A 134,755-nucleotide genomic window follows, 5' to 3' on the forward strand; every position below is an offset into this window, starting at 1 on the left:
AGGCAAAACACTCTCCGACATAAATCACAGCAGGATCCTCCATGACCCACCTCCCAGAATATTGGAAATAAAAGCAAAAATAAACAAATGGGACCTAATTAAAATCAAAAGCTTCTGCACAGCAAAGGAAACTCTAAGTAAGGTGAAAAGACAGGCTTCAGAATGGGAGAAAATAATAGCAAATGAAGCAACTGATAAAGGATTAATCTCCAAATTATACAAGCAGCTCCTGCAGCTCAATTCCATAAAAATAAATGACCCAATCAAAAAATGGGCCAAAGAACTAAACAGACATTTCTCCAAAGAAGACATACAGATGGCTAACAAACACATGAAAAAATGCTCAACATCCCTCATAATCAGTGAGATGCAAATCAAAACCACAATGAGATACCATTTCACACCAGTCAGAATGGCTGCTATCCAAAAGTCTACATGCAATAAATGCTGGAGAGGATGTGGAGAGAAAGGAACCCTCTTACACTGTTGGTGGGAATGCAAACTAGTACAGCCACTATGGAGAACAGTGTGGAGATTCCTCAAAAAATTGGAAATAGAACTTCCATATGATCCAGCAATCGCACTCCTGGGCATACACACCGAGGAAACCAGAATTGTAAGAGATACGTGTAGTCCAATGTTCGTTGCAGCACTGTTTATAATAGCCAGGACATGGAAGCAACCTAGATGTCCATCTGCAGACGAATGGATAAGAAAGCTTTGGTACATATACACAATGGAGTATTATTCAGCCATTAAAAAGAATACATTTGAATCAGTTCTAATGAGGTGGATGAAACTGGAGCCTATTATACAGAGTGAAGTAAGCCAGAAAGAAAAACACCAATACAGTATACTAACACATATATATGGAATTTAGAAAGATGCAAATGATAACCCTGTATACGAGACAGCAAAAGAGACACAGATGTATAGAACAGTCTTTGGGACTCTATGGGAGAGGGTGAGGGTGGGATGATTTGGGAGAATGGCATTGAAACACGTATGTTGTCATATGTGAAACGAATCACTAGTTCAGGGTCAATGCATGTTATAGGATGCTCGGGGCTGGCATGCGGGGATGACCCAGAGGGAGGATAAAGGGAGGAGGGAGGTGGGAGGGGGGTTCAGGAGGGGGAACTTATGTAAACCCGGGGCGAATTCATATCAATGTATGGCAAAACCAACCAATATAATATTGTAAAATAATTTGCCTCTAATAAAAAATAATTACCTTAAAAAAAAATAAAAAAAATAAAATAGTCATAAGGGTAGCTATGGTTCAGACATCCTGGGAAATAACTATTTCCCAGATATCCTGAAAAATGATATTATGGGTGTGATTTCAGATTAGACGCTGTGACCTAATGTAGAACTTAATGCTCCTGTAATGCATTTTTGCTTCTGTACTTTGCTTGCTGCTCGTAAAACCAAAGTTACTCCATTTTAAGATACGGTTGTTTTTAAGTAAAGATTCCTAAAATTGTTTTTGAAAAAATAAAAAATAAACAAATAAATAAATATTTCATTTGGCCTTAAAAAGAATAAATAAAATAGTCATAAGGAATCAATTCCTAGAGAAACATAATGTTGGGATGATTTCTCTAAGTGATATCACCAAAATTAACAGGGTTAATTCCAGAAGCAATACATGGAAACCACACACTTGACTCTGTTAAATAAACTCACATTTCTTTCTTTTTATAGAAAGTTCCAAATGTAGTTTAAATAGAAGTAGATCTTAGTATTATCTACTACTTCAGCATTTTTATAATTTAGATTGCCTCTCTATCCATGGAACAGTATGTTCTAAAATTCTAGAGTAATGCCACCTGAGAATCTGTGAAAAAAAGGTCTCAATCTGGGAAACAAATAGAAAAATAATTTACCAATACTTCCAGTTTTGTTTTTTTTAGATGTGTCCCAATTTCATCATTAAATTTGTCCTATGAATTCAAGAGTAGTGGGTCATCCTATCATTCTTTGCGTTTAATGGTTAAATGCTCTACACACCTCTTCTCTTGTAGAATTTTACTGTAAAAGACTCACAAACTTAAATGAAATCAGAGGTGCACTGCTTTTTGGGGAGGAGAAGGTGAAGCAATCGACCCAATTTAAGAAAACAAAATCCACATGCTGCTGAAAAGCAGTGTGGGTGTATAAAGACTCAGTGGTGACATCCTTCAGAAACCAGAATTACTGTCTGGAAATGGTCATACCTCCAAATCTGCCTGCTCACAGTCAAGGCTCACCTGCATATTACAGATTTCAGAGCTTCCCTGGAAGGGTGACACTAAATGACAAACACACCAATTCAAACCAACATGAACAATCAATCTCTCAGATTTGTCTAACAACAACAACAAAGATTTTTTAAAAATACACCACACTTCTCTGAAATGAAAAGATCAATCAAACATTTAGTAATTTATGTTGAGTGTTTTCCCTGTGTTTTCCTCTAAGAGTCTTATAGTATCTGGTCTTACATTTAGGTTTTCAACCCTCTTTGAGTTTATTTTTGTATATGGTATTAGGGAGTGGTATTTTACACACAGCTGTCCAGTTTTCCCACACCACTTACTGAAGAGACTGTCTTTTTTCCATTGTATATTCTCGCCCCCTTTTGCACAGATTAGGTGACCACCGTGTGTGAGTTCATCTCTGGGCTCTCTAGCCTGTTCCATAGATCTGTATTTCTATTTTTGTGCCAACACCATACCATCTTGATTACTCTAGCCCTATATTAAACTGGCCAAAAAGTTCATTTAAGTGTTTCCATAAAATCTTATGTAACAAACTTTTTGGCCAACTCAATAATATATTCTGAAGTCAGGGAACCTAATTTCTCCAGCTTCATTTTTCTTTCTTAAGACTGCTTTGGCTACTTGGGATCTTTTGTGTTTCCATTAAAACTGTAAAATTTTTGGCTCTAATTCTATGAAAAATGCTATTGGTAATTTGACAGGGATTGTATTGAATCTATAGATTCTTTGGGTAGTATAGTCATTTTCACAATATTGTTTCTTCCAATCCAAGAACATGGTATATCCCTCCATCATTTTTGTGTCATCTTTTGTCAGTATCTTGTAGTTTTATGAGTACAGGTCTTTTGTCTCCTTCAGTTCAGTTCAGTTCAGTCGCTCAGTCGTGTCCGACTCTCCGCGACCCCATGAATCACAGCAAGCCAGGCCTCCCTGTCCATCACCAACTCCCGGAGTTCACTCAAACTCATGTCCACAGAGTCGGTGATGCCATCCAGCCATCTCATTCTCCGTCATCCCCTTCTCCTCCCGCCCCCAACCTTTCCCAGCATCAGAGTCTTTTCCAGTGAGTCAACTCGTCGCATGAGGTGGCCAAAGTATTGCAGTTTCAGCTTTAGCATCCGTCCTTCCAATGAACACCCAGGATTGATCTCCTTTAGAATGGACTGGTTGGATCTCCTTGCAGTACAAGGGACTCTCAAGAGTCTTCTCCAGCACCACAGTTCAAAAGCATCAATGCTTTAGGGAGTGACAAATACGTGGCAGTTTCCTTCCTGCTACTTGTAGTTGATTACCAGACACTCTGGGTGGATCCAGATCCCAATAATAAGAAAGATGATGTAGGGTTTTTAAATCAGAGAGTGAGACTCTATAACCTGGTACTTGACTGCCATTTTTTTCCTCCATCATTTGCTTAAGGCACGTTAGAAGCAAAGTTTTCGGTATTGACATAGGGCTTCCATGGAAAGATCCTGTTGGTTTTTGCTTGTTATTTTATCACTTTGGAAATAAAGTCTTTATTAAGTCTACACTTAATAAAGTCTTTATTAAGTCTACACTTAATAAAGTCTAGAATTTGAGAATCATTTATTTCACATCTGAGTATGATTTCAATCATTTCATGTTATTTCATGGATGCTTACTAGAATTAATACTTAGACCTACAATGTAGTGTCACCTATAATCTGGCTTAAGTCTTGACTCTCATTCCTGTTTCTAAAATGTAGAACTTGTCAGTGGCTCCTGGTTGGCTATACAATGACTAAGGTAGAACAACTCTGATTCTTTTCTGTGTAGAAAAGAATCACACACCTAACACACACTGACTGAGGCCTCTTATGGAATCTAGTCTGGCCTTTTTGATAGCCTTGAGAACTTGTTTTTTTCCTAAAACAGCCTTCACATCTCCCCCATGGTCAGGTCACTTGCTGTTGTTTTCTTTGTTAAAAGTCAACGAGCCTTCCAGCTGCACTTATAAACATCCTGCTTGTGCACTGAGATCAATGCCTTATTGCACAAAACCCCTTAGTTTACAAGGAGGACGGTGAGCCAGGAGAGGGGAAGGACCCACAAAGGGCAGAATAAGGGAGACTAGGATGCCCAGCTCTCATTCCTGCTTCTGAGGAACGTGTTTCTACGTGGAGCTTGTTCAAACAGATGCCTGGGGGAAAGCTCAGCAGAGTCAGGGTTTAGAGTGTTTTGATACAGGATAGTGAGTGTTGAATGTAAAGTGGAAGTGTCAGTTGGAGGCTTTCACTGAAGTTGGAAAGCTCCCTGTGCCCAGGGCTGGGCGGGCAGTGCCCTGGGGGCCTGCAGGCTGGCCAGGTGTGTGGAGGCTGAGAAGAGGACCCAGTCTTCTGAAAGAAGAGGAGAAGCTCAGGTGTGGAGGGAGGAGGAAGCAGGGCTGTAAGGAGAACAACAGGCATGTCCTTGCCTGGAGGAGGCGGGGTGTGCAGCAGAGAGAAGTCATTTGGGAATTCTCTGTCATGTCCTGTGTTAGTTTCTAGGACTGTGTCTGTCCAGGCTGCTCTCACAGGACACCAGTGCTGGGTGGCTTAGAAATAACAGAAGTTTTTATCTCATGGTTTTGGCGGCTGGGAAAGTCCGAGTCAGGGTGCTGCAAGAGTCAGTCTGGTGAGGGTCCGATTCTTGCAACCTCATGTGGTGGCAGAGGTGAGGGGCATGTGGTCCCTTTTATAAGGACACTAATCACTTTCATGCAGGCTCCATCCTCATGACCTGGTCCCTCCCGATGGCCCCACCTCCTAATACCGACACAGTGGGGATTAGGTCTCAATGTATGACTTTTGAGGAGTAAAACATTCAGTCTATAACAAGTTGTCACAGATGGGGGTGATCAAAGAATAGAAATTAGGTTTCTCACAGTTCTTGAGGCTACAGGTTCAAGGTGTAGGTGACTTGGTTTCTCCTGAGACCTCTCTTCTTGTCTTCTGACCACATCCCCCTCACTGTGTCCTCACACGGTCAGGGTTTTCTTTAGTTGCAGTGAGCAGGGTCTACTCTCTAGTTGTGGTGTGTGGACTTCTCATGGCGGTGGCTTCTCTCATTGCAGAGCCCGGGCTCTGGGGTGCGTGGGCTTAGTAGTTGTGGTTACTGGGCTCCAGAGCACAGGCTCAGCAGTTGTGGTGCTTGGGCTGAGGTGCTTTGTGCATGTGGGATCTTCCTGGACCAGGGAGGGATTCCGTGTCTCCTGCACTGCCAGGTGGATTCTTAGCCACTGAGCCACCAGGGGAGCCCCCATTTGTATATTTTTACTTATATATCTATTGCCTTGGTGGAGAAGGCAATGGCAACCCACTCCAGTACTCTTGCCTGGAAAATCCCGTGGATGGAGGAGCCTGGTAGGCTGCAGTCCATGGGGTCGCTAAGATTTGGACACAACTGAGCGACTTCACTTTCACTTTTCACTTTCATGCATTGGAGAAGGAAACGGCAACCCAGGGGCGGGGGAGCCTGGTGGGCTGCAGTCTATGGGGTTGCACAGGGTCGGACACGACTGAAGCGACTTAGCAGCAGCAGCCTTAGGAGACTGACCTAAGAAAACATTGGTATAATTTATGTCACAGAATGTTTTGCCTATAATCTCTACTGGGAGTTTTCTGGTGTCACGTCTTATGATTAAGTATTTAAGCCATTTTGAGTTTATTCTTGGGCATGGTGAGGGCGTGTGTTCTGACTTCATTGATTCACATGCTTGTGTCTCTGTCCTTGTATCTTAGTCTCTTCATCTAAGCACAACAGTCAGATTAGATTAGATCCAGTATAATTAAGGGTAATGATTACCTCTTTAAAGTCCACGACACCAAATTCTAAGGTACTGATGACTCAGGTGACCACATGTGAATCTGAGGGAACATGATTGATTTACAGCAGGTCCAGAATAGCAAAGTTGAGACTTCAGCAGAGTCAACAAGTGTGAGAGGGAGGCCTGTGAGGAGCTCTGGGCTCTGGACACTAGGAGCTGGCTAGGAGCTAGGATTCCACGTCCACTAAGCAGGAATTGTTAGACTTTGGTGGAACCTGCCCAGGTATAAAACGTGCTTAGTGTTGGGGTGATAAAAGAGTTGTGGAGATGGATGGTGGTGATGGTCGCATATCAGTGTGAATGTACTTAATGCCACTGAGTTGTATGTTTAAAACGGCAGAAATGGTAAATTTCATGTTAGGTATATGGTAACACACATACAAACCTGAATAGTAGCACAGAATCCTTGAGAACAAGAGAGAACAGGGCAGATGACACGTGGCATGGTCTCCAGCTCTCCAATCTGACCCCCCTTTCCCAGCCTCTCCCATTCATGGTTTGATGAATTTTCCGTTAGAGAAGTGCCTGTGTCTTGTCAAGAATTCAGTGACAGGAGCTAGTGCTGTGACAGGGATTCCCCACCCCCACCCTCCTGGCATCATGAGTATCTCATCCTCCTTGTTCCCAGCGCCCCACCCTGAGCTCACAAATGTGTGTTACCACATCTTGTGTGCATATGCACAAGTTCTCCATCAAGGCAGGAACAGATTCTGCTGGTGATTGCATCCATGTCACAGGGAAGGGAGAGCAAGGCATTTTGGTGCCAAGTACAGTGTGCTGATAGAAGAAGTTCTCCTGAGTTCTTTTTCAAACACTGGAGATATTTATAAAATCCTCTCAAATATTTTGAGTATACTGCTTTGGATATATACTTGATAGAAGCAAGCTTAAGACTGTTGTTTGTAATCAGAACCACATTCTCTAGGGAAACTTAAAGCAGAGAGCATGAAAGCAATTTAGGAAACCAGTCAGCACCAACTGGAGAGTGTTCTCAAGTTAGAGAATTAGATGGAACAATATGCTGTGAACATAGTGGATTCTATCAGCTACAGAAGGTGAGGCTGACGTGAACTGACGCAGCCTCACCTGTGTCCAGCCACGGATCCCACCCTGGTTCAGCCCCACATCACTAGACCCCTGTCTCCTGTGTCATCAGGTCTTGGGGTCTGTCCTGATCAGACTCCCACGCTGCTGTCTACACAGCTCACCCACCTGCTCCAGCCCTTCACGGACACCTCCCCCCCCCTCCACCACATTCACAAAGCAGCTCCAGGTCCTCAAACAAACAGGCTTCCTTGCCATCTGCCCCCATCAGCCATTCCAGTTCGTCCCCACACCCACTCGGTATCCAGCTGTGCTGGCTCTGTGGGGATCCTTTCATCCCCCCTTCTGTCTGTACATATTGGTCCTTCTGTGTAGGGTCCCCTTGTTTCTCCCCCGGTGGCGCCGCGGGGGAGAGCAAGGCGTCGGCGAATCCTCCTAGGCCTCGGATGCGAGCCCGTTTTGCCTCCCCGCGCGGGAGCGGCGGGGAAGAAACCCCAGGGGAAAGGTGAGCTGGCCGCCCGCCCCGCAGCCCTCCTCCCCCCGAGGAGGACACTCAGATGCAGCGGGGGTTCTGTCAAGGCAGTTCCCCTTTATTGTTACAAGCTCTCCTATATAAAGGCAAGCGTGGGGGTTTTGCAACGGACTTCCTGCGGTGGCTCCAATCATATTAAAGGTCAGGTCGTCACGCGCTGACGTCACAATAGAGGTCTAGGGTGATCATGCGCTGTTCACGCAAGGGGAAGTGTTCAGGGGCCAATCACAATTTTTTGTGATTATCTGGGGCCGCGCCCTCCTGACATCTGTCCGGCGCCATCTTTATGGGTGCGCCTTTGCCATGTGTCCTTTTTCAGCCAGGCGCCCTATACTTCTGTCCCAGAGCCAGGGAGCAGTGTGCCAGGACACAGAAGGAAGGTGGAAGACGGGACCTGCCATTCCCACCTACTTCTCCAGGGGGTGCCCGTGCCCGCTGTCTTCCCCACAGCCATTTATGTGTTCCCCTGCCACCGGTTGTAGCTTAGTTGGGAAAGAATCTGTCTGCAGTGCAGGAGACCCAGGTTCGACTCCTGGGTCGGGAAGATCCCCTGGAGAAGGAAATGGCAACTCAATCCAGTGTTCTTGCCTGGAGAATCCCTGGGACGGGGGAGCCTGGTTGGCTGCTGTCTGTGGGTCGCACAGAATTGGACACAACTGAAGCGACTTAACAGCAGCAGCAGTAGGGGTATCTTGACTAAGAGAACTGGTGGATGCTCTGAGCCATTGGGTGATTTCCACTGTGATTTGGGCCATTTGGATTCTGTTCTTTTACTTTGATATTTGGAAGGTGTTCGCACCGAATGTAAGAAGACTTGCTTCCTGGATGGAACTGGGAATGTTGTAGTGACTGATAGAGGCCGTGCTGGCATTCATTAGAATCTATTAATTTTTTGTTGTGAATATTTGCATCATTAATTATAAATAATCACCTAGAAAGCTAAGAATTTTTAAATGAAATGGATCCCTCTACTCCCAATCCTGAGTAGCAATAAAATAGTGTTATAGTTTAGTCAAGTTTTGAAATCTCAGTATTAGTTGTTTTCCTTTATGAAACATGTAAATAATTATTAAACTGAGTTTTAGAGGAAAAAACTTAGCTGTTAGTGCCTCCTTCACTAGACTGGTTTTAAGAATTTTTTATAGCACTAGGTTCAAATTTGCTGCTGATAAATTTAAGAACCTAGTTGGATTAATTGATTTATGCTTATTCAATTTTTATTATTGATTTGGTATTTAAAGATCTTTGACTGCTGTGTGGTCTTTGTCTCACTGTTTTCAAAATATAAATTTTCAGTTTGAGGCATTCCATTAATGTGCTTTTGCATCTGTGCCTTTTACATTTGTAGGTGTATCTGTCAGGCCTTGAAGGAGAAGATCACAATCTTAGTCACTCATCAGTTGCAGTACCTAAAAGATGAAAGTCAGATTCTGATATTGAAAGATGTAAGTAATTTCTAGAAGTCCGTGGAATTGCAAGCACTCAGGTGTGTTGAAGGGCAGACCTCCCGCGGGTCACTCTCCTGGGTTCATGGTAAACGCCCTCTTCTCCCTCAGTTTTTTGCCCACTTCTTCTCAGAGCTGGTGTTCAAGCCTTGGAGGATGAACCTAAAGCCCTGTTGAAATGTCACTATTTCATTCTAAGCCACATAAACCCTAAAGTGTATAAAAGTGCAATATCGGGAACCAGCCTCGATATGGCCCAGGGTATCCTCGGGATGAACGGCGTCGGCGTCGGCGTCAGAGAGAGAGAGAGACAGGGGCTGATGATTCCTTGGTTTACGCTGGAAACCAATAAAACCCCAGCACGGGGTTTGCTCTGTTTACGTAGGCCGCAGGCGCCCTCTCGAATCACTGGAGGCACCCCACCAGGGCACCCCCTCGAGTGGGTCTTAGAAGCCCAGGCAGATAAGTAAACTCAGAGGGACCAGCGCTCCAAGGATCTCAACCAGAAAAAGGAGAATAGAGAAAAGGATGGAAAAAGAGAAAGAACGACATGGGGAGACCAAGCTTCAGTGAGCAAGGCCCGAAACTTTATTTTCCAGTGCTGCTTTTATACCCTAAGTTGTGTACATAAAAAATAGAGAAAGAGAGGTATAGAGTCACGCCAAAATCACGCCGGGTCAGCAGTCTTGACACCCTTATCAGGATCAGGGCTCATTTTTGTATGTCTCGTGATATACAAAAGTTTTGGGTGGTTTACATCATCTTCTGGCCAGGTGGCCTGCTAACAGTTTATGGCCCTCTCTCCTAACAAAGGTTAGTTAGCTAGAAAAAGTCTTATATTCTTTTAAGATGATTTTCCTAAAGTCAGGTGCTAGACACATGACAAAGTTACATTCCTATAAGGCACAGGTGTAGTGAGCTACAAGAAAGGAATTTATTAACTTAAGATCTGATGTGGTTAAATCAAAGGCTACTACTTATATTCTCTATATGTGATTAATATATTTCCAAGGATACAATAGATGAAACTTTGCAGCAAGCATTGATTCAACAATGAAATCTTTTTTAGTACTATTCTAATGATTTTAACTTCTTCAACAGATTCCTGTATTTTAGAATATTAGGCTTTCTGTCCTTGTATGGCTGGGAGGCTATAAACAGTCACACTCATAGTTGTAAGAGCCCGGACAAACTTGTCATGCAAGTTAGAAAGCTATCAGAGGGGCTTGGATTGGAACACTCCTATTAAGCCAAGGAGAACTTTTAAACTACAGCTCTGAATTAATGTTTTCAGAGAAAGGTGGTTGGGGGGAAGCCCCTGTAAGTATTAGAGGACTTGGTAAGAGGTGTAAGATAGTAAGGCAGTCAGACTCCGGTTTTCTTTGGGGTAGATGCTCAGGTAAATCCAGGGGGTTCCTCGAGTCCTGATTAGCCTTTGCCCATCAGGCCTCTTCCCCAATTGACCTTTGCCATGGGTAGGATTTCCCTCGCTGGCTCCCGGCAGTGCAACCACAGGGTTACTGAATAATCAATATTCTAATGAAATTTGTTAAGGGTAATGTTGCAGTTCTATTTAGAACTTTTTCTTCCATGACTTAAGTCAAAGTGTATCACTTAGAAATTAGAGATTCTAAGATCTGTTGGTATCCAGGTGATCATCATACATAGTTTGCCTGAAGAGCATCTTCCATTAACTCCAGAAGTGAGGCTGGGTAGCCGAGCACCCGGGGCAGAGACGCCTTCTCTGCTGGTGTCCCCAGTTGCTGGTCTCCCCGCCCAGGTCTCTATGTGCCTGATACGTGTGGGAGCCTGTGCAGCAGGACAAGGCCCTGCCCTCACGGGGCTCCTGTTCTTATGGGGAGGATGTGACAAAGAAGGTGACATCCTGGCCTCTCTGAGGAGCTGGTGCCTCACAGAGTCTGAGTGACATAAAGGTGGAGGCCACACAGTCACCTGGGGGAGGGGATCTGAGGCAGGGGGTCCTCAGGAAGGAGGACCCCCTAAGGAAGGAGGGACCTGGCAGGTTGGAGGAATGGCAGGAAGACCAGCGCGTCTGAGGAGAGTGATCAGGGGGATGTGGAGGGAGCTGGTCCCTGAGCACTGAGCAGTGGGATGGACCCAGAAGTGGGATGGAAGCCTTGGACGGTCCAGAGCAGAGGAGGGATGTGGTCTGATGTGGGAGTTAAGAGATTTCGCTGATGGTCACTGGAGGGGTGACAGCAGAAGCAGTTACAAGGCTTAGTAAAGCTGAGAAGACAGAAGTGTGGGCTCAGGCTAGAGATTCAGTTTCTAGAGCTGCCGTATCACAGTACCGCAAACTGGGTGACAGCAGGAGTTTATGGTCTCCCTGTTGTGGAGGCTACAAGTCCCAAATCCAGGTGCTGGCATGGCTGTGCTCTCCCTGAAGGCTCCAGGGGAGAATCCTTCCCTCCAGCCTCTGGTGTTCACCGGCCTTCCTTGGTGTTCCGTGGTCTCTGTTTCTGATGTCACGTGGCTGATGTCCCTGTGTCAGTCTGGATCTCTTCTCTTCTCATAATGACATCAGTCTTACTGACTTTAGGTCACCCTGCTCCAGTGTGACCTCATCTTAACTTGATTACATTTGCAAAGACCCTGTATCCATATAAGGTCACGTTCCCAGGTGTCATGTTTGACCTTATCTTTTTGAGGAGGGATCACCATCCAACCCACAACTCCTAGCATGGTTGCGGGTGGGGTGGAGAGTAATGAGAAGTGTTCAGACTTGGTGGTCGTTTGATGCTTCACTCCTTGGCTTGTTTACCTCTGGGTCTCAGCACCTTTGTTGTTAGCCTCTGACTGCTCCACAGGTCCTTGGTCAGATCCCCGACTTCTGAAATGAATCTCTGCTGTAAGAAAGATTATTAAGATACAGAACCCCTGCCTCTCTAGAAGCAGTTCCATGTGTCAGCCCTTCTCCACTCCTCCAGGAGTGGGGGGAGGCTAAGGTTTCTCAAGCTTGAGAGCAGTTGATTTCATGTGCAGAGAGGGCAATTCTAGTGTGTAAACCCCAATGTTGACAGTGTTATGAGCCAGGATCAGTGGGCAGGAGTGTAACCTATTTTGCCCATCTCTAGATGTTTTGGGTTCCCCTTATTGCTTCCTTTGACCCCCCAATTTTAGTACTAACAAATCAACTATTTATCCACTGGTGAGCACCCCTGGATGAGTTGGGGTCCATCCTTACTGTCAGGTCCCTCTCTTCACAGCAGATGGGGGATGGCTGTTCCTTCACTCCCCGGAATTGTCAGTGCTTGACTGACTGTTGAGTGAAATTGCTGTCTTTGTACTTCCAGTCATTTCATTGTGCATATTACAGATTTGAAGTGGTGAGTGGTGATTCCCTTAAAGAGGTGTGTGAATTTTGCCTCCCAAGTGGAACAAGACAACATATCCTGCGTGATTTTTTAGTTCTGCTGTATCAGACGGTACCCAAAGGCTTCCCTGCATTTTTCCCAGTGGACCCCCTCAGGGGAGAGGGTGAGAGAGGTCCCAGCAAGGGTCCTGGGCCAGCTTTCTCCACCTGAGCTGCCTTAACCAGAGCTGCTCTCAATTGATGTTTTATATCCTGAGATTTTTTTCCCCTAATGTTTTATTTGCTACTGAGGGAATCAGCTGAGTCTGGTTTCATGGGGTCAGAAAATAGTAAAACATCTGCAGACATTATTTTATATGAACTTGTAAGGGAGAGAAACTGTGCAAGGATATTTCACTTGTTCAAAGAAAATGATTTGATTGGCTATATTTTAAGCAGTTGCCTGGTTTGAGGAAGCCTAGTTGGCTGCTTGTGGTTGGTCGTTCCTAAGTTTTTTCTCGGATCTGAGTGCACTGATTTTGGCTTAGGCTTTGCTTTGTGGACACAGACTGCCAAGGCTTTAGAGCCACTCCAGCCCCATGGCTTCCTTGTTTAATTACTTTAAAAGGTGGAATATTGAATTTTCAGTTGAGAAGTTGCTGTGTGTGGGGACAGTTGTAGACCATGGAGATGCCTCTCATGGGTTTTCTGTCCGGGGCTGGTTCCTATTATCCCAGCCAGGCACATGATAGTATGACAGTGACAGTGGTAAGTGAAGATTTAATGAGTGACTCTTACCCATATGCAGATGTGCTGGCCCCCACCTCTGGGTTAAGTTTAAATTTCTTTCCTGGAATTGTCACACGAGGCTTCTCTGAATTCCCATGTTGTCTGAAAAGACTGGTGCTGATCTTCCCACCAACCCCTGTACTTCTTGCTTCCCTACGTGCCCAGGGTAGTCATGTCAATGGCCTCCATTTTTAACACATGAGCACACGTTTCTTTCACATCCCCCAGCACCTATTAGAGGGACAGGGTTTGGCAGATAATGCAATGCTCAGTTCTGTACTGAGTTGACTGAACTAGATTTCTCAACAAGAATTCTAGACCCAGGGATCTTTTTTTTTTTTCAAAAATCATAATTTAAGATCAGATAAATTTTCTTGATTAGTTATTTAGGTTGGTTTAATATTATAAAATATGAATTAATTTCTCTCAAATTTTTTATTTTAGGGGATAATGCTGGAAAGAGGAACTTACTCTGAGTTCCTGAAATCTGGGGTAGATATTTTTTCCCCTTTTGAGAAGGGGAATGAGCAGTCTGAGCCATCTCCAGTTCCAGGAACTCCCACTGTGATCTCTGAGTCTTTGGTTCAGTCTCTCCAATCTCCCAGACCCTCGTTGAAAGATGCGGCTCCAGAAGACCAAGATGTGAGTTTCTCATCCTGCAGTGTGCCCGGGTCTGTCTGCTCCTGGTGATCTCATGGACCTTCAGTCTGCTCTGCTCATGACATCTTCATTTGTCCCAAAGTAGACCCTAAGGTTCCCAAAGTCTTGTTCCATGGAATTGGTAGAGTTAGAAGAGCACGAGGGGAGCAAGCCTGCTTGGGGTTCCCCTTTGGTGTAGGATGGAGAATCTTATGGAGATCTCCATAAGTGGGTGCATGCTATGAATTTCTGAGTGAATGTGGCTCACACTGATTGAAGACAGTTTACCATATTTACATCCTACTCATGCTGGTGGCCCCCGGCTTCCCTTACGCATCCTGAGGCTTAATGTGAAGACCCCCTTAGACAGAGTCCTGCTGAGTCATGTTAAATCATCTACTTCTCCTCTATGTTGGAATGTTCTACCACTGCAGGTGACTGATGGTATTATCTTGCCTCAGTGTCAGATGGTTTGTGATAGGCCAGAGGTAACGTGTGCAAAGGACCGGACACATGGTAGACACTTCGGTGTTAGTTCCTGTCCTGCTTTCTTACCCTTCAAGATAGAAAACCACATCTTATCAACCTTGAATCCCATTGGCCAGGAAAGAGCCGAGGACACACTAGGCTTCTGTGACTCTATGATGCATTCTAAGTCCTCCAGACAGAAATGCTGAAATGCACTAGATCTCCCTTAAAAATATACACAGATATTCCTTGATATTCAAACCCAGGAGCCTGGAATGATTCTGATAAGTATTCAGATTGGCTGTTCACTTTCTAAACTCAGGAATCACTCTGAAATTTAGGAACCAAATAGATTCAGATCATATGCTTGCAACACGCTATCCAAACTCCTCTTTAACTCTCTCTGTGAACTCAGTTTACTGTATTTGGCTAGTGTTTTGAGGCCCAAGTATGTTTTATGCTTCTGTCATTGAATAACACAGTCATCTCGAGGGATACATTAGCTCCATATCATTTTGTGTGTTATTTTAGAGGAAGTTTCTGAATTTATACATTAATTGATTTGGTTGTGTGTGTGTTGAGAGTCATGTTCTATTTTAAGCAAAGCTCCCCACCAGTGAATAACCTCATGTGAATGACGTTTAATATTTCTCAGAAATTCCTACGAGTGGGATGGCTGGGTCCAGGGGTAAACACATATGTGGTTTGGCCAGATATTCCCACACCCTTCTCTGTAGGAGATGGACCATCCTGCACCCCTTCCAGTGTGAATGGAATGTGCAATGTGTCTGATTCCCACAGCTTTGCAGTGGAGGACATTGTTGAACTTTTGAAATTTGGGGTTCATTTAAAAAAAATTTCATCTCTCACTGCCATTTTTCCCTTCTAGACTGAGAATATACAGGTTACACTACCTCTGGAGGACCATTTGGAAGGAAAAGTTGGTTTTAAGATCTATAAGAATTACTTCACAGCTGGTGCTGACTGGCTTGTCATCATCTTCCTTATTCTAGTCAACGTCGCAGCTCAGGTACATAAGGGCGTTTGTTTTGGTTTGTGCACTTGGCTTGATATTTACATACTATTTATACTGTATTTTATAATTATTTTTAAGTATTTATATTAAGAGATTTATCTCAAAGACTTGGCTCATGCAGTTGTGGGCCTAGCTTGGTGAATGTGAAATCAGCAAGGCAGGCCTGCAGGCTGGAACCTCAGGCAGGAGCTGACCCTGCTGTCTTGAGACAGAATTTCTTCCTCCTCCAGGAAGCCTCAGGTTTTGCTCTTAGGGCCTTTGACTGACTGGATGAGGCAACCACAGTGTTGAGAGTGAACTCCTCTACTTAAGTTCTGATGATGGATGTGAGCCACATCCACAAAATACCTTCAGAGCAACATCTAGACAACTGTTTAGTTGAATCACTGGAGACTGGCCCAGCCAAGCTGACACCCAGAACTGACCATCACTGTACCTGTCAAGCTTTTTGCTTTGCAAAATCCCAGCATTTGTTCTGTTATTACTGCCTTTTGCAGTCCACTTGGATTTGTGTTGAAGTACATTATATTTGGGGAACAAAGTCTTCTAGGGAAAAGGGGATTTCTTTTAAAGATATTAACTTGTAAGATGCCCTCCCCTGACCTGTGGTCATCTGGGGTGTGGGGATTGGCACAGACCTGAGCCGGAAGGACCGTCTCCATGTTCTGGAGCCTTTCCACCCACCATCCTAGTGAGCGGGGTGTGAGGGCTCAGTAACATCAGTGTCTGAGTGACTGCTGTTTCCTGCTCCAGGTTGCCTACGTCCTGCAGGATTGGTGGCTTGCATTCTGGTGAGTGATTCCTGGTCTGACCCAAAATGCTGTGAAGGCTACATGAAGCCTCACTTTCCCACAGAGTCAGGGGGTAGATGGGCTAGTTCAGCCTCCTCTTCTGACCCTCACGTAGTTTCCCTGAAGAAAAATGAAAGTTCCTGTGGGTGGTGTGTGATCCCCTCGTGGTCTCTCCCATGTCCCTCCCTTTAGCAGCTTCTTCACAGACAATTTTTCTTTTCGTTTTTTGAACTTTTAATATTGTATTGGGATATGACCGATCAACAATGTTGTGATAGTTTCTTTTGAATAGCGAAGGGACGCAGCCATACATATACATGTATCCATTCTCCCCCAAAATTCCCTCCCATCCAGGCTGCCACATAACATTGGGCAGAGTTCCATGTGCAATACAGTAAGCCCTTGTTGGTTACCTGTTTTAAATATAGCAGTTTGTGCATAAACATCCAAACTCTCTAGCTATCCTTTTCCCTGGCAACCATAAGTTCATTTTCTAAGTCTGTCTTCACAGATTATTTTGAAAACTAAAAGTTGCGATTCAGATTTTTAAAAGGGAGATATACACAGGGGCTTTCAAGCTGGCAAACACTTTTCAGCATAATATACATTTCTTGAATTGAGGTAATTGTTTTGTGATATTGGTGTAAATTCTGTGTATATCTATAGTGTAATATTTTTTATTTCCTGTTCCATAGGGCAAATGTACAAAATGACCTGTATTTTGGGGGATATGTAAAAGAAGATGAAGATGTAGCATTCGTTCTGAACTGGTGCTTAGGAGTTTATTCAGGTGAAGTTGAGTCATCTACTCTATAATGCCAGAGTTTAAGGTGCCTACAAGGAGTCTGCGTGAGCAAGAGGGCTTCCAGAGTAATTCAGTAATGTCTTAATAGATTAATTATCTGAATCGCATTTATTCTGTGAATTAATTAGAATAATTATTTTAAAGATCTACTAGAAGAAAAATGGTTGAACGGAGACTCTTAACTTGTTCCATGCTGGATTTTGGTAGTTAAACCAGGATTGCATATTGAGAAAATCAGCCACTGGTAATATGTAGCTACTGTGCATTCTAATAGGTGTTTTAGCTAAATCTTATATCATTATATGGATGGGCAAGGGGAATAGAAATGAATCCCCACCCTGTGGTTCAGGTTGTTCCAATTCTGTCTGAATAAACCCTGGCTTTTACTGATCTTGGATGAAATCCTCTGACAGCATGGGCTGCAAATAAAAGCATTATTCCTTCCCAGGTATGCAAAGCTCCCCTTTCCACACTGGCCATCTCCTGGGCTTCACTAATAACTTGAGAAGCTAAGCAGGGGAAGTCCAGTGTCTGAAATTAGGATTCCTTCTCTTTCTTACCCTGAGTAAGGGTTACCTTACTCCCCAATTATGTGATTAATTCAAAATTTGCCTTGCCAGACTAATATTAACTATTAACATGACTCTGTCTATTCACAAGAGTATTTAGGATATATATATATATGTATATATATATATATACATATATATATATATATATGATAGCATTACATACTATTTAAAGGATGTCTTTAATAAAAATTTTAAATGCTTTCTTTATCCATTCATCTGTTGACATACATTTACATTGCTTCCATGTCCTAGCTTTTGTAAATAGTGTTGCTGTGAACACTGGGGTGCATGTGTCTTTGAATTATGGTTTTCTCAGCGTATATGCCCTGTAGTGGGATTGATGGGTCGTATGGTAGTTCTATTCTCAATTTTTTAAGGAACCTCCATACTGTTCTCCATAGTGACTGTAGCAGTTTACATTCCTACTAACAGTGCAATAAGGTTCCCTTTTTCCACACCTTCTCTAGCATTTATTGTTTGTATATTTTTTCATGATGGCCATTCTGACTGGTGTGAGGTAATACTTTATTATAGTTTTGATATGCATTTCTCAAATAACGATATTGAGCATCTTTTCATATGCCTTTTGACCATCTGTATGTCTTCTTTGGAGAAAGGTCTATATAGGTCTTCTACCCATTTTTTGATTGGGTTGTTTGGTTTTTTTGATATTATGCTGCATGAGCTGTTTGTATATTGTGGAGATTAATCCTTTGTCAGTTACTTATTTTGTAATTTCTTTCTCCCATTCTCAGGACTGTCTTTTCATCTCATTTGTGATATATATATATATATACACACACTGGATCGGGGGAGGGGGTCTCCCCGGGTAGCTCAAATGCTAAAGAATTTGCCTGCAATGCTGAAGACCTGAGTTTCATCCCTGGGTCAGGAAGAACCCCTGGATAAGGGAGTGGCAACCCACTCCAGTATTCATACTCAGAAAATTTTATGGACAGAGGAGCCTGGTGGGCTACAGTCCATGGGGTTGCAAAGAGTTGGACATGACTGAGGAACTAACACATATGTACACTGGTATATTACTTACCCAGAGAAAGGAATGAGTAAGGGTCATTTGTCGAGAGGTAGACGGACCTAGAGTCTGTCATACAAAGTAAAGTAAGTCAGAAAGAAAAAATGAGAACAAAATGTTTGTATTAATGCATATATATGGAATCTACCCTCTTCAGGGATCACTGCCTTATCATGGTGAAGGGGCTTGCATAACTCAGTGAAGCTATGAGCTATGCCATGTAGGGACACCTAAAACAGACGGGTCATAGTGGAGAGTTCTGACAAAATGTAATCCACTGGAGGAGAGAATGGCAAACCACTCCAGTGCACTAGCCATGAGAAACCCATGAACTGCATAAAAAGGCAAAAAGATTAGCCCCCCCAAGGTCAAAAGGTGTCCGATAAGCTCCTGGGGAAGAGCAGAAGACAACTACTAATAGCTGCAGACAGAATGAAGTGGCTGGGTCAAAGTGGAAACGACGCTCAGTTGTGGGTGTGTCTGTTGGGGAAAGTAAAATCTGATGCTGTAAAGAAGAGTATTGCATAGGAGCCTGGAATGTTAGGTCCATGAATCAAGGTAAATTGGATGTGGTCAAGCAGGAGATGGTAAGAGTAAACATAGACATCTTAGGAATCAGTGAGCTAAAATGGACGGGAACGGGTGAATTTAATTCAGATGACCGTTATATCTACTACTGTGGGAGAGAATTGCTTAGAAGAAATGGAATAGCCCTCATAATCAACAAGAGTCCAAAATGCAGTTCTTGGGTGCAACCTTAAAAATGACAGAATGATCTTGGTTCATTTCCAAGGCAAACCATTCAACATCTCAGTAATACAAGTCTATGCTCCAGCCACTGATGCTGAAGAAGCTGAAGTTGATCAGTTCTATGAAGATCTAGAAGACCTCCTGGAACTAAATGCAGAGTTCCAGAGAATAGCGAGGAGAGATTGGGAGCCCTTCTTCAATGGACTATACAAAGAAATAGAGGAAAAATAACAGAGAGGGTAAGGCTAGAGATCCCTTCAAGAAACTTGGAAATATCAAAGGAACATTTCATCCAAAGATGGGCACAATAAAGGACAGAAATGGTAAAGACCTAACTGAAGCAGAAGAGATCAACAAGAGATGGAAGAATACACAGAAGAACTATACGATAAAAATCTTAATGACCTGGATAACCACCATGATGTAGTCGCTCACTCAGAGCCAGACATTCTGGAGTGTGAAGTCAAGTGAGCCTTAGGAAGCATGGCTGCCTATAAAGCTACTAGAGGTGATGGAATTCCAGCAGAGCTATTTAAAATCCTAAAAGATTTAAATTGCTTCACTCAATATGTCCGCAAATTTGGAAAATCCAGCAGTGGCCACAGGACTGGAAAAAGTCATTCCTCATCCCAATTCCCAAGAAGGGCAGTACTAAAGAATGTTCAATCCATCAGACAATTGCACTCATCTCCCATGCTATCAACGTTATGCTCAAAATCCTTCAAGCTATGTTCAGCATTATGTGAACTGAGAACTTCCAGATGTTCAAGCTGCGTTTAGAAAAGTCAGAGGAACCAGAGGTCAAATTGCCAACATTGGCTGGATCATAGAGAAAGCAAGGGAATTCCAGAAAAGCATCTACCTCTGTTTCACTAACTAAGCTAAAGCCTTTCACTGTTTTTGTCATAACAAACTATGGAAGCTCTTAAAGAGGTGGGAATACCAGACCTTCTTACCTGTCTCCTGAGAAACCTGTATGCAAATCAAGAAGCAACAGTTAGAACCCTGTGTGGAACAACTGATTGGTTCAGGATTGAGAAAGGAGTGCAACAAGGCTGTTTATTGTCACCCTGTTTATTTAACGCATACAAAGAGCACATCATGTGAAATGCCAGGCTGGGTGGGTTACACTGGAATCAAGATTGCTGGGGAATATCAATCTCAGATATGTGGGTGATACCACTCTAATGGCAGAAACCACAAAGGAACTAAAGAGCTTCTAAAAATTAATATTAAAAAAAACTAAGATCATGGGATCCAGTCCCATCACTTCATGGCAAACAGAAGGGGAAAATTTGGGAGTAATGGCAGATTTCCTCTTCTTGGGCTCTAAAATCACTGCAGATGGTGACTGCAGCCATGAAATTAGAAGACAATTTCTTCTTGGTAGGAAAGTTATGACAAACCTAGACAGTGTGTTAAAAAGCAGTGACATCACTGCTGACAAAGGGCTGTATACTCAATATGTTCTTTCCAGTAGTCATGTACGGATGTGAGAGCTGGACAATAAAGAAGGCTGAGCACTGAAGAATTGAGGCTTTAGAACTGTGGTGCTGAGAAGATTAGAGATTGAGAGTCCCTTGGACAGAAGGGAGATCAAAACAGTCAGTCTTAGAGGAAATCAACCGTGAATACTCATTGGAAGTACTGATGCTGAAGCTGAAGCTCCAGTTCTTTGGCCTCCTGATGCAAGCAGCTGACTCACTGGAAAAGACCCTGATGCTGGGAAAGGTTGAAGGCAAAAGGACAAGAGAGTGACAGAGGATGAGCTGATTGGATGGCATCACCAATTCATGAACTTGGGTAAACTCCGGGAGATGGTGAGGGACAGGGAAGCCTGGCGTGCTGCAGTCAATGGGGTTGTGAAGTGTTGAACGTGACATGGTAACTGAACAACAACAACATGGAATCGAGAAAAATGGTGCAGATGAACCTATTTGCAGGGGACGAATAGAGTCGTAGAGAATAGATGTTTGGACACAGAGCAGGAGTGGGGAGGTGAGGGAGATGAACTGGGAGGTTAGGATTGACATATGTACACTACCATGTGTAAAACAGATAGCTAGTGGGAAGCTGCTGTATAGCACAGGGTGCTCAGCTCAGTGCTCTGTGATGACCTAGAGGGGAGGGATGGGGGAAGGGAGGTCCAAGAGGGGAGGGATATATGTGTATGTATAGCTGATTTACTTTGTTGAACAGCAGAAACCAACACAACATTGAAAAGCAACTATACTCCAATAAATTTTTTTTGAATAAGTAAAAATTTAAATATTCTCACAGGAAATGCTTGGAAAAACTTTCTGCAAAGAGTTCAGTTCAGTTCAGTCACTCAGTCATGTCCAGCTCTTTGTGACCCCATGAACCGCAGCACACCAGGGCTCCCTGTCCATCACCAACTCCCTGTCCATCACCAAGTCATGTCCATCGAGTCGGTGATGCCATCCAGCCATCTCATCCCCTGTTGTCCCCTTCTCCTCCTGCCCCCAATCCCTCCCAGCATCAGGGTCTTTTCCAATGAGTCAATTCTTCGCATGAGGTGGTCAAAGTATTGGAGCTTTAGCTTCAGCATCAGTCCTTCCAATGAACACCCAGGACTGATCTCCTTTAGGATGGACTGGTTGGATCTCCTTGCAGTCCAAGGGACTCTCAAGAGTCTTCTCCAGCACCACAGTTCAAAAGCATCCATTCTTCAGCGCTCAGCTTTCTTCACAGTCCAACTCTCATATCCATACATGACCACTGGTAAAACCATAGCCTTGATTATGTAAAAATCCACTCATTGAAATTTTGTATTTATTTTATTGATCACTTGATAAGAAACTTGAACCTACCAGCTGTTTACCTTCTGAATTGATGGACAATGAGGGTTTAAAGAAGAAGGAAGGGATTCTGTTACACATTCATATAGGATTTTGGGCTAAGGCAAATGCCTGTTGATGAAATTCAAGAACTTAACCAGCTTAAACTCCAATACTTTGGCCACCTCATGCTAAGAGTTGACTCATTGGAAAAGACTCTGATGCTGGGAGGGATTGGGGGCAGGAGGAGAAGGGGACGACAGAGAATGAAATGGCTGATGACATCACAACTCGATAGACGTGAGTTTGAGTGAACTCCAGGAGTTGGCGATGTTGTAAATAATGAGATTTGAAGTGTCGAGAAAGGAAGATCAGCTACTTGTAGAATTATCTTTCTTATAAGTTTTATTAGAACTTGTCATTGAATTAGGCAAGCCTAGAATGAAGCTGTAGTTTACACATGATTTTTTCCCCATGTTGTTTCTATTTAGTTGGAGGAAAACAGTGATTTTTATATTTTTCTTTATAAATGTATTTTTGAAAACATTAAACTCTTAGATAACCTACTATATATATATATATGTTTTTTATTCTGTATGTATGTAAATCGCTATACAAATTTTATTTATAGAATAAAATGCACAGTACCTTTTTAAACTGTCTGCCATTCTTTAGTATGGTTGAGAATAAGACAGAGATCTTGTGCTGAGTGATGCTTCTTTATTTCAGGGTTAACTGTGTCTACTGTCCTTTTTGGCATCACAAGGTCTCTGTTGATATTTTACGTCCTTGTTAATTCTTCACAAACTTTGCACAACAAAATGTTGGAGAGCATTTTAAGAGCTCCGGTATTGTTCTTCCATAGAAATCCAATAGGTAAGTCAGACACGAAATTTCTTAATGAATATGTCTTGTTAACACATTAAGTGCCTATTTACATTTTCATATTTGAAAGTGGAAGAGATGTTTGGAAGAAAATCACTGTGTATGTTTATTCAATTTCTATAAAAAGCTTCACTGGTAATTTTTCCTACCAGAGAAAATCTGAATATAGGAGCGTATAAGCTTTTATTACAATTTATGCATGTCTGTAAAAATACATGAATGTTTACTTTGCAGGATGATCTATGAGTCCATTTGTTATGTGGCATATGAAACATCCAACAGATGACGAAAATATGTTGAAACGTTTTTGACTAGTTGTTAAAATGTTGGCTATGTTACATGGTATTAAACTAACTAGGAAGGACCATCTTCCAGGAACATCTCTACAGAAAACAGGCTGTGTGTTTCTTTCTTTCTTTGTCCATCCATTTCTGGGACCACAGAGCTCTGGCACATGCTTATATTTTGAGTTTTACCTAAATGGTAATGTAAGACTAATTAAAATACAAGATCAGTGAAATGTAAACATCCTCTTCGATAAAATCAACTCTAGTTTTACAATGGACTTTTGGTTACATTAAAGATGTCTTGTGATACCTAGCAGGCGGATCTTCATTATTAAGTTAAGAGTGTCCCTGAAGGGTTCCAAGTGGTTGCTTCCTACACCCTGAGGCCTTCAACCTGTCTTGCTTCTGAAGGTAGCCTCCTGACCTGGGATCCTATGAAGAGCTAGTTCATCAGCACACATGCCCACTCTGTTCTGTTGGTTAGACTTGTGCTGAGGCCCAGGGCAGCTTTGTTTTTGCAGGTGATGATTGACAGGACCTGTTGAGGCAGGGATGTGACTGGAGGGAGGACAGCAGTAGCCTTGGCCTGGCCATCAACTAGCTGTGTGATCAAGGCCAAAGTAGGTAGATACTACTGGGCAGGCAAATCTCCAGGCAGGATGTTGTCATGGTTACAAGTATGAAGTCTGGAGCCACCTTTCTTGGTTCAGTCCTGGAGATAGTTACTAATAGCAATAGCCAGTTATAGTTATGTTAAAATTTACATGCAAGTTATTTAATTTCTCTGTGTCTCAATTTTCTTACCTATAAAATGAGGATACTGTTCACACACTTACTGATATCTTGATGTTGTGGGCATGAAGCAGGTTAATACATTCACAGCACTTAGCACAGGGTCAGTGCCTAATGAACCTCAGTGAGGATGTCGACATGGTGTCTGGGAACTTCTCTCCCATGAAATGGGATTAACCACTGCCCTTCCTGTTTCACAAGACTGTTGTGAGGATTAAATAAGACTGTTTAGGGCAGCATCTTGTACAGATTTATTCAACGCGTGTTCTTTAGTCCAGGCAATGTGAGGAGCACAGGTTGGTAAACTGCAGAGGCCCATACAGTCTCATTTTATTACGAGTGTAGTGAAGAAGTGATTGAGAGTCTTTGCTATTATGGCTGTGAAGTCTCTCTACTTTGCCTGTTAACGTGAAAACTACAGTTGTAAATTTGGGAGCATCAAGTGGGACTGAATTTCTGTTATCACAGCTTGTGACCACTGTTAACCAGACTCTTGATGACCTGTAGGCTTCTCCAGATGCTGATTTATTATTCAAGGATTTGGAACCAAGTTTAAACCTTTAAGGTCACTAATCCTAGAACAGCAGGCATACCAGTGTGTATCTTGTCTCCCCCTCCTGTGTCTATTATCAGAACTTCATCCCTTCAAGGAAATAGAAGCTTAAATAAGGAATGCAAAGATAGGCCCAAAGGTTTAGGGGCATCGGTTATTTACTCTTTTAGTGGTATATTAAACTGAACTCTTCCCTGTGTTTATTTTCAAAAGTAGAATTTATAATAGATTGTTTATAGTACCTTTGTTTCTGGAATGTGATTGTATGAAGAGAAAACCACACAGAGGGGTATTACTTGTTACCAAGTTCAAGCTCGCTCTGCTTGCCTCACAACGCCGATAAGTCTTACAGATGACGTGTTCAGGCAAAGAATAATGACTTTATTTGGAAACCTGGCAGATTGAGAAGATGGCAGACTGATGTCCCAAAATAGGCATCTTATTGGGATCTGGATGCCTGGTTCTTTTATAGAACAGAGAGGAGAGGAGGTGAGGAAATAAAGTCAAAAGGCCATTTATCTTGCAAAATATTTGTTCATTTTTTCTTTTCTGCACCCATTGACAGGTGGTAAGGGTCAGATTGTCTTCCCGTGAGCTGAGAAAAGCCACTTTAACATTCATGCAGAGGGGCAGGGTTCCCTGACCAAAGCGTCAAAATTGTCATGGTCAAAGAAACAGATCCAGCATCCAGTCAAAATTGGCTCCTCCCTGTTACAGTTCCTTTGGTGTGCACCTCCCCTGTCTGGGGCCAGTGTCCTGTTCTTTCTCATCCTGAGTCTCCTCAGGGTGCACCACCCTTGCAGGGGTGGCTTCAGAGTCCTGATGGCTGCAGCATCCTTTGTTTACTGATGTGACATTTTTAGTTTACACAAGATATTTACCAGAAATCCCCATATTCTGTCCTGCAGCCTTAAGAGTATACTATTATCATGGATTCTGAGACGGGAAATAAAATCAACGATAAGTGATTGTTAGTCATTTAGTAATATTTCTGTTTTCCTGCCTACACCCCTGTGGTCTTCTTAGATGCTTATTCGTAAGTCTGTGCTTGTCACACCTGGTACACCTCTGAAAATAGCAACTTATTATCGCAGTACTAAACTCAAAACTTGGAAATGGCCAGAATCCAAAATTTCCCAAAATGTGAGGTGCTGTGAGCCATCTGGAGGGAATAAAATTACAGAGAGGATATAATTATATTTATTATAGAAAGCATCACTTGCCAAAATTAATCTTGATAATTAAAGCAATATTGGTTTGACAATTAGGATTAACTTAGGTATTTTACAACTGTTTATTTACAGATTTAGCACTTGGAGTGAGCCTTAGATGGGATGGATCTAAAGGGAGGGAAATTCTCGAATCTACCAGCTCTTCCTGATACTGCAACAAGGTTCCCCCGTTCTTTTAAAAATCAGGGCTCAGTTTCAATTCCCCACCCACTGCCATTTGATGGTATTTTTGTTTCTCTTTAGGTGTCATCCTATTTTGTCTTTCTTTTTACCACTGACATTGGCTTATTTCATATGAGTTTGTAATATGTTAAATTTGTTATTGTTTTACCGCTAAGTCATGACCGACTCTTTTGTAGTCCCATAAACTGTAGCCTGCCGGGCTCCTCTGTCCATGGGATTTCCCAGGAAAGACTACTGGAGTAGGTTGCCATTTCCTCCTCCAGGGGATCTTCCTGACCCAGGGATTGGACCCCTGTCTCTTACATCTCCTGCTTTGGCAGATGGATTCATTAGCTCTGAGTCCCTGGGGAAGCCCAATATATTAAATATTTAATACACGTACTTGATTTTTTAAATATTTATTTATTTATTTTTAGTTGCATTAGGTCTTTGCTGCTGCATGTGGGCTTTCTCCATGAGGAGTAACAAGGGTCACTCCTCATTGCAGTGCCTGGGCTTCACATTGTGGTGGCTTTTTCTGTAGCAGAGCTCAGGCTCTGGGCACATGGGCTTCAGTAGTTGTGGTGCACAGGCTTAGTTGTTCTGCAGCATGTGGAATCTTCCCAGACCAGGGATTGAACACATGTCCCCTGCACTGGGGACACTGTACCACCAGGGAAGTCCCTAAATACAGTCTTCAAAAATATTGTTTTGATATGTTCATGAATTATTTCTCTTAAAGCTCCTGAGGGAATGAGTAATTTCTTGTATCCTGTTCTTGCAGGAAGAATTTTGAATTGTTTCTCCAAAGACATTGGACATATGGATGACTTGCTGCCCCTGATATTTCTTGATTTCATCCAGGTAATGTATCAGTACTGCCAGAGTTCTCACAGGGAAGAGCAGAGTGCCTGTTTCTCAAGGATTTTTCACAGGGGCTGAGTTTGGGCCTTTAAACCTGGCACTGTGTCCTGTTATCTTCAGTAAAGGCTGTGTTTGTGAGAGAAAGGTGCAGTTCTGATTGGGATCCTGAGTTAACATGAGTAACCCCTGGGGCAGGCGCGTCTACACGGTCATGTCAACATTGGTTTGAAGCAGCAACATGCTGGGCAAGTGGTTCTCCCTCTGCCTCCAAGGTGTCTGGTGTGGATTCCCTTTACTAAGAGCACATTTCATAATATAAAAATAATCACCTCTCATGGAAAGATAGCCTAGATTATCAAAATTATGCATTGTATTGGGCTTCCTAGGTGGCTCAGTTCAGTTCAGTCGCTCAGTCGTGTCTGGCTCTTTGCGACCCCGTGAACTGCAGCATGCCAGGCCTCCCTGTCCATCACCAACTCCCAGAGTTTACCCAAACTCATGTCCGTTGAGTCAGTGATGCCATCCAACCATCTCATCCTCTGTCATCCCCTTCTCCTCCTGCCCCTAATCCCTCCCAGCATCAGAGTCTTTTCCAATGATTCAGCTCTTCATGTGAGGTGGCCTAAGTATACGAGTTTCAGAATTAACATCAGTCCTTCCAATGAACACCCAGGATTGATCTCCTTTAGAATGGACTGGTTGGATCTCCTTGCAGTCCAAGGGACTCTCAAGAGTCTTCTCCAACACCACAGTTTAAAAGCATCAATTCTTCAGGACTCAGCTTTCTTCACAGTCCAACTCTCACATCCATACATGACCACTGGAAAAACCATAGCCTTGACTAGACAGACCTTTGTTGGCAAAGTAATGTCTTTGCTTTCTAATATGCTATCTAGGTTGGTCATAACTTTCCTTCCAAGGAGCAAGCATCTTTTAATTTCATGGCTGACACTGTTTCCACTGTTTACTGTCAGACACAGTAAAGTCTGACACTGTTTCCACTGTTTCCCCATCTATTTGCCATGAAGTGATGGGACCAGATGCCATGATCTTCGTTTTCTGAATGTTGAGCATTAAGCCAACTTTTTCCATTCCTCTCTTTCACTTTCATCAAGAGACTTTTTAGTTCCTCTTCACTTTCTGCCATAAGGGTAGTGTCATCTGCATATCTGAGGTTATTGATATTTCTCCTGGCAATCTTGATTCCAGCTTGTGCTTCTTCCAGCCCAGTGTTCCTCATGATGTACTCTGCATATAAGTTAAAGAAGCAGGGTGACAATATACAGCCTTGACATACTCCTTTTCCTATTTGGAACCAGTCTGTTGTTCCATGTTCAGTTCTAACTCTTGCTTCCTGATCTGCATATAGGTTTCTCAAGAGGCAGGTCAGGTGGTCTGGTATTTCCATCTCTTTCAGAATTTTCCACAGTTTATTGGGATCCACACAGTCAAAGGCTTTGGCATAGTCAATGAAACAGAAATAGATGTTTTTCTGGAACTCTCTTGCTTTTTCCATGATCCAGCAGATGTTGGCAATTTGATCTCTGGTTCCTCTGCCTTTTCTAAAACCTGCTTGAACATCTGAAAGTTAATGGTTCATGTATTGCTGAAGCCTGGCTTGGAGAATTTTGAGCATGACTTTATTAGTGTGTGAGATGAGTGCAATTGTGCGGTAGTTTGAGCATTCTTTGGCATTACCTTTCTTTGTTAAATTAGAAAATAAGTGGACTACAGACTTAAAGTTTGTAATAAGGTTGAACCTTGACAAAAGTGGAAAGGAAGCTATTGATCAATGAAATATACTAAACATGAAGGAAGAAATAAGCCATGTTTCCCTAAAGCTTCCTGTTGTGCTGGTTAATAAACTGTGAACCAAACCTCACCATTCACTCTTCAGTGGAGTTACCTGTGACTCTCAGTTGGGAGCAAATTGAAGTATACCCAGGTCCCAGAGCTGACGTGGTTGTGAAAATATCCAAGGCAGCCAAATTAGGGATGAAGAATGTGTTTAATGTATCCCAAACAAAGGGCACTTTTAGAAAGCTTAGTCTTAGGCTTGGCACCCCACTCCAGTACTCTTGCCTGGAATATCCCACGGATGGAGGAGCCTGGTAGGCTGCAGTCCATGGGGTTGCTAAGAGTCGGACAGGACTGAGCGACTTCACTTTCACTTTTCACTTTCGTGCATTGGAGAAGGAGATGGCAACCCACTCCAGTGTTCTTGCCTGGAGAATCCTAGGGATGGGGGAACCTTGTCAGCTGCCATCTATGGGGTCGCACAGAGTCGGACACAACTGAAGTGACTTAGCAGCAGCAGCAGTCTTAGGCTTTGTATGTGTGTGTGCACCTGTTAGTTGCTCAGTTGTATCCGATTCTTTGTAGTCTAATGGACTGTAGACTGCCAGCCTCCTCTGTCCATGGAATTCTCCAGGCAAGAATAATGGAATGGGGTGCCATTCTCTTTTCCAGGGGATCTTCCTGACCCCGGGATCGAACCTGGGTCTCCTGCATTGCAGATTCCTTAACATCTGAGTCACCAAGGAAATCCAGGGTTTGTAAAGATCTCATCGTATAGATAAGACTCACTAATGTTTTATAATGTTGTGATTTAAAAGAGTTAAATAAGTTGAATTCTTTACCAGCTGAGCCACAAGGGAAGTCCAGGCAAAAAGATAGGACACTGAAAGATGAACTCCCCAGGTCGGCAGATGCCCAATATGCTACTGGAGATCAGTGGAGAAATAACTCCAGAAAGAATGAAGAGACGGAGCCAAAGCAAAAACAACACACAGCTGTGGGTGTGACTGGTGATGGAAGTAAAGTCAGATTCTGTAAAGAGGAATGTTGCACAGGAACCTGGAATGTTAGGTCCATGAATCAAGCCAAATTGGAAGTGGTCAAATAGATGGCAAGAGTGAACATCAACATTTTAGGAATCAGCAAACTAAAAGGGACTGGAGTGGGTGAATTTAACTCAGATGACCATTATATCTACTACTGTGGGCAGGAATCCCTTAGAAGAAATGGAGTAGCCATATTGGTCAACAAAGAGTCCAAAATGCAGTAATTGGGTGCAATCTCAAAAATGACAGAATGATCTCTCTTCATTTCCAAGGCAAACCATTCAGTATCACGGTAATCCAAGTCTGTGCCCCAACCAGTAATGCTGAAGAAGCTGAAGTTGAACAGTCCTATGAAGACTTATAAGACCTTTTAGAACTAACACCCAAAAAAGATGTCCTTTTCATTATCGGGGACTGGAATGCAAAACTAGGAAGTCAAGAAACACCTGGAGTAACAGACAAATTTGTCCTTGGAGTACAGAATGAAGCAGGGCAAAAGCTAATAGGGTTTTGCCAAGAAAACGCACTGGTCATAGCAAACACCCACTTCTAACAACACAGAAGAATCTACACATGGACATCACCAGATGGCCAACACCGAAATCAGATTGATTATATTCTTTGCAGCCAAAGATGGAGAAGCTCTATACAGTCAACAAAAACAGGACCAGGAGCTGACTGTGGCTCAGATCATGAAGATTGCCAAATTCAGACTTAAATTGAAGAAAGTAGGGAAAACCCCAGACCATTCAGGTATGACCTAGATGAAATCCCTTACGATTATATAGTGGAAGTGAGAAATAGATTTAAGGGACTAGATCTGATAGACAGGGTGCCTGATGAACTATGGACAGAGGTTTTTGACATTGTACAGGAGACAGGGATCAAGACCATCCCCAAGAAAAAGAAATGTAAAAAAGCAAAATGGCTGTCTGAGGAGGCCTTACAAATAGTTGTGCAAGGAAGAGAAGAGAAAAGCAAATGAGAAAAGGAAAGATATATCCATTTGAATGCAGAGTTCCAAAGAATAGCAAGGATAAGAAAGCCTTCCTCAGCGATCAATGCAAAGAAGTAGAGGAAAACAATAGAATGAGAAAGACTAGAGATCTCTTCAAGAAAATTAGACATACCAAGGGAACATTTTATGCTCCCTTGGACAGAAATGGTATGGACATAACAGAAGCAGAAGATATTAAGAAGAGGTGGCAAGAATACACAAAAGAACTGTACAAAAAAGATCTACATGACCAAGATTATCATGATGGTGTGATCACTAACCTGGAGTCAGACATCCTGGAATGTGAAGTCGTGGGCCTTAGGAAGCATCACTATGAACAAAGCTAGTGGAGGTGATGGAATTCCAGTTGAGCTATTTCAAATCATAAAAGGTGATGCTGTGTAAGCGCTGCACTCAGTATGCCAGCAAATTTGGAAAACTCAGCAGTGGCCACAGGACTGGAAAATGTCAGTTTTCATTCTAGTCCCAAAGACAGGCAATGTCAAAGAATGCTCAAACTAATGCACAATTGCACTCATCTTACACGCTAGTAAAGTCATACTCAAAATTTTCCAAGCCAGGCTTTAGCAGTACCTGAACCGTGAACTTCCAGATGTTCAAGCTGGTTTTAGAAAAGGCAGAGGCACCAGAGGTCAAATTTCAACATCTGCTGGATCATCAAAAAAGCAAGAGAGTTCCAGAAAAACATCTATTTCTGCTTCATTGACTAGGCCAAAGCCTTTGACTGTGTGGATCCCAATAAACTGTGGAAAATTCTGAAAGAGATGGGAATACCAGACCACCTGACCTGCCTCTTGAGAAACCTATATGCAGGTCAGGAAGCAACAGTTAGAACTGAACATGGAAGAACATACTGGTTCCAAATAGGAAAAGGAGTATGTCAAGGCTGTATATTGTCACACCGCTTATTTAACTTACATACAGAGTACATCATGAGAAATGCTGGGATGGATAAAGCACAAGCTGGAATCAAGATTTTCGGGACATATATCAATAACCTCAGATATGCAGATGACACCACCCTTATGGCAGAAAGTGAAGAGGAACTAAAGAGCCTCTTGACGAAAGTGAAAGAGGAGAGTGAAAAAGTTGGCTTAAAGCTCACCATTTAGAAAACTTAGATCGTGGCATCCAGTTTCATCACTTCATGGCAAATAGATGGGGAAATAGTGGAAAGAGTGACTGACTTTATTTTTGGGGGCTCCAAAATCGCTGCAGATGGTGACTGCAGCCATGAAATTAAAAGACACTTGCTCCTTGGAAGAAAAGTTATGACCAATCTAGACAGCATATTGAAAAGCAGAGACATTACTTTGCCAACAAAGGTCCACCTTGTCAAGGCTATGGTTTTTCCAGTGGCCATGTATGGATGTGAGATTTGGAGTATAAAGAAAGATGAGTGCTGAAGAATTGATTTTTGAACTTTGTTGTTGGAGAAAACCCTTAGTGTCCCTTGGACTGCAAGGAGATCCAACCAGTCCACCCTAAAGGAGATCAGTCCTGAGTGTTTATTGGAAGGACAGATGCTGAAGCTGAAACTCCAATACTTTGGACACCTGTTACGAAAAACTGGCTAATTGGAAAAGACCCTGATACTGGGTATGATTGAAGGCAGGAGAAGGGGATGACAGAGGATGAGATGGCTGGATGGCATCACCGACTTCATGAACATGAAAGTGAAATTGCTCAGTCGTGTCCGACTCTTTGGAACCCTATGGACTGTAACCTCCTCCATCCATGGGATTTTCCAGGCAAGAATACTGGAGTGGGTTGCCATATCCTTTCCCAACTTCATGGACATGAGTTTGAGTAAACCCTGGGTTTGGTACTGGACAGGGAGGCCTGGCGTGCTGCAGTCCGTGGGGTCACGAAGAGTCTGATATGACTTAGCAACTGAACTGAAATGAGCTGCGTGATATCAAAGGAGAAACAAAGGTGATGAAGGAGGGATCTGAGAACCAGAGCTAATCCCTAAACTTCCTGAGACATGCGAGCTACTCCGTCTGCTTACGTGAAGACTTCGCTGCCCCTTGGTTTGTGTTAAGTTTGTGTGCCTGGTCACTAAGTCGTGTCTGGCTCTTTTAAACCTCATGAACTGTAGCCAGCCAGGCTCCTCTGTCCATGGGGATTCTCCAGGCAAGAATACTGGAGAGGGTTGCCATGCCCTTCTCCAGGGGATCTTCCCAACCCAGGGATTGCACCCAGGTCTCCTCTGTGGCACCACAATTTTGGGCTAATGGAATTTCTCCTCCAAATATAGACTGTCATTCTCTGCATACTAAAGAATTTTTCTGAATTGTGAAAAATCACCATTTTCTCTTTCTTAGATTTCATCTAAAAATTTTTTTATTTGTTCATGTGGATTCATAGACTTTGGGTAGAATTTCCCAAATGGTGCTCCAGATGGGAAATATATAAAAATAATGATTTTCCTTATTTGGGGGATATCAGGACTTGAGTCACTTGCTTCTGGGCCAGTATGCTTCTTTCTGTATAGCCATCACTGTCTCTGTTACCTAGTGGGACAGAAGGGCAGAAGCCCTGGCCATGGTGATATGGTCCATCAGATGGGTCTGGAATCCAACCAGATGAGGGGGGATGGTGTGTGTAGCTTGAATTGAGCTTTTTGGAATTCCTGGGAATGTAGGAGAAAGGAATGAAGGCTTCAAGGAAGGGATTTATTGTGTGTTTATTGTACACTAGGATCTTTTGTTTCCTTCTTCAGATGTTGAGTTTTTACTTAGATACTATTTTCATCTTCTACAAACTTCTGTAAAGGGTTTGAAATGGCTGACAATAAAAGATTCACAAATGTATATACATATGAAAGGAAAAGTGCTCAGTCATGTCCAACTCTTTGGGACCCCATGAACTGTAGCCTGCCAGGCTCTTCTGTCCATGGAATTTTCCAGGCAGGAATACTGGAGTGCATTGCCCGTCCCTTCTCAAGGGGATCTTACAAACCCAGGAATCAAACCTGGGTCTCCTGTATTATAGGCAGATTCTTTACCATCTGAATCACTAGGGAAACCAGTATGCTCTGTGTGTGTGTGTGTGTGTGTGTGTGTAATAAAACCTTTAGAGACATCCTCTTTGAATTGCTTTAGAATTTAGGGCCCTGAACCTAACTCCAGAGCTTCTGAGAGCATTAGTAATGGGTCTTCAGTGGGTACCTAAGGAAAAAGCGTTGGCACTGCTTCCATGGAACCCTTCATTTTGATCTTACCTCTGCTTTCCAGGTTACCTGCTGGGCTGGGTTAGTCATAAAAGGCCCTCACCTGGAGTGGTTTAGTCGCTCAGTCTTGTCTGATTCTTTTTGACCCCATGGACTCTAGCCTGCCAGGTTCCTCTGTCCATGGGATGTTCCAGGCAAGAATACTGGAGTGGGTTGCCATTTCCTTCTCCAGGGGAACTTCCTGACCCAGGGATCAAACCCGGATCTCCTGCATAGCAGTCAGATTCTTTAATGACTGATCCACCAGGGGCCACCTGGGGAGACCCAGATTATTGAAATGGGTGAATGTTGTCCATCAAATGATGCAAGTCTGGTAAAAACCAGTAATTTGGATTTTTTATAATTGACATTTTAGTTGTTTTTTTTTTGACAAACAACAATGGCAAGCCAAGTGACCTAAAGGCTAGACATAGAAGGAGCTGGAAGGACCCCTCCCCATGAACATGAAGTTTGTAGCGTCATAGAATGCACAGTCAAGCCAGTGACTGTAAGAAATTGTTTTATGTAGCGCTAATTGGAGAGAGGTCAGACAGCCATTTTTCTCCACTTATGATTAGAATTTATTCCTTCAGAATTCCATCCTCTTCACTCTGAGTTTTCTTTTGATACCACGGCAGAGGTGGGGAGAAACAGGAAAAGCACCGGGGTTTCCATCCAGATCATGCAGTTTGGTTCTCAAGGGCTCCTGGCCACAGAGTCACAGTTGTGGTTTGTTCCTCCTGCCTGCAGCTGTGGCTCTGGGATTCCCTGAGCACAAACTGCTCCTCTCGTTCTCCAGGATAAGCAATGCCTTCCTGGGAAACTTTAGGACAACCACTTGCCCTGCTAACCTCATATTTCTTATCTTAAACAACAGCCAGTGTTAACTCAGACAAGCATCTCTACCTTCTCATCCCAGCTCCCTTTTGGTCAAAATTTCCATCAAATGTGATTACTTCCTGCAAATCATTCATGCAATTCTTTCTATTTGTTAAACAAGCTTATAAAATCAGTCATGAGTCTTAGAATTGTCTAAAAACATTCAGGTATTCCTCCCTGTGTTTCCCTAGTATCCTATGCAGATCACCATGGATTTGTATCCATCTGAGATCATAAACTTCAGAGGCCTTGGCTCAGACTGGGTGAATCTGCAAGTCCTTAGCACCCCACCCAACTTTCATAGCAGGCAGACATTAAATGTTGATTTCATTCTTATTCCCTGATACTGTCTTCCAAGATGTCATACTTTTCCTGATAAAGACGGATGCTTAAATCAGCATCAACCAATGATTTCGTTTTCTGTTCTACCTGCTGTCTTTTTATTTATTTATTTTTTCCTGCTGTCTTTTTAGACCAAGATCATTTCCCAAAAGAAAATCATCTCAGGGGATAATGTGATGATTAAGAGAATGTTCATGGAACTCAGCACAGGGCCTTACACACAGTACACACATTGTAAATGGAATCTGGTGTTGTTATAATAGTTAACCTTTGGAATGGGCATTTTAAATACTTAGTATAATGATAGAAAGATGGCTGTAAGTGGGGGGCAAGCTTAAACATGTCATAATGGCTCATGACATGGGCTTCCCAGCTTCATGACTTAGGCTTTGCAGTGTCCATCAAGTTGCTTTTTCTCTCCCTGTGCCTCACTGCCTTCATTTGTAAAATTAGATAATACTGTTACTAGATATGTTACCCTGAATTTGTAATTAACCACTTCTTTGTCCCTACATGGATAGCTGAGACGTCTGGATTCCTCATCTGTGATACATGCTCACTCATCTCTTTAGTGACACCTGCTGACTCCTGAAAGTTTGAGATGAACCTCCTACTCTCTGAGCCTCAAATAGTCTCATCTGTTAAAAATAGTCGTGCCTGCCTCAAAGGGCTCCTGAGTGTGTCACAAGAGCTGATACCTAGAAAGTTCTTATCAGAGTGTTTGGTGCATGCAATAAACATCATGAGGACCACCTATAATTGTATTTCTTTGGAAGGGAAAGCATTCCCTGCTGTTTCAACAAATTTCAAGGAAAGGAGTTTATTCCTAACAAATCAATAAAGTTTATCTTTGAAAAGTATCCTTGACAGGAAGGCCTCTGGATTTTCGCTATTTCAGACATTTCTACTTGTGATTGGTCTGGTGGGTGTGATGGTGGCTGCGGTTCCTTGGACTGCTATTCCTGTGATTCCCCTTGGCATCATTTTCTTTTTTCTTCGGCGATATTTCTTAGAGACGTCACGAGATGTGAAACGCCTGGAATGTACAAGTGAGTACCAGGGCACTCAGGCTGGGATGGCAGTGCAGGCTGTTTTCCATTTATACTGCAATTAACCAGACCCCTGAAATTCTGTAGACTCTCTTGTGGAATTTCTCCCTGTTTAACATTAGGTGATTGAAAGTTATGGCCCCTGAGAGCAGGTTTGGCCCTTAAGGAAAATGGAGCTGGTGGTGGGTTAGCTGCCCTTTGCATTTTAGCCCAAGAAGGACGGATGTGAGCCCCGAGGACAGGGACCATTTCTGTCTTCTTCACAACATACTTCCCTACACAGAGTATCCACTCTATTAATACTGTTGTTAAAAATATCTCATCATGTTGAAACTAATGTAGAAGGAAAATAGAGAATTTTTCTCCTCCTAAGGTACCAGAAATGACAAGGAAAGGGAAAGAGACCTCAGGAAATATATGTCAGAAGTAATATATTTGAAAAATACATTCTTTCACATGTTCTTGTAAGTTGCAATTGTTAAATAAATTGAGATGATGTGTGTTAGTCACTCAGTCATGTCCTACTCTTTGCGACTACATGGACTGTAGCCCACCAGACTCTTCTGTCCATGGAGTTCCCCAGGGAAGAATACTGGAGTGGGTAGCCATTCCCTTCTCCAGAGGATCTTCCTGACCCAGGGATTGAACCCAAGTCTCCTGCATTGTTGGTGGATTCTTTAATGTCTAAGCCACCAGGGAAGCCCTATTGAAAAGATAAACCCTGTTATTTTCAGGTTTGCTCTTTGTCATTGCCAGGATTTGGGGTGACACCACAGTTTGTGTACCCCTCTCCCAAAGCTATTCATAGAAATGATGCTGAAAATAATTCCCTAGGAGGACACAGGAGGGGGATCTGTTCAGTATGCATTTAGTTGATTACTCCATTCAGCTTCCTAGTTTTAGAATAATGGGGAACAGGGACATCCCTGGTTGTCCTGTGGGTAAGACTCTGTGCTTCCACTGTGGGGGCCACCACTTCAGTCCCTGGTTGAGGAACTAGATCCTGCAAGGTGCAGCAAAAAAACAGAACAATGTGGAACACATTTTATGATTAATTAGTCTATTCTACAGGTAATCACAGATGATGAAATAATCAAATTTCTCTTATTAATATATGCATTTCATCAATATTAAAACAAAAATAAGAAAAATAGATTGTTATATATTTTTTAACATTTATAAAAACAATAGTCAAAAAGTAAGGAGAGAATATGTTGTATCAGAGACCTCAATCATGAATAATTATTGCAAATTAATACCAACTTAAATTTCTAGAAACCAAGCCAGGAACAGACGCATATTGAGTCTCATGCTTCTCTGTATCTACTAAGTGGGAAAAAAAAAAATCTCAGTTCATCCAGTCAAAGGAGTTTTTTATTGTGGTGTTTGTACGTTTTGTTTCTAATAATAAACACTTGAGGTACTTATCTTTATTTGCAAAAAGGATAGGGATCATCAGTTTCATAAAAGCTGTAGAAGACATTTTCACTCATCAAGAGAAGCAGCTAACCTCCTATAAGGTTGAGTTTGGCGAGGTGTTTGGATGGATGGGGGGCAATAGAGTCCAGGTGTGTGTGATGCTCTACCTGTATTACTCAGTAGGATGGTAGGACCTGGGGAGGCAGAAAAGAAAGTGATGAGCTCAATCGAGTCTTCAGTGTAGACAAGGCTTCAGACGTTTTATGGTTTGAGGCCACTCATGAAATGGAGTCATTCAGTAATCTTGTTGCAAAGCAGGTCTCTGGTACATTGATAACTGAATGACTATACTGTATACCTGAAACTGGCACACTGTTGTAAGTCAACTATGCTTCAATATGTTTATATAAATTGTGAACAATTTCCACCTGGTGAGATGCCTGAAGAATTTGGAGGGAGGCGTGTTTGAGAGGATCTTGATGAAAGAACAAGAATTTCTTTATATAAATCTAGCTGTGATTTGAATTTGATCAAAGATAGTTTCAAGGAGAATCTTTCATTCCCAGGTCATTAAAGTGAAGCATGGTGTGAGCAGGAGTTTAGGGTCACATGGAGGATTCCCTTTGGGCAGGACATGTGACCACAGAGCCCAGGAAGCAGTGGTTTCCCCGCCTCCAGCCTCCTTGACTTTCTTTGTCGTGTGTCTGTTTCTGCTCTCCCAGCTCGGAGCCCAGTGTTTTCTCACTTAGCATCTTCTCTCCGGGGACTCTGGACCATCCGGGCGTACAAAGCTGAACAGAAGTTTCAGAAACTGTTCGACTCACACCAGGACTTGCACTCAGGTCTGTATGTTTCCGGAGAGGATTTCTAAGGACGGGATGTGCTGCCTTCTGAGGCTGACTCCCTCTTGGGTGGTCTTGCTGGCCAGCATCTCTTTCTGTGTCACTCTTCCACCCCTCTGCACACCCGCCTTCCCCAGCCTTTCCTTCCAGCATCCCCTCAGTGCTCCCCTCTTCCAATCACCCCCTGCTTTTCTCCCCTGATTGGCTCACATTGCCCTTGCGTCACTGTGCCCTGTGGACTTCTGTCTCTTTAGGGCAAGAGTCAGCAAACTTTCTTTTCTGTGAAGATCCAGATAGAAAGTATTGCAGGCTCTGTGTGCTAAACTGTGTCTGTTGCAACTACTCACCTTCGCTGTTGTGCCACAAGGACGGGCAAAGATAATTCATCAGCGAATGGCGGTTTCTGTGTCCCAGTGAAACTTCATTTTCAGAACCAGGTGGTGGCTGTTCTAACCCTCCAGGCTGCAGTTTGCTGACTTGTTTCAGAGCGTGGAGGGTGGCAGATGTGATTGAGGAAATAATTTCCTGATTTGCCATCCACTTGATTATGTTTTTATCAGTGAAGATTTTTTCCCTAGGTAGAAAATTCAGAATTTCCTCTAAGTCTATAAAATCCAAGCCAAACTTTCCAATAATTGTTGTATTTTGAAGATAAAAATGGCATTTTGAAAGTCACATGCAGATCCTGTTAGCTGATGGTGATATAGACACTGTCTCCTAAGAATAAACACCGCGGGGCCCTGTAGTGAGGGCAGAAGGTGCTGGAAACAGTGTGAGCTGTGCTGTCTGCTGTCAGAGAGCTGGGAGCAGTCGGCCCTGTGAGAGGATGATCTTCACGCTGAGGCCCAACACTGCAGGAAATGCACCGATGAGGCGATTTTCCATCTTCCTTCTTGTGATCGTGTTTCTGTTGATAACCTGTGGGTTGACATTTTCAAAGCATGCTTCCAGGACTGCTTCCTGTGTGTCCCATACGTTGTCTTGTGTTTGAACCTAGTTTTCTGGAATCTTCAGGTTCCTTGGGTGTGTAACTTTGCTGTCCTACCCATATAAAATCTTCTGTAGCTCAACTGAGAAAATGCTCTCCCTCATGAGAAGCAGCTAACATGGTTTTTCTGTTTATGTATTGCACTTACTATGGTTCACAAATGCAGAGGCTTGGTTCCTGCTTTTGACGACATCCCGATGGCTCGCTGTGTGTCTGAATGTCACCTGTGCCATCTTTGTCACTGTTGTTGCCTTTGGGGCCCTGATCCTGGTAGAATGTAAGTACAGGTGTGGATATTTGTGCTTTGTTTACAGTTTATAGCTTTGTTTGTAGTTATTAAACTCTTGTCATCTTGTCTAATATATACACTCTTTGGTTCTAATGAATTGTATTAAAGTGTCTGCAGTATGTGACTCCGCAGTGTGGTCCATGTGAAGTCATTTGTGTCTTGATGAGAATTTTTATCTTTTTTTCCATTTGCTTATTTATTTACGGTAGGTCCTTGTTGAACCATTAAAAAAAATTGATTGGTGTGTGGTTGATTTACAATGTGTTAGCGTCAGGTGTATAGCCAAATGAATCTGTTGTACAGATATCCACTTTTTTAAAGATTCTTTTTGCATGCCCATGAACATTGGGGTGCGTGTATTTTTTTAATAATTACCATTTTGATTAATACTTCAAATGAAGTCTTTCAGAAAAGAATTTCTGTTTTTGACTTTTGGAATCCTCAGGAGCAAAGACCAGGTATGAGCATGCCTGTTCCAGCAGACCTGTGGTGCCTTGGGCCCCTGCTTTGGCTCGCTCAGGCCGTTCTTTCATTTTTATTTTAATTTTTATTGGAGTATAGTTCGTTTACACTGTTGTCATAGTTACCAATGTATCTCAGAGTCAATTTGCTGTACGTATACATATGTCCACTCTTTTTTAGGTTCTTTCCCATGTGGGTCATTACCGAGTTCTCTGTACAGTAGTTTCTTATTAGTTATCTATTTTAATATTTTTTATATAATAGTTTGTATGTATCAATCCCAGTCTTCCAATTCATTCCTCCCCTCCCTTATTCCCTGGTAACTGTGAGTTTATTTTCTACATCTGTTACTCTACATCTGTTTTGTAGATAAGTTCATCTGTAACCTTTTGTTATATTCCATATATAAGCAATATCATTCTGTTTTTCCCTGTCTGACTTACTTCACTCAGTATGAATATCTCTAGGTCCAGCCGTGTTACTGCAAATGGCACTATTTATTTTGCCCTTTGTTATGGCTGGGTAATATTCCATTGTATGTATGATAGCACATCTTCCTTATCCATTGCTCTGTTGATGGACATTTAGGTTGCTTGCATGTCCTGGCTATTGTGAATAGTGCTGCAGTGAACATAAGGGTAGATGTATCTTTTGGAGTTCTGGTTTTCTCTGCATATATGCCCAGGAGTGGGATTGCTGGGTCATATGGTAGCTCTATTTTTAGTGTTTAAAGGAACTTCCATATAGTTCTCTGAAGTGGCTCTACCAGTTTACATTCCCACCAACAGTTTATATTCCCTTTTCTCCACACCTCTCCAGTATTTATTGTTTGTAGATTTTTTGATGATGGTCATTCTGACTGGTGTGAGGTGAAACCTCACTGTAGTCTTTTGGTTTTGTTTTTTTGGTTTTTTTCATTTTTTTTTCACTGTAGATTTGATACACATTCTCTAATAATTAGAGATGTCGACCATCTTTTCATGTGCTTTTTGGCCATCTGTATGTCTTCTTTGGAGAATGTCTCTTAGTCTTCTGCCCATTTTTAAAATTTTGTTGTTTATTTATTGTTTGATATTGAAGTGCATGAACTGTTTGTATATTTTGGAGAGTAATACCTTGTAAGTCACTATGTTTGCAAATATTTCCCCCATTCTTCAAGTTGTCTTTGGTATTTTTTATGGTTTTCTTTGCTGTGCAAAATTTTTTTAGATTAATTGGGTCCCATTGGTTTATGTTTTATTTTATTTTCATTGCTCCTCCTAAGGTGGGTAAAAAAAAGCTTGCTGCAATTTATGTCAGAGAGAGTTCTCCCTATGTTTTCGTCTAAAAGTTTTGTAGTGTCTGGTCTTACATTTCTGTCTGTAACCCATTTTGAGTTTATTTTTGTGGATGGTGTTAGGGAAAGTTCTTTTCTTTTTTTTTCATTTTTTTTTTTTTTGAACAGAGGAAAATTTATGCGTCGAACCTGGACTGGTCACTTATGATAATATACATGCTACAGTTCCATTCTCCCCAATCATTCCACCTTCACCCTCTCCCACAGAGTCCCAAAGACTGTTCTAAATGCCTATGTCTCTTTTGCAGTCTCTTATACAGGGTTCAGGTTACCATTTTTCTAAATTCCATATATATGCGTTAATATACGGTATTGACGTTCTTCTTTCTGGCTTACTTCACTCTGTATAATTGGCTCCAATTTCATCCACCTCATTAAAACTGATTCAAATACATTCTTTTTGATGGCTGAGAAATAGTCCATTGTGTATATGTACCAAAGCTTTCTTATCCATTCATCTGCAGATGGACATCTAGGTTGCTTCCATGTCCTGGCTATTATAAACAGTGCTGCAATGAACATTGGAGTACATGTGTCTCTTTCAATTCTGGTTTCCTCGGTGTGTATGCCCAGGAGTGCGATCGCTGGATCATATGGCAGTTCTATTTCCAGTTTTCTGAGGAATCTCCACACTGTTCTCCATAGTGGCTGTACTAGTTTGCATTCCCACCAACAGTGTAAGAGGGTTCCCTTCTCTCCACACCCTCTCCAGCACTTATTGCATGTAGACTTTTGGATAGCAGCCATTCTGACTGGTGTGAAATGGTATCTCATTGTGGTTTTGATTTGCATTTCTCTGATGATGAGGGATGTTGAGCATTTTTTCATGTGTTTGTTAGCCATCTGTATGTCTTCTTTGGAGAAATGTCTGTTTAGTTCTTTGGCCCATTTTTTGATTGGGTCACTTAGTTTTCTGGAATTAAGCTGCAGGAGCTGCTTGTATAATTTGGAGATTAATCCTTTATCAGTTGCTTCATTTGCTATTATTTTCTCCCATTCTGAAGGCTGTCTTCTCACCTTGCTTAGAGTTTCCTTTGCTGTGCAGAAGCTTTTGATTTTAATTAGGTCCCATTTGTTTATTTTTGCTTTTATTTCCAATATTCTGGGAGGTGGGTCTTGGAGGATCCTGCTATGATTTACGTCGGAGAGTGTTTTGCCTACGTTCTCCTCTAGGAGTTTTATAGTTTCTGATCTTACATTTAGATCTTTAATCCATTTTGAGTTTATTTTGATGTATGGTGTTAGGAAGTATTCTAGTTTCATTCTTTTACAAGTGGCTGACCAGTTTTCCCAGCACCACTTGTTAAAGAGACTGTCTTTTCTCCATTTTATATTCTTGCCTCCTTTGTCGAAGATAAGGTGTCCATAAGAGCGTGGGTTTATCTCTGGGCTTTCTATTTTGTTCCATTGATCTATATTTCTGTCTTTATGCCAGTACCATACTGTCTTGATGACAGTGGCTTTGTAATAGAGCCTGAAGTCCGGCAGGTTAATTCCCCCAGTTCCATTCTTCTTCCTCAAGATTGGTTTGGCTATTAGAGGTTTTTTGTATTTCCATACAAATTGTGAGATTATTTGTTCTAGTTCTGTGAAAAATATCCTTGGTAGCTTGATAGGGATTGCATTGAATGTATAAATTACTTTGGGTAGTATACTCATTTTTACAATATTTATTCTTCCAATCCACGAACACGGTATATTTCTCCATCTATTCGTGTCCTCTTTGATTACTTTCACTAGTGTTTTATAGTTTTCTATGTACAAGTCTTTTGTTTCCTTAGGTAGATATATTCCTAAGTATTTAATTGTTTTCATTGCAACAGTGAATGGAATAGTTTCCTTAATTTCTCTTTCTATTTTCTCATTATTAGTGTATAGGAATGCAAGGGATTTCTGTGTGTTGATTTTATATCCTGCAACTTTGCTGTAATCATTGATTAGCTCTAGTAGTTTTCTGGTAGAGTCTTTAGGGTTTTCTGTGTAGAGGATCATGTCATCAGCGAACAGTGAAAGCTTTACTTCTTCTTTTCCAATTTGTATTCCTTTTATGTCTTTTTCTGCTCCGATTGCTGTGGCCAAAACTTCCAGAACTATGTTGAATAGTAGTGGTGAGAGTGGGCACCCTTGTCTTGTTCCTGACTTTAGGGGAAATGCTTTCAGTTTTTCACCATTGAGGATAATGTTTGCTGTGGGTTTGTCATATATAGCTTTTATTATGTTGAGGTATGTCCCTTCAATTCCCACTTTCTGGAGAGTTTTTATCAAAAATGGATGTTGAATTTTGTCGAAGGCTTTCTCTGCATCTATTGAGATAATCATATGATTTTTATTTTTCAGTTTGTTAATGTGGTGTATTACGTTGATTGATTTGTGTATATAGAAGAATCCTTGCATTCCTGGGATAAAGCCCACTTGGTCATGATGTATGATCTTCTTAATGTGTTGTTGGATTCTGATTGCTAGAATTTTGTTAAGGACTTTTGCATCTATGTTCATCAGTGATATTTGCCTATAGTTTTCTTTTTTTGTCTTTACCCCACAAAAAAAAGAAAACTATGGGAAAGTTCTAATTTTATTCTTTTACATGTAGCTGTCCAGTTCTCCCAGCACCACTTACTGAAGAGACTGTCGTTTCTCCATTGTGCACTCTTGCTTCCTTTGTCATAGGTGATCATAGGCACGTGGGTTTATCTGTGGGTTTTCTGTCCTGTTCTGTTGATCTGTATGTCTGATTTTGGTGCCAGTTTCCATTACTGTAGCTTTGTAGTATAGTCTGAAGACATAGAGCATGATTTCTCCTAGCTTCATTTTTCTTCTTTGTTTTTCTCAAGATTACATTGGCTATTCATGGTATTTTGTGTTTCCCTAAAAAATATAAACTTTTTTGTTCTAATTCTGTGAAAAATGCCATTGGTAATTTGATAGGGATTGCATTGAATCTATAGATTGCTTTAAATAGTTTGTTTACAGTAGGTCATAATGGAGATCTTTTCTTTCTTTATCTTTCTTTGAATGGTTTGAGATCTATATAACTGTAGCAAGATGACCTTCTGAACATCCCAGGTAGTGTCTTATAGTTGGATAGAGGGAACCAAGTTTACTATTAAGCTTTCTGTACAACTTAGGTTTTAGGTTTTAGCTTTAGGGCTACTTGGATCTCTTGGTTGTAGGGGTCTGGTGTACTGATGTGAGAAAGAGTCTCTGTAGCAAAAACAGTATCCTCACTGCTGTGTGGGTCCCAGATGAGCAGTTGTTGGAATGTGTGGCATGAATTCACCATCCCTTACTTTTCCATAGCAATAACCCTGAATCACAGTCTTTAATAATGCAAAAATGAGAGTAATATTTTAGATTTAAAAGCACTGCTTTGTTTTGTAAAACCCATTGCCTTGTTTTTGTGATTTCAACTGCAGCTACATTGGACATAGAAAGTGAAATTACATAATGATAATAGAAGCATATAGACAAAAATCTGAACAATGACATCTCACCTATATTACACTGTCAAGGGTGCCTCAATCCAGGTGGGATTAATATGATAAAGGACAAAAATGGAAAGGACCTAAGAGAAGTAGAAGGGATTAGGATGAGTTGGCAAGAATACACAGAAGAACTGTACACAAAAGATCTTAATGACCTGGATGGCCATGATGGTGTGGTCACTCACCTAAGCCAGACATCCTGGACTGTGAAGTCAAGTGGGCCTTAACTTCAAAGCATTATACGAACAAAGCTAGTGAAGGTAATGGAATTCCAGCTGAGCAATTTAAAAGCCTAAAAGATGATTCTGTTGAAGTGCTGCACTCAATATACCAGCAAATTTGGAAAACTCAACAGTGGCCACGGGATTGGAAAAGGCCAGTTTTCATTCTAGTCCCAAAGAAAGGCAATGCCAAAGAATGTTCAAACTATCATGCAACTGCATTCATTCTGCATGCTAGTAAATTTATACTTAAATCCCTTCAAACAAGATTTCAACAGTACATGAACCAGGAAATTCCAGCTGTACAAGCTGGGTTTACAACAGGCAGAGGAACCAGAGATCAAATTGCCAATATTCACTGGATCATAGAGAAAGCAAGGGAATTCCAGAAAAACATCTGCTTCATTGACTATGTGAAATACTTTGACTGTGTAGATCACAACAAACTGTGGAAAATTCTGAAAGAGAGGAATACCAGGCAATCTTACCTGTTTCCTGAGAACTTGTGTGCAGGTCAAGAAGAAACAGAACTGGATGTAGAACAATGGGCTGGTTCCAAATTGGAAAAGGAGAATGACAAGGATGTGCATTGTCACTCTGTTTATTTGACTTATATGCAGAATGCATCATGCAAAATGCTGGGCTAGATGAAGCTTAAGCTGGAATCAGGATTGCTGGGAGAAGTATCAATAACCTCAGATATGCAGATGATACCACTCTAATGACTAAAAGTGAAGAGCCTCTTGATGAAAGTGAAAGAGCAGAGTGAAAAAGCTGGCTTAAAACTCAGCATTCAGAAAACTAAGATCATGATATCTGGTCCCATCTGGGGAAAAATTGAAAGCAGTGACAGATTTAATTTTTGGGGGGTTCCAAAGATCACTTCAAACTGTGATTGCAGCCATGAATGAAAAGATGTTTGCTTCTTGGAAGGAAAGCTGTGACAAATCTGGACAAAATATTACAAAGCAGAGACGTCATTTTGCCAGCAAAGGTCCATATTGTGAAAGCTATATTTTTCCCAGTAGTCACGTAAGAGTTGTCAACAGATGTTAAGAGTTGGGCCATTGGAAAGGTTGAGGGCCGAAGAATTAGTACTTTCAAGGTGTCATGTTGGAGAAGACTCTCAAGAGTCCTTTGGGCTGTAAGGAGATCAAATCAGTCAATCTGAAAGGAAATCAGCCCTGAATATTCACTGGAAGGACTGATGCTGAAGCTAAAGCTCCAATACTTTGAGCACCTGATGTGAAGAGCTGACTCATTAGAGAAGACCCTGATGCTGGGAAATATTGAAGGCAGGAGGAGAAGGGGGTGGCAGAGGATGAGGTGGTTGGATGGCATCACTAACTCAATGGACATGAGTTTGAGCAAACTCCAGGAGATAACAAAGGACAGGGAAGCATGGTATGCTTCTGTCCATGGAGACACAGAGTCAGACATGACTTAGGGACTAAACAACTTTCTTCAATTTAGTTCAGTTCAGTCGCTCAGTCGTGTCTGACTCTTTGCGACCCCATCCATGAACCACAGCATGCCAGGCCTCCCTGTCCATCACCAACTCCTGGAGTTTACTCAAACTCATGTCCATTGAGTCGGTGATGCCATCCAGTCATCTCAGCCTCTGTCGTCTAACAACTTTGTTAGTTCTTTCTAAATTCATAATATTAAAAAAAAAATTTACTTATTTATTTGTCTGTACTGGGTCCTAGTTGGGGCATGCAGGATCTTCAGTCTTAGTTGAAACAGGCAGGACTTTAGTTGCAGCATAAGAACTCTTAGTCGTGGCATGTGGAGTCTAGTTCCCTGACCAGGGATTGAACCAGGGCTCCTGCATTGGGACCTCAAAGTCTTAGCTATTGGACCACCAGGGAAGTCCCTCATAGTGTTTTTTTTTTTTTTTTTACTTTATTATTGTCTGATACAACAGAAGTATTATGAGTAAAACTATCATTACATGCAAATGATTTAAATATTATAAAGGAGTATTCTCACACTATATATAAAATACATAACTAAAAAAGATCTCCTGTATAGCACAGGGAACTCTGTTTAATACTCTGTAATGACGTATGTGGGAAAGTAATTTTAAAAGAGCAGATTACTTATATGTCTGGCGAATTCACTTTACTGTACACCTGAAACTAACACAGTTTTGTAAATCAACTATACTGCAGTAAAAATCATAAAAATAGAGGAGTCTTCTTTGTAGAGTGACAGAAGCACCTGTGTGAGGGGTTGAGAAGTAGACTGACTTTATCCTTCCTCTTCCTCATTTAGCTTTGGACGCTGGGCGTGTTGGCCTGGTGCTGTCACTCACCATCACACTTACCAGGATGCTCCAGTGGTGCGTCAGGCAAAGTGCGGAAGTTGAGAACATGGTGATGTTTATCTTTCTGTTCTTAGTCTTTTCAGTCTCCTTGCTATTATTTGACACAAAAGCAATTCTTATGTAAAACATAAAGCTGTTATTTTTACATCATTTTACAAAGATTTTTTACATTCTCTTCCATCTTCTTAAGGGCTTCCCTGGTGGCTCAGATGCTAAAGAATCTGACTACAACACAGGAGCCACAAGAGATTCAGGCTCGATCCCTGGGTTGGGAAGATCCCCTGCAAAAGGGAATGGCTACTCCAGTATTCTTGCCTGGAGAATCCCCATGAGCAGAGGAGCCTGGCGGGCTACAGTCCATGGGGTTGCAAAGAGTCGGGCGTGACTGAGCAACTTTCACTTTCACTTTCCATGTGCTTAAAGTTAATGTAAAATACAATATATACATATTTTTCTCAGTCATGTGTATGCCATGTCAGAAGGTTTTGTATTCATCACAAACTGTCTTCAAATGCAATAAATGTCTCTGTAGGAGGGAGGTTGTGAAATTCTGGAGACAATATAAGCTAATTTCTTAGCAGCTTGTTTGTATTTGTTTCTTAATGGGTAATTCCTCATTTTTGGTAAAAGAAAATAATCCAGTATTTTGAGGTTTATTTAATTACTATATTCCTCCACCCATCCCCCATTTTATCATTTATTTTTGTGTGAGTTGAACACCGAATTTGCTGATGGCCCTTCTTCCTGGAAGATAGGCTCTCTCTCAGAACATGCTCTTTAAGGTGTGGAGTCATGTTGTTTAGAAGACCTTAATTGATGTGTATATTATACACTTTTGAATTTTTGTACCTTCTCCTAAAGGGAGAAAAGCAATAAAAATGAAGTTTTTCCATTTCTGTCTTCTAACAGAGTAGAAGTAGTGAAAATCTCTCAGTCATGTCTAGCTCTTTTCGACTCCATGGACTATACAGGCCAAAATACTGGAGTGGGTAGCCTTTCCCTTCTCCAGGGGATCTTCCCAACCCAGGGATCAAACCCAGGTCTCCCGCATTGCAGGAGGATTCTTTACCAGCTGAGCCACAAGGCAAACCCAAGAATATTGGAGAGGGTAGCCTATCCCTTCTTCAGGGGAATTTCCGGACCCAGGAATCGAACCAGGATGTTCTGCATTGCAGGTAGATTTTTACCAACTGAGCTATGAGGGAAGCACATAACAGAGTAGAAAATGATTAGTTATTAATGAGGTTTGATGACCGTCCAGTTCTGTTCATCTGTAGCATGTGGCCCTTCTGTAGCCACACATTACTCATTCGTGTCCATAAGTATTCTTTTCTCTGAAAAAAAATTTTTTTTACTCAGATGTGAAAGGAGGATCAATAAAATCTTATTATGCATTTCTTTAATTTTTTAACTTTAATATAAAATTGAAGGAAGCAGTCGTATGTAAAAGTGTTGAAGATAATGAACAAGTTTTCAAATCATCCAAGGCCTCATCAGACTCCTATGTCTGTCCTTTGTGGATGCTGAGACCTGGGATGTTCTGAACCATATAAAAGCAGAAGGTTTCATTTACAATCTCTGAACATCCATAAACAAGATACTCTGATACTAACTCATGAGATGTCATACGTGTTTCAGATGATTTCAGTAGAAAGGGGGATTGAATACACAGAACTTGTGAAAGAAGCATCCTGGGAACTTGAGTATCGTCCACCGCCATTCTGGCCCGACATGGGAGTGATTTCCTTTATCAATGTGAACTTCAGGCATAAGTCGGACGGGCCTCTGGTATTGAGCAATGTGTATGGAACCTTTTACCCAGGACGAAAGGTTAGTTTAAGCCACTTGCCTTTTTAAAATTCAGCTAAAGATTTAGCACCACATCTGCTTTTGGCTTCTTTGTCAGTGTGTCAGGGGGACTCTGTCCTAAAGGATGCAGATTAGATCAGTGACATTGTAGGTGAATCTTTCTTGGAAACTGATCATGGAATGGGGATCCCAGGAAATTTTTTCCCTGTATTGTGAGCTCCCTCATGGTGGTTGATGGGCCCTTGGACCCAGGGCTTCATCTGACTCAGGACACCATATGTGACACCTAATTATTCATACAAAGTCTGGGACGTCAGCCTTGTCTTCCTGCCCCTAGCTCTCCAATATTTCATTCCTTGCCATCTTTTCGTGTTTGTATTTATGAGATCTCCTCCTCCTTCCGTGGTGCCCTCTGGTTGCAGCCTCCTTCTCTGTCCCTTGGCCTTTCCTGTAGCCTTGTCCTTCACTCACCCACCCTGAGCTGCCAGCCCTCTGCCCTCCCCCCATAGACTGCTTCTTTCTTAGCCCAGATCTGATCCTTACTGGGCTGGGTGAGCTGCTGCTAGAACCGTAGCATAGCCTCAAGTCCACTCAAGCAGGGGCCGTGGGGTGAGCTTGTTTCCACTAGAGAAGAGCCTCAATAATGACCCAGTCAGGGGTGAGGAACCAGGGCCTCAGATGGAGGCAGGGTCTAGAGAGTGGCTCAAAGTCAAAAGCAAATTGATGGGAGCAGAGAAAGTCCATGTGGGAGATGGCAGAGAGGCTTGTGACCCGGACCTGCCAACATCCATGTCTGCTGGTGATGTTCCTTCCACACTCAGTTTGAGGCCGTCAGGTGGGATCAGGACAGAATCTTGAAGAAGAGACTGAACTGGAACAGACAAGGTGGTAGGAAGCTCTTCCCCACTTCCCTCTGCAGCCAGTATGTCTGAAACACACACACACACACACACACCCCTGCACTAGGATTGTGTGTAGGTTCTCTCGAAGCACCACGTCCTCCCTGTTCCCAGCACACATGCTGCTCCTCTACCTCAGAGACCCATGCCCTCTGTCATCTGGATGGGGAAAATCTCCTTATTTGCTGAGTCAACTCTAGTGCATCTTTGAGACCCTGAGTTCTTCCTTAGTGTCTTACATATTCTTTTAAGTTAGCGTTTATGGTACACCTAAAATGCAAAAGAGCGAAATGGCTGTCTGAGGAGGCCTTACAAATAGCTGTGAAAAGAAGAGAGGCGAAAAGCAAAGGAGAAAAGGAAAGATACAAGCATCTAAATGCAGAGTTCCAAAGAATAGCAAGGAGAGATAAGAAAGCCTTCCTCAGTGTTCAATGCAAAGAAATAGAGGAAAACAACAGAATAGGAAAACAAGAGAGCTCTTCAAGAAAATTAGAGATTCCAAGGGAACATTTCATGCAAAGATGGGCTCGATAAAGGACAGAAATGGTATGGACCTAACAGAAGCAGAAGATATTAAGAAGAGGTGGCAGGAATACACAGAAGAACTGTACAAAAAAGATCTTCACGACCAAGATAGTCACGATAACATGATCACTGACCTAGAGCCAGACATCTTGGAATGTGAAGTCAAGTGGGCCTTAGAAAGCATCACTACGAACAAAGCTAGTGGAGGTGATGGAATTCCAGTGGAGCTATTTCAAGTCTTGAAAGATGATGCTGTGAAAGTGTTGCACTCAATATGCCAGCAGATTTGGAAAACTCAGCAGTGGCCACAGGACTGGAAGAGGTCAGTCTTCATTCCAATCCCAAAGAAAGGCAATGCCAAAGAATGCTCAAACTACCGCACAGTTGCACTCATCTCACACGCTAGTAAAGTCATGCTCAAAATTCTCCAAGCCAGGCTTCAGCAGTATGTAAACCGTGAACTCCCAGATGTTCAAGCAGGTTTTAGAAAAGGCAGAGGCACCAGAGATCAAATTGCCAACATCCGCTGGATCATGGAGAAAGCAAGAGAGTTCCAGAAAAACATCTATTTCTGCTTTATTGACTATGCCAAAGCCTTTGACTGTGTCAATAACAATAAACTGTGGAACATTCTGAAAGAGATGGGAATACCAGACCACCTGACCTGCCTCTTGAGAAACCTGTATGCAGGTCAGGAAGCAACAGTTAGAACTGTACATGGAACAACAGACTGGTTCCAAATAGGAAAAGGTGTACGTCAAGGTTGTATATTGTCACCTTGCTTATTTAACTTATATGCAGAGTACATCATGAGGAACGCTGGGCTGGAAGAAGCACAAGCTGGAATCAAGATTGCCGGGAGAAATATCAATAACCTCAGATATGCAGATGACACTACCCTTATGGCAGAAAGTGAAGAGGAACTCAAAAGCCTCTTGATGAAAGTGAAAGAGGAGAGTGAAAAGGTTGGCTTGAAGCTCAACTTTCAGAAAACAAAGATCATGGCATCTGGTCCCATCACTTCATGGAAAATAGATGGAAAAACAGTGGAAACAGTGTCAGACTTCGTTTTTTTGGGCTCCAAAATCACTGCAGATGCTGATTGCAGCCATGAAATTAAAAGACGCTTGCTCCTTGGAAGGAAAGTTATGACCAACCTTGATAGTATATTAAAAAGCAGAGACATTACTTTGCCAACCAAGGTCCGTCTAGTCAAGGCAATGGTTTTTCCCGTGGTCATGTATGGATGTGAGAGTTGGACTGTGAAGAAGGCTGATCGCCGAAGAATCGATGCTTTTGAACTGTGGTGCTGGAGAAGACTCTTGAGAGTCCCTTATACTGCAAGGAGATCCAACCAGTCCATTCTAGAGGAGATCAATCCTGGATGTTCATTGGAGGGACTGATGCTGAAGCTGAAACTGCAATACTTTGGCCACCTCATGCGACGAGTTGACTCACTGGAAAAGACTCTGATGCTGGGAAAGGTTGGGGGCGGGAGGAGAAGGGGACGACGGAGAATGAGATGGCTGGATGGCATCACCGACTCTGTGGACATGAGTTTGAGTGAACTCCGGGAGTTGGTGATGGACAGGGAGGCCTGGCGTGCTGTGATTCATGGGGTCGCGGAGAGTCGGACACGACTGAGCGACTGAACTGAACTGAACTGATGTTTATAGCAGCCAAAAGTTGGAAGGAGCTAAATCTTTACAATGAAGTATTATTCGGCCTTAAAAAGGAAGAAAATTCTGACCTGTGGATAAACCTTGATGACATCTTGCTAAATGAAATAAGCCAGACACAAAAGGAATGAATACTCTGATTCTGTTTATGTGAGATTCCTAGAGTAGTCAAAGACAAGAAGTAAGATGGTGGTCTCTAGGAACTTGGGGAGGGTAAATGGGGAGTTGTTTGTTTAATGGGTAAGAATTTCAGTTTTACGAGGCAGAAAAAAAATTCTCACGCCTGGTTGAACGGCAATGTGAATGTACTGAACACCGAACTGTACACTTAAAAGTGGTTAAATAGTTCAATTTTATGGTATGTGAATTTTATCATAATGAAAATAAGAGATAGCACCTGTGGCATGCTTTGCAACTTGGGATCTGTATCTTATAGTAACTTGAGGCTTTTTAAAATCAGGGAGTATCTCATTTTCATATTTGTTCCCAGAAAGTAGCATTCTGCATGGCACAGAGAGGGTGCTGAGGGACTGCTGGTTGTGAGGGTGAGTGAGTTACACAGGTGTAAGCAAGCAGAAACCAACACACATACACACACAAACCCATGACAACTCTGTAAATAACTGAAAGAACTGCTCTTTAAAATTCTTACTACCCCACAGACCCATCTAGTGGACAATAGCTGTAATTTAATGAATGAAACCCTTGTAACATAAAAGAATATTCAACTTAATACCTGAATGTTACTCAGGGAGCAGCTTCAGTTAGTCACAGGGCAAAAGCTCCCTTCTATTTCCAGTTCCATTGTAGGTCAGGAAGGTGAACTGCTTTGTCAGAAAAACATTATCCACAGCTCTTGATACAATCTTGTCCCTCAGAGTGCTGTTCAGTTCAGTTCAGTTCAGTCGCTCAGTCGTGTCCGACTCTCCGCGACCCCATGAATCACAGCACGCCAGGCCTCCCTGTCCATCACCAACTCCTGGAGTTCACTCAAACTCATGTCCACAGAGTCGGTGATGCCATCCAGCCATCTCATTCTCTGTCGTCCCCTTCTCCTCCCGCCCCCAACCTTTCCCAGCATCAGTCTTTTCCAGTGAGTCAACTCGTCGCATGAGGTGGCCAAAGTATTCCAGTTTCAGCTTTAGCATCAGTCCTTCCAATGAACACTCAGGACTGATCTCCTTTAGAATGGAATGGTTGGATCTCCTTGCAGTACAAGTGACTCTCAAGAGTCTTCTCCAGCACCACAGTTCAAAAGCATCAACTCTTTGGCGATCAGCTTTCTTCACAGTCCAACTCTCACATCCATACATGACCACGGGAAAAACCATAGCCTTGACTAGATGGACCTTTGTGGACAAAGTAATGTCTCTGCTTTTTAATATACTATGAAGGTTGGTCATAACTTTCCTTCCAAGGAGTAAGCGTCTTTTAATTTCATGGCTGCAATCAGCATCTGTAGTGATTTTGGAGCCCCCAAAAATAAAGTCTGACACTGTTTCCACAGTTTTTCCATCTATTTTCCATGAAGTGATGGGACCAGATGCCATGATCTTTGTTTTCTGAATGTTGAGCTTCAAGCCAACCTTTTCACTCTCCTCTTTCACTTTCATCAAGAGGCTCTTTAGTTCCTCTTCACTTTCTGCCATAAGGGTGGTGTCATCTGCATATCTGAGGTTATTGAGATTTCTCCTGGCGATCTTGATTCCAGCTTGTGCTTCTTCCAGCCCAGCGTTCCTCATGATGTACTCTGCATATAAGTTAAATAAGCAGGGTGACAATATACAGCCTTGACGTACTCCTTTTCCTATTTGGAACCAGTCTGTTGTTCCATGCACAGCTCTGACTGTTGCTTCCTGACCTGCATACAGGTTTCTCAAGAGGCAGGTCAGGTGGTATGGTATTTCCATCTCTTTCAGAATTTTCCACAGTTTATTGGGATCCACACAGTCAAAGGCTTTGGCATAGTCAATGAAGCAGAAATAGATGGTTTTCTGGAACTCTCTTGCTTTCTCCATGATCCAGCGGGTGTTGGCAATTTGATCTCTGGTTCCTCAGCCTTTTCTGAAACCTGCTTGAATATCTGGGAGTTCACGGTTCACATATTGCTGAAGCCTGGCTTGGAGAATTTTGAGCATGACTTTACTAGTGTGTGAGATGAGTGCAATTGTGCGGTAGTTTGAGCATTCTTTGGCATTGCCTTTCTTTGGGATTGGAATGAAGACTGACCTTTTCCAGTCCTGTGGCCACTGCTGAGTTTTCCAAATTTGCTGGCATATTGAGTGCAGCACTTTCACAGCATCCAAGATTTGATATAGCTCAACTGGAATTCTATCACCTCCACTAGCTTTGTTCATAGGGATGCTTTCTTTTTTTTTTTTTTATTGAAACATTTTTATTTTTAAATTATTTTAGGTTTACAGAAAGGTTGAAAAAATTGCACAGAGAATTCCTGTATTTTTCTATGGCTTTCTAAGGCCCACTTGACTTCACATTCCAAGATGTCTGGCTCTAAGTCAGTGATCACGTTATCGTGACTATCTTGGTCGTGAAGATCTTTTTTGTACAGTTCTTCTGTGTATTCTTGCCACCTCTTCTTAATATCTTCTGCTTCTGTTAGGTCCATACCATTTCTGTCCTTTATTGAGCCGATGTTTGCATGAAATGTTCCCTTGGAATCTCTAATTTTCTTGAAGAGATCTCTTGTTTTTCCTATTCTGTTGTTTTCCTCTATTTCTTTGCATTGATCGCTGAGGAAGCCTTTCTTTTTTTTTTTAATTAATTTATTTTTTATTGGAGGCAAATTATTTTACAATATTATATTGGTTGGTTTTGCCATACATTGACATGAATTCGCCCCGGGTTTACATAAGTTCCCCCTCCTGAACCCCCCTCCCACCTCCCTCCTCCCTTTATCCTCCCTCTGGGTCATCCCTGCATGCCAGCCCCGAGTATCCTGTAACATGCATTGACCCTGAACTAGTGATTCATTTCACATATGACAACATACGTGTTTCAATGACATTCTCCCAAATCATCCCACCCTCACCCTCTCCCAGAGAGTCCCAAATACTGATCTATACATCTGTGTCTCTTTTGCTGTCTCGTATACAGGGTTATCATTTGCATCTTTCTAAATTCCATATATATGCGTTAGTATGCTGTTTGGTGTTTTTCTTTCTGGCTTACTTCACTCTGTATAATAGGCTCCATTTTCATCCACCTCATTAGAACTGATTCAAGTGTATTATTTTTAATGGCTGAATAATACTCCATTGTGTATATGTACCAAAACTTTCTTATCCATTCGTCTGCAGATGGACATCTAGGTTGCTTCCATGTCCTGGCTATTATAAACAGTGCTGCAATGAACATTGGAGTACATGTGTCTCTTTCAATTCTGGTTTCCTCGGTGTGTATGCCCAGGAGTGCGATTGCTGGATCATATGGCAGTTCTATTTCCAGTTTTTTGAGGAATCTCCACACTGTTCTCCATAGTGGCTGTACTAGTTTGCATTCCCACCAACAGTGTAAGAGGGTTCCTTTCTCTCCACATCCTCTCCAGCATATATTGCATGTAGACGTTTGGATAGCAGCCATTCTGACAGGTGTGAAATGGTATCTCATTGTGGTTTTGATTTGCATCTCTCTGATTATGAGGGATGTTGAGCATTTTTTCATGTGTTTGTTAGCCATCTTTATGTCTTCTTTGGAGAAATGTCTGTTTAGTTCTTTGGCCCATTTTTTGATTGGGTCATTTATTTTTCTGGAATTGAGCTGCAGGAGCTGCTTGTATATTTTGGAGATTAATCCTTTATCAATTGCTTCATTTGCTATTATTTTCTCCCATTCTGAAGGCTGTCTTTTCACCTTGCTTATAGTTTCCTTTGCTGTGCAGAAGCTTTTGATTTTAATTAGGTCCCATTTGTTTATTTTTGCTTTTATTTCCAATATTCTGGGAGGTGGGTCATGGAGGATCCTGCTGAGATTTATGTGGGAGAGTGTTTTGCCTACGTTCTCCTCTAGGAGTTTTATAGTTTCTGGTCTTACATTTAGCTCTCTAATCCATTTTGAGTTTATTTTTGTGTATGGTGTTAGGAAGTGTTCTAGTTTCATTCTTTTACAAGCGGCTGACCAATTTTCCCAGCACCACTTGTTAAAGAGACTGTCTTTTCTCCATTTTATATTCTTGCCTCCTTTGTCAAAGATGAGGTGTCCATAGGTGCGTGGATTTATCTCTGGGCTTTCTATTTTGTTCCATTGATCTATATTTCTGTCTTTATGCCAGTACCATACTGTCTTGATGACTGTGTCTTTGTAGTAGAGCCTGAAGTTTGACAGGTTGATTCCCCCAGTTCCATTCTTCTTTCTCAAGATTGCTTTGGCTATTCGAGGTTTTTTGTATTTCCATACAAATTGTGAGATTATTTGTTCTAGTTCTGTGAAAAATGTCATTGGTAGCTTGATAGGGATTGCATTGAATGTATAAATTACTTTGGGTAGTATACTCATTTTTACAATATTTATTTTTCCAATCCATGAGCATGGTATATTTCTCCATCTATTAGTGTCCTCTCTGATTGATTTCACTAGTGTTTTATAGTTTTCTATGTACAAGTCTTTTGTTTCCTTAGGTAGATATATTCCTAAGTATTTAATTCTTTTCGTTGCAACAGTGAATGGAATAGTTTCCTTAGTTTCTCTTTCTATTTTCTCATTATTAGTGTATAGGAATGCAAGGGATTTCTGTGTGTTGATTTTATATCCTGCAACGTTACTGTAATCATTGATTAGCTCTAGTAGTTTTCTGGTAGAGTCTCTAGGCTTTTCTGTGTAGAGGATCATGTCATCAGCGAACAGTGAAAGTTTTACTTCTTCTTTTCCAATTTGTATTCCTTTTATGTCTTTTTCTGCTCCGATTGCTGTGGCCAAAACTTCCAGAACTATGTTGAATAGTAGTGGTGAGAGTGGGCACCCTTGTCTTGTTCCTGACTTTAGGGGAAATGCTTTCAGTTTTTCACCATTGAGGATAATGTTTGCTGTGGGTTTGTCATATATAGCTTTTATTATGTTGAGGTATGTCCCTTCTATTCCCACTTTTCTGAAGGGTTTTTATCATAAATGGATGTTGAATTTTGTCGAAGGCTTTCTCTGCATCTATTGAGATAATCATATGATTTTTATTTTTCAGTTTGTTAATGTGGTGTATTACGTTGACTGATTTGCGGATATTGAAGAATCCTTGCATTCCTGGGATAAAGCCCACTTGGTCATGATGTATGATCTTCTTAATATGTTGTTGGATTCTGATTGCTAGAATTTTGTGAAGGATTTTTGCATCTATGTTCATCAGTGATATTGGCCTGTAGTTTTCTTTTTTTGTGGGGTCTTTACCAGGTTTTGGGATTAGGGTGATGGTGGCCTCATAGAATGAGTTTGGAAGTTTCCCTTCCTCAGCAATTTTCTGGAAGAGTTTGAGTAGAATAGGTGTTAGCTCCTCTCTAAATTTTTGGTAGAATTCAGCTGTGAAGCCGTCTGGACCTGGGCTTTTGTTTGTTGGAAGATTCCTGATTACAGCCTCTAGTTCCGTGCTTGTGATGGGTCTGTTCAGATTTTCTATTTCTTCCTGGTTCAGTTTTGGAAAGTTGTACTTTTCTAGGAATTTGTCCATTTCTTCCAGGTTATTCATTTTATTGCCATATAATTGCTGATAGTATTCTCTAATAATCCTTTGTATTTCTGTGTTTTCGGTTGTGATCTCTCTATTTTCATTTCTAATTTTATTGATTTGGTTCTTCTCCCTTTGTTTCTTGATAAATCTGGCTAGCGGTTTGTCAATTTTATTTACCTTCTCAAAGAACCAGCTTTTGGCTTTGTTGATTTTTGCTATAGTCTCTTTTGTTTCTTTTGCATTTATCTCTGCCCTAATTTTTACGATTTCTTTCCTTCTACTGACCCTGGGGTTCTTCATTTCTTCCTTTTCTAGTTGCTTTAGATGTAGAGTTAGGTTATTTAGTTGACTTTTTTCTTGTTTCTTGAGTTGTGCCTGTATTGCTATGAATTTCCCCCTTAGCACTGCTTTTACACTGTCCCAGAGGTTTTGGGTTGTTGTGTTTTCATTTTCATTCATTTCTATGCATATTTTGATTTCTCTTTTGATTTCTTCTATGATTTGTTCATTATTCAGCAGCGTGTTGTTCAGCCTCCATATGTTGGCATTTTTAATAGTTTTTCTCTTGTAATTGAGATCTAATCTTACTGCATTGTGGTCAGAAAAGATGCATGGAATGATTTCAACTTTTTTGAATTTACCAAGGCTAGATTTATGGCCCAGGATGTGATCTATCCTGGAAAAGGTTCTGTGTGCGCTTGAGCAAAAGGTGAAATTCATTGTTTTGGGGTGAAATGTCCTATAGATATCTATTAGGTCTAACTGGTCTATTGTATCATTTAGAGTTTGTGTTTCCTTGTTAATTTTCTGTTTAGTTGATCTATCCATAGATATAAGTGGGGTATTAAAGTCTCCCACTATTATTGTGTTATTGTTAATTTCCCCTTTCATACTTGTTAGTAATTGTCTTACATATTGCGGTGCGCCTATGTTGGGTGCATAAATATTTATAATTGTTATATCTTCATTTTGGATTGATCCTTTGATCATTATGTAGTTTCCTTCTTTGTCTCTTTTCACAGCCTTTGTTTTAAAGTCTATTTTATCTGATATGAGTATTGCCACTCCTGCTTTCTTTTGGTCTCTATTTGCGTGGAATATCTTTTTCCAGCCCTTCACTTTCAGCCTGTATGTGTCCCTCGTTTTGAGGTGGGTCTCTTGCAGACAACATATATAGGGGTCTTGTTTTTGTATCCATTCAGCCAGCCTTTGTCTTTTGGTTGGGGCATTCAACCCATTTACGTTTAAGGTAATTATTGATAAGTACGATCCCGTAGCCATTTTCTTTATTGCTTTGGGTTCGAGTTTATACACCCTTTCTGTGTTTCCTCTCTAGAAAAGATCCTTTAGCATTTGTTGGAGAGCTGGTTTGGTAATGCTGAATTCTCTCAGCTTTTGCTTGTCTGTAAAGCTTTTGATTTCTCCTTCATATTTGAATGAGATCCTTGCTGGGTACAGTAGTCTGGGCTGTAGGTTATTTTCTTTCATCACTTTAAGTGTGTCTTGCCATTCCCTCCTGGCCTGAAGAGTTTCTGTTGAAAGATCGGCTGTTATCCTTATGGGAATCCCCTTGTGTGTTATTTGCTGTTTTTCCCTTGCTGCTTTTAATATTTGTTCTTTGTGTTTGATCTTTGTTAATTTGATTAATATGTGTCTTGGAGTATTTCGCCTTGAGTTTATCCTGTTGGGGACTCTCTGGGTTTCTTGGACTTGGGTGATTATTTCTTTCCCTATTTTAGGGAAGTTTTCAACTATTATCTCCTCAAGTATTCTTTCATGGTCTTTCTTTTTGTCTTCTTCTTCTGGGATTCCTATGATTCGAATGTTGGAGCGTTTAACATTGTCCCAGAGGTCTCTAATATTGTCCTCATTTCTTTTAATTCGTTTTTCTTTTTTCCTCTCTGTTTCATTTATTTCTACAATTCTAACTCGCTTATCCTGTCTTCTGCCTCTGTTATTCTACTGTTTGTTCCTTCCAGAGTGTTTCTGATCTCATCTATTGCATTATTCATTGTATATTGACTCTTTTTTATTTCCTCTAAGTCCTTATTAAACCTTTCTTCCATCTTCTCAATCTTTTTCTCCAGGTTATTTATCTGTAACTCCATTTTGCTTTCAAGATTTTGAATCATTTTCACCATCAAAATTCGAAATTCTTTTTCATGTAGATTCCCTATATCTTCCTCTTTTGTTTGTGTTGATGGGCATTTATCTTGTTCCTTTACTCGCTGGGTATTTCTCTGCTTCTTCATCTTGCTTATAATGCTTTGCTTGGGGTGGCCTTTCCCTCTTCTGGCCGTTTGTGGAATTCTCTTTATTATGTAGTTTCCTCGTTGTGTGTGGGGTTGGACCGTTGACTTGTCAAGGTTCCCTGGTTACGGAAGCTTGTGTCGGTGTTCTGGTGGTGGAGCTGGATTTGTTCTCTCTGGAGTGCAATGAAGTGTCCAGTAATGAGTTATGAGATGTCAGTGTGTTTGGAGTGACTTTGGGCAGCCTGTATATTGAAGCTCAGGGCTAGTTTCCTGTGTTACTGGAGAATTTGCATGGTATGTCTTGCTCTGGAACTTGTTGACCCTTGGGTGGTGCTTGGTTTTAGTGTAGGTATGGAGACGTATGATGAGCTCCTATCAATTAATGTTCCCTGGAGTCAGGAGTTCTCTGGTGTTCTCAAGATTCGGGCTTAAGCCTCTTGCCTCTGGTTTTTGGTCTTATTCTTGGAGTAGCCTCTAGACGTCTCTATCTGTCGTTTCCAAGGTGGTTCCCTCTGTTTTAGCTTCTGTTTGCTGGTCTCTTCAGTGTCTAATTTCCGCCCTGATACTAGGGGGTGGGTGGACACTTTTTAATGCTCAGTTGTTCAGTCCTGTTCTGGGAAGGGAGGAACGCTGCAGACGAATATCTCTGGCATCTGTGGGGAGTGCTCGCAGCGTCTCGGCCACACTGGGTTTGCCCCTGCTCACAGCATGTATGCTGTCCCAGTCTACACTGCACAGGCTCTAGGTTGCTCTGCCAGGAACTGTCCGAGGCTGGCGCCGGGTTGTATGCACTTCCCAGGTCTGAGCAGCTCAAGTTCAGGTTCTCAGGTACTCCACAAAGGCGCAGACTTGGTTGGGCCTGCGTTTTGTGCCTTCCCTGGTCCGAGCAGTTCAGGGGACCAGGTGTTTGGCAGGCGCTGTCTCTGCGACTTATCGCCTCCCCAGTCCCTGCCACTCAGTTTTCTGGGTGTACAACCGGCACACCTTCTCAGGGGGATATCGACCGGCCCAAGCCCAAGAAGTCCTGTTTAGCAACAAGCCTGTCTGCAGTTTGTATCAGATGCCTTTCTGGGGCCGCGGTTGCCCGCTCCGGCTCTGGCTGCGCTCCCTGCCTGTCTCAGCGGGGGATGGGGGATGGGCCGACCGCAGCCGGCTTGCTCTGCTCAGTCCTTTATTCTGTGAGTGGGGCTGGCCGAGTCGTAGGTTAGAGCTTTCCGCCTTTTCGTGGGGAAGCTGTCCCACAGTCTGCTTTGCTCTCCCCAGTTCTCTCAAATTGTTCTCGCGGCATTCAAGCCCAGTCCTCTCTCTAAGCAGTTCAGCCGGCTCCTCCTTGCCCAGCCCCCGCTTGCTAATGGCGTATGCAGGCGTCTGCGCTGCTTCTCTGCTGCGAGTTACCGTTTGGCGGGTAGTCTGTGGGTTTTAAAAAAATCTTAAAAAAAAAAAGAGGTTTATGTGGCCCTCTGATCTTCCAAGGCTCGCCACAGTTTCGCCAGTGAGAGTGTTTCCTGGTGTTTGGAAACTTCTCTCTTTTTAAAGCCTCCCTTCCCGGGACGGAACTCCATCCTTACTTCTTTTGTCTCACTTTTTATCTTTTATGTTTTCTCCTACCTCCTTTCGAAGACAATGGGCTGCTTTTCTGGGTGCCTGACGTCCTCTGCCAGCATTCAGAAGTTGTTTTGTGGACTTTACTCCGCGTTCAAATGTTCTTTTGATGAATTTGTGGGGGAGAGAGTGGTCTCGCCGTCCTATTCCTCCGCCATCTTGTTCCTCCCCTCAGGAAGCCTTTCTTATCTCTCCTTACTATTCTTTGGAACTCTGCTTTCAGATGCTTATATCTTTCCTTTTCTCCTTTGCTTTTGGCTTCTCTTCTTTTCAGAGCTATTTGTAAGGCCTCCTCAGACAGCCATTTTTCTTTTTTGCATTTCTTTTCCATGGGGATGGTCTTGGTCCCTATCTCCTGTACAATGTCACAAACTTCTATCCAGAGTTACAGGCATTCTCTCTATCAGATCTAGTCCCTTAAATCTATTTCTTACTTCCACTGTATAATCATAAGGGATTTGATTTAGTTCATATCTGAATGGTCTAGTGGTTTTCCCTACTTTCTTCAATTTAAGTCTGAATTTGGCAATAAGGAGTTCATGATCTGAGCCACAGTCAGCTTCTGGTCTTGTTTTTGCTAACTGTATACAGCTTCTCCATCTTTGGCTGCAAAGAATATAATCAATCTGATTTCGGTGTTGACCATCTGGTGATGTCCATGTGTAGAGTCTTCTCTTGTGTTGTTGGAAGAGAGTGTTTGCTATGACCAGTGCATTCTCTTGACAAAACTCTATTAGCCTTTGCCCTGCTTCATTCCGTGCTCCAAGGCCAAATTTGCCTGTGACTCCAGGTGTTTCTTGACTTCCTACTTTTGCATTCCAGTCCCCTATAATGAAAAGGACATCTTTTGGGGTGTCAGTTCTAAAAGGTCTTGTAGGTCTTCATAGAACCGTTCAACTTTGGCTTCTTCAGCATTACTGGTTGGGGCATAGGCCTGGATTACTGTAATATTGAATGGTTTGCCTTGGCAACGAACAGAAATCATTCTGTCGTTTTTGAGATTGCATCCAAGTACTGCATTTCGGACTCTCTTGTTAACCATGATGGCTACTCCATTTCTTCTAAGGGATTCCTGCCCACAGTAGTAGATATAATGGTCATTTGAGTTAAATTCACCCATTCCAGTCCATTTTAATTCACTGATTCCTAGAATGTCTGTGTTCACTCTTGCCCTCTCCTGTTTGACCACTTCCAATTTGCCTTGATTCATGGACCTGACATTCCAGGTTCCTATGCAATATTGCTCTTTACAGCACTGGACCTTGCTTCTATCACCAGTCACATCCACAACTGGGTATTGGTTTTGCTTTTGCTCCATCTCTTCATTCCTTCTAGAGTTATTTCTCCACTGATCTCCAGTAGCATACTGGGCACCTACCGACCTGGGGAATTCCTCATTCAGTATCCTATCATTTTGCACTTTGGTACTGTTCATGGGGTTCTCAAGGCAAGTATACTGAAGTGGTTTGCCATTCCCTTCTTCAGTGGACCACATTCGGCTGTGGTCCATGTGATCAGATCGACTAGTTTCCTATGATTATGATTTCAGTGTGTCTGCCCTCTGATGCCCCCTCACAATACCTACCATCTGTAGGTGATGTTTACTCACTCTGACAGTGTGTCTGTCAGATTTTCCATTGTAAATGTAATTCTGTTAACCTGCTGCTAAGTCACTTCAGTCGTGTCTGACTCTGTGTGACCCCATAGATGGAAGCCCACCAGGCTCCCCCTTTCCTGGGATTCTCCAGGCAAGAACACTGGAGTGGGTTGCCATTTCCTTCTCCATGTTAACCTGCACTTGTGTTAAATTTTCCCCAAAGCCATAAGATATGAATTGTCTAGGAAACTCTGTAGTACAACTTATGAACATAACAGATTCTTATTCTTCCTTCTTAAAACCTGTAAATCATATGATCATTGAGATTCTAAAATGTTTGAGGGAAAAGTCAATTTGGAGACTGAATTAATAACTCCAGTAACTTGACTTTTGATCTGTGCCTTGGTCCATTCTCAGTATCACTGTTAGCTTCATTTCTGTGTTTGGAGATGATACTCGGGCAGTGTGTTCATGAATTGATTTTACTCCGCCTGTGTACATCCCAGGTTCCCTCTCCTGCTCACCTGTCCCAGCCTCTGTCACTCTAGGACACCCCTTTGGTGTTGGATTTGATTGAGAGAAGCTGTTGTCTGGGGCGGGGGGAGGGGAACTGGGACAGGGGACATGGGAGTGAGTCAGCTCAGCAGAAGAGGGGCTTTATTCTCTTTCCCTCATTTCCTCTTTCCTGATTCCTAGAAGTTAGAGTCAATAGGAGAGTATAGTAGGTACTATGCAGGATTTTAATTCACAGAAGAAATGGCAAGTGAAAATAAGGAACTGGAACTTTCCTGGTGGTGCAGTGGAGAAGAATTCACCTGCCAATGCAGGAGACACTGGTTCAATCCCTGGTCTGGGAAGATTCCACATGCTACAGAGTAACTAAACCCTGCACCACAGCTACTGAGCCCACGTGCCACAACTCCTGAAGTCTTTGCTCAGCAACAACAGAAGCCCCTTCAGTGAGAGGCCCATGCACTGCAACAGGGAGTAGCTCCCACTCGTCACAACTAGAGACAGCTTATACAAGGCAATCGGGACCCAGCGCAGGCAAACAAAAAAAAAATCAGCATGAGGTAAATAGGACCCTAGACTTCCTGGTTAGAGTCCGAACATGGGCTGCGTTTTTCATTTAGATGATTTTGTGGTTGATCTGATCATTTTAAAGAGTCCCGGTCAATAAAGTATTGTCTAGCTCTTGAGGTAGATTGATTTTGCTTTGTTTTTGCTCATAGCTATTATTTGGATGATATATTTTTACAGATGCTTAGTAGACCATGCTATAATGTTCAAAAATATTAGTTTCCTACATTGTTTCCTTATTTAATGTAATACTTTCTTAAAAACCGCTCCCTTCCCAGATTGCCCCCTTTCTCCCTCTGGCTTCTTAATTCCCTGTGACTCAGACAGTGGTGTCAGAGCCAGCAGCACCTGCACCTCCTGGAGCTTCTTAGAAATGCAGAGTCTCAGGCCCACCCAGACCTCTTGACTCAGATTCGTATCTGAACATGACCTACTACCTACTCCTTTCTCTCCTGTGAGCAGTTTTTGATGAGTGATAACCTGTGATTCCCAAGAAATGTCCACTGACAATCTGAAATTGAACTCAAGAATTCCCAAATCTCTCTTGTGACTGAGCAAGAGGCTCTAGAATGTTCTGTGCCCCTTGATTTACTTACTTTTATGCTCTATAAATTGCCTCTTTACATTATAATCTAATTCCATGTGATTCCACCTTATTTCTTTGCATCTTTCTAGTGAAGTCTGTCTTCATTACAAGCAGTTTTCATCCTTCTATCTGTCCTTCCCCACACCAGCCTTATGCAGGGACCGGAGGGATTTCCCACAGGCTCAGCCGTGCCTGAACCTGGAGTCAGAGACAGCCCAGTTAAGCAGTGTATGTGTGGCTGTTTCACTACCTGATGGGATCAAAAATGAGTCTTACTGCCCCTAGCAGGGCACGAGGTCTGTTCCCCAGGCACCATGTGCCCCACTGATGCAGGTTTCACTCTCAGTCCGGCTGTGGGTGCCGGGTCTTCCTGCTGGCAGCTGGTCCACCTGCCCTCAGGTATCCTCTTTGCTCTCACTTACCACATGTATGCCTGTGTCTACAGCATGCTTTAACTCTCTGACCGTAAGATCTCTATGGTTGGCCTTTTCCTTTAACTGCAACTACACCTCTCCCCACTTTCTCTGTTCTAGCAACACAGAGACATGATAAGTTGTCAGACCACCCAGGGGATAAGGAGGCCCATCAGCAGATGGAAAGGAGGTCCATCAGCAGATGGAAAAGAGGCCAACAGATGTGGATTTCTGTCCCATCCTGATACTTATGGGCTCTGATACTCAGACAGACAAATTCATCTAAGCCTCAATCTTTTCTTATGCAAAATGGAGGTGAAAGGGTGTAACCTGTAGGGTCGATGTACAACTTAAACAAGATAAGACATGTAAAGCACCCAGAGTAAATGTTTGGACAAAAGTAGTCATCGTTTTCATTGGGTGTAAAATAACCATAACTACTTATGCTGTGGAAGGTGTTGGCTGTCCCGTGAGAATGAGGTGTTGGCCTTTTGAAGTTGCATTTACAGCTATAGGATCCATCTGCTGTGTCTGTCTCTGTCTGATTTATCTTACACCTAAATAACATGGAAATAAATTTCCCATAAATTTCTCTGCCTTGAGTTAAAAATCTCAGCTCCCTTTGGAAGTTTCTTTGTCTCAGGACACCAGTGGTAATACAAATAAGAACAAGTCAAGTCCAATAGAGGTCCTGATGTCTAGTTTAAGAAACAAGAAAATTACTATATTAGCTTTGTAAGCTAGAACGAGGTCATAATTTCTATAGATGTTTATAAAAAATGACATAACATCTGTTAGAGTTGGAACAAGCCCACGTGAGGGGACAGGGAGAGCATTTCCAAGGAATTAGACATGTGAGACAGACTTAGTGATGTGTGGTTAGGGTTTCAACAGGTGGAAATGCACGTGAAAGGCATTCCAGGAGGTGAGACCAGCATAAGCAAAAGCATGATGTCCTGAACCAGTGAATGAAAAACTAGACACCTGCAAAGCATTCAGGAAAATAAACTACCAAGTGTGTAACACACATTTTTACATTCACCCTCACCACTACCCAGTGATGCTAAGGAAGCTGACTCGTGTACATGAAGGAGGAGAGGTTAGAGAGGACAGTTTTGTAGAAGAGACGTCCTGGGGTGGAGTGTTGGGTGCTGAGCTGGAACTCAGGAGTTTAATCTGAGAGGTGAAAGCACATGGACCAGAGTGGGCAGGTGCAGGGTGCAGGAGGCAGGGAGCCAGCAAGACATCCTGGGAAAGTGATTCCACTTCTTAAAATCAAGTTGATATTGATTAAAACATAGCTATAACACCTGGATTTGTGAACAAGCAGAGAAATGGGTGGGAGCAGAAAATGGTATCATACTTCTGGAGGGTAGGTTAGCAGCTTAACAGCTTCCTCTGAAAATGTTCCTACTTTGTTGTTGTTCAGTCACCTAGTCATGTCCAGCTCTTCACGACCCCATGGACTGACACACACCAGGCCTCCCTGTACCTCACCATCTCCTGCAGTTTGCCCAAGTTCGTGCTCATTGTATCTGTGATGCCGTCCAGCCATCTCACCCTCTGTCGTCCCCTTCTCCTCCTGCTTTTAATCTTTCCCAGCATCAGGGTCTTTTCCAATGAGTTGACTCTCTGTGTCAGGTGGCCAAAGTGTTGGACCTTCAGCATCAGTCCTTCCAGTGAATATTCAGGACTGATTTCCTTTAGGATGGACTGTTTTCATCTCCTTGCTGTCCAAGGGGTTCATACTTGACTCTCAGCAATTCCACATCTGAGAATTTATGTGAAGAAAATGATTCAGGTTGTTTGCAAAGATTTAGCTTCAGGGATATTTAAGACAGAGTTATTTATAATAGCTATTTGATGCTGCGTAAATATCCAGCAGTAGAGGATTTGTTAAATAAATGATCACATGTACTATAATATTATGCAACCATTAAACTAAGTTTTATGAAATATGAAATGAAAGCACATATAACAGTATGTTCACATTAATCCCATTTTGTTTAAATATGTGAACTTGTGTCTTTAAGAACACATACCAAAAAAAAAAAAAATACAACAACAGCAACAACAAAAAGAACACATATAGAAGCCTAGAAAGTAAAAACATCATTTTAAGAATTTTTTTCAGAGTGCTAGAGTATAGCTAGTATTTATCTACTTTTCAAATTCATTTGCACTGATTATGATTAAGGAAAGGGTTTATTTTGTTTTTTAAGCACTATGAGCCTAGGAAAGTAGTGAGAGTCAAGTGGGGAAGATGGGTGGAGGGGTTGTTTTGTGTGGGGTGTTGGGTGTTGATTATGTTGAGTTTGATGTGTGAAGAGAGATCCAGGAACAGGTGTCTAATTAGTTGTATCATCATCAGAGACCAACCTGGTTGGAAAAACAGAAAGGGGCCATTGCAAAGTAAATAACAGATTTTTTTCAAGTGTCTTTATAATTTTATTTCTTTCTTTGTTTTTGGCTATGCGAGGTCTTTGTTGCTCCTCAGGCTTTTCTTTCGTTTCTGCGCGTGGGCTTCTCACTGTGGTGTCTTTGCTCTGCATGTGGGCTTCTCACTGTGGTGTCTTCGCTCGTTAGCAGCATGGGGTGTAGGATGTGAGCACTTCAATAGTTGTAGCACATAGGCTCAGTAGTTGTGGTTCCCAGGTTGTAGAGCACGGGCTTGATAGTGGTGGTGCATTGGCTTAGTTGCTCTGCAGCATGTGGGATTCTCCAGGACTAGGGACTGGACCCATATCTCCTGCGTTGGCAGGCAGTTTCTTTACCACTAAGCCTCCAAGGAAGCCCCCAAGTGTCTTTAGATAGAAGAAGGTAAGCTTACTGATACTGGTGACACTCTCTACGGGCAGTTGGTAAAACCCTTTGGTTACCCAGAAAAGACATTTAGACTATAGTTTTGATTACTGAACTCTAGGAATAATCAGAGTCGGGTTTTCTTTGAGTTGCCTTTTTCTCTCTGGGGGGCCTGGGGCCATGCAGCATGTGGGATCTTAGTTCCCTGACCTGGGATCGAATCCACACCTCCAGCAGTGGAAGCACAGAATCTTAACACCTGGAATGCCAGGGAGGTCCTCTGGTTTTTTCGTTCTCTTCACTGGAGTTTGGAACTCACAGTCCTGTGGTCATGAGCAGTCCTCGGTGCCCCTACATATCTCAGTCCATTTATCCAAAGTTTACAGATGTTCCCGTTTGCACAGATGGATCAGTTTTGGTGGAGCTGATAACATGGGAACATAGACACATTCTCACAGATCAGTTCTCATCTGTGTCCTGATGTGTGTTGATTTATGTATAAGAACACTCAGAAATATAGGCCCACCTGTTTTACTGTGCTTTGCCGATAATGCTTTTTAAAAAATGGACATTTCTGGCAATGCTGTGTCAGGCAAGTACATTGGCACCATTTTTCCTATAGCATTTGCTCTCTTCATGTCTCTGTCACATTTTGATAATTCTTGCAATATTTCAAACCATTTCATTATTATTATATTTATTATCCTGATCTGTGATCAGTGGTTTTTAGTGTTCAGTTCAGTTCAGTCGCTCAGTCATGTCCGACTTTCCGCGACCCGATAAATCACAGCACACCAGGCCTCCCTGTCCATCACCAACTCCCGGAGTTCACTCAAACTCATGTCCACAGGGTCGTGATGCCATCCAGCCATCTCATTCTCTGTTGTCCCCTTCTCCTCCCGCCCCCAACCTTTCCCAGCATCAGAGTCTTTTCCAGTGAGTCAACTCGTCGCATGAGGTGCCAAAGTATATGCTTAGATGGTTAGCATTCTTTTAATAATAAATTATTCGAAATTAAGGTATGTACATTTTTTATATACAATGCTACTGCCATTCATTAGATTACAATACAGTATAAACATAACTTTTATTTGCACAGAGAAACAAAACATTCATATAATTTATTTTGATATTCAAAATATCTTTAAGGGCTGCATGAACACAGAATGCATGAACCACATGTACACATACCATGACCTGCCTGTATGCAGAGAATGGCCCCTCTATATTATATGAATTAGGATTTAACATAAAGTACAAAATGTCCTGAGAAGCCTATGCAGATCAAGAAGCAACAGTTAGAACCGGACGTGGAGCAATGGACTAGTTCAAAATTGGGAAAGGAGTACCTCAAGGCTGTATTTCGCTACCCTGCTTATTAAGCTTACATGCAGAGTACAGCATGTGAAATCCTGGGCTGGATGAAGCGCAAGCTGGAATCAAGACTGCCAGGAGAAATATCAGTAACCTCAGATAAGCAGATGATACCACCCAAATGGCAGAAAGCAAAGAAGAACTAAAGAGCCTCTTGATGAAGGTGAAGAGGAGAGTGGAAAAGCTGGCATAAAACTCAATATGCAAAAAACTAAGATCACAGCATCTAGTTCCATCACTTCATGTCAAATAGATGGGGAAACAATGGAAAGAGTGACAGACTTTATTTTCTTAGGCTCTGAAAGTCACTGTGGATGGTGACTGCAGCCATGAAATTAGAAGATGCTTGCTCCTTGGAAGAAAAGCTACGATAAACCTAGACAGGATATTAAAAAGCAGAGATATTGCTTTTCCAACAAAGTTGCATATAGTTAAAGCTATGGTTCTTCCAGTAGTCATGTATGGATGTAAGTGTTGGGTCATAAAGAAGGCTGGGCACTGAAGAATTGATACTTTTGAACTGGGGAGCTGGAGAAGACTCTTGAGAGTCCCTTGAACAGCAAGGAGATCAAGCCAGTCAATCCTAAAGGCAATTAGTCCTGAATATTCATTGGAAGAACTGATGCTGAAGCTCCAATACTTTGGCCACCTGACATGAAGATCCAACTCATTGGAAAAGACCCTGATGCTGGGAAAGACTGAAGGCAGGAGGAGAAGGGGACAACAGAGGATGAGATGGTTGGCTGACATCACTGATTCAATGGACATGAGTTTGAACAAACTCAAGGAGATGGTGAAGGACAAGGAAACCTGGCATGCTACAGTCCATGGGGTTGCAAAGAGTTGGACACTACTGAACAGTAACAAAATGTCTTATAGTCATTATAAGATAATAAGATTTATAAGATAATAAAATTAGCTGAACCCAATTTTCTTATGTTTAATCTCTATAAAGATAAATTCTTTTTTGAAATGCCATGATTGATTTGACAGACTAAGATGTGAAACTTCAGAGGTTCAAATCAGAAAACATGAAAAGTTCTAAGCATTCTGATCGTATTGCTCAGAAAGATTTAGTTGTTCTTTTTTTAAAGCCATGAGTTTTAAAACTTAACTGATTTACAAATGATCTAAGCGTATCTTACACTCTCATCAATTCCAGATTTTACATAGAGATGAAATCATCTCTTGGAAAGCTTCCATCAGAGAATTTGCAGGTGGGCTTCCCAGGTGGCTCAGACGGTAGAGAATCTGCCTGCAAGGCAGGATACCTGGGTTACATCCCTGGGTAAGGAAGATTCCCTGGAGTACGAATCAGCAACCCACTCTAGTATTCTTGCCTGGACAATTCCATGGACAGAGGAGCCTGGCAGTCTACAGTCCGTGGAGTTGCTAAGAGTTGGACATGACGGATCATATAATACTTTCTTTCACTTTAAAATTCATTGGTTAAAAAAAGGCCAATTTCTGCATATATATTTGAATGTGGTTTATTCCCCGCCAGCATTTTACCTAGGAAAAGGAAATGGCAACCCACCCCAGTTTTCTTGCCAGAAGAATCCAATGGACAGAGGAGCCTGGCAGGCTATAGTCCATGGGTTGCAATAGTCAGACATGACTTAGGGACTAAACCACCAGCCACCAGCATTTTACCTACATTATATTGATTCCTTTTTTTTTTTTCTGAGATTTTCCCAAAGTGTTTTATTTATTTTTTTCACTTTCAGTACAGCATTTATTTTCCCTCCCTTTTTGTCTTTTTGGAGGCTAATTACTTTACATTATTATATTGGTTTTGCCATACATTGACATGAATCTGCCCTGGGTGTACATGTGTTCCCCATCTTGAACCCCCCTCCCACCTCCCTCCCCATCCCATCCCATTGACCTAGCAATCGCACTCCTGGGCATACACACCAAGGAAACCAGAATTGAAAGAGACACATGTACTCTAATGTTCATCGCAGCACTGTTTATAATAGCCAGGACATGGAAGCAACCTAGATGTCCATCTGTAGATGAATGGATGAGAAAGCTGTGGTACATACACAATGGAGTATTACTCAGCAATTAAAAAGAATACATTTGTATCAGTTCCAATGAGGTGGATGAAACTAGAGCCTATTATACAGAGTGAAGTAAGCCAGAAAGAAAACCACCAATACAGTATACTAACGCATATATATGGAATTTAGAAAGATGATAATGATAACCCTGTATATGAGACAGCAAAGGAGACACAGATGTATAGAACAGTATTTTGGACTCTGTGGGAGAGGGTGAGGGATGATCTGGGAGAATGGCATTGAAACATGTATATTATCATATGTGAAACGAATCGCCAGTCCAGGCTCAATGCATTACAGGATGCTCGGGACTGGTGCACTGGGATGTATTGATTCCTTAATCTTACTGTTCCGTTCCGTTCCGTTCCGTCGCGCAGTCGTGTTCGACTCTATGCGACCCCATGGACTGTAGCCTACCAGGCTTCTCCGTCCATGGGATTCTCCAGGCAAGAATACTGGAGTGGGTTACCGTTTCCTTCTCCAGGGGATCTTCCCGACCCAGGGATCAAACCCGGGTCTCCCGCATTGGAGGCAGACGCTTTAACCTCTGAGCCACCAGGGAAGCCCATCTTACTGTTAGTGCATTTGATTTCTCTCTGCTTTGGTTTTAATAAATAGATTGATTGTTTTTCCAAGGTTCAATTTTAAGTATTAATGTATTAATAAAATGCCTTTTGAACTGCTCCAAAGAAAGGCCCCATGTAAATAGCAAACGTTGTTCGTGTTTTTGTTGATCTCATTATGTACGTTTTGTCTACTGGCCTCTGTCTCTCAAGAATGAGACATACATTTTATATTTGAAGATGTTTCCTTTCAAGATAGAATATAATTAAGATATTTAATATCAGGAGGTGATTTCATTTTTCTGCCAATGAATAATTCCTCTTAAATAAATAACATATCCCTGAGAAAATGAGTACTTGTTTGTGTATAATACTTCTGACTTGACTTGTTGATATCTCTGTAAAATTACCCATATAATTCTCAAGGTCAAGTTACCCAGGGAGTAGGAATAAAACTAATTTAAAACTGACCTCTTATGGAGCACTTAGGAGACTGCTGGGTTTTCACTGCAGTCAGGTTATTTGTCTTAAGTCATCTTCTTATTTTATTTACAAATGTTAGTTACATACACATACACACACACCCACACATATACACCACATACACATACATGTCTCCCCCTTTAACATACCACGTAATAGATACTATGTGATAATTATAGAAAACAAACAATTTTCCACATATTAAGCATTTAATCAGGGAAATCTGAATAGTCATGAAAGTCACTATAGTTTGTATTGTGTATTCTTGGGATGATGGTGGTCTCATTCAGGGACATTTGTAAATTTCTGTCATTTTTGGTTGCCACAGTTTTGGGGGTTACATCTGGTATCTAGTGGGTTCATGGCTACTGTTAATCATCCTACAATATACAGAACAGGCCCCCGACCCTCCACAATAAATTATCTGGTCCAAAATGTCAGCAGGGCCTTGCCTGAGAAACTTATAGTCTATTCTTTACCTATAATAGAACTTTTAAAATTCATCTTCAACAGTCAGGGTTCTCCTGGGTTTTGTGCATCCTCATCCTCTTAATTCTTCATCCCCCTGGGTCTCTTTACAGATTGGCATCATGGGAAGAACAGGAGCTGGAAAAAGTTCCCTCATTGATGCCCTTTTTAGATTGTCAGAACCTGAAGGTAGCATTTATATTGATGACATCTTGACAACACATATTGGACTGCATGATTTAAGGAAGAAAATGTCAGTTGCACTTCAGGTATGCATAGCAGAGCACTCTCACATGTTCTTTTCATAAGGCATCTAAGGTTTAAGTGGTTTTAAGTTGATTGGTCTTTTCATGTTAAGTGAATGAGTTGATCCTTTTTTTCCCAATAGAGCATACATTTAGCAGCAGGTATTTTCAACAGACACTTTCATTGGATACCAGGTTTTGTTTTTGTTTTGTTCATTTGTTAGTTTTGTGTGCATGTGATTTAATAACTCACTGAGATAGAATTCTGGACTCAGACTTCCTCAGTTTTCACAGTGTTAACCACTGATAATCACATAATTTTGAGAACAGAAGGATAAATTATTTGTTTAATGCTGGAGAGATTCCTATATATATTCCTAAATTCAAAATAAACATGAATTTTATTAATAAGTGTCCTACTGATATAATTTAGCTGTGGGAAATGAGGACATCTTTTAAAAGTGAATATCTCCTCGGAGACCTTTCTGTGAAATTGTGGGGCTTTGAGGATTATAGGATATATAGATGCTTTGGGGAGACTTTGACAATTTAGCCACTAATGAATAACTTTCACCAGGGAGTCAATACAGCATAGTGAGGAAGAGCAGGGGACTCCGAATTCTGTGTGTACCTTGGTTTCCTCTGTCTTACAAGGCAGATAATGGTATCACCCCTTCAACCTGTTGTGAGGACAGAATAGGTCAGTGAGTGTAAAGTGCTTCATGTAGACCCAGATGTGCCTGCTGTGACGGTGGAGTGCTGAGCTGGGCTCCGATTCTGTTCTCTTTTCTCTTCTTTGTAAAGTAGTATAACTTTCAGGGAAAGTTTGGAGACTGGATTGTATGCACGGGTAGACACTCCTGTCACTCCTTGTGGTTCATTCACTCAACATAATTCTGTGATATTTATTGAGAAATTACTATCCTCCAGGTATATAGCCATGGAGAAGGCAATGGCACGGCACTCCAGTATTCTTTCCTGGAAACTCCCATGGATGGAGGAGCCTGGTGGGCTGCAGTCCATGGGGTCGCTAAGAGTCGGACAAGACTGAGCAACTTCACTTTCACTTTTCACTTTCATGCATTGGAGAAGGAAATGGCAACCCACTCCAGTGTTCTTGCCTGGAGAATCCCAGGGACGGGGCAGCCTGGTGGGCTTCTGTCTATGGGGTCGCACAGAGTCGGACACGACTGAAGCGACTCAGCAGCAGCAGCAGCAGGTGTATAGCCAAGGGCAACCTCGTCCCTGTGTCTTCATCTATCATCCTGCCCTCTGCTTTGACAGACTTGCTTATTAAAGAAAAATTGACTTTTTTATTTATATACTTAGTAATAATTTGCCCATCCGAGGAAGCTCAGAAAAATAGCCTCTTGAGATGAGAAACAGAGAGGAGGTGAGACAGAATGAGCCAAGCAAATGTGCTTCTTGGAATGTGGGTATAATGCGTCCTGAAATACCTGTTTATTAGGAAACATGTACAACGTGGCACCCAAAGGAAGGCGAATATGGACTTGGGTACAGTTGTTGCTACCTACCCGTGACCTCGAAAATACCTGGAATTAATCTAAGTACACATGGACATCACCAGGTGGTCAACACCGAAATCAGATTGATTATATTCTTTGCAGCCAAAGATGGAGAAACTCTATACAGCTAGCAAAACCAAGACCAGGAGCTGACTGTGGCTCAGATCATGAACTCTTTATTGCCAAATTCAGACTGAAATTGAAGAAAGTAGGGAAAACCACTAGACCATTCAGATATGACCTAAATCAAATCCCTTATGATTATACAGTGGAAGTGAGAAATAGATTTAAGGGACTAGATCTGATAGAGTACCTGATGAACTATGGACGGAGGTTCGTGACATTGTACAGGAGACAGGGACCAAGACCATCCGCATGGAAAAGAAATGCAAAAAAGCAAAATGGCTGTCTGAGGAGGGCTTACAAATAGCTGTGAAAAGAAGAGAAGCGAAAAGCAAAGGAGAAAAGGAAAGATATAAGCATCTGAATGCAGAGATCCAAAGAATAGCAAGGAGAGATAAGAAAGACTTCCTCAGCGATCAATGAAAGAAATAGACAAAAACAGCAGAATGGGAAAGACTAGAGATCTCTTCCAGAAAATGAGAGATTCCAAGGGAACATTTCATGCAAAAATGGGCTCGATAAAGGACAAGAATGGTATGGACTGAACAGAAGCAGAAGATATTAAGAAGAGGTGGCAAGAATACACAGAAGAACTGTACAAAATAGATCTTCACGACCAAGATAATCACGATAACGTGATCACTGACCTAGAGCCAGACATCTTGGAATGTGAAGTCAAGTGGGCCTTAGAAAGCATCACTACAAACAAAGCTAGTGGAGGTGATGGAATTCCAGTTGAGCTATTTCAAATCTTGAAAGATGATGCTGTGAAAGTGCTGCACTCAATATGCCAGCAAATTTGGAAAACTCAGCAGTGGCCACAGGACTGGAAAAGGTCAGTCTTCATTCCAATGCCAAAGAAAGGCAATGCCAAAGAATGCTTAAACTACCACACAATTGCACTCATCTCACACACTAGTAAAGTCATGCTCAAAATTCTCCAAGCCAGGCTTCAGCAATATGTGAACCGTGAACTCCCAGATGTTCAAGCAGGTTATAGAAAAGGCAGAGGCACCAGAGATCAAATTGCCAACATCCGCTGGATCATGGAGAAAGCGAGAGAGTTCCAGGAAAACATCTATTTCTGCTTCATTGACTAGGCCAAAGCCTTTGACTGTGTGGATCCCAATAAACTGTGGAAAATTCTGAAAGAGATGGGAATACCAGACCACCTGACCTGCCTCTTGAGAAACCTGTATTCAGGTCAGGAAGCAACAGTCAGAACTGTGCATGGAACAACAGACTGGTTCCAAATAGGAAAAGGAGTATGTCAAAGTTGTATATTTTCACCCTGCTTATTTAACTTATATACAGAGTACATCATGAGAAATGCTGGGATGGATAAAGCACAAGCTGGAATCAAGATTTTCTGGACAAATATCAATAACCTCAGATATGCAGATGACACCACCCTTATGGCAGAAAGTGAAGAGGAACTCAAAAGCCTCTTGACGAAAGTGAAAGAGGAGAGTGAAAAAGTTGGCTTAAAGCTCACCATTTAGAAAACTTAGATCGTGGCATCCAGTTTCATCACTTCATGGCAAATAGATGGGGTAATAGTGGAAAGAGTGACTGACTTTATTTTTTGGGCTCCAAAATCACTGCAGATGGTGACTGCAGCCATGAAATTAAAAGACACTTGCTCCTTGGAAGAAAAGTTATGACCAATCTAGACAGCATATTGAAAAGCAGAGACATTACTTTGCCAACAAGGGTCCACCTTGTCAAGGCTATGGTTTTTCCAGTGGTCATGTATGGATGTGAGATTTGGAGTATAAAGAAAGATGAGTGCTGAAGAATTGATCTTTTGAACTTTGTTGTTGGAGAAAACCCTTAGTGTCCCTTGGACTGCAAGGAGATCCAACCAGTCCACCCTAAAGGAGATCAGTCCTGAGTGTTTATTGGAAGGACAGATGCTGAAGCTGAAACTCCAATACTTTGGCCACCTCATGCGACGAGTTGACTCACTGGAAAAGACTCTGATGCTGGGAAGGATTGGGGGCGGGAGGAGAAGGGGATGACAGAGAATGAGATGGCTGGATGGCATCACCGACTCGATGGACATGAGTTTGAGTGAACTCCGGGAGTTGGTGATGGACAGGGAGGCCTGGCGTGCTGTGATTCATGGGGTCTCAATGAGTCAGACATGACTGAGCGACTGAACTGAACTGAATCTAAGTAATTTTAAAACCAAGATATTCTTTTCAGACTCTAGTGAAATGCCACCTCACACCCCTTAAGATGTCTGCTATCAAAGAAAAGAGAGAGAAAAAAAGAAAATGATAAGTATTGGCAAGGATGTAGTGAAATTAGAATCCTTGTTCATTGCTGACAGGAATGAAAAATAGTGCAGTTACTATGAAAATCAACTTGCTGGTTGCTCTGAAAAGTTAGTGATGAAATTATCATCAGTTCAATTCAGTTCAGTCGCTCAGTCACGTCCAACTTTTTGCAACCCCATGAATCACAGCACACCAGGCCTCCCTGTCCATCACCAACTCCCAGAGTCTACCAAGACTCATGTCCATCGAGTCAGTGATGCCATCCAGCCATCTCATCCTCTATCGTCCCCTTCTCCTCCTGCCCCCAATCCCTCCCAGCATCAGGGTCTTTTCCAATGAGTCAACACTTTGCATGAGGTGGCCAAAGTATTGGAGTTTCAGCTTCAGCATCAGTCCTTCCAATGAACACTCAAGACTTATCTCCTTTAGGATGAACTGGTTGGATCTCCTTGCATTCCAAAGGACTCTCAAGAGTCTTCTCCAACACTGCAGTTCAAAAGCATCAATTCTTCAGCAGTCAGCTCTCTTCACAGTCCAATTCTCACATCCATACATGACCACTGGAAAAACCATAGTCTATGACCTAGCAATTCTACTTTAGAGTATAAACCCAAAAGAATTGGAAGAAAGGTCTTGAAGAGATACTGGAACATGCTTGTTAGAGCAGCATTATTCTCAACAGCAAAAAGGTGGAGGTGCCCAAGGGTCCATTGACAGATGAATCAACAAACAAAATGTGGTGCCTATACATGCAGTAGAATATTACTCAGCCTTAATAAAGAAGAAAATTCTGACACATGCTACAGCACAGACGAACCTTGAAAAAATTAAGCTAAGTGAAATAAGTCATTACAAAGGACAAATACTGTATGATTCTACTAATAGTTATCGTAGAATAGCAAATTCATGGATATAGTATGTAGAATGGTGGGTGCCAGGAGTGGCCAGGAGAGGGGAATTGTTGTTTATGGGTATAGAGTTTCAGTTCTTTAAGATGAAATGAGATCTGTGACTGGGTGGCTATGGCTGTACAACAATGTGAATGTATTTAACATCACTGAACTGTGCACTTAAAGTGGTTAATTAGCAAATTTTATGTATATTTTATCACAATTAAAAAATTTTTTTTCAAAGGCATCCCTTTCAGGAAAAATGGGAAGAACTTTTTAGTACATCAGTTCAGTCACTCAGTCGTGTCCGACTCTTTGTGACCCCATGAATCACAGCACGCCAGGCCTCCCTGTCCATCACCAACTTCCGGAGTTCACTCAAACTCATGTCCATCGAGTCGGTGATGCCATCCAGCCATCTCATTCTCTGTCGTCTCCTTCTCCTCCCGCCCCCAATCCCTCCCAGCATCAGAGTCTTTTCCAGTGAGTCAACTCTTCGAATGAGGTGGCCAAAGTATTGGAGTTTCAGCTTTAGCATCAGTCCTTCCAATGAACACCCAGGACTGATCTCCTTTAGAATGGACTGGTTGGATCTCCTTGCAGTATAAGGGACTCTCAAGAGTCTTCTCCAGCACCACAGTTCAAAAGCATCAACTCTTTGGCGATCAGCTTTCTTCACAGTCCAACTCTCACATCCATACATGACCACTGGAAAAACCATAGCCTTGTCTAGACAGACCTTTGTTGGCAAAGTAATGTCTCTACTTTTTAATCTGCTATCTAGGTTGGTCATAACTTTCCTTCCAAGGAGTAAGCGTCTTTCAATTTCATGGCTGCAGTCAGCATCCGCAGTGATTTTGGATCCCAGAAAAATAAAGTCTGCCACTGTTTCCCCATCTATTTCCCATGAAGTGATGGGACCAGATACCATGATCTTCGTTTTCTGAATGTTGAGTTTCAAGCCAACTTTTTCAGTCTCCTCTTTCACTTTCATCAAGAGGCTTTTTAGTTCCTCTTCACTTTCTGCCATAAGGGTGGTGTCATCTGCATATCTGAGGCTATTGATATTTCTCCCAGCACATTTAGTCCCCATATTTAAAGATTTCCTCTGGCTATTAGATTTATAACTTATGGTTACATTAGAAAATAAATGAGCTTAGATTCCCAAGTTTTATGTTTTGATGGTACTCATCTCGGAAATGGCCATGTGAGATTAGTTAGTAGAAATAAAGGGCATGTCTGTAAAGTCCTTTCATATCCTTGAATGCAATGCTTTAGAAACATGCCCTGCATTATTTTTAATGCTTCTTAATAGGAAAAAGTTGCATGCTTGTATACATAAAATAACTCTGTAAATAAATAACATTGGATGATTCTTAGCTCTGCCAATAATATTTGGAAACACATCTGAGCAAAGACTAAACATACGTTGACATAAGCATGTTTTGGTTCTGCTCTGTTGGTTTCCATCCTTCCTTGGAGCATGTTCTAGGTACACACTCCAGACAGCAAGCTTACAAAACAGTGCTAAGCTTTGTATCCATGTAGATTCCACTTTATATGCCTTTGTCTCCAAGGTGCAGTGTTGGTTGATTAAAGAGAAAGAAACTGGAGAAAACTTGCCATGTGTAAAGATTCCCAGGAAGTCATTCAGGAGGCAGTCAGGGCTAGAATGTTTGAGTGCAGATAAGTGTCAGTGTGACCCACAGTTTATTCCTGCTCTGCCTCATTTACTGTTGGGCCTTGATGATGTCACTTGGCTGCCAAGCTTCAACATCCTCGTCCTTAAACCCGGCCTGGAAATCACTGCCCCACAGATTTGTTGTGAAGATGTAACAGTGAGATAATGTTTGTGCCCATGTCTCATTCTTAGGAATGCTCAGTCATCAGGAGCTGTTATTATTCTTAAGAATCAGGGCACTGGCCTTTTGGGTATTATTTCTACTTAAGTAGAAAGAGTAACACCTTCTGAAATGACTTTTCTCTTTAATTTCTGTTTATGTGTTCTTGGTCTTTGGTGATTATATTTATTGTTTAATAATAAAAAACTAAATTGTTACATAAATATGAATAGTAAAGCAAAGAAACAGAAAATAAAAACAAACAAAAAACACAATAGGAATTTTGGGGAAAAGCATAACAGAGAAATGTATCTAACATTTTCCACCAAGAGCAAGAAATCAGACTAAAATTTTTTTGTATTTTGATTTCTGTCTTTCCTCCCACCAGCTTCTTTCCTGACCATGACCTTGTACATACTCTTACTTTCCAATCCCCCACCAAGACCTCCAGCCTTTTTCTCAGCTCTCCCCACACTCTTGACTATTTTCTTTCTCTCTGAGGACAGGGCCTGTATCTCTCATTTCTGTTCCTCTAGTGCTTGTTACAGTCCCTGACAAGTTACACGAGTATTAATAATAATTCCTAACGTTTATGGAATCATTAACACATTTTAGTTTCTTATCCCACCATTTCCTGCTTAATCCTCACAGTTTGTTATCCTTATCTGACAGATTTAAAAGCTGAGTCAATGGGAGCTTATCTTACTTTTCAAGTAAGGGGCAAAGTCAGAATTCAAATTTTATATGTGTCTATTCTTTTTAAATTGAAGTATAGTTGATTCACAGTGTTTCAGTTGTATAGCGAAGAGTTTCAGTTTTATCTCCAAAGACTCCCATCGCAGCAGAGTAAAATCCAAAGTACTAGTCATATGACAGAGTCCTACACTCTCCAGTCTCTACCTTGTCCACTTCTCAGTCATGTCTGACTCTTTGTGACCCCACGGACTGCAGCACGCCAGGATTCCCTGTCTGTCACCAACTCCCAGAGCTTGCTCAAACCCATGTCCATCGAGTCAGTGATGCCATCCAACCATCCCCTTCTCCTGCCTTCAATCTTTCCCAGCATCAGGGTATTTTCCAATGAGTCAACTCTTCACATCAGTATTGAAGCTTCAGCTTCAGCATCAGTCCTTCCAGTGAATATTCAGGGTTGATTTCCTTTAGGATTGACTGGTTTGATCTCCTTGCACTCCAGGGGACTCTAAAGAATCTTCTCCAACACCACAGTTTAGAAGCATCAATTCTTCAGCCGTGTTGTACTCATCAGATATTTCCCCCATTTTTCTTACCATCCCACTTGAAAGGACTCCCCAAACCATAGGAAGAGTGAATAAGTATAGAGCAAAGCCAGCTGGGCTGGAGGAAGCACAAGCTGGAATCAAGATTGCCAGGAGAAATATCAATAACCTCAGATATGCAGATGACACCACCCTTATGGCAGAACGTGAGGAAGAACTAGAGCCTCTTGATGAAGGTGAAAGAGGAGAGTGAAAAAGTTGGCTTAAAGCTCAACATTCAGAAAACTAAGATCATGGAATCCAGTCCCATCACTTCATGGCAAATAGATGGGGAAACAGTGAAAACAGTGTCAGACTTTATTATTCTGGGATCCAAAATCACTGCAGATGGTGGATTGCAGCCATGAAATTAAAAGATGCTTACTCCCTGGAAGGAAAATTATGACCAACCTAGAGAGCATGTTAAAAAACAGAGACATTATTTTGCCAACAAAGGTCCATCTAGTCAAGGCTATCGTTTTTCCAATGGTCATGTATGGATGTGAGAGTTGGACAATAAAGAAAGCTGAGTGCTGAAGAGTGGATGCTTTTGAACTGTGGTGTTGGAGAAGACTCTTGAGTCCCTTGGCCTGCAAGGAGATCCAACCAGTCCATTCGAAAGGAGATCAGTCCTGGGTGTTCATTGGAAGGACTGATGTTGAAGTTGAAACTCCAATACTTTGGCCACCTGATGCAAAGAGCTGACTCACTGGAAAAGACCCTGATGCTGGGAAAGATTGAGGGCAGGAGAAGAAGGGGACGACAGAGGATGAGATGGTTGGATGGCATCACTGACACAATGGACATGGGTTGGGTGAACTCCGGGAGTTGGTGATGGACAGGGAGGCCTGGCGTGCTGTGGTTCATGGGGTCGCAAAGAGTTGGACATGAATGAGCGACTGAGCTGAAAGCCAGACGATACTACTATTGCTCTGTCCCTCATTTGGACAATATCAGTTTAGAAATGGATTTATGCACTTGTATGTCACGGGCTGATATGTGTCAGGAGAAGATACTCAAAATGTTATCCCTCCCCAACCAAGAACCCTTTGTCTTTACAAGGTCTTGCTAGCTGCAGAGGTAGAGAAAGTCTGGTAGTTTGGCTACTTGAATTTACTTGTCTAAGTGCAAAAACTTATATTCCTCTTCCTCCAAAATGAGTAGGAAGCAGTGATGCTTGTGTCTCAATACCCCAACTTAGGTAACTTAAGAAGTTGAGAGCAGACTCTGCAGAGGGGGAGCCCAGTGCTGTTTCTTTGAGTTGTCTCTCTGAGGTGAGCCAGGCCCACACCATCTTCCCTGGATCCCTGGTCCCTGTGATCCTGGAAGCAGCAGGGAGCTTTCACGGTGGTCTCTCTTCCTCCCAGGCTCATCCCCGTCACTGCTGACCCCCCATGAACAGGTCAGAACTGGGGGAGATGTGATGGTAACAAGGACCTGGTTAGGAGCAGAGACAGGGGAGTGGGACATAGACCATCAGTCCTGGGGGAACTTTCAGAGATGGGTACTGCGTTCTTAAGAAGGTGCTCCTCAACTTCTGTTCAAAATTTTAGGAATAATCTAAAATGAAAGTTCTTAAAAAATTTCCTTAAACACAACAGGTAGCTGAAGTATGTGCATCCTTTGTGCTCAGGATCTGAAGTAGTTAAATATGTCCCCCAGAAAGAACACTGATTGAGATTATGTGCAGGGAGCAGCCTGCTTACTTGAAAGAACCTGGAAAATGGAGGGGAGATGGAGAAGGGAAGGAGGAAGAATATTGGGGACCAGCCTCCCCTCACCTGGCTACATGATTTGTGCAGAACTCAAGGAGATAGCTGAAGGATGAGAAATCTCCAGCATGTGGGAATCTTAGGGTTGATAATTACAAAGAGTAACAAGTTTTTAATAAAAATCTGAAGTAGAATGATGGTTATTCCCCTGGCAAGGAACGCTTGCTGCTGCTGCTAATTCACGTCAGTCGTGTCCAACTCTGTGCGACCCCATAGACGGCAGCCCACCAGGCTCCTCCGTCTCTGGGATTCTCCAGGCAAGAACACTGGAGTGGGTTGCCATTTCCTTCTCCAGTGCATGAAAGTGAAAAGTGAAGTCGCTCAGTCGTGTCTGACTCTTAGCGATCCCATGGACTGCAGCCCACCAGGCTCCTCCATCCATGGGAGTTTGTTTAGTCTTTGATCCTAAATTCGAGTTTTAAGGGAAATCTTAAATTTGGGTCTTGAGAATTTTTAGCTCAGTTCAGTACTCATTCTGAAATACTGTATGACTAGTGATTTAAATCTCCCTTTATAATATCTTTTTAATTGTGGATTTGCTCAGGGATATGTCTTTTTTTGGTGGCACACCCTGAGTTTTCTGTATTCATTTCTCTCTCACCAGACTTAAAACTGGGACCATATTGAAGGAAGGTTTGGAAGGCTTCCTGAGTATCATTCTTCCTCATGATTAGGGAAAAGAAATGTCTATCTATCTTCATCTTTCCTCTCAGGCTTTTGTGAAGTGAGGAGGAAAGTCCAGCCCCAAGGCCAGGCGGGATTTGAACGTGGGGATTCCGAGCAGTTCCGGGCCCTTGTGGAAGCATCAGATCTCCTCTTGTTCCCACACGTGTGCCTCCCCTTGTTCTGCCCCTTCACTGAAAGGAGCTTATTGGGCTCTTCTCTGCTGCCCATGTTCTTATGACCTGGCTTACTAGAACCTTCCAGAAGAAAAGGTAAATGGCCACCATGAGCTTATGTACAGGATTCTCTCTTGAGGCCAAGAGGAGACATATTTCCAGAGTAATTTACTTGTGGCTCCTCCTGAAGCAGATGAATAGGAAGAACTATTTAAAGTAAAGTATCATGACACAGGTCACAGTGGGTTTCAGGTCCTCCTGGCCTTGCAGTTAATAACGAGGTTCTGAGGCAGGTCATCCTGACACACAGGTGAGAGAATATGGGACCAGCTGATGCAGAATCCGAGGTGATCTCTCCGTGGACAGACATGCTGTAGACTCCAGGAGCTGACGTTCCCCTTGCACACGTGGGGATGTTCATTTCACACATGTGGAGAGATTCCAAATCCTAGAAGACAGTCTGACCAATGGAGAAACTAGCCTAGTTTATTCTTCAGTGCTAATGTGTAAATATTTAATGGTTTGCTTTGAGGCACAAACCGCTACTAATCATGCTGTTGGTAATTCCCAGTCACACCAGGATTGACAGTTAATTTATGTAGATCTTGATGTTAAGTTTCTCATGTGATTATTTCCTCAGTTTGTGTGAGTGTTTAAACAGATATTTATTACCAGGGTGGTTTTATTTTTTTTTTTTAATCAAATCTTCCTTTGTCTTCAGTTTTTTCCTTAAGATGAAAAAGACTTCAACACTTTCCTGTTAGTGTTCAGTAGTTCAGAAGATATTTTGTAGCACACTTTGTACAATGGAAAATTATTTTAGAGATACTTTTTTATAAACATACATTTGCAACTTTATAATTAATAATTAATGAATTTAGATGTTTTTGTATTTTAATTTTGACAGTCTGTACACATTGGAATAAAATGAAAAGAGGTTAAGGTAATAACATTCTCTGTTTTGGGGTATTTAGGAACCTGTTTTATTCACTGGAACAATGAGGGAAAATCTGGATCCCTTTAATGAGCATACGGATAACGAACTGTGGAATGCCTTAGAAGAGGTATTTATTAATGGTAGCTGTAATTAACTTGTTAGCATGAGTATCTGTGTGCTTACATTTAGAGCATTGCAGATAATTAAGGGGAGCGGATCAGTTTCACTGACTTCGGTAACCTCCTAGGAAAACACTGATGACACGGGTGCGCTTAAAAATGTGTGTATTGATGATGATGGAAATCAGCAATGTAATGCGACGTTTTCATTTTAGCTATTTCCCTAGAACAAATAGACACATTATCTTGTCCTTAGCAGAGTACTCAATTAGATGTTAAAACTGTGGGATCAAATTCTACTAGTGACCTAGGGAATTAATTACTCCATGACACTCCAATATTCATTTTATTCCTGTGGTCTTAGGAAACATCTACTAAGTGGAGACAACAGTAGTTTTTCCTTATTAACTAAAATATATAAACAAGATCATACTAATAAACTGTAGAAGTTTCATAGGAAAGTGTTTATAAAGATAAAATATATAGTCGGAATTAATGATGATTATTTATTAGCAATTATATCATTTTAATGCTGTAGCATTAATGCAGATAACAGAACCCTGGAACATCTGCTCAGTTTTTATATGGGTGGGTTGGTTCATTTCTAGAGAATTTTCTGTTATTTGTGCCATGTTTTCCCTTGTCCCACTTCTTAGAATTTCCTCACCCTTGCATGAAAAAAAAAATTTTACTATTAAGTTGCTGTCAGTTTGTATTTTAATACAAACTATTTTGCGTATTTGCACTCCTTTTACAAATCAGTTCTACTGATGGCAGAAACCCTAGACTTCTTTTTTAAATTTATTTATTTTAATTATAGACTAATTACAATATTGTAGTAGTTTTGCCATACATAGTCTTTTGCTTTTAAAAAGTAAGAATGAGCATTCCTATACATTAATGATGAAAGATCAGAAAGAGAAATTGAGAAAACAATCTCATTTGCCATTGCAACAGAAAGAATAAAATACCTAGGAATAAACCTCCCTAAGGAGACAAAAGACCTGTACTCATAAAACTACAAGATACTGACAAAAGATGACACAAAACTGATGGAAGGATATACCATGTTCTTGGATTGGAAGAAACAATATTGTGAAAATGACTATACTACCCAAAGAATCTACAGATTCAATACAATCCCTGTCACATTACCAATGGCATTTTTCATAGAATTAGAGCCAAAAATTTTACAGTTTTAATGGAAACACAAAAGATCCCAAGTAGCCAAAGCAGTCTTAAGAAAGAAAAATGAAGCTGGAGAAATTAGGTTCCCTGACTTCAGAATATATTATTGAGTTGGCCAAAAAGTTTGTTACGTAAGATTTTATGGAAACACTTAAATGAACTTTTTGGCCAGTTTAATATAGGGCTAGAGTAATCAAGATGGTATGGTGCTGGCACAAAAATAGAAATACAGATCTATGGAACAGGCTAGAGAGCCCAGAGATGAGCTCACACACCGGTGGCCACCTAATCTATGAAAAAGGGAGAGAGAATATACAATGGAGAAAAGACAGTCTCTTCAGTAAGTGGTTTGGGAAAACTGGACACCTATGTGTAAAATACCACTCCCTAATACCATATACAAAAATAAACTCAAAGAGGGTTGAAAACCTAAATGTAAGACCAGATACTATAAGACTCTTAGAGGAAAACACAGGGAAAACACTCAACCTAAATAACTACTACTAATAAATGTTTGATTGATCTTTTCATTTCAGAGAAGTGTGGTGTATTTTTAAAAAATCTTTATTGTTGTTACACAAACCTGAGAGATTGATTGTTCATGTTGGTTTGAATTGGTGTGTTTGTCATTTACTGTCACCCTTCCAGGGAAGCTCTGAAATCTGTAATATGGCAGGTGAGCCTTGACTATGAGCAGGCAGATTTGGAGGTATGACCATTTCCAGCCAGTAATTCTGGTTTCTGAAGGATGTCACCACTGAGTCTTTATACACCCACCCTGCTTTTCAGCAGCATGTGGATTTTGTTTTCTTAAATTGGGTCGATTGCTTCACCTTCTTCTCCCCGAAAAGCAGTGTACCTCTGATTTCATTTAAGTTTGTGAGTCTTTTACAGTAAAATTCTACAAGAGAAGAGGTGTGTAGAGCATTTAACCATTAAACGCAAAGAACAATAGGATGACCCACTACTCTTGAATTCATAGGACAAATTTAATGATGAAATTGGGACACATCTAAAAAAAACAAAACTGGAAGTATTGGTAAATTATTTTTCTATTTGTTTCCTAGATTGAGACCTTTCTTCACAGATTCTCAGGTAGCATTACTCTAGAATTTTAGAACATACTGTTCCATGGATAGAGAGGCAATCTAAATTATAAAAATGCTGAAGTAGTAGATAATACTAAGATCTACTTCTATTTAAACTACATTTGGAACTTTCTATAAAAAGAAAGAAATGTGAGTTTATTTCACAGAGTCAAGTGTGTGGTTTCCATGTATTGCTTCTGGAATTAACCCTGTTAATTTTGGTGATATCACTTAGAGAAATCATCCCAACATTATGTTTCTCTAGGAATTGATTCCTTATGACTATTTTAAAAGGAAACTTACCAAATCATTCATTGAAAAACATACAAATGTGGTAAAGAAATAATTCCTAGAGGATCTGGATCAAGGGGTGATTTATCACCCTAAGTTATTGTTGTTCAGTTGCTAAGTCACCTCTGACTCTTTGTGACCCCATGGACTACAGCGTGCCAGGCTTCCCTGTCCCTCATCATCTCCTGGAGTTTACCCAAGTTCATGTCCATTGAACAGATGATGCCATCCAGCCATCTCATCCTCTGTCTCCCTCTTCTCCTTCTGCCTTCATTGTTTCCCAGCATCAGGGTCTTTTCCAATGAGTCAGCTGTTTGCATCAGGTGGCCAAAATATTGGAGCTTCAGCTTCAGCATCAGTCTTTCCAGAGAATATTTAGGGTTGATTTCCTTTCAGATTGATTAGTTTGATCTCCTTGTTCTCCAAGGGACTCTCAATAGTGTTCTCCAGTACCACATTTCAAAAGCATCGATTCTTCAGTGCTCTGTTATTGTCCAGCTCTCGCATCTGTACATGACCATTGGAAAAATCATAGGTTTGATTATATGGACCTTTGTCAGCAAAGTGATATCTTTGCTTTTTAACACAGTTTAATTTTGTCATAGCTTTCCTGCCAAGAAGCAATCACCTTCTAATTTCAAGGCTACAGTTACCATCTGTACTGATTTTAGAGCCCTAGAAGAGGAAATCTGTCACTGCTTCTATCTTTTCCTCTTTTATTTGCCGTGAAATGATGGGACTGGATGCCATGATCTTAGTTTTATTAATGTTGAGTTTTAAGCCAACTTTTTCACTCCTCTTTCACCCTCATCAAGAGGTATCACTAAATCAATGAAGTCAGTTTTTAAGTGAACCAAAACCCCTATTTATTAACTTGTGTATGATGCCTAACTGGATATGTGAACCCAAACTTACAGAGTTAATCTGAGAATGAATAGGAGGGAACCACTATGTTTTCCTCTTTATGAACTTCAGTTAAAAGGAAAAGATGGCTTAGAAATTTTTTAAGGTCCTCTAGTTCTGTTTCCTCCTTCTTTCTTGGCCGAGATGGACATTCAGAAGGAAGACAGTCCTATGGATGTTGCCTGTCTCATTTTGTTTATTTTTCTAAATATGCTGAAAATACATTTTTCATGTACTGAAAACTTGCCAACTTATGGTAAACTGATAAAAGTTCATCAGAAATTAGCGCTATTGGGGTGCTAAAAAGCAATGGCAGCTCCAAAAATATAACATGAGTAGTGCCTAAGGATGAAGCACTTTATCACTCAGAGGTTAAAAGTTCATAGTAGATAGAACTCTGGAAGTGAATCATTGATGTGTTGCTTCTGTTAAAAAGCAAAACCAAAACACCTTAGATATTGGGATTTGGAATTAAAGGTAGAGTATGGGGGCTTCCCCAGTTGCTCAGTGATAAAGAGTCTGCCTGCAATGGGGGAGAAGTGGGATTGATCCCTGAGTTGGGAAGATTCCCTAGAGGAGGAAATGGTAACCCGTTCCAATATTATTGCCTGGGAAATCCCATGGACAGAGAAATCTGGTGGGCTACAGTCCATAAGGTCCACCACTTAGCAACTAAACAATAACAAAAATGTTCTGTCAAAACTGGGAAGAAATCATGCAGTTAAATGTCCGACATTGATAGCGTCTCTGTTAGGACACAAGTGTGTCTCATCACACAGGAAACCAAGATGCAGAAACCTGGGCGTCAGCAGCCTGTGCATCAGGAACCATGTGCTTCAGTCCTTGCAGTGGAGACAGGTCACATGTCCATTTCCCGGGGCCTTGTGTTAGGTGAACTTCCTTTACTGCTGGCCCTGCTCTGGGAAAAGCTCTTCCCCATCTGTTTATTGCATTTCAGTGTCTCCTGGCCCACACTAGATTTTCTCTTTGAAAAGTAAGAAAGTTCCACAAAATGTGGAAACCACCTGACCTCTGTGTTCACCCCCTGTGAGGGGTGTGAGTACCTACTACACATAGTGCACAGAGTCATGATGGAACAGGGTGCCGTATAAGTCCAGTTTATTATTTTCCAGTTTTGCTGTATTCTATTATTTTCCCAAGCTCAAAAACAATCTGAGGTATTCTAGGCTGAGATGTATAGTTTTGAATAGTAGTTATTTGTTCTATTTTCCTTAAATTATAACATTTTCAGTGCTTTCGTTTGTTTAAAGTGTGATATGATATCTTGGAGTCAGTTAATTGTTATAAGAATATATCCTTTTTACAACTACACTTACTAAGAAAACAGTGTTAGATATAAATTACTTATCCATATGCATTTAGTTTCTAATTAATAGGAACAGTTATGTCATGCAATTAGAGTCACTTACGTCTTCCTTCAAGTTGTTGCTGTTTGTCGCATCTGACTCTTCTGCAACCCCATGAACTGTAGCCCGCCATGCTCCTCTCTCCATGGAATTTTTCAGTCAAGAATATTGGAGTGGGTTGCGATTTCCTTAGCTAGGGGATCGCACCCAAGATTGAACTCAAGTCTCCTGTTTGGCAGGTGGATTCTTTACCACTGAGCCACCAGGGAAGCCCACCTTCAGCCAACCAATATCTACTAAGAACTTGTTAGGCAATGCTGCAGATTCTGGGGCTGTCACAGTCATCAAGAGACAAAATGTCTGTCCTTCTGAAGCTGAAATTCTCCAGGAGAAGTTGAAAATCAAGCCAGTGCATATGTAACAAAATAGTGCTGATATGTGCAAAGGAGAAAGTGAAGCAGAGCATGAGGAGGGGCAAGCTGCAGCATTATTAATCATGGGCAATATCTATTGATCTGTTACAAATTCTGCATGCACTGACACATTTAATATTCTTAACAATGTTAAGAGGTACAGTTCAGTTGAGTTCAGTTGCTCAATCGTCTCCGACTATTTGCAACCCCATGAATTGTAGCACACCAGGCTTCCCTGTCCATCACCAACTCCCGGAGTTCACTCAAACTCACGTCCATTGAATCGGTGATGCCATCCAGCAGTCTCATCCTCTGCCGTCCCCTTCTCCTCCTGCCCCCAATTCCTCTGAGCATCAGAGTCTTTTCCAGTGAGTCAACTCGTCGCATGAGGTGGCCAAAGTATTGCAGTTTCAGCTTTAGCATCAGTCCTTCCAATGAACACCCAGGCTGATCTCCTTTAGAATGGACTGGTTGGATCTCCTTGCAGGCCAAGGGACTCTCAAGAGTCTTCTCCAGCACCACAGTTCAAAAGCATCAATTCTTCGGCGATCAGCTTTCTTCACAGTCCAACTCTCACATCCATACCTGACCACGGGAAAAAGCATAGCCTTGACTAGACAGACCTTTGTTGGCAAAGTAATGTCTCTGCTTTTGAATATGCTATCTAGGTTGGTCATAACTTTCCTTCCAAGGAGTAAGCGTCTTTTAATTTCATGGCTGAAATCAGCATCCGCGGTGATTTTGGAGACCAAAATATAAAGTCTGACACTGTTTCCACTGTTTCACCATCTATTTGCCATGAAGTGATGGGACCAGAGCCATGATCTTAGTTTTCTGAATGTTGAGCTTCAAGCCACCCTTTTCACTCTCCTCTTTCAATTTCATCAAGAGGCTTTTGAGTTCCTCTTCACTTTCTGCCATAAGGGTGCTGTCATCTGCATATCTGAGGTTATTGAGATTTCTCCCCATATTCTTGATTCCAGCTTGTGCTTCTTCCAGCCCAGCGTACCTCACAATGTACTCTGCATATAAGTTAAATAAGCAGGGTGACAATATACAACCTTGACGTACTCCTTTTCCTATTTGGAACCAGTCTGTTGTTTCATGTACAGTTCTGACTGTTGCTTCCTGACCTGAATACAGGTTTCTCAAGAGGCAGGTCAGGTGGTCTGGTATTCCCATCTCTTTCAGAATTTTCCAAAGTGTATTGGCATCCACACAGTCAAAGGCTTTGGCATAGTCAATGAAGCAGAAATAGATGTTTTTCTGGAACTCTCTCGCTTTCTCCATGATCCAGCGGATGTTGGCAATTTGATCCCTGGTGCCTCTGCCTTTTCTAAAACCAGCTTGTACATTTGGAAGTTCACAGTTCACGTATTGCTGAAGCCTGGCTTGGAGAATTTTGAGCATGACTTTACTAGCGTGTGAGATGAGTGCAATTGTGCGGTAGTTTGAGCATTCTTTGGCATTGCCTTTCTTTGGCACTGAAATGAAGACTGACCTTTTCCAGTCCTGTGGCCACTGCTGAGTTTTCCAAATTTGCTGGCATATTGAGTGCTGCACTTTCACAGCATCATCTTTCAGGATTTGAAATAGCTCAACTGGAATTCCATCACCTCCACTAGCTTTGTTCGTAGTGATGCTTTCTAAGGCCCACTTGACTTCACATTCCAAGATGTCTGGCTCTAGGTCGGTGATCATGTTGTCGTGATTATCTTGGTCGTGAAGATCTTTTTTGTACAGTTCTTCTGTGTATTCTTGCCACCTGTTCTTAATATCTTCTGCTTCTGTTAGGTCCATACCATTTCTGTCCTTTATCGAGCCCATTTTTCCATGAAATGTTCCCTTGGAATCGCTCATTTTCTTGAAGAGATCTCTAGTCTTTCCCATTCTGTTGTTTTCGTCTATTTGCATTGATCACTGAGGAAGGCTTTCTTATCTCTCATTGCTATTCTTTGGATCTCTGCATTCAGATGCTTATATCTTTCCTTTTCTCCTTTGCTTTTCTCTTCTCTTCACAGCTATTTTTAAGGCTTCCCCAGACAGCCATTTTGCTTTTTTGTATTTCTTTTCCACGGGGATGGTCTTGATCCCTGTCTCCTGTACAATGTCACAAACCTCCGTCCATAGTTCATCAGGCACTCTATCAGATTAGTCCCTTAAATCTATTTCTCACTTCCACTGTATAATCATAAGGGATTTGATTTAGTTCGTATCTGAATGGTCTAGTGGTTTTCCCTACTTTCTTCAATTTCAGTCTGAATTTGGCAATAAGGAGTTCATGATCTGAGCCACAGTCAGCTCCCGGTCTTGTTTTTGCTAACTGTATAGAGTTTCTCCATCTTTGGCTGCAAAGAGTATAATCAATCTGATTTTGGTCTTGACCTTCTGGTGATGTCCATGTATAGAGTCTTCTCTTGTGTTGTTGGAAGAGGGTGTTTGCTATGACCAGTGCATTCTCTTGGCAAAACTCTATTAGCCTTTGCCCTGCTTCATTCCATACTCCAAGGCCAAATTTGCCTGTTACTCCAGGTGTTTCTTGACTTCCTACTTTTGCATCCCAGTTCCCTATAATGAAAAGGACATCTTTTTGGGTGTTAGTTCTAAAAGGTCTTATAGGTCTTCATAGAACTACTCCACTTCGGCTTCTTAAGCGTTTCTGGTTGGGGCATAGTCTTGGATTACTCTAATATTGAATGGTTTGCCTTGGAAACAAACAGAGATCATTCTGTCGTTTTTGAGATTGCATCCAAGTACTGCATTTTGGACTCTTTTGTTGACCATGATGGCTACTCAATTTCTTCTAAGGTATCCCTACTCACAGTAGTAGATATAATGGTCATCTGAGTTAAATTCTCTCATTCCAGTCCATTTTAGTTCACTGATTCCTAGAATGTCGACGTTCACTCTTGCCATCTCCTGTGTGACCACTTCCAATTTGCCTTGATTCATGGACCTAACATTCAAGCTTCCTATGCAATATTGCTCTTTACAGCATTGGACCTTGCTTCTATCACCGGTCACATCCACAACTGTGTATTGTTTTTGCTTTGGCTCCATCTGTTCATTCTATCTGGAGTTATTTCTCCACTGATCTCCAGTAGCATATTGGGCACCTACCGACCTGGGGAGTTCCTCATTCAATATCCTATCATTTTGCCTTTTCATACTGTTCATGGGGTTCTCAATGCAAGAATACTTGTTTGCCATTCCCTTCTCCAGTGGACCACATTCTGTCAGACCTCTCCACCATGACCTGCCCAGCTTGGGTGGCCCCATACGGCATGGCTTAGTTTCATTGAGTTAGATAAGGTTGTGGTCCTTGTGATCAGATTGACTAGTTTTCTATGATTATGATTTCAGTGTGTCTGCCCTCTGATGCCCTCTCGCAATACCTACCATCTTACTTGGGTTTCTCTTACCTTGGTTGTGGGGTATCTCTTCACGGCTGCTCAAAGCGCAGCCACTGCTCCTTACCTTGGATGAGGAGTATCTCCTCATAGCCGCCCCTCCTGACCTTGAACATGGAGTAGCTCCTTTTGGCCCTCCTGTGCCTGCGCAACTGCTGCTACTTGGACGTGGGGTTGTACACACCTGTATAATTATGATATTATAGTCTTACTTAGAGTTTAGGAGAAGGCAATGGCACCCCACTCCAGTACTCCTGCCTAGAAAATCCCATGGATGGAGGAGCCTGGTAGGCTGCAGTCCATGGGGTCACTAAGAGTCGGACACAACTGAGCGACTTCAGTTTCACTTTTCACTTTCACACATTGGAGAAGGAAATGGCAACCCACTCCAGTGTTCTTGCCTGGAGAATCCCAGGGATGGGGGAGCCTGGTGGGCTGCCGTCTATGGGGTCGCACAGAGTCGGACATGACTGAAGTGACTTAGTTTTGGAAGATAAGATAGAGTAGGTTCAGGAACTTGTCCTGTTGGCACAGGCAGGCAAGACTTATGCCCAGGCTGCCTGGCTTCAAATATCCAATTTATTTTTTTTTGGCTGCAAAAAAATAGTCAACAAAAGAGTCTAAAATGCAGTACTTTGGTGCAATCTCAAAAATGACAGAATGATCTCAGTTCATTTCCAAGGGAAACCATTCAGTATCACTGTAATCCAAGTCTATGCCCCAACCACTAATGCTAAAAAAAGCTGAAGTTGAACAGTTCAATGAAGAGCTAGAAGACTTTCTAGAACTAAAACCAAGAAAGATGTCTTCTTAATCATAGGGGACAGAAATGCGAATGTAGGAAATCAAGAGATACCTGGAGTAACACGCATGGTTGGCCTTAGAGTACAAAATAAAGCAGGGCAAAGGCTAACAGAGTTTTGCCAAGAGAACGTTCTGGTCATAACAAACACCCTCTTCCAACAATACAAGAGACAACTCTACACATGGACATCACCAGATGGTCAATACCAAAATCAGATTGATTATATTTATTGCAGCCAAAGATGGAAAAGCTCTATACAGTCAGCAAAAACAAGACGGCAGTTGACTATGGCGCAGATCATGAACTCCTTGTTGCCAAACTCAGGCTTAAATTGAAGAAAGTAGGGGAAAACACAAGGCAACTCCGATATGACCTAAAACAAATCCCTTACAAATTATACAGTGGAAGTGACAAGTAGATTCAAGGGATTAATTCTGAAGTACCTTAAGATCTATGGACAGAGGTTTGTAACACTCTACAAGAGTTGGTGAACAAAACCATCCCCAAGAAAAAGAAATGCAACAAGGCAAAATGGTTGTCTGGGAAGGCCTACAATAGCTGAGAAAAGAAGAGAAGCTAAAGGCAAAGAAGAAAATGTCAGATATACCCATCTCAATGCAGAGTTACAGAGAATAGCACAGAGAGATAAGAAAGCCTTCCTAAGTGATCAATGCAAAGAAATAGAGGAAAACAATAGAAAAGGAAAGACCAGAGATTTTTTTCAACAAAATTAGCAATACCAAGGGAACATTTCCTGCAAGGATAGGCACAGTAAAGGGGAGACACGGCATGGACCTAACAGAAGCAGGATAGATTAAGAAGTGGTGGCAAGGATACATGGAAGGACTATTTTAGAAAAAGGTCTTAATGACCCAAATAGCTACAATGATGTGATCACTCACTTAGAGACAGACATCTTGGAACGCGAAGTCAAGTGGGGTTTAGAAAGCATCATGATGAAAAAAGCTAGTGGTGACAGAATTCCAGCTGATCTATTTCAAATGCTAAAAATGATGCTGTGAAAGTGCTGCAATCAATATGCTAGCAAATTTGAAAGACTCAGCAGTGGCCACAGGACTGGAAAAAGTCAGTCTTAAAACTCAATATTCAAGAAACTAAGACCATGGCATCCTGTCTCATCACTTCATTGCAGTAGATGGGGAAACAGGGGAAACAATGACAGACTTATTTCCAAAATCACTGCAAATGGTGACTGCAGTCATGAAATTAAAAGATGCTTGCTCCTGGGAAGAGGAGTTATAACAAACCTAGACAGAATATTAAAATGCAGAGACATCACTTTGCCGACAAAGTCCATGTAGTCAAACCTATGGTTTTCCCAGTAGTCATTTACCAGTGTGAGAGTTGGACCATAAAGAAGGCTGAGGGCTGAAGAACTGATGCTTTTGAACTGTAGTTCTGGAGAAGATTGTTGAGAGTCCCTTGGACAGCAAGGAGATCAAACGAGTCAATCCTAAAGGAAATCAACCCTGAATTTTCCCTGGAAGGACTGATGATGAAGCTAAAGCTCCAATACTTTGGCCACCTGATGTGAAGAGATGACTCTCTTCACATCAGGAAAAGACCCTGATGCTGGGAAAGATGGAGGACAGGTGGATAAGAGTACAAAAGAGGACAAGATGGTTGGGTGGCATCATCAAGTTAATGGACCTGATTTTGAGCAAAATCCAAGCAATAGTGAAGGACAAGGAACCCCGGTGTGCTGCTGTCCATGGGGTTGCAAAGTGTTGGGCACGACTCAGCTACTGGATGACAATAACCTGTATCCATGTGCTGGAGGAAATAAGATATTGTGTTTTATTTTTCATGTGTTTTCATTCACTATAATGCATATGACACTGAAGAAAATGCACTTGATTGGTCCACTATTTATAGGATTAAACTTGGGAAAGAACCATCATCAGAATGGGTTCCAGGATTATTAATGTATAAGGGACAGTTTGCCATTGCTTAAACTTGCATATATTAAACTTTAGAAAATAGTAAAGGGCCAATAAGCTTATATCTTCAGAGAATGAGATTTCTGTAAAATTTTTGAAAGTTTTTCTTTAGTGTACCAACTCCTATGCAAAATGTACTTTGGGAAACTTGACTCAACCATAAAGATCCTTTTAAGTTTTCTGTTTAAATCACATTGGGAGAAATAACTTCACTTTTTGAGAAACTTCCTTAACTAACCCCTAGGTGGGGTTTCTGGTGGATATCCTGTGGTGGGACTGGGGGACACTGAGATCTTTCTGCCCTGAGTTGACTCCATCTTTCTCAGTGAACACTCATTGGAAGGCGCTCACCCCATCACCTGTCTGTACATGTAAGATACGTAAGAAGTCCCGAGGATGTCAAAGCTCTAATTCTAAGAGGCTTGTTTACTTCAATAGCAGTTTGCTTAGAAAAATGTCATTCTTTCTGTATCCGCAGGTACAACTCAAAGAATCCATCGAAGGTCTTCCTGCTAAAATGAATACTGAATTAGCAGAATCTGGATTGAACCTGAGTGTTGGTCAGAAACAACTGGTGTGCCTTGCCAGGGTTATTCTCAGGAAGAATCAGATATTGATTATTGACAAAGCCACATCATACGTGGATCCAAGGTATGGAGCTGAGCCCCAGGAAATCTTGACTCTGACTTGTAAATGTGGCAAATGGAAAACATTTAGTGAATCTTTGAAATGTTTTTAAGTGCTCTTTTGGCCTCATGGATATGTATTGATAATATTAATTCCAGAAAACAAAGGAAAAAACCAAGACATGTTATATGGTATTAATGTTGCTATGAGGCATCCTAAGAGAGCTGAATTCCTAAATCCAGCTCCTGATTGTTTCCAGCAATTTTGAGAGAAGACTAATTTTCCATTATTTTATGAAAAATAGTAAATTTCTAAGTAGACTTTTATACTTAGTTTTCTAGGAACAAGACTATATGTTAAAGTATTGATTTTTAAAAACATTATAAAAATACCACAGGATATTTTTAATTCTTCAGTCTGCTTTTCCTGTCTTTACTGAACTAATCAACTTCTTTGTTTCTAGAACTGATGAGTTAATACAAAAAAAAAATTCATGAGCGATTTGCCCAGTGCACCGTGCTGACCATTGCACACAGGTTGAGCACTGTTATTGACTGTGAATGGATAATGGTAAGACCCTCACCATTTTAGTTGTGTCCATTTATGTTCACTTTTCAATGTATCCTTCCATGTAAAATTTGATAGGAACGTCCATTAATTTTTCTCTTAGTTCCTTCTCTCATTCCTGAACATTACTGAAGTACTTAACTATACTTTTAGAATGCATTATTAAATAATATATCCAATGATCTTATATTTTCATATTAAAAGTTTATTTGAGTTGTCTTGTTTTATGATGGCCAATGATTAAAATATTCCAAACCCAAGTTAGAGCTCCATATTTTAGTGGTGTAGAACATAGTCATTTTCACTGTGTCATAGAAGTTTCAGCATTTTTGGATTCTCTTATCAAAAAATTAGCCTCTAATTTAGACTGCCAGGAGGTTGATGGCTAAAGTCGTAGAATTTCTCAGGAGTCCATGAGAAGAAAAGGCCTAGTGAGAAAAGCAATACTTTAACTGAAAGGTTTTAATATAAGAAATTTATTACATAGGGATTCAGTTCAGTCAGCTCAGTTCAGTTCAGTCGCTCAGTCGTGTCCGACTCTCCACGACCCCATGAATCACAGCACGCCAGGCCTCCCTGTCTTATCACCAACTCCCGGAGTACACTCAAACTCATGTCTACAGAGTCGGTGATGCCATCCAGCCATCTCATTCTCTGTCGTCACCTTCTTCTTAGAGGACTAGAAAAATGAAACACTAGGTAATGATTTTAGAAAGCAGCTACCATATCCTAGGACAGATCTCCAGACCTGAGAACTCGGAAGAGAGGCCCTAAAGAATTGATGCTCGGACCTCTGAGGAGAGGTCACTGCCCGGTTGTTGGTCATATTTGTGAGGGGGCAGCATGGGACTGGTCGCTGGAGTCAGGTCCCAGTTCTGAGGTGATGCTAGTAGCAAAATCAGGTAGAACATTAGCTGTGTTTCCCACCTTCAGTCTCCATCTAGTGCCCCCTACTGGCAGGACCTAACAAAGGCCACCTGGCAAAAGAGTCTGAACTGTTGCAGTGACTTGCAGAGACCCAGCTTCTGCATCACAGATCCGAGTATGGAAGGAAAGGCAAATCAGGGATGAGAGACTAAATAAACAACCAGAGAGTCTCACACAATAGCTCTGTTCTGTACACGCGGCAAGCTCCAGGCTTTGGTCTCTGGTTATCTGCCTAGTATCTTCCTTCCAGGTTTGGTTGACTCTTTCTTCCTTAGGAATTTAACATTTCCTCCCTTAGCTTTATTTCCTTCCTCCGTCAATTCCTTTTCTCTTTTTTGTTTTATCTCTTTCTTTGTCCTTTCCCTCTGTTGCTTGCTTAGTTTCAATAAATGAGAAATGGGATGTGACTTTATAACATAAGAAAAGCATTCCTCAAAGGAAAAACTGTGGCAGCAAATAATCTCAGGGAATACAAGATACTTTAAGGTATTTTGAATGTCCATACAAAACAGGAATCACTAATGAGTGGTCAGTAATACCCACATAGTACCATCTCTTTGGACTTCTTGGGCAGCTTCTGGAATATCACCTCCTGTCCTCCTTCACATGCATTGTCAGAGGGATCATCAGTGGGGCACTGAGTAGATACCAGGCTGTCAGCATTGAGGCAGTGCCTGTAGCCTCACTCTCCAAGCTGGACGTGCACAAAAGTGAGCTCTGGGGAGGCAGAGGACAGGAGTGGGGCGTCCCCAACCAAAAGGATGCTCTAGGCTCCAAGCAGTGTGTCTGGCTACCTGGACTAGACATCACGGTAGGAAGCAGGCTCTACCTGCAGACTTTCATGAGAGATGGAGTGGCATTCAAGATTGCCCAACAGTGACTCTTAATTTCTAGAAATGTTTTGTGTCAGACATCCTTTCAGTTCAGTTCAGTTCAGTCGCTCAGTCATGTCCGACTCTTTGCGACCCCATGAATCACAGCACGCCAGGCCTCCCTGTCCATCACCAACTCCTGGAGTTCACTCAAACTCATGTCCATCGAGTCAGTGATGCCATCCAGCCATCTCATTCTCTGTCGTCCCCTTCTCCTCCCGCCCCCAATCCTTCCCAGCATCAGAGTCTTCCAGTGAGTCAACTCGTAGCATGAGGTGGCCAAAGTATTGGAGTTTCAGCTTTAGCATCAGTCCTTCCAATGAACATCCAGGATTGATCTCCTTTAGAATGGACTGTTGGATCTCCTTGCAGTACAAAGGACTCTCAAGAGTCTTCTCCAACACCACAGTTCAAAAGCATCAATCAGCTTTCTTCACAGTCCAACTCTCACATCCATACATGACCACTGGAAAAACCATAGCCTTGACTAGACAGACCTTTGTTGGCAAAGTAATGTCTCTGCTTTTTAATATACTATCAAGGTTGGTCATAACTTTCCTTCCAAGGAGTAAGCGTCTTTTAATTTCATGGCTGCAATCAGCATCCGCAGTGATTTTGGAGCCCAAAAACAAAGTCTGACACAGTCTCCACTCTTTTCCCATCTATTGCCATGAAGTGATGGGGCCAGATGCCGTGATCTTTGTTTTCTGAATGTTGAGCTTCAAGCCAACCTTTTCACTCTCCTCTTTCACTTTCCTCAAGAGGCTCTTTAGTTCCTCTTCACTTTCTGCCATAAGGGTGGTGTCATCTGTATATCTGAGGTTATTGAGATTTCTCCCGGCAATCTTGATTCCAGTTTGTGCTTCTTCCAGCCCAGCGTTCCTCATGATGTACTCTGCATATAAGTTAAATAAGCAGGGTGACAATATACAGCCTTGACGTACTCCTTTTCCTATTTGGAACCAGTCTGTTGTTCCACGTCCAGTTCTGACTGTTGCTTCCTGACCTGCATACAGGTTTCTCAAGAGGCAGGTCAGGTGTTCTGGTATTCCCATCTCTTTCAGAATTTTCCACAGTTTATTGGGATTCACACAGTCAACAGCTTTGGCATAGTCAATGAAGCAGAAATAGATGTTTTTCTGGAATTCTCTTGCTTTCTCCATGATCCAGTGGATGTTGTCAATTTGATCTCTGGTTCCTCTGCCTTTTCTAAAACCAGCTTGTACATCTGGAAGTTCACAGTTCACGTATTGCTGAAGCCTGGCTTGGAGAATTTTGAGCATGACTTTACTAGCGTGTGAGATGAGTGCAATTGTGCAGTAGTTTGAGCATTCTTTGGCATTCCCTTTCTTTGGGATTGGAATGAAGACTGACCTCTTCCAGTCCTGTGGCCACTGCTGAGTTTTCCAAATTTGCTGGCATATTGAGTGCAGCACTTTCACAGCATCATCTTTCAACATTTGAAATAGCTCAACTGGAATTCCATCACCTCCACTAGCTTTGTTCGTAGTGATGCTTTCTAAGGCCCACTTGACTTCACATTCCAAGATGTCTGGCTCTAGGTCAGTGATCACATTATCGTGATTATCTTGGTTGTGAAGATCTTTTCTGTACAGTTCTTCTGTGTATTCTTGCCACCTCTTCTTAATATCTTCTGTTTCTGTTAGGTCCATACCCTTTCTGTCCTTTATCGAGCCCATCTTTTCATGAAATGTTCCCTTGGAATCTCTAATTTTCTTGAAGAGATCTCTTGTTTTTCCTATTCTGTTGTTTTCCTCAGGCATCCTTGGTCCTTCATTTTGTGTTCTTGAATGCTAATTTGAAAAATATCCTTTTATTTCTAGTTTTTACCTGTCACTTCATTGTTCTTACCTCTCACCATCGTATTTCAAGGACTGTCCCCCAACGCACCATTTTTCAATAACAAATAAATGATGCTGTGAAATGTATCTGTTTGAAACCCTTTGTCAGACTTTAGACATAGCAGCAGAAAGATGGCTTGATCTCCAGCTCAGTTAAGGGTCTGTTCAATTAAATTCTTTGCTCCTAACTGTACCCTGAAGATTTATTTTTGGTCTTTAGTATTATAGCATTAATGACATTCATAGTAGCAGATTCTTTTTATTATCTAATTCTTAGAAATACTGTTAGCTTGAAATGTGTGGTTGGTTAGGGAAACTGAAGAAGGACAGAATTTGGAGGACATGTTGCCTGGTCAGTCCTAACGTGTTATCATTCAGCACCTGATCTGCGGATATGAACATCTATATTCTCTGAACCAGTCAGCTTTCTCGATATTATCAAAATACGTTCATTTTTTTAATGCTTTACTTACTGGTTTGTTGTTCATTCACTCAGTCATTTCCAACTGTTTGCAACCCGTGGACTGCAGTATGCCAGGCTTCCCTGTCCTTCGCTATCTCCCAGAGCTCACCTTCTGTCATCTGCTTCTCCTCCTGCCCTCAATCTTTCCCATCATCAGGGTCTTTTTCAGTGAGTTGGCTCTTCACATCAGGTGGCCAAAGTACTGGGGCTTCAGCTGCAGCATCAGTCCTTTCAGTGAATATTCAGGGTTGATTTACTTTGGGATTGACTGGTTTGATCTCCTGCAGTCCAAGGAACTCTCAAGAGTCTTCTCCAGCACCACAGTTCAAAAGCATCAATTCTTAGGCTGGCACCCAGGTTCTTTATGGGTCAACTCTCATATACATACATGACTTCTGGAAAAACCATAGCTTTGACTATACGGACCTTTGTCAGCAAAGCAATGTCTCTACTTTTTAATACACTGTCTAGGTTTGTCATAACTTTTCTTCCAAGGAACAAGCGTCTTTTAGTTACCAATATCTCCTGGTAAGGAGATTATAAATCTCTGCAACCTCAGAGTTTTCTCTCTTGGTCAATGTCTATGAACAAATCTTTAAAGTAGTTTATGAAGCAGTGCACTGCCCATCCCTCCCCAACTTTCTAGTTTTGTCTTACTCTGTTCTCCCTTCTTCCTTTACAGTCAAAACCACACTGATGGTCTTTCAGTTCTCCAAATTCAATGTTCACTATCTTACAATGTGCCCTCTCTGAACTGTTGGCTTAGTCTAAGGTATCTGCAGTGGAAATGGTGAGATGGTGGGACTTGGGGTAGATAAGGAAGTGGAGCCAAGTGGACTGTGTAATGGATTGAACATGGAATCTGAGGGCAGAGAGAGAAGCGGATGCTGGTTTTCGGGTGCAGAGACTGAGCATCTGGGTGAATGGGGAAGATGGAGCGAGAAGGAAAATGCAAGGGTTCTGTTTGGGCCTGTCATCTTTATGATGAATGACCTTGTTTCCAGAAAGGATCTTACCCTTCACTGTGGAGCTGCTTTTCCCACTCCTGTGTTGGGAGACCTTCAGTTTAAGGTTCCCTGGTTGAGGTCATCAGTGATGTCATGGGGAGGTCCCACCAGGAGATGTAAGCTTGGCCTCATGTTTACATCTTGGTCTGAGCTGGTTGTGGTTGCTGACTCCTCTGGTAGGAATAACAGGATTAGACTTCAAGGCACCAAGAGACAGGCATCCCCCAGCTTCAGGGTTGGGGATTGTCCTCTGTACTTCATTCATCCCAGGTTAAACGTTTGTATGTTATTCTAGAGCTTCTAATTACCAGTTGGTTTTCAATGCAGCAAAAACATCACAAATAATGTTCTTTCTCAAACCTTCAATTTTTGAGGCAATCTTATTTTTATTGCTTGCTTTAGAACTATAGACATACCTTGTTTTATTGTACGTCCCAGATATTGAATTTTTTACAAATTGAGAGCTTGTCATAAACCTGAATCAAGCAAGTCTATAGGCACCATTTTTCCATCAGCATTTGCTTATTCCATGTCTCTGTGTCACCTTTTGGTAATTCTCACAATATGTCAAACATTTTCACTATCATTGCAGTTGCTTTGGGGATCTATAATATCAATGATCTTTGATATTACTACTATGACTTACTGAAGTCTCTGATGATGGTTAATATTTTTTTAGCAAAGCCTTATTTTTAAGTTAAGTTCTGTACATAGTTTTTTTCCGACATAATGCTATTGCATGCATACTTGGGTATAGTATAGTGTAACATAACTTCTGTTTGCCCTGGAAAACCAGAAAATTCATGTGACTCACTTTACTGGAATATTCACTGTATTCTCGTGTTCAGAAACTGAACCCGCAGAAGCTCTGAGGGATGCCTGTACCAGTTCCTTTCTGGAAAGCAAGTGATTGTTCTGAAAGCCTTACGGGCGTAAAGGCAAGTCAATCTGCTGCAAAGCCTGATGATTCATAGGGCGGGCTGCCAGCCTGGGGAAGGAGCTAGGGAAGTGACAGATGCTGATGAAGGGCATAACCAACAGTGCTGTCACCACAAAGTCCTGTCACTGCAGGTGTTTAAGGTGTAATAATTACATATTTTTGCACTGATGAACACTTCTGCACAAAAATAGATGGATATTTTCTTTTATTCTGTTTTTTTAAAATGAAGAGCCTAACTCATAAAAATATATTTTTGTTACAAAAAAGCAACAAATATGCAAGGTAGAAATAGGAAAAATTTTAAATATCTCATAAAGGGAGGATTACAAAATACCCACCACCAGAAAGTAACAGTTGTATAGTGCTATAATATTATTTGAATAAAATTAGAACTATTAATAGTTTAATAATTAATCTTATGCAAAACAGAGTATTTAATCAGCAGAATTTTTATAGCAACAATATATTCTTAAAATCTCCCATGTCATTAATTAATTTTCTATAGCACGATTTTAATGGCTGCCTAAAATTTCATCTTAGAGATCGAGTATAATTAATCTGAAACTTTGACATAATATGGGGTACCCTGGTGGTTCAGACTGTTAAGAGTCTGCCTGGAATGCAGGAATCCCAGGTTTGACTCCTGGGTCAGGAAGATCCCTTGCAGAAGGGAAGGGCTACCCTACTCCAGTATTCTTGCCTGGAGAGTTCCATGGACAGAGGAACCTAGCAGGCTACAGTCCATGGGGTCGCAAAGAGTTTGACATGAATGAGCAACTAACACTTTCACTTTAGAGATTATATATTTTTCAAATTGTCACTTTTATTCAAAAATCTTGAAATAATTAGATGGATATGGTTTTGCTTAGTGTAAGTAAACAAGAGAAAAGACTTGTTGGGAAACAACTGTGACCCAGTTAGTAGCTTTGTGTATGTGTTGGCTCTCTGAAGGGATTTACCCAGTTCTGGCTTGTTAAACCAAACCATAAACATTTCAGAATTTTATTTTACAAAGAAATTATCTTAAGTTTAAGTATCTTAAAGATATCATAACAGCATCTAAGTTATGACTAAGCGTAAAAGTCATAACAGCAACTAAGTTAATCTTCCTCATTTGCTCCAAAACAGTGGAAAAAGACAAGTTAGAAATCCTTTTTGTCCTTAGACTCACTACTGTCTCTACATTAGAGGGTTCTTCCTACAGATTTTAGGATTAGCTGGGTGCTTGTGACCTGCTTTCTCTGCAGCCAGTAGCACAGCTGTTGCCTCCAAGTCCTGCACACTGCAGTCTTCATGTCACCCGAATTCTCCCTAGAAGCACGAACAAAGAAGCATCTGACAATCTGTACTTGCATTAACAGTACTGTTGGCTGTGGTCAACACTTTCACTGTCTGCAGTTAGAGAATTCTTTGGAAATGAATGATGAAAAACCAAAACTGGGGACAGGAAACTCAGATTCCACCTCTTTTGTTTATAGTCAATCTTATGATTTCGTTTTTTGTTTCTTCCTCAGCACAAACCTCTTCTCAGTAGAATTTTCCCCAGAGAAATCAAAACCAGAAACTGTTGTAACATCCCCACCTGGAAAGCACAAAACAGCTCACGCCTAACTAGAGTTTTACTTAAATTCTGTTTTTCACCTTCATGGAACATTTCTTTCAGAAGCCTGCATGGCTACAATTAGAACATTTTAGAAGAGAAAACTCCTTCAAAAATTCCAAAAGATTTCACTCAAGTTTTGAAAGGAGAATAACTAATCCAGAGGTAGAAAGAGTAGTTGGGGAGAAAAGATACGTTAAGAGGAAAGAATACATTTGAATCAGTTCTAATGAGGTGGATGAAACTGGAGCCTATTATACAGAGTGAAGTAAGCCAGAAAGAAAAACACCAATACAGTATACTAACACATATATATGGAATTTAGAAAGATGCAAATGATAATCCTGTATACGAGACAGCAAAAGAGACACAGATGTATAGAACATTCTTTGGGACTCTATGGGAGAGGGTGAGGGTGGGATGATTTGGGAGAATGGCATTGAAACACATATGTTGTCATATGTGAAACGAATCACTAGTTCAGGGTCAATGCATGTTATAGGATGCTCGGGGCTGGCATGCGGGGATGACCCAGAGGGAGGATAAAGGGAGGAGGGAGGTGGGAGGGGGGTTCAGGAGGGGGAACTTATGTAAACCCGGGCAAATTCATATCAATGTATGGCAAAACCAACCAATATAATATTGTAAAATAATTTGCCTCCAATAAAAAATAATTACCTAAAAAAAAAAAAAAAAAAGAGGAGAGTGCTTATGAGCAAAGGCAGCAGATTTGGGAAAAAGTGACTGTGGAGGTGACCGTGAGCCAGCCTTCATCATCCCACTGGTGAGAGACTAATTTATTATTTCAAGACCTAGGAAAGAATTTTGAGATAATACTTGCCACATTGCCCAGTGAGAAAATCATGGGCACCCATTTTACCAATGAGGGGCCCACTATGCAAATTTGGACAGCTGTCTCTGTGTCATCCCCTGGCAACCAGAAACAGAGATATGACAGGTCTTCCCCTTGCAACTCTACTTGTCAATAAGTGGGGCTCTATCTCTATTATTGCCATCATTTCTTATCAGGCTTTATCTCCATCCTCTCCTGCCCCCCGCCTCTCTGTGCACTCACACACCTCCCCTTCATTCCTCTTTTTCACTAATGGCATCTTGCCAATGAATGGATCAAGTTATCTTGAAGTGGGTCCATGTAATTTTTATGTCTAGACAGCTACCAGGAATGTCTGCACATAAACAGGTTTGATAAACACATCTTCATTGAGCTTATGGAACTCACTCACTTGTTCAACATAATGTGTTTTTACTCAACCTACTAGAGCTTGATAAGTATTTCAAGGTTGGGGTTCCTGGAGAGATCCTGGGGCTCAAGGATTATTATCACACCAATTTGAATGTGTGATTTAGTTTATAGTTTAACTTGTGTTACAGCAAGGGTGGGGACATAGTGGGAAATTACACAATGTTATTCTTATAAGGGATGTTAAAAATGTAAAACTATACCTATTTTTCTGGACACAAAGAGAATATAGATTTTCTTTATGTTTATTTGTTCTGAAATATCTAGAATCTTTGATCAAGCCAGTAAATGCAAAAGCTAAGTTGGCAAAATTCTGTTTCCAGCTGTTTTTCAGTCTATGTCCCATCTTAGCTCTTGTAGCCCCTAACGTCTTGCCTTTTAAATTTAATTAGATCCAATTTCTTTTTGCTTTTATTTCTTTTGCTTTGGGAGACTGATCAAAGAAAATATTGCTGCGATTTATGTCAAAGTGTTCTCTACCTGTGTTTTCCTTTTGTTGTACAGTACCCAGTCTTATCTTAGGTCTTTAAACTATTTTGAGTTTATTTGTATGTGTGGTATGAGGGAGTCTTATAATTTCATTCATTTCCAGGTATGCAGCTTTCCCAGTACTATCTAGCAAAGAGATTGTCTGTTCTTCAATATATGTTCTTACCTAATCTTTCATAGATTAATTGAACACAGATATTTGGAGACCTGTGTTTTAAAACTGCAGTTTTTCTTCTTCAATATCAGGAGGAGCAGTTATACTCTATTGTGCTATGCTTAAAGTAAAACTGCACGTTCAGGGCATCTAAATTGGCATGCCCAATTGACATATAGTAAATTCATTATGTGGATGAGACATTCAATTATTCTTGAACTCTTTTGAGAAAGGTGCTCTTAACAATGATTCACAGTATAAACACAAGATTAATAGGAATATTCCCGAAGGAAATGGCAACCCACTCCAGTGTTCTTGCCTGGAGAATCCCAGGGACGGGGGAGCCTGGTGGGCTGCTGTCTCTGGGGTCGCACAGAGTTGGACACGACTGAAGCGACTTAGCAGCAGCAGCAGCAGCCCTTTGTGAGACTTAAAAAATGTTTCCAATTAAATGCAAAGGATGAAGTTAACTGCAATACCTATGTGTAGAAAAAATAACTTGTGTCTTGTTTGGAGTTCCAGCATATTCTCTTCTTTGTTTAAAAAATAATATTATTAATTTAGTTTTGGCTGTGCTGGGTCTTTGTTGCTGTGTGGGCTTTTCTCTAGTTGCGGCAAACATGCAGACTTCTCCTTGCAGAGGCTTCTGTTGTTGTGGAGCTCAGGCTCTAGGCTCTCAGGCTTCAGTATTTGTGACATGTGGGCTCAGAAGTTGCGGTGCATGAACTTATTTGCTCCACAGCATGTGGGGTCTCCCTGGACAAGGGAGCAAGCCTGTGACTCCTGCATTGGCAGGCAGATTCTTCTACCACTGAGCCACCAGGTAAGCCCATACCACCTACTCTCTTTAGATATATTTACTCTAAATATGACCTAAATGAAGACTTAAATTCCACTTAACATCAGAATTATTTTTGTAGTTCTATTGTTTGGGTCAATTGTTTCAGGTACTTTTCCCCTCTCCCTAACCATTAACCAAGGTCACTCATAAGTAGAAAGGCAGAGTTAAGAGCCCCTTTCTCTTCCTTTCAATTTCCAATTAGCAGGTTTGTTAATGAGCAGTAAAAGGGGTGAAAGGCAGGCAACTTAAGAAAGAAAGAGAAAGAAGCAAATAAAGGTAATTTGTGAAAACGGATTCAGATCCTCGGCAGTTCAGATTAGGCCGCCCCATTTGCTGTGCAGGCTGTGATCACTTCAATTTGGAGCTCAATTTCTTATTTGCTTTTATAGTCTTATCCAAAAAGAAAACTGGATTTCTAGAAATTCCTTCTGTGCAGAGCAGTTCCGCAAAAGCTGCTTATATAGCAGCTCTGTTTGCCAGCCTTCCACTCTCGTAATAATAAACTACAGCCACAGCCAGCGTCAGGAAGCGTCTTAACCTCTTGGACAAGGGATTCAGTCCCTCTTGTTCAGTTGCTCAGCCTCTCAGTTTCCTATTCTTTGCGACCCCGTGGACTGCAGCACTCCAGACTTCCCTGTCCTTCACTACTTACCGGAGTTTGCTCAAACTCATGTCCATTGAGTCGGTGATGCCATCCAACCGTCTCCTCCTCCGTTGTCCCCTTCTCCTCCCTCCTTCAATCTTTCCCAGCATCAGGGTCTTTTGCACTGAGTCAGCTCTTCCCATCAGGTGGCCAGAGTAATGGAGCTTCAGCTTCATTAGTCCTTCCAGTAGGGGCTGACATAATCCAGGACCCTGAAGAAATTCCAGAAGCGTTTACTTTTTTCCCCCCAAGTATTGCTCAGATTGTCAAATCAACTTGACAGTTTGTTTTCAGGACACTGCCATGTGGTTTGTATGATGTCAACCTACTTTTTAGATAAATGCAGTCTGATTTTCTTGAATCAAGACATTTCCCAATTTTGTGTATCTTTATAAATAGCCCTCAGAGTCTGAGTGCTAAAAGCGCTAACTAATGATAACAACCCCAAATGCCCTGGGAAAATATAAAATGCTACAGACTGTTCAGTTCCAGTAATCATATTCTAAAATTTTCGTTTTCTTCCTTTCCTACAACCAAATAATAAAGAAAGGTCGGGCTAGGCCTTTGTCTCCCTAGTAAAACAGGGTAATCAAACCATTTAAATACCACCAGTCCTTTTACCCAAATTCTCCCTGACTTGCCTCTTTTTGAAATATTGTCTGAGTTATGTTACTGGGAGATATTATGTGCTAATGGGTTTCTTTCTGCTGTTAACAGGTTTTGGATTCAGGGACACCGGAAGAATATAGTTGGCCACGTATTTTGCTGCAAGATAGAAACAGCCTATTTTACAAGATGGTGCAACAACTGGGCGAGGCAGAGGCTGCTGTCCTCGCCAAAAGGGCAAAATAGGTGAGCCTGCGGCGGGAAGCTGTAATTTAAATTCGCCTCCAGGGTGCACTCTTCACAGGATCTCCCCCAAGGGTCTGGGAACAAGCACTCTGTGCTCTTTTCAGTTAGAAGCCTCCAGGGAGGAAGCTTCATGACTGGGTCTTAACAACACGCGGCAGGTGGAAGGCAGGTCTGCTGAGAATCTGCGGCAGTGCTGGGGGTGGGGGTGGATGTGCGCCCTTCTGTGTGCACACACCTGTGCCTGAGACAGATTTTGGATTTGACTTTCCACATGTTCGGACTCTGGGTTCAGATTCTCATGGAGCACTGAACACTCTCATTTGCAGACCCTTTCCATTCATTCTGATTGGTGCTCAGCACATTTGTGATACAGGTTCTGTTGAGGAATATCCAGGAAACCTGAGAATTTAAGGGGAAGAATCTTGGAATATTTTGATTCTAGGAAGATCTTCCAGAGAAAGGTGTAATCTATATAGAAAACTCTTACCTGAAATGATCACTTTCTCCCTAATTCTTTGTTGTTTAGAGTTAGGTCCACTTGCCCCCCATTCTTCCTCTACCTTCTAGAAGATGAAATTGTTGTCAGGACAAATGAAGAACTCACGATACCGTCGCACCGTAGCCTGAAAGGTGCCTGAAGGTTTACAGAGCACTTTCTCGAGATGAGATGTGCGAGGCTCTAAGCACTGTACATGGTGTGAGGAAGGGGCTCAGTGAGTAACGCTCAGGTCACGTGGTGTCTTCCTAACAGAGGCGCAGTGGTAACCAAGGTCTGGTTTCAGAGGCTTAGCCGTTGTCATGCAGCCATCTCTAAGTCCTTCTGGAACCAGGTGGGAGTGGGATTGGGGTTGATGGAAAGATAGATGGAGGGAAGGAAGGTCTGGTGGTTTTGCCCCTTAACATGCACGGCTCAGGGTGGGATGTGGCTTCCCCATCGAAAATTTATCTCTGGATGTTAAATTATGGGTGTATTTTCCATTCTTCATTCTTTTCTGTCTCTCCCAGATTTTCACTTGTAAATAGAATAAGATGTTTGTGTAATATTTAAAATGTCTTAAAGAAACTATGTCCCAGTGTCTTCAGTTCAATTCAGTCGCTCAGTCGTGTCCGACTCTTTGCGACCCCATGAATCACAGCACGCCATACTTCTATATGAAAGCTTTATCTAAAATGTGGCCAAGTTCATCACTGTCTCCTCTCAGTCCTCTCTGGAAATGAGGAAATACAGAGCAGGACCTTCCACTGCTCATCAGGTAGGGGACTTCCTGGGTCCCAGAGCTGGCTGAAGAGTTGGCAGAGTTAGGCTTTGTGCTTAGGTTTGAGGAAAAGAAAGTCTGTGTTCTGAACTTTTCATAAATACTTATATTGTGTGCAAATGTTGAGAAGCTGAACAAGGAACTCTGTGTTTTTCTCTGCCTGAAATTCACAGAGTACTTTTATCCACTAGAGTGTCTCCCAGTCAGACCATCCATCCTGAGACCTAGTAAGCCAGGAATCTCCCAAACCCTTTTGCTCTTTTGATCTTAGTCATTTCACATCAAAAAGAGGTGTTCCCACCTGTAGGTCAAAGTCTTCATTTTAAAACTATATTATCATGACATTGAGTAATCAGAAATAGAACACAGAATTTTAGATTGGTCCAGATAATAAGATAATAGGATTCAACCCTCTCTTTGTACAGGTGAGGAAACTAAGGTGCTTTAGCAGGAAGGTGGCCCTATGTATATAACTGGTGTTAAGCTAGTCTGCAGCAGACACAGAATTATAAATTTGTTCTTTCAGTAAACATTTTAAATCAAGTGTAACATACATACTGAAGCAGACATAGGTCATAGAATTAGAAATCTTGTGATTCCTGGCCCAGTGATCCTGCACCTACTCTAACAGTATTAATGGTAAGTTACATTTGTGTAGTCCTTTATGATTTATTTTATACAGTTCTCACATGTATGATTTCACTGACTCTCCTGATGGTCCATTTTTATCCCATGTCATGGATGAGGAGAGTGTGTCCAGAGTTCACTCAAGGTCACAGAGCTGGTCCAGAAAGCACCGAGGGGCAGTTGCTGAGGGCGGCTGTGTGCTGTCCTAGGTACTGTGTTCTGCATCGAGTCTGAGAACACTGCTCCTGTCACATGGTAGCCAAGGTAGGGCCAGTCACTGAAGTTCACAGGGTGATAGAACCTCACTCTTGGATTTCAGTCCTGCCACTGGCTCAGGTCACCTCTACAGAGAGAAATACATTTCTTAATTCTCATCCCATCTTGACATTACTTCTGCGTACTCTGCATCCTCTTAGGAGGATAAACTGTCAGATTATCAGTTTTTTGAATGTGTAAGTATCAGATATCAATGCATTGTTCAGCGCTATAACACGGGGAGCGTTAGCCTAAGTCACAAGGTTTTCACTGATGGAACAGAATTCATTCATCTGAAAAGAAAACCCAACATCTGAGAGAAGGTGCTTCCACATCACATTTTCTTGAACTCGTAGCTCAGGTGAGCTGATCACTGTCTGATTGACCCTTCTGGATGATCCTTGAAATAGTAGAGAAAGTCCCTTTTAGATACATAAAGCTACAGGGGGCAGTAGTTTGCTAGGGCTGCCATACAAAGACCAAAGAGTAGGCGACTTAAGCAGCAGGGACTTATGTCCTCACGGCCCTGGAGGCTGGAAGTCTGAGGTCACGGTGTCACAGCGTTGGTTTCCTCTGAGGTCTCGCTCTTGGCTTGTAGACACTGTCTTCCCTCTGTGTCCCACATGCTCCTCCCTCTGTGTGAGCCTGTGTCCTGGTCTCTTCTTATGAGAACTCCAGTCTGTTAGATTAGGGCCCACTTGTATGATTTCATTTTAACTTTATTGCCTCTTTAAAGATGCTGTCTCCAAATACAGTCACATTCTGTGGTACTGGGGGGTTGAGGACTTCAACATGTAAAATTGGAGGTGAGAGGGTAACAGTTAGGAAGACCAGGGGTCTCCAAATGGAGGGAGTAGGCTGCAAGTGTCAGACAATTTTTATCTCTCTCTTAAGCTGCAGGAGGAAACACACTACTAGTGATATATTTTTTTCCCCTTCTCTATGCAAATTTATATCCCTCAAAAAAAAAAAAAGAAATGCAAAAAGGTAAAATGGTTATCTGAGGAGGCCTTACAAATAGCTGAGAAAGAAGAGAAGCTGAAGGCAAAGGAGAAAAGGAAGGATATACCCATCTGAATGCAGAGTTCCAAAAAATAGCAAGGAGAGATATGAAAGCCTTCCTCAGTGATAAATGCAAAGAAATAGAGGGAAAAAAATAGAACGGGAAAGACTAGAGATCTCTTCAAGAAAATGAGAAATACCAAGGGAACATTTCAAGCAAACATGGGTACAATAAAGGACAGAAGTGGTATGGACCTAACAGAAGCAGAAGATATTAAGAAGAGGTGGCAAGAATACACAGAAAAACTGTACAAAAAAGATATTCATGACCCAGATAATCATGATAGTGTGATCACTCACCTACAGCCAGATATCCTGGAATTCAAAGTCAAGTGGGCCTTAGGCAGCATCACTATGAACAAAGCTAATGGAGGTGATGGAATTACAGTTGAATAATTCAAATCCTAAAAGATGATGCTGTGAAAGTGCTGCACTCAATATGCCAGCAAATTTGGAAAACTCAACAGTGGCCACAGGACTGGTAAAGGTCAGTTTTCATTCCAATCCCAAAGAAAGGCAATGCCAAAGAATGCTCAAACTACCGCACAATTGCAGTCATCTCACAGGCTAGCAAAGTAATGCTCAAAATTCTTCAAACCAGGCTTCGACAGTATGTGAACCATGAACTCCCAGATGTTTAAGCAGCTGGATTTAGAAAAGGCAGAGGAAGCAGAGATCAAATTGCCAACATCCGCTGGATCATCGAAAAAGCAAGAGAGTTCCAGGAAAGCATCTGCTTTATTGACTATGCCAAAACCTTTGACTGTGTGGATCACCAAACTGTGGAAAATCCGTCAAGTGATGGGAATACCAACCACCTGACCTGCCTCCTGAGAAATCTATAGGCAGGTCAGGAAGCAATAGTAAAAACTGGACATGGAACAACAGGCTGGTTCCAAATCAGGAAAGGAGTACATCAAGGCTGTATATTGTCACCCTGCTTATTTAACTTATATGCAGAGTACATCATGAGAAATGGATGAAGCACAAGCTGGAATATAGATTGCTCAGAGAAATATCAATACCCTCAGATATGCAGATGACACTACCCGAATGGCAGAAAGTGAAGAAGAACTAAAGAGCCTCTTGATGAAAGTGAAAGAGGAGAGTGAAAAAGTTGGCTTAAAGCTCAACATTCAGAAAACTAAGATCATGGCATCTGGCCCCATCACTTCATGGGAAATAGATGGGGAGACAGTGGAAACAGTGACAGACTTTATTTTGGGGGGCTCCAAAATCACTGCAGATGGTGACTGCAGCCATGAAATTAAAAGACGCTTGCTCCTTGGAAGAAAAGTTATGACCAACCTAGATAGCATATTAAAAAGCAGAGACATTGCTTTGACAACAAAGGTCCATCTAGTAAAAGCTATGGTTTTTCCAGTAGTCATGTATGGATGTGAGAGTTGGACTGTAAAGAAAGCTGAGCGCTGAAGAATTGATGCTTTTGAACTGTGGTGTTAGAGAAGATTCTTGAGATTCCCTTTGACAGCAAGGTGATCCAACCAGTCAATCCTAAAGGAAATCAGTCCTGAATAATCATTGGAAGGACTGATGCTGAAGGTGAAACTCCAATATTTTGGCCTCCTGATGTGAAGAACTGACCCATTTGAAAAGGCCCTGATGCTGGAAATTATTGAAGCCAGGATGAGAAGGGGATGGCAGAGGATGAGGTGGTCGGATGGCATCACCAACTCAATGGGCCTGAGTTTGAGTAAGCTCTGAGAGTTGGTGACAGGGAAGCCTGGCGTACTGCAGTCCATGGGGATGCAAAGAGTAGGACAGGACTGAGGGACTGAACTGAACTGATACAAATTTAAAAAGAGGTTTCTTTTAAAATTCTGTGTTGCCATAAGGATACCTGGTTCCACCTGAACTTAACTTTTCTCAAACTTTGAGCTAACCAAAGCATTTTTCTCATGAAAATGTTTGTCTTAAACTATGTAAATGTAAATGAACTATGTTTTTACCCTAGACTCTGTCTTCAAGTGGGTTCCCCCGAAGACTCAGAACTGACTTGACAAACCAGTATGTTTTACTCATGCAAATATTCTCTTAAGATTATGGCAATGAGACTATATTTGCTTCAAAAGCTGCCTTTCTTCAAGATTCATGTCAATTATTTTATGGCCGGGGACAAGTCACCTTGTGCCAATGTTATTTCAAAATGCATGTTGTGTGTGAGGGGCCTGGTGCAAGTCTCTGACTTTTGAGACATTTCCTTTCTCTGATTAGCATGCTGCTAGAAGCCATATGGATCTTCCCTGTAGCTCAGAGGGTAAAGAATCTGCCTGCAATGAAGGAGACCTGGCTTAGATCCCTGGGTAGGAAAGATCCTCTGGAGAAGGGAATGACAATCCACTGCCGTATTCTTGTCTGGAGAATCCCATGGACAGAGAAGCCTGGCGGGCCACAGTCCATGTGGTCGCAATGAGTCAGACATGACTGAGTGACTATTACTACTAGTAGCTATATAACATCCATCTAAAGACTAGCAGGGGGCACTCTTTCTGTCTCCTGATGTCTATGTCAGAAGCTTTCTCTATCTCTTTTATACTTTAATAAAACTTTATTACACAAAAGCTCTGAGTGATCAAGCCTCATCACTGGCCCCAAATTTTATTCTTCTCCTCTGGAGGACAAGAATCGTGGGGTCTTTTGTGGTTTAGCAACAACCTTTCAGATGGCACATGGTTCAGCTCCAAGAATAAATGCCTGTCATCCATTCTGTTCTGTGATGAAGCAGATCAGGTTGAGATTTTTTGAAGTTTCTTTGTTCCCAGTGTGTAACATAGGTGTCATTTTGTCTATTCGTGAAATCACCTAATATGGCCAAGAAGTTATAAAATCCTTATATCCTAGCTCTAGGAGCCTGGTCCAGTTGGATAGATGGAGGAGGCACTTAGCATCCACGTGGCCTTGTGTCCCCCAGGGCCTCTGAGCCTTAGGTCCTCACCTGAGTGTAGAACAGGATTACAGCCCTGCCGGCTTCTTCACACTTATCACAGGGATCAGATGAGAGAGCAGATGCTTAAGTGTTTTGAGAATATAGAGCATGTAATGGTATAAAAGTGGGATCATTTTGTAAAAGGCTATAGGTAGAAACCTTGCCTCCCAATAATAAAACAAATATACCCACTAGAGACTCTAAATCAGGGGTCCCCAACTGCTGAAGATCCTTTTCAGTATTTAGTTCAGGTATTTCAGACCATGAAACAAAGTCCTTTTCAGTTGAAAGTTGCTAGAAATAATATTTTCTTTATAAAAAATTGTATTGAGAAGGGTTATGGAGAAAAGAACCAGATGATTTTGGAAAGAATATTAAGCAGTAGAAAATGAAATGAATTTTCTTTTGTTCCTTTAACCGTTTTTAGTTTCACCAAAAGAGTACTTAATATATAATCACAAAATATGTCTAACTTAATAAAATGGAGGAGGGTGACTATATGCAATTAAATTCCCCTCTACTCTCCTTAAGTGACATTTAAATATATAACATTTCATGTGCAGAGCAGGTTATGTTAGCAACAAGAGAATAAGAAAGTGCACTTACTACGAAGGTCAGTGTTCTAGTGCTTTTCTGTTTCCTGTGTGAAGTTCATTCTCTCTCATGATAACTTTGCTTACAGCACCCACAAATGCACTCGTAGGCAGGTTTTATAAAAGAGATCTGGAATCATATGTTTAAGCAACCCAGGTTGTCATGAGTCAGCCTCTGATAGATGATACATTTTCTGTTGTAAAGACTCAAAGGAAATTTTTCACATTCTTCTTTGAGGAAAAGAGTTACACTTGAAGTCGTTTTTTGCCCAAACATGTTCAGAGATAAAATAATGTCAGGGCTTGTAAAACCTTATTTTGTTATGTGCATCTGTAAGGAACCGAGATACAATACAGCTATTAAAAACTGATGATTGTGGAGCTTGACAGCACTTCATTTCCTTTCTGTTCTGATTATACACTGAAAAAATACTGATATAGCTGATATACTGAAAAATACTGATATAGCTGTATCTCTTCCAGTTCAGTTAGAATTTGGTAGAATTCAAGAGCTCAAAGGTCTGGAAGAGATCTGTCCTATTATTGGGTATCATCTTATATTTTAGAGAAGTCTCTTGGTTGAGTCATTGTTAAAACATTTGATTCTCTTTTCATTCTTGGGACCCACTATACACAGGTCACATGTCTATATGCCCTATAACTGCTTTGCCACACAAATTAAACACCAGGATATTTCATACGTATATGCCAGTGTTTCAGTGCCTGTCAATCAGAGTTTATAAAATATAAACATAACAACCTGATATTAACATCCAAATCTACTGTGCTTCTTTTATGTGTGAAAATGACACACAGATGCTAGTTTTCCTATCCACTTTGTTACCCGGTTTTTAATGTATTTCAGGGAATAAAATTTTTTTGCTTAACAATTTACTGTAGTGATAAAGCATATCTGTGAGTCAGAATGACCAGAAATCTAGTAGATATACAGGTTATTTGGCATTACGCCCAACCCCACTGAGGGTTTTAATGGGGCTGCTTCCTCCGTAGAATAAATACAGCCCTGGTTTTCTAAAACGGTGCCTCCAATAGTGATATGATTGCTTCACTTGAAGAAGTAAACCTAGAAATGTGTTGTCTCAGGAGAACGACTTTAAAACTTTTCTTTTTTTTTTTTCCATTGGAGGCTAATTACTTTACAATAATATATTGGTTGGTTTTGCCATACATTGACATGAATCTGCCCCAGGTGTACATGTGTTCCCCTTCTTGAACCCCCCTCCCGCCTCCCTCCTCTCCATATCCTCCCTCCAGGTCATCCCCGTGCACCAGCCCCGAGCATCCTGTATCATGCGTCGAACCTGGACTGGTGATTCGTTTCTCATATGATAATATACATGCTTGAATGCCACTCTCCCAAATCATCCCACCTTCACACTCTTCCACAGAGTCCCAAAGACTGTTCTATTATATACCTATGTCTATTTTGCTGTCTCGTATACAGGGTTAAGGTTACCATCTTTCTAAATTCCATATATATGCGATCATATACACTATTGGTGTTTTTCTTTCTGGCTTACTTCACTCTGTATCAGTTCAGTTCAGTTCAGTCGCTCAGTCGTGTCTGACTCTTTGCGACCCCATGAATCACAGCGCACCAGGCCTCCCTGTCCATCACCAACTCCCGGAGTTCACTCAAACTCATGTCCTCAGAGTCGGTGATGCCATCCAGCCATCTCATTCTCGGTCGTCCCCTTCTCCTCCTGCCCCCAACCTTTCCCAGCATCAGAGTCTTTTCCAGTGAGTCAACTCGTCGCATGAGGTGGCCAAAGTATTGCAGTTTCAGCTTTAGCATCAGTCCTTCCAATGAACACCCAGGAGGCTCCAATTTCATCCACCTCATTAGAACTGATTCAAATGCATTCTTTTTGATGGCTGAAAAATACTCCATCATGTATATGTACCAGAGCTTTCTTATCTATTCGTCTGCAGATGGACATCTAGGTTGCTTCTATGTCCTTGCTATTATAAACAGTGCTACAATGAACATTGGAGTACATGTGTCTCTTTCAATTCTGGTTTCCTCGGTGTGTATGCCCAGGAGTGAGATTGCTGGATCATATGGCAGTTCTATTTCCAGTTTTTTGAGGAATCTCCACACTGTTCTCCATAGCGGCTGTACTCGTTTGCATTCCCACCAACAATGTAAGAGGGTTCCCTTCTCTCCACACCCTCTCCAGCATTTATTGCAGGTCGACTTTTGGATAGCAGCCATTCTGACTGGTGTGAAATGGTATCTCATTGTGGTATTGATTTGCATTTCTCTCATTATGAGGGATGTTGAGCATTTTTTCATGTGTTTGTTAGCCATCTTTATGTCTTCTTTGGAGAAATGTCTGTTTAGTTCTCTGGCTCATTTTTTGATTGTGTCATTTATTTTTCTGGAATTGAGCTGCAGGCGCAGCTTGTATATTTTGGAGATTATGTTTCATTTGCTATTGTTTTCTCCCATTCTGAAGGCTGTCTTTTCTCCTTGCTTATAGTTTCCTTTGCTGTGTAAAACTTTTAAACATGTTGTTTTTGTCTTTTTCTCCCTCAGGTGTACTTCGAAAGGAGATTGCCAGATATTACTCACAGTGACCTGTGGTTATGAATGTTTCCTGTGGACAGCCCTCAGCCTTAACAATTTTTGAGTCAACACTGTGATTCTACCATGAGTTCGTGTCTATTCCAAAGGTTTTTTCCCAATAGGTTTTGCACTGCATAAACTATATTCTACTTTTTTTATACCAGCAACAAACATTTACACGTTATAAGATATTAGCTCTCCAACTTCACTCAATGATTTCAAGCTCTTGAAAAGGGATTTATTAAGTTTATTTAAATGTTATATTACTTGCTTTCTTATCCAAATCAGAGGTACAGACCACCAATGAAAGCTGTCTCCCAGGTTTTGTGTCTTGAAAGACTCCAGAGCTAAACTCATTTTCTAAGATTTGAGACAAAGTTGTCACAAATGTTTTTTTACTGTTCCCAGAATTACATATTACTTTCCAATTATATCAGGGATTCTGTCTACTTGAAGACTGTGTGAAGTTGCTGTTTTGTGTCACCACTTCCTTTAACATGACTAGGATCCATTTTTCCACCAAAAGACCTCTGGTTAAAATACTACAGAGAAAACTATAGGAAAAATATATAACACACTGTAGTTTAAATAACAACAACAACAAAAAGATATATGGTTAAATAAAGGACAATACTATATGTTCTAAAAGAGAAGGAAGAGTAAATATGCTTTCTCAAAATAGGAGCCCTTCTAGGGGATTTGCTAATGAAGGACAGATGTGTGCTAGATAGAGGATGTCTTTTAGATAGAGGATTTCTTTTTTTTTACATTACAATTTGTGGTAAAGTATATATAACATAAACTTTACCATATAACCATTTTTAGTCACATAATCCAGTGGCATTAATCACATTCACAGTGTTGTGCAGCCACATTGTCTGGGTAACTTTTGGTAATTATGTTTTTCCTATTCAGTGTGTTATTTCTGCAGAGTTATTTTGATAAGTTTCATTTGTCTAGGAGGAACCTGTTTTCTGTGAGTTTTGAGCTTGATTTACATAAATTTATTCACAATATCTTATATGTTTAATCTCTACAGCATCTCTGACTGTGTTCTTTTGGCTTTTTTTATCCTTCTTTTTTTTTTTTTAATATACTTGCATAACTTTTTCCTGTTTTCAAAGAATCAATTTTTTGCTTGATTGATGCTCTCTTTTTTCCCCTAGTTCATCATATCATTCTTTCTTTCCTTCAACTTTTCCTTAACTTTGAGGTTTTTCCTCTAAATTCTTAAATTAAAAAGAGGTTAGTAATGTCATCATTTTTCTAACATAGATATATAAAGCTGACTTATTTCCTAAGATCTGCTTTAGCTGCAGCCTGCAGGTTTTGGTACTCACCACTGTCAATAACCATGTAATATGTATTTTCTAATTCCTAATTTAATTCATTAACTATATCTTTTACCCATGGGTTATTCATAAGTATAATGTTCTCTAAATTTCAAATGCTAATGGATTTTTTTCTTTTAGATTGAACCATGTGAAATTGCTAACATTCAGCCTTTTATAAGCTATAAAATGGCACTTTCATATGGTTCAACATATAGTTGTCTTTTGTTTTTAATATATAACAATTTCATTTGGTCAGACAACATTAGATTGTGAATTTTAAACCAAAGGTAACCACATTCACACAAAAGGTCCTTGTTTCTACCATTTTGTATTTTATTGGGAGTTTTTAAAATGCTAACATTTAATGTTAAAATGTTAACTGGTACATGTGTAACCAGTAATTTTCAATAAAAATCCTCCCCAAATACTGGAATGATTTCTGATACGTGTTGCTGGCTGGTTCTCTGGGATGCAGACTCAGATGGGGTTTAGTACTGGGATGTGTATCAGGGTTGCCCTTGGGGTCAACACTGTGGAATCAGGAGGGAATAAACAGGGTAAGGCAGAGGGAAAGATCAAGCTGGATCACTGGCCAGACGACCTTAGCTGACCCCATGTGAGTTTGGAATGACAATGGCTCTTCAGGGTTGTCCTGACACATCCAATGACCAGGCCTTTAAGCCTCCACCCGGATGGGTCATTGCATGTAGGCTGCCCCCAAAAGGGCTGGTGGTTTAAGGTTGCCCACTGGCAGCACTTACAGCTGCTGGACAACGAGTCTTTGATGGGAGGTCAGGACAGCATGTCTCCATGTCCCCCCTGGGCATGTATCACAGCTCCAGAGGTAGGTGATGAGGGTGTACTGTGGGGGAAACTCTTGATGACTGATGTTTAAGTCAAAATGATGACTTAGTGATTCTCCTCAGTACCCTTTGTTCTGATAAATAGAGGAGAGGGTCCATGTTGGGGAGATATTGGCATTCTCCAGGGTCAGCCCAGTTGTTGCCTCTTCTAGGAAGTCACCTTCAGATCAGTCTTCATCCTGGGTAACTCGGATTTGTGTATTTCCCTGAGCACATTTCGTGTTAAACTGAACCATACTTGGTTAGTGTCCATTGTCTCCATCTTGAGAAACTATTTTTAAACAAGGGGCCTGTTCTTTCTGTTGTGCATGTGGCCTACCCTGTGAGTGTTCACAAGTGGTCTTTTTCTCATTAAACTAAGTGAGAAAAAGACTTGAAACTGTGCCCTGTTCACTTTTTAATTGTCTTCCAGCAGAGTATCTGTACATAGAGGGTGCTCAGTAAATGTTTGTGGAATGAACAAATGATGACTAAGAGCAAAGCTTTCTTCTCAACTTTATAACTTTGAGATTTTAAGAGGTAGCCTGGGATAACAGGAAGCCCTGGTTCTGGAGTCAATCACACTGATCTGTCCTTTCTCTACTACTAACTAGCAGTGTGGGTGTGGGCAGGCAGTAACCAGCCAAGGTGCCAGGACATTAGAATGGCACCATCCCTGACAAAACAGGCTCTGTACATCCTACAGCCACATAGTCTTAGTTATGTGCTTGGGTAAGCATCTCAACCTCTGAATCTCAGCTTCTTTGTCTGGAAAATGAACATAGTTCCTGTTCTTGAACCATTGCTTTGGTTGGGATGATGGATGGACTAAGAGCATCCAAAGACACAGGGTGGAATCCCTGACCTTGGTGATTCTTATCACCAGGAGAGGAGAGCAGGATGGGTGTGGATGAAGGAGGTTTGTAGACTGTGGAAAGTGTACTTGAGGAGGTCCTCATCTGATGGCCTGGACCAAACTGTTCCTCCCCTACATGTAGTTAGAATGACACAGGCACATGGGGAGAAGCACAAGCTCTGGGTCAGGGACAAATCCTGGCTCCTCTGGGTACTGACTGGGTTTGGATACAAGTTCTGCTACCTGGTAAGTGTGGGCTGTTAAGGTTGGGAAGCCTACTGTGCTTCAGTGTCTTTGTCTGAAAGTTGAGGTGGGGATAGTATGATTCTCAGAGTGCTGCTGCAAAGATTAACTGTGACAGTGATACTCAGTGTGGTCTGTACACTAGTGTCGGTCCATGACCTGTTTGTTACCCGGTTAGAGAGAAATATAGGAAATTCAAGAAAGCTAGAAACTCACAACCATCTGTACTGCTGTGACATCCACCCTCAGGATGGGTGGGATCCTGAATACCCCGGGGACCAGTGCGAGTATTGTACTTGTTGGGTGAGGAGGCGCCCCTGGCTAAGCTGCACACCAACCATGCACAGTGGATCATTGATTAGGTTGCAATGGGTTGAAAAAGTAAAATTAAATAAAACATATCTAATCCCAGTCAGGTGAGAAAAACTGCTTTTGAACAATGTTGGGTATGTGATTAGCTGTCAGTAAGTACTACCCTCTCCAGCACCATCCTTTTTATTAATTGTTACCATCATATTTATCTTAAAATTAGAGCACACAGGCTTTCAAAAGGCCCTACTATACATTATCAATGTTTTTAAAAGCACTAAAAAGTTAGAAATAGTTAAATTCCTGTTCAAGTTTAAAGGGTTTTTTCAAGTCTAAAAACAATACTGTGCATATATTTTACCAATTCTATTCTTGAATCATCAGACTGCTCCTAATGTTGAAGAAGCACAACAGGCCACTTTAAAACCTTCAGAATTTTTTTAAACACAGGTTTTAAGTGTAACCTGTTAATTTTCCTTTAAAAACAGAAAGAATGTGGATTAACTGAGCTTTTGTTTTTTAAAACTAATGTTCTAAGAAAAGTGTTTCTTTTTTCCAAAAACTATAGCAGCAATGTGTGTTGAAAACTGGGAGAAATATATATTTACTTTAATTTAGACCTAAAAAATAACATTACTAGAAGGAATCGCATGCCCCAGCCCTGTGAGACCTCCATCTCACTTGGAGGCCCATCTGACTTGCCTTAGGAGTCAAACTGGGATTGTGTGATTTTTTTTTTTTAAATAAGAACCAAGGTTAAAACTTAGATACACTAGGAATATTCTACTAGATGTTTACATTGGATGGTCCTGACTAAATTCACTGTTTCGCTCAGCAAACATGCTCACAAATATCCATCCCAATAGGTGGAAGCTTTGGGTATTCCACACCAGTGTTTGATCCAAATGCTATCATATTTAATTCTGGAGGATGTTACAGGAAAAACATTTTTAAAATTAAAATTTTCAGATTATCTACACAAAAAAATGAGTCTCTGAGATGGAGTTTATCACATTAGAAATGTCATAAGTAAATAACGATAAACAGAGGACTGAGGGCTTTTAAACCCTACATTTTACAACATTAAAATTTTTTTAAAATCCATGAGTTTATACTGATTCCTTTAAGACATAGATAGTAGGAAGAGGGAGCTCTTTTTCTTTTTTTTTTTTTTGCAGTAGAAGGTCAACTCACAAATGTAGACAGATTGACAGAAACATACCATATAGCAGCCATTCTTGTCATAAATAATTCAGACAAAATTCATCATTCTCTGAATATACAGTGAATGTCCATGGGTTGGGGGAGACACAGCATTTTCATGGACTCAAAGTATCTTCTCAGATTAATTCTTTAGGGAAGAATTGTATTTTCAAAGTGGAAAAATCTGGCAAACACCTGGCTAAGCAAATAACCAGAGTTCAGTTCAGTTCAGTTCAGTCGCTCAGTCGTGTCCGACACTTCGCGACCCCATGAATCACAGCACGCCAGGCCTCCCTGTCCATCACCAATTCCCAGAGTTCACTCAAATTCATGTCCACAGAGTCGGTGATGCCATCCAGCCATCTCATTCTCTGTCGTCCCCTTCTCCTCCCTCTCCAACCTTTCCCAGCATCAGTCTTTTCCAGTGAGTCAACTCGTCCCATGAGGTGGCCAAAGTATTTCAGTTTCAGCTTTAGCATCAGTCCTTCCAATGAGCACCCAGGATTGATCTCCTTTAGAATGGAAAGGTTGGATCTCCTTGCAGTCCAAGGGACTCTCAAGAGTCTTCTCCAACACCACAGTTCAAAAGCATCAATTCTTCGGCGATCAGCTTTCTTCACAGTCCAACTCTCACATCCATACATGACCACGGGAAAAACCATAGCCTTGACTAGACGGACCTTGGTTGGCAAAGTAATGTCTCTGCTTTTTAATTTACTATCAAGGTTGGTCATAACTTTCCTTCCAAGGAGTAAGCGTCTTTTAATTTCATGGCTGCAATCAGCATCTGCAGTGATTTTGAAGCCCCCAAAAATAAAGTCTGATACTGTTTCCACTGTTCTTCCATCTATTTCCCATGAAGTGATGGGACCAGATGCCATGATCTTTGTTTTCTGAATGCTGAGCTTCAAGCCAACCTTTTCACTCTCCTCTTTCACTTTCATCAAGAGGCTCTTTAGTTCCTCTTCACTTTCTGCCATAAGGGTGGTGTCATCTGCATATCTGAGGTTATTGGTATTTCTCCCGGCAATCTTGATTCCAGCTTGTGCTTCTTCCAGCCCAGCGTTCCTCATGATGTACTCTGCATATAAGTTAAATAAGCAAGGTGACAATATACAGCCTTGACGTACTCCTTTTCCTAGTTGGAACCAGTCTGTTGTTCCATGTACAGTTCTGACTGTTGCTTCCTGACCTGCATACAGGTTTCTCAAGAGGCAGGTCAGGTGGTCTGGGATTCCCATCTCTTTCAGAATTTTCCACAGTTTATTGGGATCCACACAGTCAAAGGCTTTGGTATAGTCAATGAAGCAGAAATAGATGTTTTTCTGGAACTCTCTTGCTTTCTCCATGATCCAGCGGATGTTGGCTATTTGATCTCTGGTGCCTCTGCCTTTTCTATAAACTGCTTGAACATCTGGGAGTTCACGGTTCACATATTGCTGAAGCCTGGCTTGGAGAATTTTGAGCATGACTTTACTAGCATGTGAGATGAGTGCAATTGTACGGTAATTTGAGTATTCTTTGGCATTCCCTTCTTTGGGATTGGAATGAAGACTGACCTTTTCCAGTCCTGTGGCCACTGCTGAGTTTTCCAAATTTGCTAGCATATTTAGTGCAGCACTTTCACAGCATCATCTTTCAAGATTTGAAATAGGTCAACTGGAATTTCATCACCTCCACTAGCCTTGTTCGTAGTGATGCTTTCTAAGGCCCACTTGACTTCACATTCCAAGATGTCTGGCTCTAGGTCAGTGATCACATCGTGACTATCTTGGTCGTGAAGATCTTTTTTGTACAGTTCTTCTGTGTATTCTTGCCACCTCTTCTTAATATCTTCTGCTTCTGTTAAGTCCATACCATTTCTGTCCTTTATTGAGCCGATCTTTGCATGAAATGTTCCCTTGGAATCTCTCATTTTCTTGAAGAGATCTCTTGTTTTTTCTATTCTGTTGTTTCCCTCTATTTCTTTGCATTGATCGCTGAGGAAGGCTTTCTTATCTCTCCTTGCTATTCTTTGCAACTCTGCATTCAGATGCTTATATCTTTCCTTTTCTCCTTTGCTTTTCGCTTCTCTTCACAGCTATTTGTAAGACCTCCTCAGACAGCCATTTTGCTTTTTTGCATTTCTTTTCCATTGGGATGGTCTTGGTCCCTGTCTCCTGTACAATGTCACGAACCTCCGTCCAGAGTTCCTCAGGCACTCTATCAGATCTAGTCCCTTAAATCTATTTCTCACTTCCACTGTATAATCATAAGGGGTTTGATCTAGGTCATATCTGAATGGTATAGTGGTTTTCCCTATTTTCTTCAATTTCAGTCTGAATTTGGCAATAAGGAGTTCATGATCTGAGCCACAGTTAGCTCCTGGTCTTGTTTTTTCTAACTGTATACAGCTTCTCCATCTTTGGCTGCAAAGAATATAATCAATCTGATTTTGGTCTTGACCACCTGGTGATGTCCATGTGTAGAGTCTTCTCTTGTGTTGTTGGAAGAGGATGTTTGCTATGACCAGTGTGTTCTCTTGGCAAAACTCTATTAGCCTTTGCCCTGCTTCATTCCGTGCTCCAAGGCCAAATTTGCCTGTTACTCCAGGTGTTTCTTGACTTCCTACTTTGGCATTCCAGTCCTCTATAATAAAAAGGACATCGTTTTTGGGTGTTAGTTCTAAAAGGTCTTGTAGGTCTTCATAGAACCATTCAACTTCGTCTTCTTCAGCATTACTGGTTGGGGCATAGGCCTGGATTACTGTAATACTGAATGGTTTGCCTTGGAAACAAACAGAAATCATTCTGTCATTTTTAAGATTGCATCCAAGTACTGCATTTCGGACTCTTTTGTTGACCATGATGGCTACTCCATTTCTTCTAAGGGATTCCTGTCCACAGTAGTAGATATAATGGTCATCCGAGTTAAATTCACCCATTCCAGTCCATTTTAATTCACTGATTCCTAGAATGTCTACGTTCACTCTTGCCATCTCCTGTTTGACCACTTCCAATTTGCCTTGATTCATGGACCTAACATTCCAGGTTCCTATGCAATATTGCTCTTTACAGCACCGGACCTTGCTTCTATCACCGGTCACATCCACAACTGGGTATTGGTTTTGCTTTTCCTCCATCTCTTCATTCCTTCTAGAGTTATTTCTCCACTGATCTCCAGTAGCATACTGGGCACCTACCGACCTGGGGAATTCCTCATTCAGTATCCTATCATTTTGCCCTTTGATACTGTTCATGGGGTTCTCAAGGCAAGTATACTGAAGTGGTTTGCCATTCCCTTCTCCAGTGGACCACATTCAGCTGTGGTCCATGTGATCAGATCGACTAGTTTCCTGTGATTATGGTTTCAGTGGGTCTGCCCTCTGATGCCCCCTCGCAATACCTACCGTCTTATTTGGGTTTCTCTTACCTTGGGCATGGGATATCTCTTTACAGCTGCTCCAAGAAAGCACAGCCGCTGCACCTTACCTTGGATGAGGGGTATCTCCTCAAGGCCGCCCCTCCTGACCTTGAACGTGGAGTAGCTCCTCTCGGCCCTCCTGCGCCCGCGCTGCCACCGCCTATTGGATGTGGGGCAGTTCCTCTCGGCCGCCGGCCCTGGCCTCAGGCGTGGGGTAGCTCCTCTCGGCTGAGCTTCTTTGCGTGGTTGGTCACGCTGGGGCCGGCGTCTCCCGCGTCTGCGCCGGCGGGGCCAAGTAACCAGAGTAAATAATGTTAATAGTGAACCTACTGACAGCCTTGAGTTTTTTTTCGTGTTTCTTTAAAAATTTAAGTATTGTTGATTTACAATAGTGTCTTGATTTCTGCTGCACAGCAGTGATTCCGTTATACATATACATACATTCTTTTTCATACCAGTTAAATAAGCAGGCGACAATATGCAGGTCATACTCCTTTCCCAACTTTGCTCCAGGTGGTTGTTCCACGTCCGGTTATAGCTGTTGCTTCTTGACCTGATACAGGTTTCTCAGGAGACAGGTAAGGTGGTCTTTAAGTTTTCCAGTTTGTTTTGATCTACAGAGTCAAAGGCTTTAGCATAGTCAGTGAAGCAGAAGTAGATATTTTTCTGAGCAGAAACCATAATACGTACAAAGTCTGGAAATGTACTTCCTGGTCCTTTACAGAAAAACACTGCCCACCCTGCCCCAGAGCCCTGCTGTTCTAAGTGTGACCTTTGGACACCCAGCATTGGCTGGCCTGGGAGGCAGTTAGGACATGGAATCTTGTCTCCACCCCAGACTTACGGACTCAGAATCTCCAGATCCCAGGTGAGCACTGCTAACAGTACAATTAGAGAAGCGCTGATTTAGAGGACGTGATCAGGGCATCTGGCCGTTGCACCCTCCCCAAGGTGCAGGCTGCCAGAGAGGACCAGGGGGTGTGGCCACCTGGAGCCCCACCCCCTCCAGGCCATGCTCTGAGCACCTGGACCCTAGCATCCCTGCTCCCAGCGCCAGTGCAAGCCTCCCTCCTGGGACCCATCTCCCATCCTGACAGGTGGGCAAGATACAGCATTTATGGGGAGGGAAGAGGGTGGCCTGAACTTGGACTTAAAGGCTGGGGGTGCTCTTGCTTGAGCAGCAGATTCCTCAGGGCACAGAGAGGGTCAGAGCAGAGGTGGGAAGAGCAGGGGGAGGGCTGGGGGCTGGGGCGGCCCCTTCCTCTGCTGTCCTGTCTTCTGGCTTGGAGCTTAGTGTCTGCTAGGTTTTAATAGTTAGGAAGGTGTACTTGGCAGTTTTGTTTGATTTATAACTTTCAAATATTTATTTATTTTTTTCATCTTGAGGATATCTTTTTTTTTTTTAAGATTTTTTTAAACTTTTTTTTAATTGAAGGCTAATTATTTTACAATATTATATTGGTTGGTTTTGCCATGCATTGACATGAATCCGCCCCGGGTGTACATGAGTTCCCCCTCCTGAACTCCCCTCCCACCTCCTGAACTCCCCTTATCCTCCCTCTGGGTCATCCCCGCACAGCCTTCATTTGTACTCTTGACCCAGAGCCCACAGATGTGAGTGGCAGGTCTATTCAATGTTTCTCAGAGTGTTCACAGGACCCCCTGCATCCCAATCCCCCAATCCACTGGGATGTTTGATAAAAATTCAAATTCCCAGGCCCCACTGTGTGACCTCCTGGATCAGATCTTTGGGAATGGAACCTAGGACTCTGCATTCTGACTCCCTCCCCTGGTGACTCTGATCCACAGCAGAGCTACAGGAGCACTTATAATAGGCCGGGGGTGGGGGGAGGTATGTAGAAGGGAGCTGCCACAAGTGGTGGGAAGTGTCAGGGAGAGAGAGGGAGGGCCCAGGTCAGAGGAAGGCGCTGACACCAGCTCACACTTTCCTGCTTCTCTCCTGATTCTCCTCACAACCTGGCCTGACCCCACCCCCGGGAGCTGGCTGCAGGGAGAAGCTTCCAGAATGGGGCAAGGGCGTCCTCCTGCCGACTGTGGGGCTCTCGGGAGTTGGGGGGGGTGGTTGCCCTGCAGAAGGAGGGATCCAAATCAGGGGCACTAGGAGCAAAGGGGCTGTGGGCGCCTGGAGGGACCACCTGAACCCACCGGGGAGTCGGGCTGAAGGGCTGGGCAGATCTTTGGAGAGGAGAGAACTCCGGGTCCTGCCAGGACATGGGAGGAGCTAGGACAGACTGTGTGGTCCCACCTGCCTGGGCTCAGAGGCTGCATCTGTCAGTTAGGAGTCATATGACCTTGAGCAATTTCCTTAAGCTCTGTAGGCTTGTTTCCTTGTCTGTGAGATGGGGATCCTAATACCCTCTAGGCTCGTGTTACAGGTAAACATGGTCATTAAGTCAAAACAACTCTTTGCTATACAGGAGGGTGGAATATACAGCAGGACTGTTGCCGTTTACTGTGAAGCTTGTCAAATTATAGCTCTGCACTTTCTGATGTTTGATATCATAGGCGCTTGTCACTGGCTGTTAAGACCAATTTCCTCAAACCGTAGGCACAGGACGTCTCCAGGCACAGATGTGCGAGACCCACGCTTGGCCGGTGACCTAGAGCTCCCTGAGCTTCCCTGTGCAGGAGCGACTCCTGAAGTTACTGCTGAGCTGCTCATCACATACAGTTCCCACGATTTCCCTCCCAGCAAGCCACACCTTGGGAATCCTGCTCTTAGGGTTGTGATGAACTAAGGCTGTGCTTTTATGAAACCTCCAGGGACAACTGTACCGTACTGAAAATGACCACCAAGAAGCAGCAGAATTCAGGCATCCAGCTGAGCAAAGGGGAAAGGCCATGGAATGTGGGTCTGGTGGGCCACACAGGCAACAAGAAGGGTGGGGGCCCTAGCCTCACCCTCCCCATCTACCCCACCCTCCACACACAGGAAACACACACTCCTGCAGAATCACCTGATCACGTTTACTGTTTCTTTGTCCAGGTATGGTTCTTTACGGCTTCCCTGGTGGTTCAGACAGTAAAGAATCTGCCCGCAATGCAGATCCGGGCAGATCTGGGTTCGATCCCTAGGTCGGCATCTCCAGACTTTCTCTCTTCTCTCCAGCCCGAGCTCCAATGTGTCTTAATCCCTTTCAGTTCCTCGAATTCACCAACCTCTCCTTTGTTCTGGATCTTTGGGCCCATCTTTCCACTGCCTGGAGCCTCCCCTATGTCTTTTATTGACTGACTCTTGCTCTCAGCTCACAGGTGAAACAGGGGTCTGCCAAGCAGGACTCCTCCTCCGTGAGATGAGACCCCTGTCCCCTCTCCTGACTCTCCTGTGTCCGCTTCTTTCTCATCTCCATGCTCCTTTCTCATCTCCATCCTCCTTCCGCCTGGAAGGATAGCAGCTGTGTCTCCTCCAGGGACCCCAGCACCTCTCTGGGAGCCTGGCCCACAGGAGGGCTCAGCTAGTTCAGCTAGACTTTGAAAGCACCCAGGCTGTAGGTGAACAACTTTCCAGTCCCCAATGCTTCTTTTCCCCTTGAATTAGGGACTTAGTGGCTAACAAATTTCAGGTGTGGTTGGGGGCGGGCATCAGAGTAAGGACACATGTATGATTTAAACAGAAGACAGTTGGAAGGAGAAGGGAGAAAAGAACTTGCTAGTTCAGGAAGAGCCTAGCCAACAGGCAGTTGCCGTGATTTGCACAAAGCCTGTCCCGTGTGTGTGAAGGGGGCTCCCAGGATGAATGTGCCATGGAGAAGTTCCCTGAGGGCTCACTCTGGCTATTCTGACATGTTGAGGCTCTGAGGTCAAGGCTGTGAATGGAAACTGACTTGAGGAAGACACGTGTTGTGTCTCTTTGTATAAATCGTTGCTACCCTCCACCCAAAGTACAGATATCACACACTTTATAGTGTCCAGATCTCTCATCCGCTCCCAGGGTAGGAAGGACATGGATATCACTTAGTCCTGTCCTTCAGCCTCTGCAAATTCTTCCCTCATCTTCCCCAGAAGAGCAGGCCTGAGGCCAAGAGAAGGCTTGTCTCGTCTCCATCACCAGCCCCCTGACTGCTGAGTGAGCCCGTGACTTAGGTGGGGAGAAGGGTGAGATGAAGGAGCGCCCTCTAGACCCAGCTGGTCCGCCCCCTGCCCTGACCCCAGCACCTCCACCCTTCTGTTCCCTCCGCCCTTGGACTTCCCCTCACATCCATTCAGGCCTTCCCAGAGTTCTATCTTCCCAGCCCAGAGATCAAACCTGGATCTCCAGTGTTGCAGGCAGATTCTTTACCATCTGAGGAACCAGGAAGGTGGCACCCTGCCTGAGAATCTTGAAAGAGGAGAGTGAAAAAGCTGGGTTAAAACTCAACATTCAAAAAACTAAGATCATGGCATCTGGTCCCATTACTTCACGGCAAATAGAGTGGGGGCATCTGAAGGAGAAAACGCTCTGATGCTGTTGGCTCCTGGGTCTAGTGTGAGCCTGAGTCTCCTGGACAATGGATTTCCCTCAAGAATCCCACCTCTGAGAGTTCCTGGCTGTCTTGTTCTTAACAGAACAGAAGGTCTACACACCTCACCTGGCTTCTACAAGGTGGGGGGCAACGAGTTTCCAAGGGTAAGCATCATGTTTCAAGGGAACAATGCAGACCACACTTGAATTTAAGAATCAAACAATTTTCTTGGTTAGTCTAGTGCTTCTCCCTTATCTAAATCTCTAGGAGAATCCTACTGTTATTGGGCATAACAAGGTTTGATTTCTTCCTATTTGGTCACCTACACTCCTGAGTCAGACTTCAAAAAGGGTCCTTCTGCCAGGAGTCACTTTTACACATAGAATGAGAAGTTTGATTCAGAATGAGAGGAGAGCTTTATTCCCAATAAAGCGTGAGAGGTAGGAGTTTGGTCTAGAGCACATGCTCTCCCTCAAACCAGTAGGGCTGTTTTATATGATTCCTGTCAGCTGGGAGGGGGTGAGGTTCTCACAGGAGGGCTCAGCTGTGCTGCTTGAAGCTCCAGATCACAGTGCCGGGTGCGGCATCTCTGTGCACTGCCCTCTGAGCTGAGGTGTGGCCATTTCGCATCAGGGCATCTGGTCTGAAAGGCTGGGTGCAAGGTCTCTGCAGGAGGCACTCTGTGATCAAGTGAAACTCAACTCAGCACAAAGAAGAAGAAATAAGGTTAGACTATCTGATGAGCAGATTCTGTGCTTTCTCCCCAGGAACTGTTGACGGGCTCTTCTGTCCCCATCCTTCTCCTCGTCCTGAAGGTGCTGAGGGCACAGGTCTGGCTCCTGCAGCTCCTTTCTGCTGAGTGTGGGGTTATCAGGCCCTGGGGAGGAATGAGACTTCTCTCACCACCTGTGGACACGTCTGCTGCCCCTGGGCCTCGGCCCTAACTGCACTGTCCCTGCGAGACCGCTGTCTGGAGGTTTCTAGATTCTCAGGGTCGTGGAGGGGCCCAGGAAAGGCACAAACCCAGTGGTGCTCAGGTGGCCCCATCACTCTGGCCCCAGATTCTTCCCCAGATCAGGCAGCCTGGTGTCTGCAGCCCAGTGTCCATCTTCGCCTCCTGCAGTGAGGCTACATGCATGCTTGTGAAAACAGCTCCACATACCACCTGGTGCACAGGTTCCTCCCCAGGCAGAGGCAACTCGGTCCCCAGGACCATCCCGGCCAGGGAGGCAGTGGTCTTATGTCACACTAGAAGCCCAGGCGGGTCTCATCGGCCAGCATCGCAAGGGTGGCTGTTACCTTTTTTATGGTGAGTGTTGTACATGGTTCCTTCAGCCAAGGTCTTTAACTGCCCTGGGTGCAACAATTGCTACAATTAGTCATTTGCTCTTTGGGGACACACTTTCATTGTTTTCTGGAAGAAAAGCTTCAGGTCAGAGAGATGTTCACACAAGTAGTCCAGGGGACCCAATTGCTCCAGGTTGTCTCCTCATGGGTGGGTGCTCAGGCCTCCCTTCTCTCAAGTGTGATGTCCCCGAGTGACCTCCTGCAGCTTCTGGCTGATGGTAGTCGGCATCACCAGGTGGGGTCCGCTTCTCTCAGGAGTGACTGGTACTGCAGGCTGCTGGTTTTCAGGTTTCTAGATCCGCCTGGTCCCCTGGCTGGAAGGAGTGGAGGGCAGGTGCGCAGGTGCAGCCCCCCCACCTGGTTACCATAGTTTCTCCTGCCTGGAGGGCACACTTGAGTTGTTTCATTTCAAAGGGTCTAAAATGTCTCCTCTTTCAGACTTGGGGAGTGGGTCTACCATTCATGAGCTCAAACACACTTGACTTTATCCTTGTGAGCTAATTACATGCAGAGCAAGGCAATTGGGAGTAATTTAATCAATTCTTTTTGAGTCTTCTGGCATAGCTTGACAAAGTTCCTTTTAAGGTCTGGTTGTATCTCTTTCCCGGATAAGCAGGGTCTCCAGGCTGAGTGTAAGGTCCATTTTATGTCCAAGGCACTTGTCATCCCTTTTGTCACTTGAGGCAGAAATGCTGGGCCATTATCACTTTGTGTTGACAAAAAAGCAAATAGTAATCAGACTAAGAAAGAATAGAGAATTTTATTCAAGCCAAATGAAGGTGCCAACCAGGAAACAGGTTCTTAAAAGCTGTGAGAACATATTCATTGATCAGGAATTAAAGATGCATTTTCATACATTTTTGAGACAAATTATGTATCAGGTTGACAGGTTAGCATCATATCCATAGTTCAACCAACAAAGTGGGGTGTTTTTTTTTTTTTGTCTTTTTTAAAATTACTCATGTACAGACAAGCCTGTGGTCCATGTGACCCTTTATACCCTTGTATGAGATGAAAAAGAAACAATCATAGAATTATTATAGTGCTGGCTTCTGAAGAAAGGGGCCAGCTTTCTCTCACAGATAGATTTCATCCTCCTGCTTTGAGGAGGTCTGGTTAATGTGTAATGTAGATGCATGTTGCACTTTGGGAAAGTCCTGCCATAAATGGAGCATGTCAGTTGTCATTTATGATTTTCCTCATCACAAGGATCCTGTGAGCCCAAACCTCAGGGTTCTCTCTCTTACTTAGCCACTTTGCCATTTCAGTTCTAGTGGGGAGCCCTTCTGCCCAGTCTGAACAATGTCCACTAGCGCCTAGGGACGCCTGAAGGTGCCCTGTGCTGCTGGCATGACAGTGCGGTCAGTCTGCCAATCTCCAGGATGCGTCCCTCTGGTCTGAATGGGCTTTATCTGGGGTCTGAGTATCCACTATGCAACATGGGGCATGTCTCAACCATCAGACTGGCTATACTTTTCATGCCTGGAGTCACCATGAGTTATCACCTAACCAATTATGCAGAGCTTCCCTCCTGTAATGAGTCCCTATGAGTCTCCCCTGATGGTTTGAGAAGCTGAAGTGTGGG

The 134,755-nt window shown here is 42.0% G+C and overlaps 1 protein-coding gene across 1 annotated transcript; it reads left to right on the forward strand.

The window, feature by feature from the left end:
* Nucleotides 1-5,013: 5,013 nt before the first annotated feature.
* On the forward strand, nt 5,014-119,821 carry LOC148775813 (ATP-binding cassette sub-family C member 4-like). The gene is given in 23 exon segments (XM_088842815.1): nt 5,014-5,059; nt 7,244-7,360; nt 7,507-7,636; nt 7,983-8,141; nt 9,012-9,108; nt 13,655-13,852; nt 15,207-15,347; nt 16,107-16,144; nt 22,818-22,978; nt 26,798-26,877; nt 36,072-36,222; nt 38,364-38,483; nt 39,638-39,748; nt 47,539-47,639; nt 49,229-49,420; nt 73,573-73,728; nt 85,229-85,318; nt 97,215-97,387; nt 97,827-97,845; nt 97,847-97,933; nt 109,707-109,841; nt 119,142-119,181; nt 119,184-119,821. Coding segments are annotated over 23 exon segments (2,607 nt in total). The 3' UTR covers nt 119,249-119,821.
* Nucleotides 119,822-134,755: the final 14,934 nt, after the last annotated feature.

The sequence above is a fragment of the Moschus berezovskii genome, chromosome 13 (genome assembly GCF_049115385.1).
Source record: "Moschus berezovskii isolate FMDL1 chromosome 13, NW_MosBer_1.0, whole genome shotgun sequence".
Taxonomy (NCBI): Eukaryota; Metazoa; Chordata; class Mammalia; order Artiodactyla; family Moschidae; genus Moschus; species Moschus berezovskii.